This window comes from Sus scrofa, chromosome 12 (genome assembly GCF_000003025.6).
Source record: "Sus scrofa isolate TJ Tabasco breed Duroc chromosome 12, Sscrofa11.1, whole genome shotgun sequence".
Lineage (NCBI taxonomy): Eukaryota > Metazoa > Chordata > Mammalia > Artiodactyla > Suidae > Sus > Sus scrofa.
This window is the reverse complement of record NC_010454.4, coordinates 23,451,438-23,573,333: the sequence shown is the minus strand read 5'-3', so window position 1 is coordinate 23,573,333 and position 121,896 is coordinate 23,451,438. Positions and strand designations below refer to the sequence as shown.

Below are 121,896 nucleotides of genomic sequence, written 5' to 3'. Positions count from 1 at the left end.
AGTGTCAGGAAATCAATTCCGTGGGTTGTGATTAAATATTTACAACTGAACACCAAACAGCAGAGTGCATTGCATGTAGTAGGTGCTGTTTCATGAAATAAGTGGTTGTTTGTGCATGTGTATGTCTAAACCATTGAGACATAAAATGTCTTCCTTACTGTGAGTTATCATTTTTATTTTATTTTATTTTTGTCTTTGGAGGGCTGCACCTGCAGCATATGGAAGTTCCCGGGCTAGGGATCAAATCAGAGCCACAGCTGCCAGCCTATGCCACAGCCACAGCCATGCAGGATCTGAGCCATGTCTGTGACCTATGCTGCAGCTCTTGGCAACAACGCTGGATCTTTAACCCACTGAGTGAGGCCAGGGATAGAACCCGCATCCTCATGGGTACTAGTTGGGTTCTTAATCCACTGAGCCACAACAGGAACTCCTATAGTTGTTTTTTGTTGTTGTTGTTTTTAAAGTTTGAAAGTTGATGTTCTTGAAAGGAGAGATGGATACCATTAAGGGGTCATCCCACCCAAAGGGCAGGAGGCTGAGACCCGACCCAGGGCACTGCTGGAGGTAATCGGACCCTACTTGGTTTAGGTGGTGGGGGAAGCATTGGGTTTGGAGCCAGGAAGAGCTGGACTCTGCATCTAACCAGTTGTATGACTCTGGGCAAGACACCTAACGCCTCTGGCTCTGTCACCTGCAGAGCAGCCTCACCGATGGTGGAGAAGCACCAAGCTGGCTCCCATGAGTTAGTGGTGTTCTGCTCCAGTGTCCGGATGATGCTGGTTCTCAGGGGCTCTTGGGGGCAGCTGCAGCCCCAGGGCCCCCGTTTGAGCCCCTCCTGCGTGCTGCCGGCTCAGTGGCCGGCGAGGCAGCTGGTTGTCAGGGATTCCCCATCCTTGGCCCCACCCACGCCAGCACCTTCCAGGGTGAAGAGGAGAAATAATGAGACAGCAGCCGCTAGGAAGGAGATCCAGGAGAGGAAAAAGAAACAAGTTTTATTCAAGCCCCAAACACTCGGCTAGAAAAACCGAAAAGGAGAGAGAGCAGGAAAGTGGGAGAAGAAAGGGGACATTAAAAAAGAGAGACAGAGAAAACACAGCAACCCTTTTCCATTTAGAAATTGTCAAGTTACACTGACAGAGGTCACAGAATATCCACAGAAGCCATCACTGCTACACCAACACGGGCCCTACGGGGTGGACAGGGTGGGGTGTGGAGCCGGGGCTTGCCCTGGGGGGGGGCCCAACCTGGGACCCCCCCTCTCAGAGCCTGGGGCCAAAGGCTCCTGGGGAAACAGCATATTGTGGAAGGGGTGGGAGAGAAACCCCCCATGCGAGTAACACAGCACAGTGGGCGGGGGCTAGGGGGACCAGGTACAGAGGTCCCCCCAGACGTCTTGGTTTTCTCTTGGTCAAGCACACACTGATGGACAGAGCAGCGAGGCGCATGCAGCTGAGGGGGCCTTGACGTGCTGCAGGTCTGAGAGGGCCGAGGGGCTGGGGGCTCTGGAGGGGAGCCGGAGCGAGTGGTGCAGGGACAATGGAACACACGCAGGTGCTCCCACCCTCGGGGTGTACACTCACGTGCACACACACACACACCTGCACACGCAGCTCACATGCCTCCACGTACACCCCTCTGTCCACACGCATACAGGTCTCACAGCTGCACACACATGTCCTGAGCACCCTCCCACGCCAACCTCTTCCACACCAGTGGGCAGGTGGATGCGTGCCAAGGCCCAGGCTGGTTACATGCACTGCAGCGCACACGCCTCCCTGCACACACGTGTGGCACGTCATGCTGGTGCACACTCATGCTTCCTTCCCTCCACACACACGAGTAAGTGGACTTGTGCAATGGACATGCGCGTGCGCGCACACACACACACACACACACACACACACAGAGGCTGTGCACAACTCCTCGAAGCCCATAAATGTGCAGGCACCAAACTGAAAGGAAGATGCAAATTCCACTGGGCTCCAGGTGAGCAGGTGGGGTGGGGCCCAGGGCTCCCTCCAAGTGTCCTCTTGCGGATGGACGTGCCCCTCCCCCTCCCCCCACAAAGGGACATTCAACTCAGGACAGTGACGATGGGGCACACGTTCAGGGCACCGGGCTGAGGGTGGGCGGTGGGGGGGGGCAAGGGAAAAGTCGCAAGCAAAGAGTAATGGAGCGGAGGGAGGAGGGGGCACCACTCCCCCCTCCCCTCCCAAGTCAAGGGGTCTCTGTACAGCCAAATCGAACCAAACCGTTTCACTGGACCACAGAAGCCAGGCTGATGTGCCCACCCTCCAGCCCCCTCCCCCGCCAAAACAGCGGCCAGGGAGAGAGCGCCGTGGTTTCCTTTTTTTTTTTCTTTTTTAAATATTTATATATATTTATATTACGTATATTATATATATATAATATGTAAATATATTTTTAAAACAATATAAAATGTTAAGACACTTCACTTAAATGTAAAGAGTTGCCTGCAATTAAAAGTAATTGCATCATTTATGAGGTCCTTTTTTTTTTTTCTATTTTTCAGGGTTTTTTTTTTTTCCGGAGGGATTTTTTTTTTTCCTCTTTTGTTATTTTTCAAAAAGGCTTGCTTGCCTTTGTACAAAAATGATCCAAAGCTAGAAAACAAGGATGAACCAACAAAAACAACAACAAAAAAGAAAGAAATGAAGAAACACAACCCGGCTCCCCCTCCCTCCCCAACCCTCAATAGCTCCCCCTGGCTCTCAAGCACCAGGCCGCAGGGTCTAGGAGGTTCTGCCCCTTCAATGGCTCCTTCTTTCTGTGCTTCCTCGGTGAGGGGAGGGGGGGGTGACTAATCCCAACCCCCGTCTCCTGTGCTTATCCCACTTTGTGCTCCAAATAGGAATCCTGCTCCCTGGGGACCTCACTCCACCCTCCTCCTCCCCCACACACATCATCTCCCTGCTGGCTGCTCGCTGTGCCCTGGGGGCGGCCCGGGCCCCAAGACTCAAAATTGGTTCTCCCTCCTCTTCTCAGGACCTGGGCCCAAAGCCTCACTGGCCGCAGCCACTGCAAGGCAGGCGCCCACAGGTTGGGGGCGCTGTGGCTGGTCGGTCAGGTCTCAGGGACCCTCAGGGATCTCACCCAGGGTCACCAGCTCCTCATTTACAAAATGCATCTCACTCCTTCCCTGAAAACCCTCAGGTCTCAAAAAGGATGACTGAAGGTCAAGTCCCCCCCACCTGGGGGGTCAGAGCTGTGTCCTCACTGCCCCCCATTTATTCCCCCAACTTCCCTCCCGACCAGACCCTTCCCGCCCCCCAGGCCTCAAAGGCTCATTTGCTAGGCCCTTCGTTCTTGCCCACCCCACCCCCATTAAATAAGTTAATGCCATTTAAAGTGCTAAATTAGGAAACTAAAAGTAACAATACCCCTCCAGAGGGGCCGCCCTCTCCCAAGGCAGTGTCCCCAGTGCCCGGCTGTCTGCTCAACGCCCGCGTCCACAACCAGCAGTCCCGAGGGGCCCCTCCCTCTGATGGGCACAAGCCGGGCAGCTCCTCACCACAGGAAGGCGGCTCCGGGAAGCCAGCTCCTTTCCGGGGACGGGGACGCACAGATTCGACGGCCTCACGCCACCCCGAGCGAGGCCCCTCCACCTCCTGCCTCCCTCTGCGGCCCGTCCTCTTGACTCCCGGGCCCACCAGGGCAGGAGCCGGTGGGAGCAGAGAAGCCTCGGCGTTCAGTCACGTCCCCAGGGTGGACAGGAGGGGCGCCTCCAGGGCCAGAGTCTCCCCACGTCCCACCTGCCAGCCTGATACTGGGGTCGGTCCAATGTCCGGGTTTGCCTCCAGGAAGGTTTCCGAGGAAGGGGAGAGGGAACGCCTCGTCGTCGTCGTCGTTGTCGCTCCAAGTCTCCGTGGCTCAGAGTTTGTTTGGAGTGCGCTTGGGAAGGTTGGGGGAAAGGCGAGAAGGGAGGGGAGGAACGTCAGGGTGGGCTTGGGAGCGGCGCGGGGAAGAGGAAGAGGGGGGATGACAGGAAGTGCGCCATTTTGAACAGGAAGTCGAGGGAAGGTGGGGGTGTGTGGGTTTCTCATTTTACTGGTTTGCTTGGGTTTTTTTAATTATTAAAAAAAAAAAAAAAAAAAAAAAGATGGGAGTTCCCGTCATGGCGCAGTGGTTAACGAATCCAAGTAGGAACCATGAGGTTTCGGGTTCGATCCCTGGCCTCGCTCAGTGGGTTAAGGATCCGGCGTTGCCGTGAGCTGTGGTGTAGGTTGCAGACAAGGCTCGGATCTGGCATTGCTGTGGCTCTGGTGTAGGCCAGCGGCTGCAGCTCCGATTAGACTCCGAGCCTGGGAACCTCCATATGTCTCGGGTGCGGCCCTAGAAAAAGACCAAAAAAAAAAAAAAAAAAAAAAAAAAGATAATTAAAAGTAGTCATTTAAAAAACCGAAAACACCAACAGGGAATGGGCCGAGAGAGCTGAGCAGGGCCACATCTGCCGTAAACCCCTTGGAGGGTCTGGAGGATGGGGTAGGAAGGAAGGGAAGAGGAGAGAGAGAAATGGCAGCGATGGGGGTGGCAGGCTGGGGTGGGGGTATAAGGAAGCTTCTAGAAGGAGATGGAAGAATTCCTCGCCCCAAAGGAAGTCAATACGGGGATGGAGGTTCTGGAAGCCGAGGGCTTTTCTGAGACTGGGCTTGAGGTCTCGTTTGACCCGCTCATCTCTTTAGATGGTTTAGTGGCCTGGAACAAAAAGAAGGGTCAGGGGTCAGACAGCGGAAGAGGAGCCTTCATGCTGGCTACCAGCTAAAAGTTTTTTAAAAAATGAAAAATCTCGGAGTTCCCGTGATGGCGCAGTGGTTAACGAATCTGACTGGGAACCATGAGGTTGCAGGTTCGATCCCTGCCCTTGCTCAGTGGGTTAACGATCCGGCATTGCCGTGAGCTGTGGTGTAGGTTGCAGACGTGGCTCGGATCCTGTGCTGCTGTGGCTCTGGCATAGGCCAGCAGCTATAGCTGCGATTCGACCCCTAGCCTGGGAACCTCCATATGCCGCAGGAGCGGCCTAAGAAATGGCAAAAAGACAAAAAAATAAAAGAATAAAAAAATGGGAGTTCCCGTCGTGGCGCAGTGGTTAACGAATCCGACTAGGAACCATGAGGTCGCGGGTTCGATCCCTGCCCTTGCTCAGTGGGTTAACGATCCGGCGTTGCCGTGAGCTGTGGTGTAGGTTGCAGACGCGGCTCGGATCCTGCGTTGCTGTGGCTCTGGTGTAGGCTGGTGGCTACAGCTCCGATTCAACCCCTAGCCTGGGAACCTCCATATGCCGCGGGAGCGGCCCAAGAAATAGCAACAACAACAACAACAACAACAAAAGACAAAAAAAGACAAAAGACAAAAAAAAAAAAAAAAAAAAAAAAAAAAAAAAAAAAGAATAAAAAAATGAAAAATCTCCACAAATCCAAGAGAAAATTAATTGCAAAAAGTAAAAATCAGAGGAGCATCTTGGAGAGAGTGGTCCTGAAATGGGAGGAGGGGGGCACAGGGTTGGACCAAAAAGCCTGGGAACTGGGCTGGAGGGTAGGTCCACGGTTACTGATAAAGAGAGGAGTTGGGAGACCAGAGAAGCCCAAGGGAGGGCAGCCCAGGACCGGGATGGGGACCAGGACAGGGACAGGGACCAGGACCAGACCAGATGGGGAGTGGGGCAAGGCAGGAGAGGGGAGGAGGAAGTGAACCCTTAGCTGCAAAGAGGAGATGGGAGGGGACAGCCCAGCTGGGAGGAAGGGGGCTCTTTGTTCCAACCAGCCAGCAGCCCAGCCCCAGCCCCTTCCAGCCTCAGCAGGTCTCAACAGTGGCAGCTGAGTAAGCCTGTCCTCCTGGTAGCACTTCTCTAGAGACCCGCACACCTTCTGTCCCCACAAGTGTTTCTCCAGCTTTGAGCTGTGCCTTGTGGGCAATGGAAGGTGACGTCATCCTTTCATGACATGTCCTGCTCTCAATGGTCACTTCTTTTTCTTTTTTGGCTTTTAAGGACCACACCCGTGGCATATAGGGGTTCCCGGGCTAGGGGTCTAATCAGAGCTATAGCTGTCTGCCTACACCACAGCCACAGCAACTAAGATCCAAGCTGTGTCTGCGACTACACCACAGCTCACAGCAACGCTGGATCTTTAACCCACTGAGTGAGGGCAGGGATTGAACCCGAAACCTCATGGTTCCTAGTCGGATTCACTTCTGCTGTGCCATGATGGGAACACCTCTGTGGTCACTTCTGATAGAAGCAGCTGTGCCCCGCCACCCCCACCCCGCCCCCACCCCCTCCAGCAGACTCTTTGCATCCGCACGGGTCCTGGAGGTGTGATATGGTTCCAGAGCCATGTGCATCACCTCGAGGGGGAGAGCGTGTCACCAGTGCAGATTCCTGGGCCCCACCCCAGACTTCATCTCTAAGGTGAGCTCAGGAACCTGCATTTTAGGCCCCAGGTGATCCTGCTGCACAGTTAGCTCTGAGATCCACTGCGTGAGGACTATACGAAGCGGGGTTTCTCCCTGTAGTTGGATCCACTGCCCCTCCTGGCCTTGCTTAGCTACTACTGTGATAACTGAACCACTCTGATAAAAAAAGACAGAAGGGGAGTTCCTGCTGTGGTGCAGCAGGTTAAGGACTTGGTGTTGCTGCAGATGTCGCATAGGTCACAGTTGCTGCTCAGATTCAATTCCTGGCCCAGGAACTTTTATAGGCCTTGGGCACAGGCAAACAAACAAACAAAAAAAAAACAGTTCTTGGAAGTTCCCATTGTGGTTCAGAGGAAACAAACCCGACTAATATCCATGAGGATGCGGGTTCGATCCCTGGCCCTGCTCAGTGGGTTAGGGATCCGGCATTGCTGTGCAGCTACAGCTCCAATTAGACCCCTAGCCTGGGAACCTCCGTATGCCTGACATGAGGCCCTATAAAAGCAAAAAGCAAAAAATAAATAAATCAATAAAAGATCTGGCATTGCCATAAGCTGCAATGTAGGTCATAGACTCGGCTCAGATTCAGTGTTGCCGTGGGTATGGTGTATACTGGCAGCTGTAGCTCCAATTTGACCCCCAGCCTGGGAACCTCCATATGCCCCACACGAGGCCCTATAAAAGCCAAAAGCAACAAACAAACAAAAAACTCCCCCAGGAGTTCTCTGATAGCCTAGATGGTTAAGGCTCCTGTGTGTTCACTGCTGTGGCTCAGGTCACTGCTGTGGCACAGGTTAGATACCTGGCCTGGGAACTCCCAGATGCTGTGGGTGTGGTAAAAAAAGAAAAAGAGAGAAAAGAGAGAACCTGAAATAAACATTGCAACTCTCATTTATAAAAAAGAGAGAGGACTGGAAGCAGAGTGGCATGGCACGCCGCCAGAGACTTCCTGCAGGTTAGGTCTGGGCAGGGTCATCCATGTCTCCCCCACCTACACTACCACCCAGCAGCTGGGCAGCCTCTAGCAGATGCCCCGCAGAGGGAAAGCTAGATGGTGCCTCCCGCAGCCTGGAAGGGAACCAAGGAGAGTGCATGCACCTGTCGGGCTGACAGTGAACTTGCCCTTGAGGTTGCTGATCATATTTCTTCCTCCACACGAGCACAGGAGCCATCTGGCCTTTGCTCCCTACCCTGTAGTCTGCAGCCTACATTCTTTCCTTGATGGAAATCCAGCCAAGAGCTCCTTGTTTGGGTTTTCTAACCCCGCCCGTCTTGACTATGGCTGCTTATCCTTCTTTAGAGGGGTTCCAGGCCTGCAGCCCCAGATCCTTCCAATCATTTGGCCTCTGGCTGAGTGCCACATGCCAGGCCTGGCCCGTGTGTGCAGGGTCCCTGTACCTGCATCCAGAGACAGACTTTTTTTTTTTTTTTTTTTTTTTTTTTTGTCTTTTTGCCATTTTCTTGGGCCGCTCCCGCGGCATCCGGAGGTTTCTAGGCTAGGGGTCAAATCGGAGCTGTAGCCACTGGCCTACGCCAGAGCCACAGCAACTAAGATCCAAGCCTCGTCTGTGACCTACACCACAGCTCACGGCAACGCTGGATCCTTAACCCACTGAACGAGGCCAGGGATCGAACTGCCATCCTCATGGATACTAGTTGGGTTGGTTACTGCTGAGCCACAACGGGAACTCCCCGGACTTCCTGTTTTGTGAGACAATACTTTTCCTTGTTGCTTAAGCCATTTTGAATTTCTCTTGCTTGCAGCTAAAAGCATTCCAATTGCTACATGTGAGGCCCGATGCTGCTCCCCTAATGTGCTCATCTAGAGTATTTCTGTCACTTGGGCTCTCTCCCCAGGGCCTGGTGACACCTAGAGGTCCAACTCCCCTGGTACCTCAACATCTCCTGTCCCCTTCATTAGTCTCTTCATTTGAGCCATCTGAGGGTGTTCAACAGATGTCTTAGCCCAGGTAGAAGAGGGGGATGTCCGGTTTCAGGCCCGCACCAAGCCCTTGATCCTTGCACCCCTGGGAATCTGGCTCCCATCCCACCTCTGAACCTTGAGCACAACATCAGAGAGCTTTTCCTCCATCATTTCCTCGTATTTCTCTGTAGTACCAGGCACTGTACTATCCTGGTACAGTGCCTGGCACAAGGTACCCTATCCTGGAACCTTCTCTGCTCCTCTACCCATTTCTGCCACTCTGGTCCCTCCCGCTCAACATTGTCAAGGCAGCTCCCAGCTCCTAGTATTAGAACCATGGGGAGTTCCCGTCATGGCTCAGTGGTTAACAAACATGACTAGCATCCATGAGGATGGCAGTTCAATCCCTGGCCTCACTCAGTGGGTTAAGGATCTGGCGTTGCCGAGAGCTGGGTGTAGGTCACAGACGCGGCTCGGATCCAGCGTTGCTGGGGCTGTGGTGTAGGCTGGCAGCTGTAGCTCCACTTCGACCCCTAGCCTGGGAACCTCCGTATGCCTCGGGTGTGGCCCTAAAAAATAGGTTAAAAAACAAAACCCATCCTCTATCAGAACCATGGGATGAGGGAGAGGCCTCCACCCAGCCCTTGGCCCTGACAAAGGTAAAGAGCAGCCAAGCACAGTGGTGCCTCCTTTGGGGCGGGCTCTGTGGCTTCCAAAGCTCTTCCCCACACTTGGCGTTATGCAGGCTCAGAAGCCTGCCCCAGGGTTTGCTCCCCACTGTACAGATGAGAAAAGGGCCTGTGCAAGCAGAGGACTTTGACCAGGGTCACAGCGGAGCTGGGATGGAGCAGTGCCCTGGCTCAAGGACGGAGGCCCAGGAGATGCAGGGTGGCTGGGACAAGTGGAGGGGCTGGGAGGGCTGGGCAGAGGGAGCCAAGGCTGGTGGTGAAACGCCAGGGCAGCCTTTGAGGGAGTTTCCACGTTCTTACTGGGTAGGGGCTGGAGGGCATGGCTTGTAAGCCAGGAGAGTGACAGAAACAGCCCTCTGCACCCTGCAGGCCTGGGACGGGAGGCTGGCGGTCACAGAAATCACAGGGACACCTTAGAGGGGCATGCACTGGGGTGGTGAGCCACAAGGTAATTTCTGTCTCCTGCCTCTTTTTTTTTTTTTTCCTCTTTTTTTCTCAGCTGTGGAGGCACGTGGAAATTCCCAGGCCAAGGATCGAACCTGCGCCACAGCAGTGACCCAAGCTGCTGCAGTGACAACACCAGATCCTGAACCCACTGCACTGCAAGAGAACTCCCTTCCCTGCCTCTTTGTAGCATTGCTTCACTTTAAAACATTTCCACAAGGGACATGCAATATTTCATTAGAGAGGAGATGCTTTTTTTAAAAGAAAGCTTACTAGAAAGAGTGAGAGTGAGAGAGACCATCAGACCGGTGGTGCGGGAAGCAAGAACCGCCTCAGACCTGGAGGAGGTGGGGGGGCAGGGGGAGCTCGGCGTGGGTGACTTTCCCCGAGGGGAGGGCAGCTGGGATAGGCTCGAGCTCAGAACAGAGACTGGGCAGGGACGGGTGGCGCCCGGTGCCTAAGGAGAGGAGCGTGTGGTACGAGGAGCAAAAAAGTGGAGGATGGGCATGGGGAAGCTGGGCACAGAAGCCTGAAGAGGTGGGCAGAGGACAGAGCGCCCGGGGCTGCCAGAGCCCTGGGGTGAGAAGGGCTTTGGGATTTTGTGGCCCCCGTCCTGGCTCTGAGGCCACCTTGCTGTAGGCCCTTGGGAAGTCCCTTTCTTTCTCTGAGCTGTCCCCTTGTCTGTAAAGGAGGCAGTGGGACTTGCCCATCTCTAACCTCCTGCCTGTGAGCCTAGAACCTGCTTCAAGCCACAGCATCTGGACATCTCCCAGCCCCCACGCCCACCCAAGCTCACGATGGGCCTGGCTGGACACACAGGAGCCGCTTGGAAATATCTGCTGAACCCCAGGAGTGCCCCACACATCTCTTTCAACGTCTAGGCCCGACGACCACCCACCCTGAGACTTCTGACCAGGCCACAGATGGGCCACAGGGCAGAGACGCCCACGGATGAGGTTGTCAACTCTATATACCATCCCCAAGCCCGCTAATTAATAATTTTTTTTGTCTTTTTATGGCCACACCCGCGGCATATGGAAGTTCCCAGGCCAGGGGTTGAATGGGAGCTGTAGCTGCCAGCCTACACCACAGCCACAGCCACTCGGAGTCTGAGCCAAGTCTGTGACCTACACCACAGCTCACGGCAATGCTGGATCCTTAACCCTCTGAGCGAGGCCAGGGATTGAACCTGTGTCCTCATGGATACTAGTCAGATTCGTTTCTGCTGAGCCAGGACAGGAACTCCACCAAGCCCTCTAATTAAATCGGAAAGAGGGTGCAGCAACCCCCCCCCACTCCCACCCCATCTGGGGGCCGAAGTACAGTTCCCCTTTCTCCCCCTCCACATTAATGTCAGCAGGGACCCTGCTGCAAGGCAAACACAAGACTGAGAAGTAGGTGCAAAAATTGGTTTCTCCCTCAGCTGGGAGGTGGCCTAAGAGCTGAGAAGGAGGCTGAGATGAGAGTGGCAGAACTTGAGAGCAGAGAGAAGACAGGCGAGGAGAGGAGGGGCGGGGCAGGAAGATGGGGGCGGGGCGTGGAGGCTCCTCCCACACCCCCAGGCCTGGCCTTAGACCCACGCAGGTGTTGGCCGGGCTCTGAACCAACACTCCACCTCCTCCAGGAGCAGCTGGGCCTCTCTGGCCCTGAGTGAGGGGCCTTCGGAGAGGGCCGTGATCTGGCTGAGAACATAGGGCCGTGGGCTTGGGGACAGGAGGGAGACGATGCCCCAAGGGACTGGGGGGGGGGCAGTGCTGGCAGGGAGGATCTCTTTGGGCAGCCGGCAGGACAGTGGGCACAGGAACACTGACAAAAGCGCACAGCATGGCCAGTAGGGAGTGGGAGGTGGTCAGGAGGGGGCCCGGGCCCTACCCCTGGGGTGCCTGACTTACCTGCTGCTGGGCCTGGATCCTCATGTACTCAGCCCTCTGCTTGCCGTGCTTGCCTTTGTCAGGGCTGCTGGCCTGGCCCTGGGCCGCCTTCAGCCGCGAAGCCCCTGGAGTCACCACCTTCATGGGTGGCACACTGCCTCCGCCGCTCTGCAGGAAGAGGAACAGGGTGGGGTTGGAGGTGGGATCCCACAGGAACCCTGGGCACAGTGGTCACTCTGGAGAGCCCCTCCCGGCTCCACGTTCCTGTCCAGGGCTCAGGCCCACTCTCTGAGGCCAGGTTTAAGGCCTCCTTGCAGGAGAAGGGACGAGGCCCCCCCAGCCAGAGTCCCAACAGCTCCTGAGAACTTTGGTGGCTACCTGGAGTAGCCCAGGGGCAGCTGGTGCCCTTCTGAGGGGCCACTTTTAAAGTGAGGGTGCCTGGTACCACCCACTTCTGGCCAGGGGCACCATCCAGGGCCCAGGAGAACATGCCTGAGATTTGGGAGAGAGATCTTGTGTTTTTTTTTTTTTTTTTTTTGGTCCGCTCTCCTGGCATGTATAAGTTCTGGAGCCAAGGATCGAACCCATGCCACAGCAGCAACCCAAGCTGCTGCAGTGACAAGGCAGGATCCTTAACCCGTTGCCTCACAAGAGAGCTCCGAGAGGTCTTTATAATGGCAGACAAAGTAGGACTGGCGGTCCCATGCCACATCTTCCTCTGAATGGAGGATGGGCCAAAGTTTCCCTAGAGATGGATGGTCCAGCCCCCTGAATCCCCCCACGGGGACCAGGCCTGCCCAGAAAGGCTCTGGGCATCCAGAGGCGCAGGCAGAGAAACAACAGAGACAGAGAGCAGACAGGAGAGGGGAGGGGAGTGTGGGGGATGGAAAAGGAGGAGAGAACTTTATTTGTTGGTTTACAGACACAGAGCAGAGGGGAGAGGCCCGGTCCCCGCCTGGGCTGGTTAGGCCAAGCCCTGGATAGGCCAGCTTCCCAGCCTCCCTGGGGCTCTGCCTGCAACCCAGGCCTGACGCCAGGCTCCTGGGATGGTGGCGGGTGCTGAGAGAAGGCCAGGGAGAGGAGGAGGTGGGCGTGGTGCTTCTGCAGCCCCCCACTCCCTCCAGCTCAGAAGAGACTGGAGCCTGAAGACAAGAGGAGAAGATGGGGGAGGAGGCAGCCACCTGGGGACCAGGGGCCGGGGGTGGGGGGCTGCCAGCGGGCCCTGTGGCAGGGTCTGTGCCCAACTGGTTCAGGGTGGCTTCCAGCTCCCGAAGTGTCTCCTCCAGGCTGTCCATCCGCTGGGTGGTGGCACCGTGCCCCGTGTGGCCCAGGCCAGCATTACACTGACCCGGGTGCTCCCCTCTGCAGGGCTGGGCATCGTGTCCAGAGTCCTTAAGCATCTCCTCTGGGGGGGTCTCAGCAGTGGGGGGCTCCCGGGTCCTGGCTGGAGCAAGTCCCAGAGCACAGGGGACCCCAGCTCCTCCCTTTTCTGGGCTGCAGCCCGTGGCCTCCAGTCTTTGCAGAGCCGCCCCTTCCTGCTCTGGCATCAAGCTGTTCCTGGGCTGGGAAGCCGTGGCCACTACCCCTGGCAGGGTCCGTGGACAATCCCAGCCCCTCCTTCTGCCAGGCAGGGTCCGGGGTCGTGGGGTGGGGGCTGTCCTGGGACCTGGCTCCTCAAGCCTGGACTCTGGTGGGGAGGGCGGGTTGGGGGCGCACTCAGTCAAGATGATCCGGGGGACGCAGAAGGACCTGGGGCCTGTGGCAGCCTGGGGGGGAAAAGAAGGATGAGGCAGAGCATGATCCCTGCCCCCAAAACACCCCGGGGCGGGAATGGAGGGTCGCACCAGCCCCTTCCTTTCAGAGATGGGGAAACTGAGGCAGGGGAGGGTCTTGGTCAAGCTCACCTAGCAAACCAGAGGCTAAGCTGGGACTAGAACTCTGGCCTCTTTCCCCCACAGCCTACAGTCTCCCCCTTCCTGGCAAAGGTGCCAGTTTACCGAGGAGCACAGCCCCATGCTTACATCTCATCGCCCGTGTTAAAGTCTGGGGGCAGGTCTCCTAGTTTCTGCCAGGAGTCTGCCCATCTGGGCAACGACGTGAGGCTGGTGGGGGATGACGTGGGCTCATGTGGGCATGTGCTCAGAACAGGGTCTGATAGAGACTAGCTATTTGTTGAACTGAACTGAGACCCGCAGTCTCTGGCCTGGAATGGAGGGGCTCACATCCTCGTCTCAGGCCAGAGACTCCTGGTCTCCTCGCCTACGGTGGGAGCTTTCTCCGAGGGCTTCACAGCCACAAGGGGAGGGGCTCAGGCAAGTCCCTCTGCTGCACAGGCTTGTGGGGGAGCTAGAGCATCTGCCTCTGGGTGAGCGGCCCCGGCTCTGCCTTTGGTGGGAGCACAGAGGGGGGCCTACCCCCCTTGGGTGATTCTGGTCTAATTCTGAGCAGTCTTGTCCCAAGAATTGCCATACACAGCTTCACCTTTCATCCCTATTGTATCCCATGAAATGGCTACTACTCTCATCACTTTTTTTCTGATCTTTTTGTCTTTTTAGGGCCATACCTGCGACATATGGAAGTTCCCCGGCTAGGGGTCCCATCGGAGCTGTAGGTGCTGGCCTACGCCAAAGCCACAGCCACGCAGGATCCGAGCCACGTCTGCAACCTACACCACAGCTCACGGCAATGCCGGATCCTTAACCCACTGAGCAAGGCCAGGAATCAAACCCGCAACTTCATGGTTCCTAGTCGGATTCGTTTCTGCTGCGCCACGATGGGAACTCCTACTCTCATCACTTTACAGATGAGGAAACTGCGGTGGCAGGGGGTGTCATGGACTTGACCCAAGGTCACTTCACCACGGCTACCAAGTGGCAGAGCCAGGATTTGAACCCAGTCAGTCTGACTCCAAGTCCCGTGCTCTTTCCACTAACAGGAACCATGGGGAGATGCATGGGGGCAGCAGGGACTCTCCCAGCCCCCCTCCCAAGACAGCCCACCCAGCCCTGTCACCTGCTTACCTGGAGGTGGGATGTGCAGACTGAGAAGGCAGAGAGGGCGGCCCATGCCCGCCCGGTTCCACTGCCTGATGGCGCCTCAGGATGCGGAGGCTCCGCCAGCCCGAAGGGCCAGCGGAGGAGCTTTCCCACTGGACCCCTTCAGGACTGGCTTCCAGGGCCAGAAGGGGGCAGTGGCTGGGTGCAGCAGGCCAAGGTGCTGAGGGCACAGCCAGCCAAGGGCAGCCCCGCCACACTACTCAAGCCCAGATGGCTCCTTGGAGCTCTGTGGCCACCCTCTGCCCGGCGGACAGCACTGTCCACCCATTTGGTGCCCATCTGCTCCCCTGGATCCAGAGCCAAAGCACCACTGGGCCTCAAGCTAGGCTAGAAGTCAGGCGGCGGCCAGCACAGAACCCACTGTGGGCCAATGGGACCAGATGAGGCAGGTGGGCACGTGTGTGCACGGGAGGCTCCCCTCCCCAGAGACAAGGCCCCCCTACTCCAACCTGACTGGGAGGAGGGAGAGAGTCCCGGACCACCGCCACCCCCCAAGCACAGTCCCCTGGGGTGCAGACCCCCAGCTCCCCCTCCCCAAGCACAGTCCCCTGGGGTGCAGACAGCAAGTCACCCTCGAACTCCCAAGACAGAATAAAAAGGAAGTAAGTGCAGCAGGACAGCAGCAAGGACTGCAGTTAGAGAGAAGGAAGAACTTCCCAATGCCAAAAGACAGAACCAGCAGCCAAGGAAGGGCAGGGGATTTTTTCCATCCCAAGCTCTCCGACCAGATGGGGCCACGGGAAGGAGGGAGGCTGGAAGTGGGCCTTTCTCCTGGGAGTCCTGGCCCCCAGGGCAAGGCGTGGATTCCAGTGGGAGCGCCCCCACCTGGCACGGGCAGCAGAGTAGGGCCTATGGGCTCAGGGGCTAGGCGAGGGCTCAGAACGAAGTCAGATTTTGAATCATGTACGGAGCGAGATCCAAACTTGGACCAAGACAAAACCCAGGCTTCGGGCCAGACCTAAACTCTGGCTACAGATCCAAACAAAATACCCAAGCCACCACGGGCCGGGCACGGAATCAAGCCTGTAAGGAAACGCAGACCCAAGGGGCCACCAAATACCAGGCTGCTGGCGTCTTGGAGAGGGAAGGGAGGGTTCTGCGCCGGTCCTTGGAGCGGGGGAGGGGGTGAGTCAGTCCACAGGGGTGAGGCTGTGGCAGTGCCAGGACCCAGGGATGTGACTGGTGTTCTAGCAGGTTAGCGTGAGAAGTGAGGAGAGGCAGCGTGGAGGCACAGGCAGAGAGAGCGCCGTGAGAGGTGGGGGGCAGCCCGTTACCTTCCATGTGGGGCCCGGGGCTGAGCCCCCAGGGGGCCCCAGGTCCTGGGGGGACAGCAAGGTGGGGATCGGCTGGCGGCGGGGCGTAGGGGGGAGGGGAGACACTGAGCTTCTCTCAAACACCTGGGGAGCAGAAGGTGGGGGGGCAGGTTTGAAGGAGGGGGCACAGGGAGGATGGGGGTGCTGGGCTCTGGCCCCGGGAACCATGGGGAGGGGTGGCCTGGGCTGGCCCTGGGGATCCCCCGCCTCACTCCTTGGCCCCTGGACGTGGCTGCTGGCCACTCTGCCCTGCGTTTGTCCCTTCTCAGAGGCCCTGGTGGCCCAGGTCTCCAGCCTCTGGGTGGGTGGGGGGGTTGCTGAGAACACCCACGTCTGGGTGATTTGCAGCACTGGGAGGGGCTCGAGGCACATGGATATGAGGTTGTCAGAGCATCTGTTGTCACAGCACTCGGAGATGGGGGTCACAGAGCATGGGAAGTGTTGGGGCCATTGCCGGGTGGTGTCAGAGACAATAAAATAGCATGCAAGGGGACACTTTAGATCCCCTCCCCCATTTTACAGTGGAGAAGCAGCTGAGGCGAAAAGGATGGGATCCTGAAGCAGCCTCGGGGCGGGGGGGCGTCCGGCCCCTGTCCTAGTCCAGGCACTTCGCCCTGGGGTCAGCCTGGCGGGGGGAAGGGCGCAGGGCCTGGCTGATGATGCGGGGGCCAGGCGCACCCCTGACCCACCTCCAGCTCTGCGATGATACGGTCCTCGTCGTCCTCGTCCTTGATGGCAGAGGCCATGATGGGGGGTGTGGAGGCCGGGCGGGCCACCTCGGACACGGTCCGGCGCAGCTTCACCTGGGGCTTCTGCACCTCCAGCTCCTCGGACTCTGCCTTCTGCAAGGCCCAGGCCCCCGTCAAGGCCGGGCTCTGTCCCCCTCCAGCACCAGCTCATGTCCTAGGCCCTGTCACGACCCATCGTCCACCTGCCCTGGCTCTTCATCTACCACTTGCTCTGTCCCCTGCCAGGATGGCCCCTTTCCCTTGGAGGAAGTCCAAGCCAGAAGCAGAGTCAGTACCCGCTGGCCTCCTTTCATTGCTTCTAGTTTCTCTGTGACAGGGGACCCCCCGCCAGAGGGTCCCCAGAAGTCATCTCTGGTATCCCCCCAATTCAACCCCCTTGTTCCCTACCCAAGGGCAGGCTGGTACCTTGATGAAGGCCGAGTCCTTCTTGCTGGTGACCACGACCTCTCCGGTGCGCGTGGTGGTCAGGCCGTGGGAGGAGGGGAAGCTCCGGCGGGGAGGGGGCGGTGGGGGAGACTTGGACGGCTTCTCCGTGCGGTATCGGGGCACCGTCAGCTCATCTGCGGGCAGCCAAGGGGCTGGGGGTCAGCGGCCCTGTAACCCTGGAGTCCATGTGCCACATCTGACTCCAAGGTTAGGATGACGTTTGCTTCCTCCTCCAGGGAGCGGGGAGAGGAGAGCTCAGAGGAAAGGCGCCAGGCTCTCCCTCTTCTCCGGGCGATCCAGCCCCAAGCCCCGCCCCTCCTCCTCTTACTGCGCTCTCATCCCTTGCTACTCAAAGGGTGGTCCAGGGACCAACAGCACCGGCAGCATCTGGGAGCTGGTTAGAAATGCAGAAGCTCGGGCACCACCCAGAGCTACTGGATCAGAATCCACATTCTAGCAGATCCCAGCTGATTTCACGGGCACGTGCCAGTTTGAGAACCACTGCTCTAAGCCATTCCTTTCCTGCCCGCCCTTCTGCCCTGCCCTGGCACAGAGCCTCATCCTTTCTCCATCCAGAGAGAGCGGTCAGAACTAATGCCAGGGTCTGGCCCCTCCCATTGGGCTCTCCCTCCCCAGTTCCTCCAGGGGTGAGGGCGGTTTCCTGGGCAACTTGGAGAAAAGTCACTCAAACCTGACATTCCTCTGCCTTTGACCCCTCCGTGGTTCCCCATGACCCCAAACTATGTTCAAGCTCCTTGGCCCAGCACCCGCCATGCCTGCCAACCTTTCAGCCTCAGCTCTGATTGCTACTCCCTGGCCTGGACCCTGCTGGGCAACACCAAACACATACCTCCAGGCGTTTGCATGTGCTGTTCTCTCTCCCTGGAATGTCCCCCCTCACTGGCCAGGCAAAGGCAAGAACCCATGGGAAGCCCTTCCTGCCCTCCCAGGACCTCAAGGACAGCCACAGCACCTCTGCTGCATTTAGCACCTACAACCTACTTCTTTTCTTTTCTTTTTTTCTTTCTTTTTTGCGTTTTTTTTTTTTTTTTTTTTTTTTTTTTTTTTTTTTTTTTTTGCTTTTTAGGGCTACACCCACGGCATAGGGAGGTTCCCAGGCTAGGGGTCCAATCAGAGCTATAGCTGCCCGCCTACACCACAGCTCACAGCAATGCCGGATCCTGAACCCACTGAGCGAGGCCAGGGATCAAACCCGCAACCTCATGGCTCCTAGTCGGATTCATTTCCGCTACACCACGAAAGGAACTCCTGCAGCCTATTTATAATTTACATACTAGGTATGGGCTGGAACAGGTTACTTAACCATATTGAGCCTTAGTGCCTTCATCCGTAAAATGGGAATAAAGACTGTATCTGGCTCCTGGGGTTGTTGCAAAATTATAAGGATTAATATAGCGAAAGCATTTGGAGCAGTTTTTGCCACACAGTAAGTGCTTGATAAACATAAATGTTGGTATCATTCTCCCAGTACATTTTAAGCTTCTTAAAACAGTCTTATCTCCTTATCCCCAGTGCTTAGCCCATAGTACATGCTTAACAAGTATATGTGGCGGGAATGAATAAATGAATGAATGATAATTGCCCTTTCTGGTTCGGGTTTCTGCCTCCCCGTGAGCCTACAGGCTCGGGGTGCAAAGGAACCGTGTCCAGATCACTCAGCGCTGTACCCCGTTGCACAGCCTCGCTCTGGGCACAGAAATTGCAAGCGGCCGACCCGCTGCCTGGACTTGCCCATCCTTCCCGCGTGGTCCTATCAGCGGCACAGGGCCCTGGGAAAATGCCTGGATGGAGTCCAGCGCCATCCCGGCCTTAATAGCTGAAGGTCAGGCCAGCACCTCCCTTCTCCGGCAGCTGGACCCCAAAGATTCTCAATCCCAAGCGCCTCTCCCATCAGCCGGAGCGCTGTGAGGCTGGGGCTCCCCTCCTCTGGGCTCTTCGCCAGCCCCCACTCTGCACCATACCTGAGCCTCTCCTCCCACTGGGCTCCGTTCGCGGGGCTGTCTTCTGGCCGTGGGGGATCTTGGGGGGCTTGTGGTCAGGGGTGGGGGCTGGGCCCGGGTGGGCCTTGCTCGCACAGTCCAGGTCGGGGATGGCCTTCAGGAGCTCCGCCTGTGTCTCCTCCAGCAGCCGGTTGATATCCTTGGCGCTGTACTGGGTCAGGGCTGCCCGCTTCTCCTCCCAGTCCCGCTCAGCAGCCTGGAGAGGAGGGGGTGACAGTCAGGGCTGAAGCGGCTGCCCTGCTCCTGGACCTACGGGGCCTCAGCCACACATGCAAGGCACAGAAAGGAAGGCTCCCGTCCCGTCTGGCCCCCAGAGGGCCCTCTGGCTTCTCCTTGAGTATTGCGTGGATTCCCTGGGAGTCTGGAGGCCCATCTTCCTTATAAATACTCCCGGGATAGACTTAGACCTGCTTTTAGACATTTTATTCTATTTCATTGAGCACCTAACCTATTCTCTTTTTATTTTGTTTTTTAAAAGTTTTTAATTTTTTTTCTTTTATTCGGATTTATTGATTTATTTTTGCTTTTTAGGGCCACACCCGAGGTATAGGGAAGTTCCCAGGCTAAGGGCTGAATCAGAGCTACCGCTTTCAGCCTAACTCACAGCATCGTAGCTCACGGCAAAGCCGGATCCCCAGCCCACTGAACGAGGCCAGGGATCAAACCCACATGCTCATGGATACTAGCCAGATTCGTTTCTGCTGCGCCACAGTGGGAACTCCTGTTCTTTTTTTTAGAATACATTTTTGAGTGATCTGTAACAAAAAAGGAAATTTTTTTTTTTTCCTTTTAAGGCCACACCTGTGGCATATGGAAGCTCTCAGGCTAGGGGTTGAATCAGTGCGGTAGCTGCCGGCCTACACCACAGCCACAGCAATACAAGATCCAAGCCTCATCTTCAACCTAACCACAGCTTGCAGCCATGCTGGATCCTTAACCCACAGAACCAGGCCAGGGATGGAACCTGTGTCCTCACAGACCCTATGTCAGGTTCTTAACCCACTGAATCACCATAGGAACTCCCACATAATCTGTTCTTATGCTAACACCACACTGCCTTGATTATCATGGGTTTGTCATATGCTTTTCCGTCTAGTGGGTAATGTCACCCTCAATCTGCTTGTTGGACTTCCTCCTCCCCCGGGAAAAAGCACCCATGAGCTGGCACTTGCCAACCTAAGGTGGAGGGAAGAATGTGTGAGACTAGCTCAGGCCCCCATCCCAGGCCCAGCACCTCAACAGACACAGCCTTGTCCACACTTCTCTTGCCAGGAGCGTCCAGGCCTTTGGTGGGGTTGCCCGCCTTGGGCGTCGCAGGGGCTCCCTCCGCTGGCCCACTCAGCTCGTGGAGGTTCAGTGGAGGGCTGGGGGGTGGCATTTCGAAGTCCAAGCTCTTGTTGAAGTCACTCTCAGCCGTCACCTTCTTGGGGGACTGATTCAGGAGGTTGCTGGGGGGTGGCCAAACACCTTCATCCACTTGCCTGGGGTTGGGAGAGTTGGAAGCAGCTGTGAGGCCAGCAGGGTGGGGGCCCCACAGACAGGAAGCCGGGCCTGAGGGAGCTGGGGTATGAGGACGGCTCTGGGATCTTGCAGGACAGATGGAAGGGCCTGGGGAAGAGTAACTGCATCCAGCACATGGGAGAGCCAAGCCTACAACCTGGGAGGGGCCACAGATCAGACATGAGGGGCAGACCCAGTAGGCACACCACTGACCTCTGGGGGAGTCGGGATCCAGGGTCAGGCTATTCTATCAATCTGGGCCCAGTGTGTGACCCATGGGAAATCAGAGGTCAGAGATAAGAGGTCAGGGATAGAATGACCTTCGGATCTGAGCCAATGTGTCTGTGACCCCACGGCAGCGCTTGAGTAGCCCATCCAGACGCTGTGGCTCCTCCTTCAGGAACTTCACCGCCTCCACCTCCACACGCAGCACTACCCGCATCTTGCTCTGCAGGCCTGGGAAGTGAGCTGAGGGGAAGGGAAGGAGTGAGCTGGGGAGGGAGAATCTGAGGACTGGGAGGATGGGCAGTGGTGGCAGGCAGCAGGGGGGGCAGTCAGTGCCAGGGGTGGGGGTGGGGGTGCCAAACTCGCTAGCCCCTGAGCTCACCCTTGAGCTCAGTCAGCGTCTCCCCAAGCTGCTTCAGCACCAGCGCCTTCTCTTCCAGTTCAGGTCCGGGCACCAGTCGGTGGTTGTGGGACACGTCCCTCTGGATCTTCTCCACCGACTTCTCCAGGTCACTGCAGCCACAGAAAGACCCTTTCAGCCCCTCCAGCCCCAGCCCAGCCCCCTGCAATTGGGTAGCTGGAAGGAAATCAGGCCACTAGTCTGATCGAAATTAAAAGCCATCCTGGACAGCTGCATGTAAATCAATGAAACTAGAATACACCCTCACACCAGCCACAAAAATAAACTCAAAATGGCTTAAAGGCTTAAGCATAAGACATGACACCATAAAACTCCTAGAAGAGAACACAGGCAAAGCATCTTCTGACATAAACCGTACAAATGTTTTAATAGATCTGCCTCCCAAGGCTATGGAAACAAAACCCAAAATAAACAAATGGGACCTAAGCAAATTTACAAGCTTTTGCACAGAAAAGGAAACCATAAACGAAACAAAAAGACAGCCTCAGAATGGGAGAAAATATTTGCAAACGATGCCACCCCAACAAGGGCTTAATCCCCAAAGTAAACAAACAACTCATACAACTCAATAACAAGAAAACAAACAATCCAATTGAAAAATTGGCAGAAGACCTAAATAGACATTTCTCCAAAGAAGACATATGGATGGCCAGTAGGCACATGAAAAGATACTCAACATTGCTAACTATTAGAGAACTGTAAGTCAAAACTGCAGTGAGGTACCATGTCACACTGGTCAGAATGGCTGTCATTAATAAGTCTACAAATAACAAATGCTATAGAGGGTGTGCAGAAAAGGGAAGTACACTGTTGGTGGAATGTCAGTTGGTAGAACGACTATGAAAAACAGCATGAAGTTTCCTCACAAAACTGAAAATAGAACTACCATATGATCCATTCCCGCTCCTGGGCATATATCTGGAAAAACTATAGTTCAAAAAGATACGTGGGGAGTTCCCGTCATGGCTCAGTGGTTAACGAATCCAACTAGGAACCATGAGGTTGTGGGTTCGATCCCTGGCCTCGCTCAGTGGGTTAAGGATCTGGTGTTGCCATGAGCTGTGGTGTAGGTTGCAGACTCGGCTCAGATCCCATGTTGCTGTGGCTCTGGCGTAAGCCAGTGGTTACAGATCTGATTGGACCCCTAGCCTGGGAACCTCCATATGCCATGGGTGTGACCTTAAAAAACAAACAAACAAAAAAAATGCACCCATATGTTCACAACAGTGCTATTCACAATAGCCGAGACATGGAAACAACCTAAATGTCCATCGACAAATGAATGGATTCAGACATATACACAATGAAATACTATTCAGCCATAGAAAGGATAAAGTAATGCCATTTGCAGCCACATGGGTACAACTAGAGATTCTCATACTAAGTGAAGTAAGTCAGAAAGAGAAAGACAAATACCATATGATATCACTTACGAGTGAAATCTAAAATATGGCACAAGTGAACCTATCGACAGAACAGAAACAGACTCACAGACATAAAGAACAGACCTGTGGTTGTCAAGGGAGAAAGGATAAAATAAAAAAGAGGATAAAATAAAACACACACACACACATATACATATGCAACTGAGTCACTTTGCGGTATAGGAGAAATTGGCACGATGTTGTAAGTCAACTATACTTTAATTAAAAATTAAAATAAAGAAAAAGCCACACACCCAAGTGAAATCAGAAAGCCAGACCTCAGAGATGAGGCTTCAGAGGGGCTCCCTAACAGACGTTCCGGGTCCCCCTTTTCAATCTTCAGCAACATCAGCTCAAATCTCCCTCCACAGAACCTGCATCCTCGGATTCTCATGATGCCAAGAACACAGCAGAGAAACTGGCACCTTTTCAGAGAACTGGAGGCAGTTGCATGTGCCCCTAAAGAGCCTCTTCTTTTTCAGGGTGGCACCGCCATGTCCATTTACCTTTTCTCAAATAATCCAGACACTCAGCCTCTTTCCTTGACGGCAAAGCTGCTTTCGATTTTCAGATTTATGTTGAGCTCATAGCCTTAAAACCTACATCTTGGGAGTTCCCATCATGGCTCAGTGGGTTAAGGAGCTGTCTCTGTGAGGATGAGGGTTCAATCCCTGGCCTCGCTCCAAGGGTTAAGGATCCAGCTTGCCCAGCTTAGGTCAAAGTTGCGGCTCGGATCTGGCGTGGTGACTGTGGCGTGGGCCTCAGCTGCAGCTCCGATTCAACCCATAGCCCAGGAACTTGCACATGCCGCAGGGGCGGCCATAAAAAGCGAAACAAAGCCAAAAAAGCCCTACATCTTTCTAAAATGTAAATCAGACCACGTCATGGCCCCCTGTGTTGAACCTGAAATGGATCCCAACTTCTGAGGCTAAAAATCCAAACTCTTCAACGCAGCCAAGCAGGGTGTGAGGGTAATAGTTGAAAATTTGACTCTGGATTCGGATCCAAAATCCAATCCCAGCTCTGCCAGACCCAGCAGAGGTCTTTGGACACGTTACCAGGTCTCAACCTCCTCATCCCTCAACAAACGGGGATGGTAAGAGTCCCTCCTTCCTGCAAGGCTGCTGCAAGGGTTAAACACGCGAATGCCATGGGTGTGTCCCTGGGGACTGCTCTTATTTGTCCCTCTAACTACATCCATTGTCCTCCTGGCTTACTATTATTTAAAACCAGCCAGAATTTCTCTGAGGTCCTTGTCAGTCCTGCTCTCCCTGGGCCTTTATTTTTTTTTTTTTATTAATTTATTTTTTGTCTTTTTGCCATTTCTTGGGCTGCTCCCACGGCCTATGGAGGTTCCCAGGCTAGGGGTCTAATCGGAGCTGTAGCTACCGACCTACCCCACAGCCACAGCAACATGGGATCCAAGCCGCATCTGCGACCTACACCACAGCTCACGGCAACACTGGATCCTTTACCCGTTGAGCAAGGCCAGGGATTGAACCTGCAACCTCATGGCTCCCAGTTGGATTCATTAACCACTGTGCCACGACGGGAACTCCTCCCTGGGCCTTTATAATGCCATTTCCTCTGCCTAGAACACTCCATGTACACCCCCCCAAACACACACACACACACACACACACACGTGTGATTAAGTCCCACTCAGCCTCAGGTCTCAATAGGAACCTCTCCCCTACTCCCTACACTTGGGGTTGGGGGTCGGCTTCCTGCCCGGAGCTCCTGTTTGCTGGGCCAAGCAGCTCCAGGCAGACAGACACCGTGTGTTCCTGGTTTATCTCGGATTCCCTGCACCTGGCAGGGTGTCTGGAGCCAAAGAGGTGTCTGTTAAATAGTTACAGAAGGAGTGAATAGGTGAAAGAAGGAAGCCCTCCCCAGGCAGGTCATCTCGATTCTGCGCTGGAGTCACTGCCATCCCTGACCCACGTGCAGCACTTTCCATACACTCCTGTCAAATCCCATCTGTTGAATTTCAGCTCAACCATCCAGGTAGGAACAACTTTTGAATCGCAGGGCTGCCATCCAACAGATTTGCTTCGCCTCAAAGCTCTGTGTCATCAGCACATCTTATCAGCACGCTTTACACAGCTTCATCCAAGTAGCGGGTGAAAAGACAGACCGCGGTGGCGCCAAGGACAAAAGCCTGTGAGTCAGCACCACCAGTTAAAGAGCGATCTCGGACTAAGCGCTTATGGCTTGCCAGGTGTGCATTCAGCTCCTTATTTACCTGCTCCTTTCTTTACCTTGTTTAATCCTCACCACCAATCCCGTGAGTGGGAACCGTGATTACCTCCAGTTTACACATAGACAAACACTAGACTACATTTCCCAGCCTCCCTTGCAGGGAGCCGTGGCCAATCGGGAGTGGGGCGCAAGGGGATCGGCCACTTCTCTGCAGTGCCAGGACACACGTCCATCCACGGCCTGGCACATCAGGTTAAAGGACCCTGCGTTGCTGCGCCTGTGGCGTGGGCCACACCTGTGGCTCAGATCTGATCCCTGGCCTGGGAACCCCATATGCAGGTGATCAAGAAAGGAAAAAAAAAAAAAAGAGTGGCCACTCAACTGAGGTCTAGCCAATGGAATATGAGTGGAAGGAGTACCTGCTGCTTCCAGGCCTGGCCCCTAAAAAGCTCCTATGTAAGCACCTCGATGCTTCCTATTGGTTGCAAGACAGCGACCCTGTGGGTGATCTTGGAAGGCACAAACAGATGTTGGCAAAACCTCCATGAGCCTGGGTCCCTGCGTAACTGAATGGGGGAAGGCCATTCCACTAACCCACCACTACTGTTCCACGAGAAAGACACATGGATTACTTTTGAACCATTATACAATTGTTACAGCGGCTATCCTAGCTAATTAATTAGCTACCCTAAGACAATAATTTGGCGCGAAAAGAAAAAAGAGGCTCAGGGAGATTAACTAACTTGTCACACAATTATTTTTTGGCAAAGCACGATCTACGCATGTCTGACTTCAGCCACTGGGTTCTGCTGCCTCTCAGCCCCACACGGGACTAATGTCACCCCACAGCCCTCCGTGGGCCCACCGTGGGACACCTGATTGGCTCAGGGTGGGCCAGCTTTGTAAAATGGTCACTCCCAAACATCACTCCACAGGAGAAGAGACCATCATTTAAAAGAGGACTCAGATAAGCCTCCAGAAGGAGATAACACATCAACACTCAGGCAGGAGGGACTAGTCCCCCTTCGGTTCAATTAGCACCTTGATTATCTGACCATACCATCTGCCAGAGTTTGGGGGCCCATAACCTGGGCAGGCTCCACACATAAGTCCAGACCAGTCCAGCCCAAGTCTAGATATTGGGATCAGAAAGGGATAGGGCTTTTCAGACCCAGGTTTAGTCCTGGAAGAGTTGAAAACTGAAGGTCAGGACAGAACCAGCTACATAATTTGAGGGGCCTGGAGCAAAATGAAGATTTTACCCCTAGTTTGAAAATTAAGAATTGCATGACGGCAACAGCACGGCATTAAACCAAACACAGGTCCCTACAAGCTTGAGGCCCTTTGTGATTACACAGGTCACATGCCTACAAAGCTGGCCCTGGGTTAGGCCAAGTTAGGCTGCAGAAGCCAAAAGGTCTCGGTCAGCAAAGGTTGCTGTCTAGACAGAGCTCAAGTGCTTGGCTGGAAGGACAGGTGAGTGAGCCAAGCTGAATGAAGCATAGAATCAACTTCCTAAGTTCCAGCAAGATGCCAGGGCAAAAGGAAGAGGCAGAGTGAAGCAGAGCAAGAGCGAGTGTACAGGGGCTGCAGCCAGAGAAGGGGTTAGGATGGACCTGCTGGCTAAACTAGGGCCAGGATGGCTCGTGAGAGCTGGGCGGGGAGCCCCCTCCTGGCCAAACCGAAGCCACTGCAGACCTGGTGTGCAGCCCAGGTCCTGCCCCAAAAAGACAGGAACTCCCTTCAAAGGGGATGGAGAATCCTGCCAGTAGCAATATATCAGCCCCCAAGCTCTCTCAAGTGAACAGTCTGAGCAATGGGCTTGACAACAGGGCAGCAGGCAGGGAGTCTGTGTATTCCCGGAGAACTGAGGCCCCCAGGAAGCGGAGGGCCAGACACATATGACGGGAGCATAAATATGTCCTTTCATCTCTTCTGCCTCTGTACTTTTATATTTCCTTTTATTTTCCTTTAATGTCTCAGTAAAGTTCCTTTTGAAAAGTCCAACCCAGCTCCTCTGTGCTGAATAAAAAAGGGGCAAAGAGAGGACAGGAAAGTTGGGTAAATGGAATTCCCTGGGTGAGGGGGGGATGGCAGCCGCCGGTCTATTTGGAGATCTGATTGGAGCTGTCACTCAGCTTTCACACCTGGAGTGATGGCGTGGCCGCCACCAGCTGACTTTCAAGTGGAATGGCCCCTTATTTCATCTCAGCCACAAGGGGTCACGAGGGGTCACGAGGATCTTTGCCCTGGGTGGCACTGAAATGCACACGCACTTCTAGGCTGCGTGGCCACGAGGCTGAGGAGCAGGGACCCTTATCAAGGAGCCCCTTGCAAGGGATGCAGCCACTTACGACTCTGGTGAGGAAGCTGGGCTCCTCTGAGCAACCTCTCCCGGCTCCCTGTCACTGGCCAGTAGAACCCAAGCCCTCTCTGGATAGAACTGCAAAACTCTTAATACTGGGCACAGAGGAGGAGGCTGAAGCACAGAGAAGGGAAGAAAATCACCCTGATCGCATAGCTTCTCAGGCCTGGGGCTGTATCTCAGGTCCCTTGTGCCTGTGCCGCCAAGAGGGCGACTAGACCGAAGAGAAGGGTCTCTGTCTCAGAACCCAGGGACTGACTAGGAAAGGCTGCGATGGGCTGTGGCTGCTCACTCAGTGGATGGACAGCGGAAGGCGGCTTCTCCCTTCGTGGTGCCAGACAATCAAATCTTGGCCAGACAGCCATTTGCTAAATTTGGATCCCAGGACTGTCTTCTGTTAACCCTTCCATGTCTAAGCATTTGGGGGCGAGGTGTTCTCTACTCCTCAACCCATCTGAAAAAAAAAGTTAGAGCCCTGTTCCAGCTGCACTTAGGACAGAAGGAGGGTTTTCCTTGGCTATACCTGGTCTCAGAGATCAGGGAATTGGAGTGGTGGCAAGTGCCGCTGGTCCACATGGAGCGGACCACGGCCACACTGGAACATTCCACCTGAATACGCCAGTGGGGGGTCAGTATGCACCGCTAACAGGCCAGAAGGAAAGCAGGCAGAGGGCAGACTGAAATCGGGCAGCTGGCCCCATGGGAGTAAGACTGCAGGCCATGGGAAAGCCAGACTGTGAACCACCAGAAGTAAAAACATAGCAAAAGCAGGCATCAAGCCAGAAAAAAAGAAAACAGGCATTATGCCAGACGGTCAAAGGTTTGTGGGTCACAGAGAAATCAGGCTACAGAGGACAAGGAAATCAGGCTTCTGAACAGACCAACGTCACCTGTGAGTCAGAAGGAAGGGAGCCGCGTCTTCCCGGGAAACCAGGTGGCGGGTCACCCAGGCGCACCCCCAGTCCCTCCCTCTGCAGCGGGGCCCAGCCTCACTTGAGCTGCTGGGTAATGAGCTCCTCGTCGTTGAGGTAGCGCAGCCGCTCCTCCTCCACCAGGGTGCGCTGCCGCTGCAGCGGGTCCTCTTGCCGCCGCGCCGCCTCCGACACGCGCATGCTCAGCTCCGCCTCCGTGCCCTTCAGCAGCGCGCGCAGCGACTCCAGGTTCTGGAGCTGCGGGACGCAGATGGACGGATGGACGGGGGTGGGAAGGGAGGGGAGGGGAGGGGAGGGGAGGGGAGGGGGGCGCGCAGCAGGGAGTGGGCCGGGAGGAGGCGGGCCGACGCCCGGCGAGCTCCAAGAAAGATAGCGCTGCTCAGCGGTGGCTGGGAGTAGCAGCGAAGAGATGGCGGGGGGGGGGGGTACGGGCCGAGGTGCTAAGTTCTGGCTCAGAATAGAGGCAGGAGGAGAACGGCCTGGGGCTAGTGGAGGGAGGAGTGCCGAGTTGGGTCGTGCGGAAGGTGCGGCTGCCTGGCTGTAGCGGTTAGCAGCAGCGAAGGGGTAAGATGGTGGGGGCGGAGGACCAAGTTACATTCCGGGGAAATACAGAGGCCGGAGAACTGCGGGGGGCGGGGGATAATATCTGGAGGGCAAGGGATGGCCTTACGTAGGGCCCCGCCCACCTAGCGGCTGCCTGGCTGTGGCTTCAATGAAGGGCCCAAGCCGTGGGGTTTGATAGAGTTTGCGTAGCCTGGACAGGAAAATAACTTAAGGCTGGAACCCAGGTCTAAGGCCGAGTTGGAACAACAGTGGTGGTGGGCGAAATCTACCCTTTGCCCAGATGGCAAGTCTCTGCCCCCTCTCCAGCCTGTCTCTGCTCATTACTCTCACCTGACGGGCACTGGGGCCCTCTCGAGGAGCGGGCACAGCGATGCCAGGCTCCTGACTGGTGGGACCATCTGCCAGGCGGGGCAGGCCGGGAGGACTGTGTGGACTCAGGAAGGGAGGGCTCAGGGGATCTGGAGGAAGGGCTTCTGCCCAAGGGAGGGGAGGGGAGAAAGGAATGCGGGGCAGGAGGGGACAGGGCTGCCCTGAGGGATATTGACAGGAGGAGGGAGCTCAGTGGGTTGGACTGGGGCTCCAGGAGAGCTCCACTGAACGGGGAGGATTCAGGAAAGAGGGCCTCGTGAGGGGGACACGGGCGACATGAGGGCTTGGTGAGGGAATGGAGATTCAGCGAGATATGGGGAGTTCGAGGAAGGTTTCGACCAGGGCCCAGGGAGGCGGAGTTCACTGGGCAGGGTTCTGGCGGAGCGGGGCTTTGGGGGGGCGGGGATTTGGGACGGGGCTTTAGGAGTTGGGGCACAGGGCAAGGCCCGAGAAGTGGTACCTGGAGCTTCCGCAGTTGCTGAAGCTGGCTGCGCAGGTCATTGGTGCTGTTCTGCAGGCCACGCAGATGCAGCTGCATCTGCAAACGGTTGATGGCAGTGGGCTGCCCCGCAGGGGTGCTGCTGGCCGAGGGCGGGGGAGGGCCGGACACTGGGGTGGCCCCACTGCTCCGGCTGCCTGACCCGCAGGCTGCAGAGAGGGACGATGAGGGTGAGAGAAAGGAAAGAAATCATGAGCCAGGGAGGTGCCAGGAAAGGTCCTCCCGCACCCCTGGCCCCACACAGTAGCCAGAGAGAGATGGGGCTGTGGCTCCCTGCCCCAGCTAGTGGTCAGCCCTTTTATGGGGAGTAAAACACCAGAGCGAGGACCTCTTGGCCTAAGGTGACTACTTGCTCATCCCTTGAAGCCTGGTGTTGTAGCCACTTTAGAGATTAGGAATCTGAGGCTCAGAGGGGACAAGGATCCGTGGGGGAGGGAGAAGGGTCACTCACGTGCTGAGGGCGTGGCTGCTCCATTGGAGCCTTCAATCTTCTCACTGTGGCACAGGGGAAAAAAGGGCCATCAGGGGTCCAGGCTGGGCCCAGACCATCAAAGGTGGGTGAGACCTTATCATACACTCCTCCAGTCCTCTGATATCAGGATGGAGTCCCAGAGAAGAGAAGGGATTCATCCAGGGGACCATGACCAGACATTGGCAGAGCTGAGCCCAGAGCTCCTGCTGCTTATTTTCCCTTCCTTTTGCCCCAACCGCAGGCCCTGGCAGTGGTGTTAGAAGAACCTCACCTGGGGGTCTCAGGCTCTGACCCTCGAAGCAGGGCACTCTGCACCAGACCTGTGAGGCTGGCAATTTGCTTCTCCATAGCCTCCATGCGCTCTCTGGGAAAGAGGGTAGCTTTGAGCAACTTTTTCTCCGGGTATGGGGTCCTTCCTGCCCAACACCCCCCATCCCTGAGACTGATAATTCTCTCCCAACCACCGGCACACAGACAATTCAAAGGGCCCCAATGCCTAAGGATCAAGCCCACAGCCTCCCACCTAACACCAGTAAGGCCTTTTCCCATCTGACAGTCCTCCCCCCCCTTCCAGCCTCATCTCTCGTCACTGACTCCCTAGTGGGCCTCGCCCTGGCCTCTCTGGTTCTCTGCATATGTTTTCCCCCTGCCAGGCATGGCCCTGCTCCCTACTCTTCTCTGAAGCCATCCCAGGGTCCCCAGCAGCCTTTGGGGAGTACACGCTCCCAAGAGAAGAGCAAGTATTTTTTTGCCGTGTCTCCCCCACTAGACAGAGCAGGAACCTGGCTTGCCCAGTTTGACATTGACAGTGCCCAGTGCAGTGCCTGGCACACAGGCCACAAGAAGACTATGAATGAATCATTTGTCCTCATTTCTTAGCTGTGCTGCTTGAGGACAGAAGGGGGGCGGGTCGGTGCCTGGTTACCTCCTCCAGCCCTGCACCCTAAGCAGGGAGCTGAATGATGGGCAAGAGTTCCCCACTTCAGAGGCTACTTAAAGGACTGTGCCTCTCTCCCCATCCCCGCTTCTTACCAGCACCCCCTCCCTAGTGGACTTCAGCTGGCCCTGTGCTGGACAGCTCTCATGGAAGCACATTCTGTGTCTGAGCTGGAAAGGCCCTAAAGAGTGCTGCTTCTGCCTCAGTTTTAGCTGGGGAAACAGGCTTAGGGACTGGATGAAAACCCAGGTCTCCAGGGCCCTTGTCTGGGGCCCTCTCCTCCAACCCTCAGACCCTGCAGGCGGAACGCCTCTCCAGTGTCTTCCCTGCCACACCCAAGACACCCAGGCGACTACTCCGGATCTACAAGGACTCCTAGGGTCTCAGAGTCCAGGTCACAATCTGCCAGGGGCACAGCCGTGCCCCCTCTCCCCACCCCACCCGCACAACCCCCAGCCTAGCGAGGGTCCCTCACCTAGTCTCCGTATCCTTGGCTGGCACAGGCGGCCCGAACCCAACGAGCGGGCGCTCCCCAGGCCCGGGGAAGAGCTCAGGAGGGGGTGCTCCGGCCGTCGAAGAGCCCCCGGTGCTGCGGGTCTTGCCTCCGGGGCTCTCGGCGAAGACCGACGAGGAGCCCGAGTCTTTGCGGAAGGACTGGCGCACCGGCGAGCCGCGGCTAGGCGGCCCCGAGTAGGGGCTGTGCGGCGGCTGGGGGCCCCCGGGGGGCGCCGCCACATCCGCCAGCTTCTGGGGCGACGAGGGCGGCAGGCGGAAGCCATAGCTGTCGCCGTAGAGCGGGCCGCCACCCGCCGCCTTGTACAGCGAATCCTCCAGGTCCGACTGCAGCGCGGCGGCCGAGTAGGTGCTGAGCGAGCGTACGGAGCCGCGCTTGTACAGGCCGCCCGCGCCAGGGTAGGCGAACGGATCGCCGGCGGCCGCGGCCAGGCTCAGGCGGCCCTCATGGAGCAGGCCGTAGGGGTCGGCGTAGAGGCCCTCGCCCTTCACCAGCACCATGCCGCCCGCCTTGCCCGCAAGGTCCTCGTCCGGCTTCACGTCGCGCCGCTCGAGGATGGCGCTGGGGCTCGGGCTGACGCCCGGGGCGGCGGGGGCGCCCCCCAGCCGCTCCGCCGCGTGGTGCACCGGGCTGCCGGCGTAGGAGGGCGGGCGCCCCCCGGCGTACGAGAGGCGCGAGCGCGACGGCGAGCCCGACGGCAGCCCGGACGGGAGCCCGGGTGGCGGCGAGCCGGATGCCAGGTGCGGCGCCGGCGACAGGTTGTTGAGACGCCGCGTGGGCGACGACTCCCGCGACGCATACACCATCTCTCTCTGTGCAGAAGACAGTCGCGGAACCCCCACAGGGCTGGTCACAAAAGGGATCCTTTGCCCTTGAGGAGCCAGCAGCTGCCCCCTGACGCTTAGGAAGTCCCTTCTGTTCTCTGCCTTCCCACTTTCCTGCTGCATCTTGGGCCCCTCTCCCACCAGGGCTCCCAGCACGGAAGATGAAGTGGCAGATGGAGAGTCACCAGAGGAGCAATCCCTAGCCTGCCCTATGGTGGAGGATGGGGAAGCAAAAACGCAAGGGGTTATTCTTGAAAGAAGCCTCCTAGAAGATTTCGAGGTGTGTTCCAGAACACCTGATCGAACAAGGGGGCAAGTGGCAATGAGGGGAGGGACTCCCCCATGACTCCAGGTTAATGGAGGCCACCCTCTGCTTCAGCCTCCACATTCTCTTCTTCAAAGCTGGCCCTGGTCCCTGGTGACAAGTGACTTGACTCTGATCCTGGACCCCATCTGCCCCGCCTCCCCAATGCCCTGGGCCTCCCCAGCCATACCCGGAGGTCCCCGTTGGTGAGGTGTGAGCCAGGGAAAGCAGCGTAGAGTGGCTCCTTCCTATAGATCTTGATAATACTGCGGTCCTGGATGTCCCTGGGGGAGGAATGGGCGCAGAAAGTCACCATCCCCCAGCCCTGCAATGAGGAGGGCAGCCACCCCAGGCAGAGGGAAGACGGGTGGCAAGAGGGGCCAGGAGCCCCAACCCCTTCCTAACTCCGTGCTCGGCGGATCTCGTGCCTCGGGCTGCCTGCCATCAACACACACACACCCAGCAGCTTCCACCCCATCCACCTCCTCGGCTTCGGGGGAGGCCAGGTTCAGGTTCGCCCAAGCCAAGGCCAACCAGCAGGAACGGATGATTTAAGGGTTAGGGGTGGCGCCCGGATGACCAAAGGAGGAGGCGGGGCAACAGAGCTCCGGGAGGAGAAGGGAAAGGCTGGGACTGGGGCGGGGGTGGGGGGCTGGCGAATGGCCTGCGGAGTCGAGCCCCCCTCAGAGGAGGAGTGTAGGGGAAGCCCACCCCATCCCTCGGGGCCACGCCCACCGGACGTCCTCCAGCTCGTAGAAGACGTTGCGAGCCTCGTCTTTGATGAGGATGGCGGTGTTGGGCGACTTAAGCATGCCCATGGTGAGCTTCTGCGGGAACATGTGAGCGATGAGTGCGTGCAGCGTGTCCAGGCTGCTGACCTCGTGCGTGATGTGCACGCGCCGAGTCTCCTCCCCGAACTGCAGGAACAGCACCCCTACGAAGGAGACGCCGCCCTCGCTGTCGGTACCACCATCACGCCGCCCGCCCGGGGAGCCTTCGGGAGCCGCGCTGGTCCCGCAGAGGCAGGGTCTGAGGCCGGACGTTGCCCCGGAGTGCAGATGTACCCAGGCACTCCTCATGCTGCCCGCCTCTCAAGGCTCCCCCTCCACCCGGGGCAGGCTGGAGTCTGGACGAAGGAATGGAATTGGGAGCAGCAGCAGGTGGGGCAGAAACAAAGTGAGTGGTTGCGGAGGGGGAGAGAGGTGAGAAAGGAGGGGATGAAGGAAAGGAGGGCGGCTGAAGGGGGTGAGAGAGAGGCCAAAGGGAGAGGAGAGTGTTGGAGAGAGAGAGGGAGCGCGCAGGGGATGCTGAGAGAGAGAGAGAGGAGGAAAAGGCTGAGAAGAGAGGAGCTGAGGGGAGGAGATTACTGGAGGGTGGGGGGAGATAGGGAGATGGGGAGGAGGGGGGAAGGGATCCAGAGGCTTCATAGAAAGATGGTTGAGGAGAGGTGGGTGGAGAGGGTTCCAGGGTAAGCAGAGCAGGGGGAGGAGCCAGTGGCCAGAATGGCTGATGCCCAGGGCCACCGGGTGGCAGTACCTGGCGAGCGCAGCTTGGTCTGGCTGGCTGAGCGGGAGAGGGGCAGGCTCTGTCGGAAGCGGTTCATCCTACTGAAGCCCAGGGGCAGCTCAGCCTCCGACATGGTCTCCAGTGACTCAGCCGAGGCGTATGACAGCTTGGCCGCCTGGTCTGCCAGGCCAGGCTGGGCTCCCTGAGTGTGGCGCGAGCTGCGGGTCTGCAGGGGCAGGGTAGGGCGACAGGAACCAGGCATGAGGCCCTTCACTCCGCCCACCGGCCCCATCCAGGCCCAGGGAGCCCCAGCCAGCTAGCGAGACACACACACACACACTCACACACACACACACACACACACACACACACACACACACACAGGAGGGTCTCCTGGATCCCAGACCCACTGTGTGGCTGCAGGAGAGCTCCCCAACCTCTTGGGTCCTTGGCCTTCCCAGGACACCCAGCAAGTAAGGAGTGGGCAAGGGACTCAGGCACCCTGGGAAGCCAGACAAGAAACCATCTGAGTGGGAGCCATGGGCACGCCAGCTATTTTAAGCTTCCAAAGAACAACAACACAAATTTGTCACCGAGGTGAGCAGCAGAATCGTTGAGCAAATTGGGGCATTAGTTCCAGACATTAATTAAGCAGCGGTTTTTTGAGCAGTGAATTTATCCTTCGCAGAGTTCAGAGGGTTGGGGTGGGGGCAGGAAGCAAGGCCCAGGGAGAAAGCGGAGAGCTAGGAACCCCAGGATCCCAGATCTGGGAGGCGCGGGCCCTCACAGAGCTGGGCACAATGTCCTGGACCTAAGGTGACCAGGCGAGCCACCACCCCAAACCTCCCAAAGCCAGCTGGACCCCAACTTCAAACAGACTACCTGCCTAGTACATGCAATGCACATGCTCAGCTCACACGAACACATGGCACAAGTGCCAGGCCTCGGCCCCTCCCCGCATGGCACATGCTGCCACACAACCAACCTGCCTGGCTAGCCTCCCAGAAAGGCCTCCTCCAGGACCCAGCATGGCAGCCCTTGGCCCCGAAGCTCCAGCTGAGGGTGATATCTGGCTGGGGCTAGGGAAGGGTGTCACCCAGTGACTTCTCTGCCCCAGGGACAGTTCAATTACTCTCCCCTTGGGGAAGGGGACACCACGATGGCAATTGCACTTCAAAAGCCTACTTTCAGCTGCAGGCTGAGGCTGTCACTCCGGACCACAGCTCCTGCCAGTCTGCCCAGCCCCTCCCCTCAAACATGGGTGCTGTCGGAAACTCATTTATTTAAAGGGAGAAAGATAATGAATCAGAACTACATCATTCCGTGTTATGTAACATTATATTTTATATATATATATATATATCTCATGTACACGTTATCAAGGAAAAGAATCATGTTGCCCAATTGTATTTTTCTATAAAATAAATTGCCTATATTTAACAACAACAAATCACTTAAAACCATTTGCATTGGTTATCCTGGGGCTGAGACAGAGCCTTCTCTTTTTACTTTATACATTTCTCTGCTGGGTGAATTCTGCATCATCAGAATATATCATTTTTAAATTTAAAAAAACAAAGTATCTCTAAAAAAGAATTCTTTATTCTCCTTCTCAGCTCCCTCCTTCCCCAAATCCTGATTAACCCCTAATTAATCTCCACCTTCATATTAACTCGATTTAATGTGCCAATTGATCAGCACTCTTGAAAAGAGAATGCATCTTCCTCTGATGGGCAGTGTGCCCAGCTGTCCCCAAAGTGGCCTCCAGGGCATGGGAATGTAGCAGGTCAGATCTGGGGACCTTAGTGGGCACCCAGCCTCGAGCGCAGTGCCCTGACCAGTGGGCAGGAATGGGTCTGGGGAGGAGGGAGGCAGCGTAGGAACTGGTTTCACTGGGGGGGCTCCCTGTGCCCTAACTTCAACTCTGCAGCTCATCCGTTCTGGGCTGATACCAGGGCCAGCCTGCGCCCTCTCTCTCATCACAGTGTGAGGAACCAGACCTGGTCTGGTGGTCATGGGGTTGCCAGGCAACTGGAAGGTCAGTGGTTGCCCGGCTAGTAGAGATGAGGGGCTACAGAATTCAGACAGAATGAGGCAGCAAGCAGGGATGAAGAGTAGGGGATGGCCACAAGGCTTGGGGGCACAAGTGAGTTACACATAAGAAGATGGAACAGGGGTCAGAATGCAGGGGGGCTAGGATCCTGGGGACTGAGAAGGTGGCCCTCCGCCCAGGGAACCCTGGGAAAAGAGAAGCCCACATTCCCTGCCCTGCCAGTTCCTGTCTCCATCCTGATTGTCCCAGCACCTTTCCATTCTTACAGCCTTTGTAGAGAACCCTCTTGAGAAGAGAGAGCGCCCATTAGCGCTTCTCTCCAGCCCTGGGCTGGGGCAACACTTTTTAGTGAGACATCTAGCAGGAATTCCTGGCTATGAGGGAGATGGCAAGGGAACAAAACAGGAATTCAAGCAGAGCTCCCCAAAGATAGGAAAGGGCTTCCCAAAGACGGGAAGCAGTGAGCGCTGGTCCCTGGAGATGCTCCTGGGAGGAACCATTGACTCCCTGTGAGAGATCTGGCAGATGGAACCTTGAGCGGGGGCAGGCAGGCTAGGATCTGAGGTTCCCAAAGAACATCCATAGGCTGGGGCAGGATTACATGGAAGCTCTATAAAAACCCTCCTTCCAGGGCCCCTCATTCTGAATCTCTGGGGGTTGGGGCCTGGGGTTCAGTTATTGACACGTTGCCAAGGTGATTCTGATTTGGGAATCAAACTGGCATCACAGCTAAGGAGGTAAGGCTCATGACGAGCCAAGCACTGTGCTTAGGACAGGCAGTCTTGCGTTTCTTCTGTCTTTACAATGACTCTATGATACAGAAGTTCCACTTTACAGAGAAGAAACCAAGGCTCAGGGAGATATGGAACTTGCCCCAGGTCACCTAGGTAGTTAGTAGCTGACTAAAATTCACCAGTAGGCAGCCTGGCCCTCGGAGCCCATGCATTGAACCACTACACTCTACTGCCTCCCCCGAAAAGGCTGTATGCCTGATTCCCTGACTCTGATCCCGTGTTTCTCTGGGAGTTCAAGGAGTTCTCTCTGGAAGGATGCATGCAAACAAAATGCTTGGAGCAAGGTGACACTTTGGCAGTCTGCAAAGAATAGCTCCCACTCGCTGTCAGGATGCCTCGGATTTGAGGGACCAGAGACTCCAGAACCCAAGCATCCTAGGTTTAACTTGGCTCAGGTCTGAGCGTGGGCGCCAGAGAAGATGGAAGAAGCACCAGAGGGTGCTCCCCTGGGGTCAGCAGGATGCTCTTGGAGGGGGCAGACAGCCCTCCAGCTGTGGACAGTTCAGTCTCTCCAGAAGATGCAGGAAGCACCACCCCTGAGCTCAGCCCTCCACTTAAGCCACAGGCTTGGGGACACAGGGCTGTGAGTCTCTTGCCTGGCACTGACAAGCTCCCCATATTGGAAAATAAGAAAGTGATGAGGGGAGTTCCCGACCTGGCTCAGCAGTAACAAAAACGACTGGTATCCATGAGGATGTGGGTTTGATCCCTGGCCTCACGCAATGGGTTAAGGATCCAGCATTGCTGTGAGCTGTGGTGTAGGTCCCAGATGAAGCTTGGAACTGGCATTGCTGTGGCTGTGGTGTAGGCCAGCGTCTCCAGCTCCAATTGGACCCCTAGCCTAAGAACGTCCATATGCTGCAGATGTGGCCCTAGAAAGCAAAAAATAAAAATAAAAAATGTTTAAAAGAAAGTGATGAGGGACCCATTTGTAGTCACGGGGTGTCTCTGGAAGATGAAATCTGAATTCAGTGAACAGTTCCCTCAATACAATCATGCGGTGGTCCAGGTCCCTAGCGCAGAGCCAGCAGTCTCTCCAGGCAGGGGAAATGCCTCTCTCCTTCCCAAATACCCTATGGGTCCTGGGGAAGCCTGTGTGTTCCCAGCCCAGATCCCCAGCAGGGGTGGCCCACGCTCCCATACCGGATCTACAGGCCCCTGGCTGGGGAACCCAGACTCTCTCAAAGCAGCAGCCCCAGACTGCAGCCCCATGGCCCACTGCCCACAGCGGCCCGTCCCTTGCAGACGCACACCCCTGTGCAAAGCATGTGCAGGGAGGGGTGGGGGCGGGAGAGCACATGCAGTTGTCACGGAAGCAGAAGCACCGCACACTGACCTTGAAACTCCAGTAGTTTGGCTGCTGATGGAAATAAGAGAAGAGATGGTTATGCAGGGGCCAGGAGGGGAGAGTCGGATCAGGGGCAGGTTAGAGACCCTTGGCGCTCAGCGCTCAGCACTCAGCCCTGGGATGCAGGTCCTCCACCCTCCCAGGAACAGGAAGGGAGCAGGGCCTGGTTCATCCCATTCTCTACTAAGACCCCAGATGGCCCTGAGCAGGCTCCAGGCCTGCTGCCGGGGGCAGGGGAGAAACACTCCAGATGTTTCTAAGCCACACAATCTAGTCACAGAAACTGTCCTCAGAGAGTCACAGGCAGGAAAAGACACAGATGACCACAACAGAGGAAACGCAGGAGACATCGGCAGAGATGAATCGGCGCCTCGGGGTCAGAGAAATGGCATCTGGTGTGGTGAGCCAGGGAAACCAGAAGAGGTGGCATTTGAGCTGGATCTTTTTTTTTTTTTTTTTTTGTCTTTTTGTCTTTTTAGGGCTGTACGCGAGCAAATGGAAGTTCCCAGGCTAGGGGTCCAACCGGAGCTGTAGCCGCCAGCCTACACCACAGCCGCAGCAACGCCAGATCTAAGCCACGTCTGTGACCTACACCACAGCTCACAGCAACACCAGATCCTTAACCCATGGAGTGAGGCCAGGGATCGAACCTGCAACCTCATGGTTCCTAGTCAGATTCATTTCTGCTGTGGCACAACGGGAACTCCTGAGCTGGATCTTGAAAAAATGAGCAGCTGGAGGTTGGGAGCAGAGGCAGAGGAGCCCGCGGAGGGAGAGGGCTGGGGCAGGCAGGTGGAGGGTGTGATGGGGGACTAGTCCAGCTTGGCAGAGGGCACGGGGCTCGGGAAAGTAGCAGATGAGGCTGCAAAGAAGGGACTAGGGCCAGAGAAGTGCCCTCGAATGCCCAAAGAAAGAATTTAACCTTAACTGGGTAGACAAGCAGAAAGCATTTGAGTGAAACAGAGCAGGATGGGAACTGGACCCCAGGAGGCTGGGAGTGGAAGAGGGAGTCTGGGGCCACGGCCAGGCCACAGAGGCCTGTGTAACCTGATGGACCTGGCTTAGAGGGGAAAGCGGACAGATGCCCATCAGCCCACAGCACTGGGCCATGGATGGGGAGCCATGGGCAGCAAAGGAGCATCGACAGTTTCCTGCGGCTGGACTGATGAGAGAGGGGGGCTCCTAGTACCCCTAGAACGGGGAGCGGGGGTGTCTCAGTTTCCTCCTCATTCACAATAACCCAGAGTCACCCTGGCTTCCCCAGAGACCAGAAGGTCCCTCCAGATGGCTAAAGACAAGGGAGGAGTGGCCCGGAGGCTGGGTTGGTTCTTGGCAAAGCTGAGGGCACCCTGCTGACCGGTGCCAGCCTCAGCAGGAAAACAGAGGCAGCAGATGGCCTGCCCCTGGGGTGCCTGGCACCAGCAGACAAGATTCCCTAGGCCTCAGAGTCACTGGCAGAGGAGAGGGACACAGAGGGTCCCTGATGGGGGGAGGACACCACGCCAGGGTGTCCTGTGCTGCCTGAATACATTAGCGGCAAGAAGCAGTTGGAGGGGGGCCCTGCTGGGATGGAGGCCTCGGACCTTTAGGATGGAGGTCATTCCAGGCCAGGACTGGAGCGAAGAACTTTCCTTACCGGGATCATCCCATTTGGGCCATCATCCCCGCCTCTGCCCCCAGGATTGGCTCCAACAGATGGAAAAAATAATCACAAGCCAGGCAGTAGAAGGGCACAGCAAAGTCTGTGCTTTAGTCTGTGCCTGGAACAGTCTGTGGGCACATGCCACCCATGGGTGCCATGGGTGCCCACAGGGGCCGAGGGGCTGGAGTAGCAGGCTCTAGCCACAGCTGCTTGTGGCCATGGGAAGGGGAGGCTGGGCAGGCCGAGCCAGGCAGAGGGCACAGGAAGGTTTGGGATGAGAGTTATGTCTGCAGCCCGGGCGGTGATGGACGGCTCTGCAGAAAGGCTGCCGTCCCTGGTCTGCAGCCACGATCACACCGTGTACACACAGGCCACCCACAGAACAGTGTACAGACTCTCCGACTCTCAGACATCCTCTGATAAGGACTTCGCCACAAAGACACACCCACAAAGGGACACAAGCTCTTGGAGCAAAGCCCTCCAGGGTCAGAAACAAGCCCAGAACCAAAAGGAATCTCAAAGACAGAAATATTCGCACGTGGACCAACCTTCCCATACAAAAGCATGCATACTCCCCCCTCACGGGACGCTGACTTGTTCACACGTGCTCCCAAAAGGACCACGCCGGTCAGAACCACAGAGGCACTGTGGCACGTTCACACTGGCCCCCAGTCCCTAGGGAGTCACAAAAACACACAGAGACATGGACCCCCATTAACACGTATGTACACACAACCCACCCTAGCTGCAGAAACACACAAAGCAGCACACACACACACACTACACACACACATAGAAAGAGAAAGCCTCATCCTTCCTTCCCCCACCAGCTAGGTCACGATGCCTCTGGCCACCTCAGCCACTGGCCCCAGACATCATGTGTCAGGTCGGTGACCTCCTGATTCAAAAGAAGCAGAAGATGCCCCCCTCTGCCCCCAAATGTCAACAGGGCGGACTCGGTATGTGTGGATGGCTGGGGTCCTCCTGACTCTAAGAGGAAGACAGGGAGGGAGCCCGGCTACAGCGACACTAGCTATGCCCTCAACATGGGGCTGCCTCAGGCTCCCAGGCCGGGCACCATCCCTGGGGCAGTCAGAGCTGGAAAGGAGGGATCATTAGCTGGGGCCGAGGGAGGGGACTGTGTGGCATCAGTGGCACAGGCCAGGCCAGCCCAGCACCACGGGAGGGTAAAGATGGGAGAGTTGCTGTTTTCCTGCTTGGCGAACTTGGAGCAAGGCTGAGGTCAGAGCCATGGGACTTTGGGCTCGGGCTGGTAGAGCACACAGCGCATCCCCGCCCCTCTGTCACCTCTGGAAAGTGGGAAGGCTGATCCTCTTTCATGGTGGCCCCACCAGGAGTGAGACACAGAGTCTCCTGGCAACTCGGAGTCCTTGGAGGGGAAAAAAACCGTAGTGGGGAGAGGTCCTTGGGGATGTGGTCCATCCCGTCTCTGTCTCTTTCCAGGGTGTTAAGCCCCTGGGACAGCCTTGGGTGACTGAGAGCAGAGGGCTCCTCCTCTGTTTGCTGAGGTAGAACTCGCCCCGTGCAACCTCCGGCAGCATTTTCTCCTCGCCCTCCTCCTGGCTGTTCCCCCCTCCCTGTCCTCCACAGCGCCTGGTATACAGGCTCTCAGCACGTATCTGGCCATGAATGAATATTAAGAAAATAGGACCAGCCACAGGGGGAGGGGGCTATCTGCATACCCTGGTCTGGCACCACTTGCCATTTGCCGGCACCCAGCACCGCTCAGCCTTCTAGGCTTTTCCCTGGGAATGTCCCAGCACCAGAAATACACTGGAAAGAGGGCAGAGGGCAGCCAGGACCCAGGAGTGCTCTGGCTCCCCAGCTCCAGCAGAAACCTCCAGTACAAGGGGGAAGCTGTCCCCCTCCCCCACATGGGGTGGGGGCGGGGTGGTCCTCACTTTCCCAGAGGACAGTGACAAGGTGAGACAGGGTTAAGTAGGGGAGACCCTTCAGGGGAAATCACTTGCAGGAAGAAGGGGGTGGGGTGTTTGCAAAATCTAAGAGGAGAAGATGGAAGCCAGCCATCCACTCTTGAGAGGAGGCTTTGAGAAAGGCAGGAAGGGGAGCTTCCCAGTGGAGGTGCCAAGGAAGCAGAGCCCAGGGGTCCTCAAATTCCCCGCTGAGAAGAGGAAAGAGTCTTTTCCCTTCCTGAGGGCTAAGGAGTTAACTCCCTCCCTCATCCACCCCAGGCGCCCTTGGTGGGGTTCTTCCGTCCGTCCGGCTGCAGCTGGTCCTTTCTCCCCCTCGCGGTGCCCTGGGAGGGCGGGGCCGTGTCCCCTGGGAGCCTCAGCCCAGCCAGCTGAGGTCTCTCCACTCCGCTGGGCAGACGTCCCCGGCAGACTAGGTGAATGCGTGACCCCTTCCTGACCTCGAGCCCCACCAGCAGCACCACTACGACGACCACGACGCATCCTCAGGAGAGGGAGGGCAACCTACGGGTCGCACCCCCGCTCTTTAGCTCCCTGGCCCCGCGTGCACCGGCGCACACACCCACCTCTCAACTCCTATGAACGAACACGCGTCCTCGTAAACACCCGCCTTCCCCCCAGGCTGGGGCTCCTTAAGCGCCCCCTCCCCAGGGCGCCAGCCTCCCACCGAGACGCACGTGCACGACCCCTGGCCCTCTCCCCGGTGTGCCCATCCACACGGCCACCTCCTACCCCTTCTCAATGCTGAGCGTGTGTGTGTGTGTGTGTGTGTGTGTGTGTGTGTGTGTGGCGGGAGGGGGGGGTGGAAGGAGGAGGGTGGTGTTGTGGGACCTGCGGTGAGCCGGGGGCGAGGGCGCACCGCGTAAAGGTCATGACTTTCTGCGATTGGGGCGCCCGCCGCATTTCGGGGTGGGGGCCGGGGCCCTGCGGAAGGCTGCGATTACGATGGGGGAGGGGAGGGGGCGTTTCTCAGGGACCCGGAACCGCAACGGTCTGTGCGCCCCCCACCCCTGGACCGCCCCTCCGAGCAGTGGGGCGGGCACCCCATCTCGGTGCTCCTGCCCCGCGGAACCCAAGGCAGCGACCCCGGCCCCCGCAGCCGCTCCCTCTTACCTGCGGCCACAGGTGTATACACCGGGCCCCCAGCCCCAGGTCCCGTGTTAGGCGGGGGAGGGAGGGCGGCCCCCTACTCCCTCCTGCCCGGCCTCTCCCCTGCCCCGGCCTCCTCCGCAGCCGCCGCCGCCGCCGCCGGTGCCCTTTGCTGCAATGCGAGAGCCGCCGCTGCCGCCGCCGCCGCCGCCGCCGAGCCGGCCCGGGCCCCGGTCGCCCCGGTAACCGCGACTCCACCTGGCGCGGCACGGCGCGCCGCCGCGCACATCCTCTCTCCGGCCCCCTCCCCGGCGCGGCCCCGCCGGCGCAGCCCCGCCGAGGAACGGCGGAGGCTGGTGGCTGCGTCGCCGCGGTCACCCGATACGCCGGCCCGCCGCCCCGGACTCGGGTTGCAGCAGGAGGGAGGGAGGTTAGACAGCCTAGTGGAAGTGGGGGAGGGGCTGCGGCTTGGAATCAAGCCTTTGGGCCCCTCCCAGGGTCTTCTTCATGCCCCCAACCCCGACGGTCTGGCCTAGGGTTGCAGGAGGAGAGGGGCCGACCTGCCACCCTCTGAGCTTACAGCCTCTCTCCACCAGGGTCTCAGCTGTGCAGCTGCCCTGCTGTCTCTCCCGTGAGGCAATTCCCAGCCGGGTCTGGGAGGCCTAGGATGCCTAAATGTCCTTGATGGCCTCTGATCCTGCTCTGCTGTCTAACTCTGGCATTTGCCAAACGTCTCTGGTCCCCCACTTTACAAAAAGGAGCCTCAGACCCAGCCGTGGGGGATGGGAAGTGCGCTAAGAGCTAAGTATAAAGTGATGACAAAATCCTGTGCGCAGCCACTTCTCTGTACCCACAAAGCCCTGGGGTGAGAGTCCTTTCAAGTTCTCCCCCTTCCTCCATCAGAGCAGATTCCGGATGTGGACAGGCCTGGAACCCCATAACCTGGTAGAACAGAGCTTGCCAAGTCCAGCCTCAGTTCCCTCCATCACCCCAACTCAGGATGCTCCATCTGCTCCCTCTGGGGTGCGCACCTGTCCTCTGGCTTATCACCATCCCTGCCCTAGCCCCACCTCCACCTCCAGTGCACACGTGGCCATCCCATTTGCGCATCCAGCCTTGGAAGGAGACACACCTCTGTTCAGTCAAGATCCGGCTAAGAGCCGCGAAAGAAGTGGGCTGGGTGCCCTGTGAGTGATGCCAAGCATGCCAATCGGTAGCGAGACTTGAGATACACTCAGCTTAAAGTCCACGCTCTGGAGCCTCGTCTTCTCCTAAGCTGTCCCATTTTTCCTTCTCTTCATTCTCCTCGAAAAAGTCAAGCCTCGTTGCCCCTCTCCAGGGGGAGTGAGATACAGGAGGAAGAGAGAAGAGGGCATCTATGTGACTCACTGGCTTCTCTGCCACCATACCTCCTCTGCCACCTTCAAGCCCAGGTCCTCCCTGGGCTGTCCCTGACCTGTTGACTCCCTAACCTCTCCTCCCCTGTGCGCCTTCAGATGCATGTTTGCCTCCCACAGCGACATCCAGGCTTGAGCTGGGAGCCCGAGCCCTTTTGGATCCTGTCTCAGGGCATCCCTGTCCATCTTTCCATCGGGGGAAACTGAGGCATGATGAAGAATCCGGAACTAAGTTCAGAACAAATGGCTAGATGCCAAGGTCCTCGTCAGAGTTTGAAACTAAGCATTGGACGTAGCAAGAGGGGTGGGAGAGAGACGTCATGATGGACTTCCTGATGGTGAGACACCAGGGGAAGGTTGGGTCTGCTTGGAGATGGAGGGGAGGGGGGGATGGAGGAATGAGAAAATCTGCAGTGGGAGCTGGGAATTGGGAACAGGGCACAAGAGACTCCTGAAAGCCAGTGGAGTGAGGGGAGAGAGAGGGACTCCTTTTTAAAGGAGAAACGGATTTAAAAAAAAAAATTTTTTTTTTTTTACCCTGACCATTCCCCCTCAAAAAAAAATTCCTTCCGCAAAGCCAAACTTGGCCACAGGTTAGAGGAGGTAGCGGTGGAATCAGATAATGAAAGGGAGAGGACAGGGCACAGGAGTCTCCCGAAGATGGGGGAGGGCTCTACGTAAGAGAAAGGGATGCAAAATGGAAATCCTGGGTATCCCCCCTCCAAAAAAATCCCCCCCAAAGCCCAAGTCTGCCATGGGTTTGGGGGGCGGGGTGGAGGCGGGTGACTCACCTGGGCCGGCTGGCCAGCCCCGGAGGGGGCGGAGTCGCCATGGAGGTGGGAGCAGAGGGAGCTGAGGAGGCACACGGGGTCCACGGTCCAGCCGCCAACCTGTGTGTGCGAAGGGGGGGACACCCCATTAGGGGGAGCGGGCAGGAGCCGCTGAGGGGGGGGCTGTGATGGGGCAGGGGTGATTCCTGGGACAAGTGGGGCACAGAGCTCATACCGCAGGGGGACCCTGCCACACTGGCTGGCTCCTTACCAAGGCTGGGTCTCTCACCAGGGCCCTGGGCCTGTTTCCAGGTCCTTTTCTCCTGTCAAGCTGGGGCGGGGGGCGGGGGGAGCTCCTTGAGGCCAGGATAAGACCTTTCCTGACAGATACCCGTGAAGTCAATGCCTGACTGCCTCTCTGTACCCTCCAAAATGGAGCTGTCCCTCCCCGCTCCCCTCTTCCTGCTCTTCAGCCCCATCTCACTGAAGATGTCACCTCCTACCCCATAGACATGGGACCACTCTGCAGGGGGCCTCGCCCCAGCTCGCCTCTGCCCCCATGGCACCGACTTCTTCCCTGCTGGCTAGGGGAGGCGACGCTTCTTCTCCCCCACCACACCTAAGGCTCAAGACCCATCCCCTTCTGATTCCTCCAGGTCCTCTTCCCCGCCAGCATCTTCAAAGTCAGCCAACTCTCATTTGGTCACCCCACACACATTCACAGAGCCAGCATTAGGCTTAGGCACCAAGCATTCAAGGTAAGTGAAGCAGCCTTAGATTCTACCCACTTCCACCCTAAGGGAGGGAATGAATGAATGAATAAAGGCATGAGTTTGTGTATGAGTGCTCTAGCTTTGATTCCTCTACTAAGGTGTGTTTTTGTTTCTGTTTGGGGGCTGCACCTGTGGCATATGGAGGTTCCCAGACTAGGAGTTGAGTCGGAGCTACAGCTGCTGGCCCAAGCCACAGCCATAGCCACGCGGGATCCGAGCCACGTCTATGACCCACACCACAGCTCCTGGCAATGCTGGATCCTTAACCCACTGAGCCAGGGCAGGGATCAAACCCCCATTCTCATGGATATTAGTTGGGTTTGTTACCCCTGAGCCACACAGGAACTCCCATTTACTAAGTGCTACTCAGCGCCTGCTCCGTGCCAGTGAACATGCCAGACACAAAGGGGGCCCTCAAACACACCCACGTCTTCCCTCACAGCCCTGAGGCCCCTTGAGGCCACCCTCCCGGCTGTCTACATGACTTTTCTGGCCAAACCTCCCCAGACAGGCCTGCAGCCCAGGAGTCCCGGTCCCTCACCATCTCCAATCTCCTCAACCCCTGACACCGGCTGTTACCTCCTCAAAGCGTGAGAAAGGAGCTCTCCACACCCTTGGTACCCACTGATCCTGGCCCATCCCGGCCCAATGGCTGTCTCTCTCTCTCTCCCCTTCCCTCCCAACTTTGGAAGGTCAGGGGGCCTTCCTGCTGGGCCTTTCTCCTCATTCCCAGTTCCTTCTCCCCATCCATCCTGGGCCCTCCCCGCTCTCGGACTCCATTCTGTTTGGTGACCACTTCTGCTCCCCAAGTCCCACGTCCATTTCTGCCCAGATCATGCTCAACCTTCTTCCTGAAGCTGTGATGCCTTCAGAGTCTTGAGCTGTAGGTTCGGTGCCTGACAGACATCCTTGTGAAACGCCTAACCCCCTCTCAAATGCATCTCCCATATTCCTGTCCCTCCGCAAACTTTCTCTTTCAACCCTCTTAAAAACACCCCCTGCCTCCACCGCAAAGCTATCAACATCTCCCCACCACCCAGGTTTTTCTGTCTTTGCCTCTTGGATCCAGGCAGCAAACAAACCTTGCTCATTTTCTTTCCACCCCACTCCCACCCCATCCCCTTCCCTTCATCCTCGCAGAGAAACTTTCTTCCTCCTCTCCTTCCCCTGCCTCCATCCCTCCCCTCTTGCCCCCTCTTATATATCACTTATATGCCAGCTAATCTACAGACAACCATGGCCCTCCTGGTCACCACTATTTGGCCCCCACACCTCCCGCAACCTCCCACCCCGAGCCTTCTGCATCAGGAAGGTGAAGTTCTATGTGGGTCCCCAAGCCAACACTGGCCTATGCTCCATTCCTACCCTCTCCCTACCTCCTAAAGCAGCATTCTCTTCCACCACAACTATTCGGACCCTCTTCATCCTTCTCAGCCTAGTTGAGGTACCTCCTTCTCCAGGAAGCCTTCCCTGACCAGGCCTGTCTACCTGATCTCCTCTCTTCCAATCCCTCCTCCAACTGACACTGCCCCCCCTTTCTTTTTAGGGGCGCACCTGAAGCATATGGAAGTTCCCGGGCTAGGCGTTGAATCAGAGCTGCAGCGGCTGACCTACACCACAGCTCGCGGCAAGGCGGGATCCTTAACCCACTGAGTGAGGCCAGGGATAGAACCTGTATCCTCATGGATACTAGTGGGGTTCTTAACCCGCAGAGCCACGACAAGAACTCCCTGACTCTGCCCCTTCAACTTAAGTTGAACCATCCTCTCACCCCATCTAGATCACCAGTGCCTCTGAACAAGTGGGCCAGATCTCTCCCATCTGCAGCTATGCTCCTGGGAGGACTCCAGAGCCGGAAAGCAGTAAAAGCTGGACAGAATCAAAGGTGACATCAGGGGCAGATAAGGGACCAGAGATGCACCAGGGTGTCCTTGTTCCCTCCAGTGAAGATGGGGGTGGGCACACTCGCCCCCTTTCCCAGCCACGCCCAACGGTACTTGGAAAGGGGGACAAAGCCAGACAGGAGTGGGTGCAGGGACTGGTATCTCAAGGCTTGACCGAAAGGATGCTGAGGGGATGTACCATCCTCCCCTCAGCCCTTTCTCCCAGAGTGGACAATGCCTGAGTCTCGACAGCCGACATGCAGCAGCCGTCAAGGCCCCTCACCAAAGTGACACTGTAGGTAGATGGCCAATCCCAAGAAAGAACTTTCCTACCGGCAAGACTGCCATACTTGGATGCAGAGAGGCATCCAGGAACCCCAGGATCTGGGAGAGCTTTACCAAGGAAGCAGTGTACCCCACAGAGAAACAGACAGCTCTTGGACCAGAGGTAGGAGCCCTGACTCCTGTCTAAGCCTTCCTGAAGACCAAGAGAGAAACCAAGGCACAGAGAGAGGAGTCCTCTAGCTCAAAGTTACACAGCGAGTCTTGGTTTGGGGGAAGGAACCGAGTGGGGGAGGGAAAAGGCCCCAGGAATTCTGGGCTCCGTTGGCTGGGACACATCAGACCCAGGCTTCTGAAGCTCCCAAGGCCTGACCTTCCTTTAGGGGCCAGATCACAGAGGTGCCGACCCCAAGGTCTCAACTCCACAGGCTGAATGGATGCTCAGATTCAGAACAGTCAGTCCAGGAGGCTGTGCCCTCCTCCTCCCACCACTCCCTCTGCCGCCTCGGAGACAGCCTTCCTCTGCTCAGTCCAACAGCCTGGGATCTCTCTCTCTCTCCCTCTCTCTGCCCGGTCCCACGCTCCAAGTTCCAGGACCGCAGGCAGAGGTCTGTAGCTGAGCCCCACCCACTCCTCTCCAGGCTCCAGAAAAGGCTGACCACTGCGGTTCCTGGACTTGCACATTTCCCCTCTCTGCCCCAGACCCCCCTCGGAATCAGGATGAGCCTGGGGAGGCGGGGGGAGCACAGGTCAGACCACCCCCGCCCACAGCCCACCGTCCGGCCCCACTCACCTGCTCCCGCATCCTGTCTTGCTGACCCCGCAGGGCTAGGGCGTGCTGGGGGTACTTGCTCTTCAGGTGGTCCATGAAGGCATCGCGCTTGCGGTCGGCATCGGCCTTCTGGAGCCCGCTGAGCGCCTCCAGGCTCTGGGCGGCGATCACCGTGTGCCGCCGCTCGGACGTGTGCACCAGCCCCACGTTGGAGAAGCGCCGGCCCCCGCTGCCCCCGCTGCCCCCGCCCCCCAGGGTCCGGTACTCCCGCGGGTACTCGGCATCGTCCGCAGACAGCATGGGGGGGCTGCTCCGCTCTGGATCTGCGAGAAGGGAGACGGGGGATGGCGGCGGGGGTCACGATGTGCCCAGCCTGGGACTGCCCATCCCCCACTGGGGTCACTGCGAGGAGGGGGGGCAGTCAGAGGACCCTGGGGTAAGCTGAGGCAGAGGCTGCCCACCGCCCACTAGGAGCAGAAAGGGTAGAAGGTGGGGGTGGGGTAGAAAGTGAGTCCAGTGCTGGGAGAGGATGGGGAGCCAGGGCCGTGTCCAGGTTTCTGCCCTTCTGCCCCTGGGTTTGGACGGTAATGACTGATGGTGACGTGCTGCCCTTTAAGGCCAAGGAAGGGTTGGAAGCAGGAGTCCTGGGCACCTCCTTAGCCTTACAGCCCCTTCCTCCTTCTTTATGCTGAGGCGATGGGGGGGGAGGGAGTTTCCATGTAGATGCTTCCTGAAAGCTGTGGAGAGGAAGCTGCACTGTCTTTCTTTCCAGAGCATTCTTGGGCTGGGGGTGGGGGGGTGGGGGGGAGCCTCCTCCCCCAGACGAGCTTGGAAAGGGGCCAGGACTAGGAAATACGCCAGGGGATGGGGGGAGGGAGCCTGTGGATGAGGGCAAAGATCACCCTCTGGGTTCCCAAGGAGATGGAGGCCCTGGGGCTGGGGCACGGGACCCCCTTTCCCCTCCCTCCCCAGAGACAGACAGACAGACAGACAGGAGAGGCTGGGCACAGAAAGGACAGTGAGAGATGGATCGGAGACAAACTTAAAGGAAGCAGACAGAACAGCTCAAGCCTTCCCCCCTCCCCTGTCAGACCCTCCGCCCCCCTCCCTTCCTTCTGTCTCCTTTCCCAACGCAGACAAGTTCAAGATCTATAAGGACGCACAGGGGACAAAGGACAGTACAGAAGCGGAAAAAAAAGAGTAGGCCGGGGGTTGAGGTCTCCCCCCACACCCTCCAGCCAGAGTCCTGGCTGCCCCAGGCCCAGCTCTGCCATATCCCACCCTCCAGCCTCAACGCTGGCCTTCTCACAACCCAGCAGGGGACAGTGGTTCCAGAGTGTCACCCACACCTGGGTGACGGGGTGGGAGAAGTTGCTTGGGCTTACTTGAGCCATATTCCTGGGCATAAAACATATGTGCCCTTTTCCTTCATCCCCAGAAGTCACCCCCATTGAGAGACAAACACCCCCCCCAGCATATCCCTGGCCTCACAAGCCAACATCCTCAAAGCAGCACCCCTAAGGGTCACTAGGTCTGGGGGCCATCAAACCCTGTAGCAGACGCGGTCGCCCTGATGCAGGGGCTCATTCACAGGGCCGACTGGGGCAAAAAGAGAAGGGGCTGAGGTTGGTGGGACCCAGCCAGGTTCCTTTGTCGGCCCCCTCCCTCCACGTACCCACTGGTCATCAAGCCCACTGCCAGGCCTCTGTCCCCTCCTGTTCAGCACAGGAAGAAAGAGGAGATTCAGCCACAGTCCAGGATATGCCACCCCTTGCTGCCCCCTCCCTCCCTGGGCTGTGGCCAAGGCATGGAGATCTTGGGGATAGACCCCCCCCCACCCAGAGGTCCCAGCACCTCCCATCAAAGCCAAAGGAAGAATGGCTCCCTTGGACACAGGGCTCCACAGCTTCCAAGGGCCTTCAAACCTCCCAACACCCTGGGTGCGGGGGTATGACTGCGGCCCCATTTCCGAGATGGGGCTCCTGAGGTCAGAGGAGCTTGAAGTCGAGTGACATGCCCAAAGCCACAGTGAGTGGGAGACGCCAGATTTGAACCCAGTATTTATAGGCTCACCTCACCCCCTCCCACCACACCCTCCTGGCCAAAAGACAAGTGTTTCCTGATGGAACCATGACACCGCCACCAGCACTGGGCATCTTCCTTGTCTGGTTTACCTGCTGTCTTCCCACCTGGCACTGGGTCTGGGGTCCTTCCCTCCTCCCTCCCCCAGGCGGTGTCCCTCTTACCACAGTCACAATCCTCTGCTGTGCTCCTCAAAACGGGGTCCAGATACACAAGAGGGGGCTGTGGAAGGACCACTGTTCCATAGTTTAATAGTTATGCCTTTATTTTCATAAGAATTTTTACAAAACCAACCAGAAGGTCCAACTACTGATATCATGGATACGTTCCTGGGAAGGTAGTGAGATAAGATTTCCTTTTAAAAAAATTTAGGGAGTTCCCGCCGTGGTGCAGTGGTAAATGAATCCGACTAGGATCCATGAGGTGGCAGGTTCGATCCCTGGCCTTGCTCAGTGGGTTAAGGATCCAGCGTTGCCGTGAGCTGTGGTGTGGGTCACAGACGTGGCTCGGATCCCGAGTTGCTGTGGCCCTGGCGTAGGCTGGCGGCTACAGCTCCGATTGGACCCCTAGCCTGGGAACCTCCATATACCGCGGGAGTGGCCCTAGAAAAGGCAGAAAGACAAAAAAAAAAAAAAAAAAAATTTAGTAAGTTCAAAGTGAGTTGACCAAGAACATAGGGATTAAGAGTGCAAATGTTCCTTCAGAGGGAGGAAGTTCCCAAAGTTGACCCCCGATTGAGGCTAGGAATCCTGGGGTCATCTGTATTGTATTGTATTGTATTTTTACGGTCACACTCACAGCATATAGAAGTTCCTGGGCCAGGGATTGAATCTGAGCCACAGCTGCGGCAACCCACTTTAACCCACTGCGCAGGGCCGAGGATCGAACTCACACTCCACAGCACCCGGACCACTGCAGTTGTGGTTTTTTTGTTTGTTTGTATTTAGGGCTGTAGCTGCAGCATATGGAGGTTCCCAGGCTATGGGTCCAATTGGAGTTGTAGCTGCCAGCCTACGCCACAGCCACAGCAACGTGAGATCCAAGCCACGTCTGCGACCTACACCACAGCCCATAGCAATGCTGGATCCTTTGTTAACCACTGAGTCATGACGGGAACTCCATGCAGTTGTATTCTTAACCCACTCTGCCACAGCGGGAACTCCCCCCAGGGTGACCTTGATGGGGACCTAGTCCTTGCCCTTGAGAAGCTGGTGGCAACCCACGGTGGCCAGCAAATATGGCCAAAAGGGAGTGACCTGATAATCATCTAGAAGAAGGAGGGCCAGGATGGAGGTCCTCTGGGTGCTGAAGAAACAGCCCCAATCAGAGGCAGGGGGCTGCCTCCCATGACCCTTAACCTCTCTCTTCCACTCCCCCTCACCACCAGCTGGAAGTTTACAACCTCATGGGGCACAACCGAGCAGGAAAAGACCCTCCTGCCAAGCACCCTGGACACTCTGTAGTCCTCCTTTTGCCCAGGGTGGGGTGAACTCTGCCCAGGGCCTCACTGCTGGAAGCCCAGCTCTAGAGCCCAGTCTGAGCCCTGCCTGAACGGGAGGGATCTCCCCTGTGCCAGCCAGCCAGGCTCACTGTGCCTGCCAGGGCTCCGGATATGCATAGGTGCCCTGGGAAAGGTGTCCAATTCTCATCCGCCCTCCTGCCCTTCTGCCCTCCTGGACCCAGAAAGGATGCTCATGCCCCCTCACACCGTCCATGCCAGCTCCTCCTTCCCTGGGTCCTCGGGTGGGCGTCTCAGTGCATCCACGGTGGGGCAAGCCGTTTGCCAGCCTGAGAGGAGCAGGGACTGTGGGAAGGTTCCCAGGTCACCCAGGCTCTCCCAGGTCAGTTAAAGGAGCCGAGACAGAGCCGGCAGGAGGGGTCCAGGTTGCTAGAGCCTGCAGCGGGGAGGCGGAGGCTCCACACAGGGGACATATGCCACAGCCTTTTTGATGACTACGGCCCCATAAATCAGTGCAGGGGAGGGGGCTGCATCAGGGCTCACCCCTCAGGTGCCCAGGCAGTGATGGAGGGCAGGGTGATGGTGAGGCAGGAACTGGATTCTATAGGGGGTGGCAGAGAGAGAGGAGAGGTAGCCGAGACAGTCTGCTCTCCCTGAGGCGTGGGGGGCTTTGGCCCGAAAAGCTGTAGAGTCTGTTTAAGATCCTTTGAGATCCTTGGCTTCATTTAACAGAGACTCGGGGAAAGAGGTGAGGTGCCTGCATAATCCAGGAGTCCCAGCCCCCTTTCTGTCAAGAATTCTCCCCTCTCTGCAGGGTCCCAGTGGCCTGGGACTCAGGGTTGGGGGCCATCCTGTTACCTTTGGGAGAAAGAGGCCTTGGAGGGCTCTGAGGGCTCAGACATGAATTTATGCTGAGCCAGCCCTGGGCACTTGAGGTCAGAACATTGGGGGAAAAAAACCAGGCCAGAGACACCCTGGGTTTAGAGTCAGCTCCTTCCTCGAGGGGCCCCCCAACTAAAGGTTGGCCATTCCTTTAGTCATCCATTCGGTCAGCCAGCCTCTTCCCTCTCAGAGCCTCAGGGTGCTAATCTGTAAAATGGGGATGTTGGCCTCTAAACCTTCCTGGGCCCTGGGGGAGGAGCTGGCAGGACATTGAGGAGCAAGCGCATGGTTTGGAATTAAAGACACTCCCTGACGTGGTTCTGCTGGGACAGCGGACCAGCCTTCCCATTAGCCCTGCACCTGCTCCAGCCACCGCCAAGGCCCCTCACCCTCCCCAGACTGAGCAGCCCAGTAAAAAACCCAGCAGATAGCTTCCTGGGTTAGAGTTGCTAGACTGCTTGAGTCTAGCAAGCAGTGGGCTCTGGGCACCAGCAGCTCTGAGCAGATCGATGCTTCTTGTTTACCGGCAGGGGGCTGGTGAGGGATCTATCTGGGCAGGGGTCTTGTGTGTGTGTGTAGGGGGGTGATTGGGGGGTAGATGAGACAGGGAGGCTTCGAAGGGGTTGCAGGACTGGGTTCTATCGGGGCAGAGACATAGGCAATGGAAGGCTGTGAGGTGGAGAGGCAGGGGGCTCTGAGGGCAGAGGAAAAGTGGGGAGACCCTGGGGGGGGAGCAGAGTTGGGGTACACTGCTGGAAGGGGTGTTGGGACTGAGAGCCCCTGTGGGATGGGGGCTGGGGGAATCACAGAGATAAGCTGGGGTGGGAGTGTTTGCATCTCTCCAAGTATCCTCAGTGTGCAAGACCAGCTATAATGAAGCTGGGGTTTGAAGCTTCAGGGGTTTGAAGCTACGGGGTTTGAACCCCAGGACTGGTGAGATCCAGATAGAATGAGGGGGAAGGGAAGAGAGGGAAGGGGGGGCGCCTCTGGTCACCCTCGGCGCAGCCTTCCCAGCCTGAAGAGACTGAAGCTACGGGGTTTGAACCCCAGGACTGGTGAGATCCAGATAGAATGAGGGGGAAGGGAAGAGAGGGAAGGGGGGGCGCCTCTGGTCACCCTCGGCGCAGCCTTCCCAGCCTGGGCAACCAGGACGTGAGCCCACCAGAGGCTGGGATGACCCAGGGAGCGGTGGGCGCCCCCCAGTGGCCGGCTGCGGATAAAGGCGCAGGTGCTCAGGAAGAGAGCGACATTGTTATTTGTTCCCGCAATTCCAAATTCCACGCTTATTTATGAGCCCGATTTATTTTTATCCTCCACTGCATTCTTTTATATGAGATCACAGTAACTCATGATGAGAATTAAGATCCCAAGGTTTGAGTGACACTGTCTCATTAGCCACTGAGGCCCTCCCCACCTGGCGTCTTTATCCCAGATGTCGCCAGCTACTCTGTCCTCTGGCTGCCACTGGGCAATATTTACCCATGACATCATCTCCCAAGGAAGAGGGTGTGGAGGAGAGCGGTGGGGAGGGAGAGGGAAGAAGAGAGGGGAAGGGGAGGAAGTAGACGGAGGAGCAAATACAGAAAAGAGAGGGCTTCTCTGAGAGCCCTGCAGCCAAGACCGGGAGTTCAGGTCCCCAGCTCTCTCTCTCTAGAGATGGGGAGGCTGCACGAGGCCCCTCCCTTGGGGACCTGAGAGACCTCACACGCGTGCCCCCATCCACTGCCTGGGGCCCACAGGGTCCCTGGGCTGGGCTAGATCCCAGTGAAGCCCACCAGCAGGGCAAGGGAAGGGGTGCATGGAGATTGCCGGAAGGGTGGAGGGCCGGGCTCAGACCCCAAAGACCTTGGCCTCCCTGCCCCCAGTCATCACACACACTTGAACACATGCAGCTCAAGCCCCACCCCCTTCAGTGCCACCAACTACAGCCAAAGCGAGAGGAGCCCAAGTCACCCAGAAGGAGCCCCAAGGCGACTGCCACCATCGATTGTGCCTGACAACTCCATCCTGCTGGGCAGTTGCTGCGGTCAGGAAGCACACTGTGCTGGGAGGTCAGAGGCCAGAGGACAAAGGCCAAGCCTGGCAGAGGCTCCAGGAACCTGGATGAGGTGAGGGGATCATCCGTCCACCTCCCCGCTCCTCCCCCCATGGAGAAACTGGCCTCCCTGTCTTTGGGCACCCTGGCGCTGGGCTCTCTGTATGCCCGTGGCCCTCACTCCGTTGGCTGTCTGTCTGTGGGTCCTTGGAGCAGAAGCCCATCTGTGTCTGTTTTCTCAAACCATCTTTTCCGCCCCATACCACAGCAACCAAAGTCATTTTCCGGGCAATTGCCTTTCTGTAAACATTCCTGTGTAATATCCCCCCAAATTGCCAATGCCCAGCACCCTGTCGAGTCTTCCTGTCACTCCAAGCAGAGCCTCGGAGGTGGGGGCGGGCGCTGGGATGAGGGGGGATCAGAGGGGAGGAGGCTGCTGCACTGAGGATCAAGGACAGGGCTTCACGTCCCCGCTCTCAGCATGGAACCCCCCAAACCTGCCCCCCTGGGTCCCCCTTCCCTCGCAACCCAGACCCACTTCCCCGAAGGTCAGGCCTCCTCCAGAGAGTCTGTCTGGGTGGGGAGGGATGACAGAGAAGAAGGGGGAGGGGAGCCCATGGAAGAGACGCCTGCGAGGAAAGGGAGACTTGAAAGCATGGGGGTGATGGTTAGACAATCAGGGTGACTTCCCGCAGCCTGGGAGCAGGCGGGCAAGGCCAGGCAAGCCGTCATCCTCATGTCCCCAGGGAAAGCAGCTCCCCGGTCGCCCAGGCGTGAGAGGGAGGATCCAGAAGAGGGACGAGGCCAGGCGGAGCCCGTCCCCACGATGGATCACCACCCGGGCCAGGTGAGAGGGTATCAGAGGCAGGACGGTCCTTGGCTGCTGACACCCGTGTCCCCTCCTCAACCCCCAGCACTGACCGACAGAGCCACGGTGAAGGGCCTGGGGTGGGTCCGTTCTCCCAACAGTACAGCAGGGAAACCGAGGACCAGGGAGGCTGAGTGAGCGAACAAGTTGCTGTGTGGACCCCCTTCCCCAGGCTGGTAGGTGAGAGGGGGGCTGTGGCCTGTGACGCCCCCTGGATTCTTCTACCCTCATACCCAGGGAGCCCTGCCACCCCCCAGCCCCCAGGGAAGCTGGGCATCTAGATTCAGGTGGGGAAGTGGGGTGGGGACCACAGAGCCCCAGAGGGAGCCAGGAGGCAGGGGAGGGCGCAGGGCACTGCCAGTCACCACCTCACACGGGCAGAAAAACACAAAGCAATTTGTGCAGATTTAAAACCCACCGAAGGCCACTTAGTTGGTAAACGAGTCAGAATCTAATTAAAGGACCTCGACAGGGCTGTGGGGAGGGAGAGCTCACCTGCCTGGGTCTCAGCTGCTCCCAGCAGAGCTTCTGGGGCTTTCCCCAGGGAGAGAGAATTTGAGAGAGAGGGTGCTGGGCTCCCTGGGGATAGGGCGGGCGCTGTCCCAGCCAGATGCTCCCCCCACCTCCCCCCCCTTGCTTCCTTCTCACCCGTCCATGGGCTGACTCTGTCCTGCAGATTCTGTCCCCTCGCTCAGACTGGGAGCCCCCGGGAAGGGGCCTCTTCCCTCAAAGGGGGCACATTCCAGGGCAGGACCCACGGATCCTCCCTCAGGGTGGGACAAGGTGGGACAGGGTGGGACTCCTTTGTCTGCCCCCTTAGACTAGGGACCCCCCACAGCCAGGCCCCTGTCTCCCCCATCAGACTAGAGACTCACTTAGGTCGGAGCCTTGTCTCCGTGTCCAAAGGACTGGGCACGACCTGTGCCTCCTCCCCGAGGGCCCTGTTTACATCTTTAGATTAGAAGCTCCTTCAGGGCAAGGCCCTCGCCTCCACCCTCAGACGGGGGGCCCCTTGTTGGCAGAGGCACCACTCTGCCCCGACTGGGTGCTCTTGTCGACAGAACGAGGAGGGGGGAAGAGAACCACAAGCCACCTCAGCAGTAGGGGCGGAGACCTGCAGACCATTAAAGATGGCCTCAGTGGTGTCTCTGCCAGCCGCGCTGGCTCTGTGTGACTGTGGAGTCCTTGTTCCCGGCTATCTGCTGCCCTTCCCCCACCCCGACTCTCACCCTCCGACTCCCCACGTCCACAGGGCACACAGCACAGCAGCCCTCCAACCCTGGTGAGGAGAGGCTTCCCTCCCTTCCACTCGAATCTCTTAGAAGAGTGAAGGCTTCAGACTGTTCTGGTTAGCCCTGCCTGCGTCTGCTTTCCCTGCAGCCAAATGCGTTTTCATGCAAGGAAAGTGAGGCCCAGAGAGCAAACCTGACTCAGTCATACAGGAGCTGGAAGCAGAGCCAGGAATGGAACCCAGGCATCCTGGCTCCAGGGACAAGGACTTTTCCACCCCCTCTATGCCACTTCCCAGAAGGCAATTGCCAGGGGAGCCCCTCTCCAGGCCCCAGGCCCCAGGAGGGCAGAGACTAACCACATCCTTAGGAGGAATCAGCAGCCGAAGCAGATAACCTGAGCCCCAAAGAGACAAGAGCTGTGGGTCACAGTCCAGCCGCACCCCAGCCCAGTGGATGCTCCCCACACAGAAATCCGGGTCCCCCATGTGGCATCCAGACCATACTCCTCAGACGAGACCAAGCCCTCCTTGCAAAAGGGCCAAGAAGCTGGCCTCTTGCCCAGAATTTCAGATACACGAGTTTCGGAATTCTCCCTGCAGCCCTCCCCACAACGGGCAAAGCCAGGGCCATTGCCTGATATCACTCCATTTGGAGGTGAGAAAGCTCGGCTCAAACTCAGCTCTGCCACTGACGGTGCGACCTTGAGCAGCTCAGCAGCCTCCCTGAGCCTCAGTCCTTTCATTTGTTTAAAAACAACTGGGAGTTCCCACCGTGGCTCAGTGGTTAACGAATCTGACTAGGAACCATGAGGTTGCAGATTCGATCCCTGGCCTTGCTCAGTGGGTTAGGAATCCAGCGTTGCCGTGAACTGTGGTGTAGGTTGCAGACGCAGCTCGGATCCAGCGTTGCTGTGGCTCTGGCCGTGGGCCGGGGGCTGCGGCTCCAATTCGACCCCTAGCCTGGGAACCTCCATATGCCGTGGGAGCGGCCCAAGAAATGGCAAAAAGACAAAACAACAACAACAACTAACACTGGGACGGGTATGTAGGTTGTACACTGCACAGAAGGCACCAGCCTAGGGGAACAGCTCCTTCCGGATCTGCCCAATCGCCTGACGTCCTTTCACTCCACTGTCAGAGTTTTTGGAGTTCCAGCTCCTAATGAAGATCTGGCTAATTGGCGTCCCCGGGAAGGGAGGGGGCGGAGAGGCAAAGGGGAGCACATCACCCTCGTCTGAAGCCGTCGCTGGAAGAGCTGGGAACAGCCCTGGCGTGTGCCCACACAGCCCGCGCTAACAAGCTAACCCTCGCCTAGCGTCTCCGCCGTCACGCGCCCAGGGAAGGTGTCCTGTCAGCGCCACATCTCCCTGGCGAGGCAGCGGAGAGGAACACAGGCCGGGAGGAAGGGAAGGAGAGGGTGGGGAGCGAGGGAGGCAGACGCGTAGCCCCCCAGGTCTGCCGCCACGGCAGGGGGTGTGGCCAAGGGACCTTTGCCACGCCCTCAAGGCGGCCTCAGGCTCAAAGCATGCGCAGAAGGAGGCACCCTGCGCCCGGAGGGAGGGACCAATCTGTTGATGCTGAGGGATGGAGGGCCCAGCCACCACCCCATCTCCCAACAGGGAAGTGCTGTCAATACCCGGGACTCACGGGGGAGGTGGGGGGGGGCGCTGAGAAATGTTGGCCCCTCCCCCACTTCCTCCCAGCCCCCGGCCTTCATGGGATCAGCCTCACCTAAGAGGCATTTCCCAGCCCCACAACCCCAGCACCCAGACGGCTCCCTCAGCCACCACGCAGACTCCAAGCACAGGCACCCACGCATTCTCATTCTTTTTTTTTTTTTTTTTTTTTTTGTCTTTTTAGGGCAGCGCAGGCTGTGTGGGCATATGCAAGTTCCCAGGCTAGGGGTCTAATCAGAGCTGTAGCCGCAACAAGCCAGATCCGAGCTGCGTCTGCAACCTACACCGGGGTTGCAGCTCACCCCAACGCTGGATCTTTAACCCACAGAGCGAGGCCAGGGATCAAACCCCGACCTCATGGATACTAGTCAGGTTAGTTACTGCTAAGCCATGATGGTTATTCCCACAGGCAGCCACTTCTGCTCATCACACCTGTGCACTATGGCGCACCCCCGGGGCCCAGCCCAGGCTCACACATGTGTGCCCGGTCACAAAGGCCTCCACCACAGGCATCTGCAGGCAGAGTGGCACACTGGGGCTCAGCCCAGACCAGGTCACTGCGGAGATGCCACCATGACCCACCACTCTGCCATCTTAGATGCCACGTGGACAGACAGGGCCCTGTGCCCATACACACACACCAGGTACATTTCAGACCCCCAACAGAGTGCAGTGCACGTGGGGGCTTCCTCAAATGCCTGCTCAATGCATCTCCAACTTGGGGTGAAAGACAGTGGGGACCCCATCTGCCCACCCTGAGTGCTGCTGCCGCCCCTTCTCAGACAGACAGCTTCCTTGGCCCCTCTCCTGCTTTGCCAAGTTCAGGGTCTCCTCCCTAATGTGTTTAGATTTTATCTTGAAATAAAGGCCACTCCACTCTGACTAATGTTTACCCAACCAGCCAATGCCAAGGACTGGGATGCTCCTCCTGGACCTGGCACCCCAGCCCTTGTCTCCCTCGACAGGTGCTCAGCCTCCTGCACCAGGGAGAGGGGCCCACCGGCCTTGGATCTGCTTCCACCTGCTGCGGGAGGATAAAGGACAGGGCTGCTGGGCTGCAAGTTTCAGTCCTCACCTGACAGCTTAGCTCCTCTACTGCGCTGCAAGCCAACTGGGAACAACAGCCAAATCTGCATCCCATTATGATCCCTCCCTAGGGGTGTTGAGGTTAGTACCAGGAGAGACGGAAGATGGAAGGTTGGAAGATGGGGGGGCATCCAGGGAAGGAGGACACTCAGAGTTTTCCGCCTGACTCCTGGGTCCAGACTGACCTAGGAAGCCTGATGGGATTCCATGGACATCTTTCAGTTGCGCTGTCTAACCTGAATCGTCCCACCAGGGCAGGACCCGGGAAAGTGGAGTGCTGGTTGGAAAGCAGGGGAGAAATAAACAGCCTTGCCTTCCATCTGCAAGACTCAAACTCCAACCTTCTCGTCTCAGTTAAATCCACTTCTCCATCCGGAGTGATGATGTTTGAACTCAGTACCCGGCTTGCTGGATGCTGAGGTAAATGCACAGGCTGGCTGTGAATGACAGCGCTCCTGATCACCCCTCCCCCCCACAGGACAGCCCACAAGAGGCTCTGTCCGCCACTATTCATTCAGTTCTCAGAGTCGCCTCGAGGGTTGCTCTCCTCCGTTTTATAGGTGAGAAAGCAGAGGTCCAGGAAGGGGTGACTTATCTATGATCAGAGCTGGTACCAGGAGAAGCCTGGTCTTGACTGCGGGGTGAGGGTGGGGGGTCCTCAGCCCAGATCCCCCTTCTTCCCTCTACACCCTGCTACCTGCCGAGGAAGAGGTGGACTCTGCCACCAGGGCATCCCTGAGTCTTCATCTCAGCCACTGGCCAGAGCCCCAGGGGTCCCCTCAGTCTGTCCAGCACCCTGAGAAGGGACCACTCCAACAGCACCTCCCCAGTAAAGCACAGAGACCCTCAACCCCATCCTTTTCAGGGAGACCTCACACCAGAAGAGCAGGGACCCTTCCCCGGGGCAAGGCTGAGAGAGGAGGAGGAGGGGCAGGGAGCAGAGCTGCTCAGGGGGCCACAGAAGCCCAGGCTGCAGAGGGGGAGTCCTACCTTGCAAGGCCCTCTTCTCAGACATTAATTTGGTACAGGGTCCTCCCAGCCCTGGGCACAGGCTGTGCTGAGGCAGAACTGCAAGTCCTTCCTATTTCAGGAACACTATCCAGCCAGGACTTGGATACCTCCAGAAACAGCGAACTCATGACTTCCAAGAGGCCCATCATCTGGTGCGACTCCTCGTTGTTTAAAATGAGCCAGAATCTGTACCCATGGCCTTCGAAGGGACCTAGGGGTAGGTCCTCTCCCTCTGGGACAGGATGGAGGCTCCTGAATCTGAATCTTCTCTCCTGAGCCCAACACATCAAGTCCTTCCTCCCACGGCCTGGCTTCAGCTCTGGGCCATCTTCATTGTGCTCTGTTGGGTCAGCCACGTGTTGTCACCACCTGTTAAGTTGGTGGCCTTCAAAACTGCTCCAGTGGTCCAGATGACGTCGGAGCAGTCCCTCCCTGCTTCTGCTCTCACCAGCCCTCCCCCTGCCCCCAGCGTGTGAACCAGGGGAAACAAATGCCCAAGGCACAGCCAGCCCTGCCCTGGGACCAGAGTGTGCCTTCCTTGCCTCTGGCTCCTAACTCTCAGGCCTCCCCTGACCTTGGGCCTTGGGGCCAACTTGACTCCTCCTGCCTGGGATGGATGACTCCCCTGGCAAGCCCAGCTCCCTTGGCTCTTCCTCGGCACTTCCATCCGCCCTCTGCTGCCTGGCCTTGCTAATGCGATTCCAAGAGTTTGCTCTGAGTCTTAGCCCCTTCCTAGCAACCATGCCCCTCAGAGCCCCAGCAAGCCATATCCCAGCTCCAGGCACCAAAGTGAATGCCCAGAGGTCTGAGCGGACAGCCTGCTCTGCCCATAATTCTCTGGTTAGTGACCTTGAGGTCCTGGATACCCTGTCCAGCAGCCACTGTGCCACCAGCCACTCTGAGAACTGGAAAACCACAGCCCACATGATAATATCTGATGCATATTAACCACACAGTGCTTCCTCCTTGTTAACCTACTTCCTCCTCCTCAGACTCTGCCCTCCTGCCAGAAGGCCCAGGACTAGGAGGAGAGGCTCCCTCACCGCCCGGCTGCTTCCCAACACTCTGCCCCATATCTGCATCCCATGCTCGCACAGTGGCTAATTCTGGCATCTCATCAGACAGTAATTATGGGGGAATCAGCAGTGCTGTCATCTCTGCAGCTCGGCACCTGTCACCGCGCTGCCATCCCCAGGCTGCTGGGATGGGACCGGAAGCTCAGGGAGGAGGGGGGTGCTGGAGAGGGGTGTCTGTTCCCTCCCCACCTCGGCAGCCCTCACCTCCTTCAACCCTACCTGCCCACAGGTGCTCAATGCATGCCAACCAGGTGGCCACTGGCCACACAAGTGTGCTGTGTTACCCACATGTGAATGCGTGTGTCCTGTGTCACAGGTACACATGCTCAGGACCAAATAGAGCAGGAAGGACACAGTAAGCCAAGGCTCAAATCCTGTCTCAGCTCCTTCCCATAAGTGTGACTTTGAACAAGTCATTTTACTTCTCTGGATGTCAGTTTCCTCAATGTCAAAATGGCAGAAATAGTGCTTGTCTTGGAAAGAAGGGAAAAAATAAATACGTGAAGTATCGAGCGCAGTGCCTGACACATGTACGATCATGTAGTCACTCAACAAACAACTAGTATACTGCTGAATAGCACAGGGAACTACATCCAATCACTTGTGATAGAACATGATGGAAGATAATACGAGAAAAAGAATGTCTGTATAGGTATGACCGGGTCACTTTGCTGTACAGTAGAAATTGACAGCACATTGTAAATCAACTAGACTTTAATTTAAAAAATTTTTTAAATAAAAACAATTAGTACACCCCTACTGTGTGCAGGGTAATAGGGGGATGCCAAGGTCAATGAATCACAGTTTAGCAAAGATCACACTCAGGCCACACTGGGGCGCAGGCATTTTGTTTGGCTGGTGGTGTTTTGTTTCTTTGAATTTTAATGCCTTTAAGGAACACAGCTATGTTTCTCCTCGCTGCAGTCCTCACCCTTCCCTTTTGTCCTCATCCACTGCTTTACTCATTTCCAGGCCCTGAAAGCACTGAGTCTGCTGCCACAAGAGCAAACATGAACTAGTAGGTTCGGTTATATCCAGAACCAATGCCACGAGAGATCTGACAGAGCCATGGGAGGTGGGGGGGCGGGGTAGGGCCACCTCAGGGAGCAGCAGAAGTGGGAGGTAACAAAGGGAGGGCCTTCCTGGAAGAGGAGGTGCAGAAGCAGAGGCTCACAGAGGGAAATAGCAGGCCTGTTGGGAGCTGATGGAAATAGAGGCATCCAGGGGCTTGGTCCTTCCCAGGGCCGGGTCTCCGCCCTGGGCTGCGGCCTCCCGCTCCTCCAAAACATTTCCTGGGTGGGTCATGTCGGGGGAGCTACATTCTAAGACCCACGTTTCCTCGACTCACAAGCAGCATCTGCTGTCCCAACCAAGGCACGGAGTCACTTTCCTGGCCCCCCTGAGTTCAGACCCCGCCCAGGTGAGGAGGAACTCTGGCTGGAACCAAAATGAGGTCTGCCTGTGAGACCTCTCTAACCTTCAGTCCCCCTCCCAACCCTTCTCCAGGGTCCAGGAGCCCCTGAGTCTCCCCCGCAGCGGGGGGACTGAGGAACAAGGCAGGGGGAGGGAAGCGGAGATGAACCTCAGAGTTGACTCTGAATCTCGGGGAACCATGCTGGCGGAAGCGCAGAAAGTGAGGCAGTAGCACCCGACCTGCAGCGTGAGGGATCGAGGCTAGACCCACGAAAGGCTTGGGGGAAAGGCAAAATGGAAGGAGGGGGAATAGGGCTGAGGCTGCCATGACGGCTCATCTGTGTGATTTAGGGCATGTTACTTAACCTCTCTGGTCTGTCCCCTCCATCATAAAACAGAGACCACGGCCTGGAGCTCATAGAACAGTTGTAAGGATGAAATGAACCAACACAGGTAGAGAGCTTAACCCAATATACAGCCCAGATATTTCTTTTATTTTTATTTATTATTATTATTATTATTATTATTTGTCTTTTTGTCTCTTCTAGGGCTGCACCCGCAGCATATGGAGGTTCCCAGGCTAGAGGTCGAATCAGAGCTGTAGCCACCGGCCTGTGCCAGAGCCACAGCAATGCCAGATCCGAGCCACGTCTGTGACCTACACTACAGCTCACAGCAACGCCAGATCTTTAACCCGTTGAGCGAGGCCAGGGATCGAACCTGCAACCTCATGGTTCCTAGTCGGATTCGTTAACCACTGAGCCACGATGGGAACTCTCACTCATATATTTCTGAGTAAACATTCAATAAACACTGATCAGTAGTGTTTTCATTATTATCAGGGAAGTTTTTTGTTTTTTTTTTCCCAAAACTCAGTAACAATTAAATGAACCCCCCCCCCCATAGTTTGGCAGCCTCCACTCTCTTGCTCTCTCAGAGCCACAGAAAGACCCTGGAGGTCTCTTCTAACTGAAACCAGAGTCAGCAGGGAGCCACTGACCCCACTCTGGCCCCAGACGATGCCAACCCCCCCACCGCCTCCACCGCAGGCAATCTCAGCACCCTCACGGCGCATTTCCAAGAACCCTCACGTCTTATTCCACTCTGGGTGGTTAAGCAGGACAGGGGCTTCTCTGGCTCTTTACAGATGGAGAAAGTAAGGCTTGGAAGGGACTGAGCTCCCTGCCTCTGGGAGTATTCCAAAAGAGGAAGGGGGATGGGTGAGAGAGGAAAGCATTCAGGTCCCCTCCATAGTTCCCTGCCCCTGAGCCTTGGACCCTTTGCAATTTGCATAGGGAAGGGAGGTGGTGGCCTGTGTGACCTGGACAAGGGGGACAGAAGGGAAAGGGACAGAATTTCAAGTCACTCCTGCCTTCTCCCCGGCAGCAGCCATGGATGGGGGAGGGAAGGGAGCAGCGTCGTTGCTCTTTTAGGAAAACGGTAATTTTAATTAAGAGGCAGACAAACGAGCGCTCTGCAGATTGTCTCCGAGCAAAGTTATTAAAAAGCCATCAAGGCGGCGGCAGCCACAGTGGCAAGAAGGGCTGCCTCCCCCATCTGCCCGCCCGGATTGGGGCCAAGCATCCTTCAGAGAGCTGGAGGATGTGGAGCCTGCAAAGAGCCAAGACAGAGATTCTGCAGCCCCTTGCCCAAGGGGGGACCAGGGTGGCACTCAGACAGTACCCAGGACACAGCCTGCCAACCCCAGGGAGCAGCGGGGGGAGGTGCAGAAAGGGAACCAGAAATTGGGCAGCTGCCGCCCCAGGGCCAGGCTCTGGTCCAGCGGATGCATTTCTTATCCTCTTCTCAACAAGCCTGCCATTGCACAGGCAAGGACACGGAGGCTCAGAGAGGGAAAGTGACTGGTCCACGTCCGCACAGCTAGACAATGGCTTACGTGAGCATCTGAACCCCAATCAGGCTGACTCTCAAGTCCAGGGCTCCAGGCCGCTGGTCCTGGACACAGGAGTGGGAGGTGGGTTCCCAGAGGTCCTCTGAGGTGGCCTCAGCTCTGGCTCGACAATGCTGCCCACAGTCCCCAGTCACTGCCTTGGAGCTCCCGTCACTGCCTGTTTGGCAGGTCAGGGGACACTCTACAGGGACATGCAGTGCAGAGCAGCTGCCAGCAGGGGGAGCCCGGGTGGATGGGGCATCACCGATGAGGGTCACAGCCCTTTCCAGGCAGCCAGCCAGGCCACAGCCACACCCCAGGCCCCACCGCTGGAGATTTCTGCCAAGCCCTTAACCTCTGTCTGTGCACCACTTAATTAATGAAAGAACCTTATCCGTCTTGGTCACTGCTGGCCTCTGAGCCTAGCCCAGTGCCCAGCACAGGAAAGATGTTCAACAATCTTCACTGAATGAATGAAGGAAGGAAGGAACAAATGATTGACTACATGGAATGAGATCACAGGTTCACGAGTGCCTATAAACTAAACAAAGCTGTACTGAGGTCCAAGTGGGCCCATCTCCTCCCATCCCCCACCCTCTGGCCCACGCTGGAATCCGGGCTGTCCCCCATCAGAAGGGCCCCCTGCTCCTGACCCCCTGTCCCCAGGCTGCCAGTCTCCTCAGCCGAAGGCTCCTGCCTCCTCCCCTCTCCCCAGACCCCAAGACACAGAGCTTTGCGGCCAGCACACACACAGGTACATGCACATGTGCTGGCACACGTACACAGAACTCACATGCACACACGTGCACACACACACGTTCTCTGCCAGGCAAGGTGCCCTCCCCAGAGTCAGGTCTCTGCTGCCCCCCTCCCCTGGCAAAGGCCTGGGGCCACCAGGGACAGCCCCCTCCCCCATTTCCGGCCCTCGAGGCTGGAGTGGGGCATCTGGCTAGGGAGCAGTGGGAGGCAGGATGGCGGGGAGAGGCCCCCCTCCTGGCTTACCAACCTGGAGACTTTAAACAGAGGGAACAGAGTCCTGGAGGCTTCCCTCCCGCTGCACGCTGGAGCCCTGGGTGAGGGATAGGAAAGGAGGAAAGTCGTGAATGAAGGCCCCGAGCCAGAGGAGGGGCCGGGGCGGGGCTCCCAAAGCAGGATGGGCCCGGGCCGGGGGCCTTGGGCCAAGGGCAACGAAGGGACAGGGACAGAGCAAGGCAGAGCCTTAAGAGCTGTCCCTTTGGGGGTCACCGAGGGCTGGGGGGCAGACAGGATAGAGATTGGGTGTTGGAGGAAGAGCAGGGGCTGACGGGGCAGAGACACTGGTGGGAGACAGACAGGAGGACAGACAGCAGGACAACACCGAAAACATGGGGTCCCCAGAGTGGGGTCCCTAGGACAGACAGCCAACAACTCAGGCCAGAAACGGGGCCAGACCCTCTCCTGGGAGCCCACATAAGATCCCAAATGACAGCACCTCGGAGGGTCCATCTGCCGTCCCCAGCCAAGGTCGCCCCACTCTGGAAGGTTGGTGGCTTCGGAGTCAGATGGGCCTGCCATTATTGCTCGGCTGACAACCCCCTCCCAGCCCGAGACCCTCTCCCCACATCTGCTCCACTCACCCCCTAACCCTGAGGAAGGCCCCCTCCTTTGGCTGAAGCAGAGGCAACAGAGGCACTTCACAGCCAACACGCGTGCACACAAACTCGCCGTGTTGGGGGCTGGGCGGGCAAAGGGCAGCCCTGCCCAAACTGCCCAAAGCCCGGTACCTCCTGCCCCCATCCCACCCAATCCTCGTGCCCACCCAGTCCTCAAACTGCCAGGGCAGGGCCCCCCTCCTGCTGCCTCCCTTTCCCTCTGCAGGAAGTCCTTCTACCTCTACTCTGTGTCCCTCGTGCTGCAACACCTGTCTGCTGCCCTTCATCCCGGGCCTGCAGCATCGAGACCCTCCCTGCATGGAGGCCCTCTGGCCCGGGCACCCTCTCAGGCACAGCCTACCCTTGGCTGGCTCAGACCCATCCATACCCACGTCACGTCTGGCTGCAAAGCCTTCCCAGAGCCCCCTGCCAATCTCACGGTTCCAATTTTCCCACCGATTACCCAAGATGCAGGCATCCCGGGGAGAGGCAGCTGTTGTACCCAGATGTTGGAATGCTGGGGCGAGAAATCAAGAATGTTCACTCACACAGCGAGCCCTGGAGGGCTGCCTGGACAGGGCACCAGGGGCTGGGGATGGGACATGGAAGGGGCAGATGGAGAGAGGGTCACAAGGTGAGAGCATGAAGACTCCAGACTCCTCACCGCCAGCCTTACACTGAAGTTCCAAGGGCCCAGGTCCAGACAGGAGGAGATGGGAATCCGGGTTCTAGATAAGACCAAAGAGGCTTCTTCTTCTTTTTTTTTTTTTTTTTTTTTTTTTTTTTTGTCTTTCTTAGGGCCACAGCCGTGGCATATGGAGGTTCCCAGGCGAGGGGTCGAATCGGAGCTGTAGCCGCTGGCCTACACCACAGCCAGAGCAACGCTGGATCTGAGCCACGCCTGCAACCTACACCACAGCTCACGGCAACGCCGGATCCTTAACCCACTGAGCGAGGCCAAGGATGGAACCCACAACCTCCTGGTTCCTAGTCGGATTCGTTAACCACTGAGCCACGATGGGAACTCCTAAATAGGCTTCTCATGGATGCCCATTCCTCCTGGGAGAGTGGTCACCCATTCATTCCTTCATTCATTCCTTCAACTGGACAGAGAAGAAGAGGATGAAGACAAGGATGTTATTTACTTAAAGTTCACGATGTGCCAGAAACTCTGCCTAAATTACCTCATTTAGGAGTTCCCGTCGTGGCTCAGCGGTTAACAAACACCACTAGCATCCATGAGGACACGGGTTCGCTCCCTGGCCTCGCTCAGTGGGATAAGGATGTGGCATTGCCATGAACTGTAGCGTAGGCCACAGATGCGGCTCAGATCCAGCATTGCTGGGGCTGTGGTGTAGGGGGGCAGCTACAGCTCCGATTCGACCCCTAGCCTGGGAACTTCCATATGCCGCAGGTGCGGCCCTAAAAAGACAAATAAATAAATAAATAACCTCATTTAATCCTGATACCTGCCCTGTGAGGAAACCACCGTTGGCCCCAATTTACAGATGAGGAAACTGAGTTTCAGAGAGGTGAAGCGTCTTGCCCCACTCCACACAGCTAATAAGTGTCAGGGCTGGGACGCCAGCCCACCCAAATCTAGCTGTCTGATTCCAGAGCCTGAGCCTCGAGTCCTGAGCTGAACTGCTTCCCACCCGTCCTCTCCAGTCTTTGTCTCCATTCTGTGCCTCTGGGAAGATCTGCCTAAAGTCTAACCTCGTTCCATCCCATGCTCCAGCATAAATTATGTTTTAAGGACAGTAAGCGGAGGAGAAGCCTTTGCTTCAGTCTCTTTTTGCCTCATCCTAGGAGTGGGAGGCAGATCATTCTAACCTTAGGCTGCAAATGGACCAGGGATCTGGGGAGAGGCGGGAGCTGTTGGGTCCAGATCTCCTGAGCTTCATCTTTGAGTGACTGTTGTAGCCCCCCTTTCCTACTCTCCCACCTCCATCACAGAAGAGGCTCCAGGAAGCCCTCGCTGGTCTCTCTCTCTCTCTTTTTTTTTTTTCCTGGCCGAGCCTCTGCATGTGGAAGTTCCCGGGCCAGGGATCGAATCAGTGTCACAGCTGTAACCAGAGCCACAGCTGTGACAACACCGGATCCTTAACCCTGAGCCACGAGGGAACCCCACAAGGGTCTCTTGTTTTAACATCCAGAAATCGCCTGAGCACCCAGTCTGGGGAGAGCCTAAAAGGTCAGGGGCAGCAAAGCAAGAGTCCCCGGCTGTCCTAAGAGCCCCGGTTTTTCCTCAGAGTGCCAACTTTCAATTAGAAGGAGTCTGGGCCAAGAATGGGGACTCAGAAGCCCAGCATGGCCACTAGGTGGGGGCAGAGTAGGCAGGGGACAGCCTAGGAGAGGCAGAGAGGCCCGGCTGTATCTGCAAGGGCTTCAGTGAGCCGTGGAATGCCTTCCCAATGAGCTGGGATCGTTAATTCTTCCCCAATGAGGCAGATGCTGGTGCCTGGGGTGACGCCACAGATGCCCGCTGTGTCTGCAATTATCAGACGCCCTGGGGTGGAAGGAGAAGACAGGACACACACACCCTCCACCTTCTAAGCCCTGCACAGACACTTCTAGCAAGGGCCGATTCGTGGGGGTCTCAGGGTCTTCAGGGCCCTTGTGGCTTCCTTGGTCTGGGGTCTCTGGCATGTTCTGTGGCTAGGGTGAAAAAAAAGCCAGTGTGCTGGGATGAGGATGTATGCAGAGGTGAGGGAGGCAGGCGGGTGAAAACCCAAACTCCTCCCCAGGCTTTTTTTTTTTTTTTTTGTCTTTTTGTCTTTTTTTTAGGGCCACACCTGTGGCATATGGAGGTTCCCAGGCTAGGGTTCAAATCAGAGCTGGAGCCGCCGGCCTACGCCAGAACCACAGCAGCGTGGGATCTGAGCCACATCGGCAACCTACACCACAGCTCCTGGCAACGCCAGATCCTTAACCCACTGAGCAAGGCCAGGGATCAAACCCGTGTTCTCATAGATGCTACTTGGGTCCGTTAACCACGGAGCCACGATGGGAACTCCTCCTCCCCAATCTTTTTTTTTTTTTTTTTTTGCTATTTCCTGGGCTGCTCCCTCGGCATATGGAGGTTCCCAGGCTAGGGGTCCTATCGGAGCTGCAGCTGCTGGCCTACGCCAGAGCCACAGCAATGTGGGATCCGAGCCGCGTCTGCAACCTACACCACAGCTCACGGCGACGCCGGATTGTTAACCCACTGAACAAGGGCAGGGACCGAACCCGCAACCTCATGGTTCCTAGTCGGATTCGTTAACCACTGCGCCACGACGGGAACTCCTCCTCCCCAATCTTAATGCAAATCCATTCCGGGATCTGCAGGCAACTGGGCCAGGTGGCTGAGGCTACAGAGAACCAGGAAGAGGTTGTGGGGGAGAAGAGCCACCAGCTGGAAGAAAGCGCTTCCACAGGAGAAAATATGGACTGGCATACAGTCCCTGGCTGGAACGGAGTGTGGCAAAGCCTTTTCTTTCTGGAGTGGGAAGAAAATTGACAGTAGCTGAATCCTAGAGACACTCCTTTACCCATCCTCTGGGCTGAGAGGACAGATTTAGGCAAAGTGTGCCTTTGGAGCAGGAGGGACTGTTTGTCAGGGGCGGGCAGGCACAGGTAAGCACCAATATTCTCTTGGGCCAAATCTCCATTCATCCTGGTTTGAATGGAGCTGGGAAGTATTCTTTCCTCCCTCTTTGTGGCAAGGCATGTATCAGCTCAGGACAGAGGAGGTGGGTAGAACCTGTGACGGCTGAAAGGGACCTTAGAGATTCTCTACTCAGACCAAGGACACAGAAGACCAGAGAGGGCAATTAACTTGGCCACAGTCACACAGCAGTAGGGGAAGCAGGCAACGTGACACCAGCCCAGTGCTTGCTCTCTACACTGCTCCTGACCTCTCTGCCGTGGGGGCTCAAAGACCAACCTCCCTGTCCCCTGCTCTTCCCTGGTAGCTCTGAACTCCTCTCCATCAAGAGCCCACTGCACTGTGCCAACCAGCACAGCCACCAGAGATTAAACTGGATCTACCAAGCTCCCTAGGTCATGTCCTTTTTTTTTTGTTTTTGTTTTGTTTTGTCTTTTTAGGACAGCACCCTTGGCATGTGGAGGTTCCCAGGCTAGGGGTCTAAGCGGGGCTACAGCCACAGCCACAGCAATGCGGGATCTGAGCAGCATCTGCGACCTACACCATAGCTCACGGCAGTGCCTGATCCTTAACCCACTGAGCAAGGCCCTGGATCCAACCCGCATCCTCAAGGTTCCTAGTTGGGTCTGTTAACCACTGAGCCACGACAGGAACTCCTCTCTAGGTCATCTTAAAGGTCGTGTCAGCCGGTCCCCTGCCCCTCAGGACAACACTAGCTGACACACCATTGAGGTTAAAGATGTAAAAAGCCCACCGTGGAGCGGCCCCCCTTCGGGCACTGGGAGGTTTCCTTCCTGTCTAACCTTGATTCCTATCTGACCTCGATTCCCTGCAGGCTGGGACCGTTTTCTCTCAAGCTGTCCTGTGCATAGACAGGGGGAAGGGGAGAAGAACAGGATTCTCGGCCCCCAAACCCTTCTGTTTGCCCACCTGCGGCAGAGAGGACAAAGGCAGGGTGTCCCAGGGTGGCTGGGCCCTGCGCCCAGTGCAGGCGTGGTGCAGGAGGGCTGGGGTGGGGAAGCAGCAGCCTGAGTGTGGGAGAAACAGCTCTTCTGGGAATTGTCCTTCCGACTCCTCATCCCCTGCAAAGTCCTGACTCTCATGGTTAGGAGAGGGTCTTCCCTGGGTTCAGAGCCATCTGTTCCCTCCTTCAGATCATTTATTGAATGTTGATTACATGTCAGGACATTTTCATCTAGTACGTCATTTAAGCTTTACAACAATTGCATGGCCAGAAATTAATCTGCCCCTTGAGTCAGTTCCTCCTTAAGTCTAACCTTGATCCCTCTTGCTGCATTTCCTCTGGCCTGGTCCTCTTTGGTGATAGCAAGGATTTTAGCCTCTGTTTTCAGAAATGTTCACCTTACTCAGTGGCCCACCTTATCTTCTCCAGGCTGCCAATCTTTACCCGAGTCTTGCCCTATGTGATGGGCGTTATGGGGGTGAAAGGAAGCGAGGTAGTTTGAGGGCTGGGATACAGGGCACTGGCCTGTGCCAGGTACGGTGGCAGAGGAGGAGGCCCTGGGGCTGTCCCTGTGACATCAGGCGGGGCTGACAGACATGGGGGCAGAACTCAGGGCAGCAACTTCTCCCTCCCTGTGACCCTGGCAGGGAGCATGCGGCCTCACGTGTGGTGCACTGACCAGGCAGGGCCCAAGATGCGAGGCTCTAGTTCTCTCTCAGGGACCGATCCATCAGGTTCAAGTTCAGCCCACACATACCCAGAGCCCAGGGGCCTGACATCTAGGGGGTGCTCAGGCCCTGCGAATGGAGAAAGGAGACCTCCAAACCCCTCCGCCAGGCTCGGTGGGGCTTCACATATCCCATGGTAGCCACAGACGACTGCAGCGAATTCACATCTACTTGGCTTCCTTGTCTGGACTTTTGGGAGCGGGAGTGATGAGAGTCAGGGTCCGCTCCACGAGGGGACCCTCCTGCCTCCAGCATGGCTGGAACACAGGAGCCAGACCCACCTCCCCAGGGAAGGCTCAGGCCTCAGCTTCCACCCCTCTGGGAGATTCCCGCAGAGAGAGCCCGGGCCAATGGGCAAGGGGAGTCGGAATGGTGGGTGGGACTCTGGTCCCTGTGGGCGGCACCCTCCCCCTTCAAGCAGGCACCATTAATATATGCAAAGCATATGCAAATCATCCAGAAGAGAGACACAACATCGGTGGAATGTCAGAAGAGGCCTTTGGAGATGAGCCAGCCCATGCCCCCTCATTTCACAGGTGAGGACAGAGGCCCTCGCCAGGAAGGGACTTGCTCAAGGTCACTGGGACATTTGGGCTCTGAGGAAGGATCCTAACGAGGTCTCTTTACTCCGTCCGGTGCTCTTTCCATGATGGCCTTGTCTTTCACATGGGGGGCTTCCAAGATCCTGAGGGGGTCATGGGGCCCTACCAGGGTTCCCCCGGACCCCTCCCTTCCCCCTCTGAGCCTGGGTAGCGGGTGGGAGGGAAACAGCGGGCAAGGGTGGTGATGATGCCTGGGGCAGTGGGTGCCCAGAGGCAAGGAGGGGGCCAGAGGCCAGAGGCATTGGTTTCTGCAGCCAAGCAGTAGAAGGCGGCTGGGGAACTTGAGCATCTGAAGCCCAATGTCAGGGCAAGGTGCCCGCTGCGTGTGGGGTGGGGGATGGCGCCTGACTACACACACATGTCTAAGTGCTCAGCAGCCCCCTTCCGCCTGGACTCTGATAACTACATCGCCTGACAGACCGTAATAGTCCACTCAGGCCCCTCCCTGCCGTGGCTGCGGCTCCCCTACCCGGCCCTCACCCCCACCAACTTGGCTTCTCAACCTTCTAGACAGTCCTAGAAAGCAGGACAGATGCTGGGGCAAGAAGACAGACAGACGGGAGGGGGCAGATGGAGAGAAAAGGGGAGACTGAGGAGCAGAGGGCCAGAGACAAAGAGGGAGAGAGAGCAGGAAGGGCAGAGCTGGAGAGATGGAGGGCAGGGACATGGGACACCAGGGCAAGAGACTGGGGGGTCTGAGGGGCAGAGGGGGGGAATGTGGGAGCAGTGGAGCAGAAGGGGGGCTCCCAGCCTCCAGAACTGAAGGACCAGGCTGGAGCCTGGGCGTGGGACAGAGGAGTCCCGTCGAGGCCCGAGGCTGTCTGGCAGGGGTCGGGGACCATGCCCCTGCCCCTCTGCCCACGTCCCCAGCGAACCCCCCTGCTGCCAGGAAACCGGTCCTCTCTCTTCTGCCTCCCTCCCGCGCTCCTTCCCTCCCTCCCTCGGGGCGGGCAAGCGCTGCTTCCCAGCCAAATCCAAAGCCTTCATCTCCGCTTTTCAGAGCTGGGAATGAAAGAAGGGGAAGCGAATGTAGCCCTCAAACCCGCTGACGGCCAGATTTTTATTATCTTTGCTCGAATGGGCCCTAGGAAGCCAACAAGGGATTCTTCAAAGAGCATCTGAGTGGCTCATTGAAGCCTGCACCTGCACTGGCCCACCCACGACAGGCAGCCGGGGCTTGGGGGGCACGACCTGTCCCCCATCTCCCACCAAACCCAGAGACCAGATCAGAGGCTTCAGGGAGCCTCACCCTCAGTTCCCCGTGCCTAGGCAGGGGCCACCGGGTCGAGCAGCCAGGCTCGAAGGCCAGACTCGGGCCCACTGGGCCTCTGAGGCAGTCTCTGGCCCTCTCTGGGCCTCGAAGACGCAAACGAAGGAAGAAATCGGATCGCCTTGCCAGGGCTTGGAGGAGATAAGTGCTTGGGATTCCTCGAAAGAGAAGCTTTTATGGCAGGCCCCAGCTCCTTCCCCTGAACGCTCAGCTGGCCCCCCTCAACAGCATCCTGACTCCCTCCCAACCAAGCTGCCCTTCCATTCCCAAGCCCCAGGTCCACCATCCGGCATGATCCTCGAACCCCAAACACAGCTCCCTTGGTTCAAATCCTCAACCTCGACCTCATCTCCTTTCTTTCCCCGAGACCTAACCTAGGGTGGAGATGGGGCTAAAACAGACCTGGTACTTCAAAGAGCCCAGCCCCCTCCCTCCTAAGCTTGGGTTTTGTCAGCGAAAGCCAAGGCTGGCACTGGGCAGACGGCAGCCGTGCCACCCTCCCCCCCCCAGCTCTGACCACACCGGTGAGATCGATGCCCACAGCCAAAGACAGAATCAATGGTTCTAATTAAACATTTCTTCCAGGGTGGGTCCCCGGCCAGAGAGAAACAGAGAGAGATCATCTGAGGCTCTGCACCCCAGCACCCCACTCTAAATCCTATGCATATTTCAGAAACCCGGAACCCTGGATTCCCAGCAGGAATCGGGTCATGAAGACCCCAGACCCGCCCATCGCCACACCGCATTAGGCAGGGAGGCGAGCGAAAAGTACATATGGTGGAGCCAAGCCTCCTCATGGCTTATTCCCAGGGGCCCTTCCCCTAGAAGAGCTCCCCGTCTCCACTTAGCACTGAGGACCACAGTTGCTTCTTCCAGATCTCCAGAGCACATAGGGGACCTGCATTTCCATCCTAGCCCTGAGGGTCATCACAGAGAGCCGGCCATCACGGTAAGGACGGAAGGAGCAGGGCTGGTGGGGGGTGGGGTGGGGGGGCACTGGACAAAGACCCTCTTGTCCCCAAGGCGGGGTGGCAGGAAGCCAGGGCAAAGCCTTTGCACTGGCTGCCAATGGTGCCGGGGTGCCAGGCAGTCTGGGTGGAGGGGGGAATCTCATGCTTGGAGCCCCCTCCCCTTAGGTCCAGAGCCCTTACCCCATCCCTTGCTTCTGCACTAGGCCACCAGCTACGTCTCTGCCCCCACAACTCCCAGCTTGCCCGGAGCCCTCCTTCCTGTCTGAAGGCTGGGCCCTGACACTTGCCCACAGTGGCCCCAACAGCAACTAGAACCAGCCAAAGACCTCACACGTAAATCATAACTGCCCCCCACATACGTACACACGCACAACCACGCCAGAAACTACCACCATCACAGCTGCCACCAGTGATGACAGAACCTCACCTCTTTACAGTGACAGTTTCCATCAAATGCATCATCAATTCTTTAAGACCAGCAAGAGGGACAGGAAAGGGAATGAGAGAAACTGAGGCACCGAATTAGACAGCAAAGCAGTTGGCTCAAGGTCACCCAGACCAGGATATCCAGAGTTGCAAAGAAGCAATTCTCTTCGACCCCAAAGTGCTCAAATCCAGCACCAAGGAAAATTCAGACCCGTAAGCATGGAAGTCTGGCCATCTGCCCGCCGCCACCACCCCCAGCCCTCATCTGCCCCCCTCCCCCAGCAAAACAGCAGTAGCTTCAACATCTCCTGAAAGGCTGCAGCCGGGAACCCACTTCCCTTAAAGTTGGGGGTTGTAAGACCTCCTGGTTCCCTAGTATTTGGGGAGAGGGACTGACAGTCCAGGATCTCCTCGCACCCACTCCCTGTTCTTGCTCACCTGGCTCCCCTCGGCCCCCGGGGTCCCTCGGTCCAGCCTCCTCCCTGGGAGATCGGGAGCTGCCCTCCGCTGTCCTCTCCCACCAGGCCAGGGCAAAGCGCCGGAGGCACTGCCAGGGCTGCATGGGGAGGGGTGGGGCGGGGGGGCTTGCACTAGCAGCCGTACACGCCCCGCCAGGCCCTGCCAGCCGAGCTGCGGAGGCACCCGGCCGGCCCCCTCTGCTTCCACCAGCATCCTGCTGCCCCCACCGACAGGACTCGGAGCTGGCCCGGGAGGTTCTGACGTAGCAAGGGGGTGCGTGGGAGGGGAGGGGGGGGCCAGAGCGCGTCCCTTCCCCGGCCCCGCCCTCTGCCGCTCAGCCTCCAGCAGTCCCTACCTCCTCTCTCCCTAGATGCTCTCCCCAGCTGGGGGCGCCCTCCTCTGCCCTCTGGCCTCTGCGAGGGGAGGGCTTAAGATCAAATAGCCCCTCCCCAAGCCCCTCCCTCTTGTGGCCCCTCCCTACACGCCAGCCGAGCGGGGAGCGGGTCCCCAGTTTCTGCAACTGCTGCCTAGGCTCCGAGGTCTCCAGGGCTAGGGCCTCGAGGTGACTGGGGCGAGGGGGAGGGGGGCAGGGAATACAGGCTTGTATCCTGGCAACACAGCCAACCCCAAAATACACTCATCCTCTTCCTTCCCTGGAGGGCTAAAATCCAAGCGCTTACCGCCACCATCCAAGGGCGTGTACCCCATTATGGGACCTGGGGGAAGGAGAGGCCTTTGATGCTCCCACCACTTCTCCATCTCCTTCGCCTCCCCCTGCATCCTCCTCTTCCTCCACCTCGGATGGACCACTCCCCTCCCCCACTCTCCTCTCCATCCATCCCCCTTCCTCTTCTCTCCCTCCCTTTCCGTTCCATTCAAACCCTTTTAAATTTTGACCCCTCGAGCCCCCTTCCCCGGCCTTACGAGGCCCTCCCCACCCGGTCTCCGGCCTCGCCAATGCCTGACCCCCTCTCTGGTCCTAACACTTCTCTCTCCCGGGTCCTTCTCCCAAGCCCGGCGCGCTGCGGTCCCCTGCCCCCCATACACCTGCGCCCGGAGCATCCCTCGCCCCACCGGCCGCCGCCTCCCCGGCCCGGCCGCCACCCCCGCCCCCGGCCGAGGGGAAAACACACAAAGAAAACAGAAATACCTTCCACTTAAGCATGGAGGCACATTAGGGAGGAGAGAGACAGGGACATGCCTTGGGACGGAGCGTTCCCCATCGGGCGGGGGCGCGGGGGCGGGGGCCCCTGGCCGGCCTGCCTGACGCTCGCCCTCTCGCCGCCTCGCTGGCTCCTCGCTGGGCCCCAGCCCCGCGGGGGGGGCGCGGTGCCAGGCGGGCGGGCCGGGGGCGCGGGCCCCGCCGGGGTGGACCAGCTGGGAGGGCGCCGGCGGCCGGGCGTGTGGGTGCGCGCGCGCGCGGGCGTGTCACCGAGTGTGCGAGAGAGAGAGAGTGTGTGTGTGTGTGTGTGTGTGTGCGTGTGTGCGCGCGCGCGCGGGCCGGCGCGGGTGTGTCGCTGCAGGCGGGAGCGCGCGCGGCGCGGGCACGCGCGTGTGGCCGGAGCGTACAAAGGGCCGCAGGGGTGGCGAGGAGCGGGGAGAGGAGGAGCCGGGCGCCTCGCGCCCTCCAGCTGCATGGCGGGATCCGGCGGTGCGCTGCCGGGCCCAGGGTGCGGGGTGCGCTTACGTTCCCTTCCCCGCTGCACCTGCCTCTCCCATCCCAAGCAATCCTCCAGCCTGGATAGAGACAAATGCCTAAAGCCGGGGACCGGCCTCGGTGGAAGGGGGTGCACCCCGAGGGTGCGAGAACTTCTCGCTCTCCAAGCCCTGGCGCGCCTTGGGATGGAGAAGCATTCGGGAAGGGATGGGGCCGGGAGGGACCAGGGCACTACTCTTCAGCCAAGGTGACTTCCGAAAGCCACAGCCGTCCTGTGCCGGGAGAGTCTGGACCCTCCTCTGCCTCTTGCCGGGACACCCCCACCCCCGTCACCCGTTGGGTAAACGCGGCTCTCCCGAGGGGATCCAGTCGTCCCCCGCACCCGGCGCCCCCTGCTGGACTGTCTCCTTGCCCCCAGCTTCGGGGAGGGCCCCTCCTGCAGGCGTCTGCTAGAACTGCAGGGGTACATGCTGAGAGTGAGGGGAGTCTGCCCATTGGTCAAGAAGGACCCCAAAGGAGGGCGCTCCAGCTCCTACCCTTTCTCACACCTCTCTTGGTGACACCATTGACACCTTACCGAAGCCTACAGAGCGCCAGCTCCGTCCCACCCCCTCCCTGTCCCACCGTGGCCTACCTGTGGTCTCCAGAGACTTCTCCAAGTGACTCTGACCCCTCCTCCCGTCCGGGTTCCTGGCTCCCTTTCTCTCTCCGGTTCTCTGTCCTGTCCCTTCTCTCCCAAGCTTCACTTGGGGAGGAGAAGGTGGGCTGAGCCCCCTGCCCCTTTTATCTATTCCCGGCATTCCCAAAGCCAGCATAGATGAGCAAGAAAGGGGCTCAGGACATCTCTTCGCTGTAAGCCACCAGGCGGAGTGGCAGACAGGCAGAGAGGCAGGAGAGGAGACCCCACCCCAAGTGGCCCAAATGACAAACCGGTTTCCCCACTTCCTAGTCTACTCAGATGCAACCTTATTCTAGGCTCTCCGGCTTTCCTTCCCACCCCCGGGCCTGCCCTGCACCAGCCACATGCCTGGCTAGGGGTAAGTCCCAGATACCCCTTAGAGATTAATCTCCAGTTGCAGTAACTTAGGTGGCCCAGCCAGGGGAGGAGGAGGAGGGGCCGTTCCCAGCTCCAGCCCGACAGCTCAGGAGGGCAGCCAAGAGCCACGTCCCGGACACACCGTCTGGGCACACGACCCCAGCAGTCGGCACCCTGACTTCTCCCCTCCTGGGCCAGCTGCCTCTCCCTCTGCCAACTGGACGGTGCCCATCTTTTGGCCTCTGAGCGTGCTGTGGGCTCCCGTCCAGTTCCCTGCCTGGCTGCTTGCCCAGGATGGGCATGGGAGGCAGAGGCTCTGTGGAGGAAAGGGGTCGGCAAGAGGAGGGTGGCTTCTCTGCTGCAGGGACACCTCCCTCCTAAGCCTCTCAGAGCCCAGTGGCTGCAGACTCACGGTGCTGCTCTTCCATCCAGGCCCCCCCCCCAACCACACAGGACTCTGCCCTTTGCCTCCCCTTCAGCTCCCCTCATGAGGCAAAGTCTCCTCCTTTCCCTACATCGTGCCCACCTAAGAGGGAGGGAATCAGCAGGTGCTTTAACCACAGTCTCTCATTTAACCCTCTCGGCCACCCTGTGGAAGTGCCATTTTCAGCTCCGTTTCAGACCAAAAGGCGTCAAGACTCAGAAAAGCATAACCACTTGCCCAATCGAAGAAGAGCAAAGGTGAAATTCAAACCCAGACTTGCCCAACTCCAAATCCCAGCCTCTTTTCTATCACTACCACCATCTCTTAAGGCTGTGGGCTGCCAGAAGTGGGACTAACACCTGACACATATCTCATGACCATAAAGGAAAAGAAGAGAGCTGGGCTCAGGGACATGGCCATGGGTTAAGACATATGGTTATTTAGGAGTTCCCATTGTGGCTCAGTGGTTAACAAATCCGACTAGGAACCATGAGGTTGCGGGTTCGATCCCTGGCCTCGCTCAGTACGTTAAGGATCCAGCGTTGCCGTGAGCTGTGGTGTAGGTTGCAGATGCGGCTCGGATCCCGCGCTGCTGTGGCTCTGGCATAGGCCGGCGGCTACAGCTCTGATTCAACTCCTAGCCTGGGAACCTCCATATGCCGAGAGTGCAGCCCTAGAAAAGGCAAAAAAAAAAAAAAAAAAAAAAAGAAAGAAAGAAAGGCATATGGTTATTTAATGACATAAATAAGGTTAAGGAACTAGCCGTTATCGCCGGATGACGATTGGAAAGGTGCTTGTCCTGTCACATGGAGGTTTTTCTGCCCTTTACACTAGATGCCAAGAAGCCACTGGCTTGGGGACTTGGGGGAGGGGAGACTCTGTGAATTAGCCCGGGAAAGTGGGAATAATTCCAAATCTGTCAGCAGGACAATGCATCCATCTGTCCCCACCCTAAGGTGACCCCCCTCCACAGAGAGGAGCTTAAATCAGGTTCAGATAATAGTTTTTATTTGTGTAACTCGTTTGTTAAAGACAGAGTCTAAACATTTCTGATCAGCTTCATAGCCGGGAGCTCATTTGACCCCTCCTCCCCAGGACAGCAGCCTCCATGGTTTCCAGGGAAGGGTGAGAAGGGACAGAGCTCCTGAACGGGAACAAAGACCCCTGAGATCCAAATTGAGGTGAGGGTGGATGGCTGGACACCCATGATGTTCAATGACCCCACTCAATGCTCTGCCCACCCCCCACCCCCCGTCCCCGGGAAGATAGGTGCGCTCCCCCATCCAATCTCAAAAGCAAAGATTCTTGATGGAGGGAGAAGGCTGAGGAAGCCATTTCCTCTGATCAGGGCGAGCGAACGCAGGTATTATTTCTCCAGCTGAGAGACCAGAATTTCTCCTGGAAGCTGGCATGGTGCCCAGGCACAAGCCATGTGCCAGCTGCCTCCACCTGAGATGCCTCAGGTGCCACCCCGCCCCTACTCTCATCCCTCAACAGGTAACTTCCCTCTGGCCTTCCTCCCCTGCATCCCTGGCATTGGGCTAGGTTGGGAGGGGCCCGCTGGCTTGTTGAAGGGATTGCAACAGCAAATTGTAACTACCCGCCTTGACCTTCTCACTTCACCCAGCCTCCGTGGCTGTTCCTGTGAGCCTGCGGGAACCAGGTTAGGAGGGAACACCCGGGAGGTGAGAATTCCCAGCCTCTCTTCTCCTTCCCCAAGGTGTGCTCAGAACCAGGGTTGCATTTGGACAAATGACTGGGCAGGAAGAGGGAGATGGGGTCTGCGGTGAGCCAAGGGGGCACACAGGCCTCCAGGGAAAAAGGCACAGGGGAGAGGGGGATGTGAAAATGACAACTGGGACACCCCAGACTGCTCACTCTGCCACCTTGGAGTCCCCCACCCCAGACCCTCGAGAAAGCACCCTGTCGGGAGGGTGACTGTCTCACTAGCGAATTTCGTGAGCCCCATTTGCACCATCCAGACTCCACCCAGAGGCAGGAAGGGGGCTGTGAAGAGCCCTGTTCCGGGAGAGAGTGACCAGGGGCTGTGACCCCGGCATCCGAGGCTGGTTTGGTCCTGGGAGCTGAGGAAGTGGAGGCTGCTTCCCTTGGCTCCAAACCTGCAGGCTTTGGACCAGAGCCTAGCCTCCCAGACCCCCGAAACCTCTCCTCCGGCATTCCTCACTCTCCCGGCCCCCTCCCAACCTAGAGGAGAGGAGTAAACGGCAGTGTGTCTCCAAAGACCCTTCTCCGTTCATTCTCTGTGGTCCCTTGCTTGTTATTGTAATGGATGCTAATGAAGCTCAATAATTGATCTCCTCATTAGCACTTCAAACCCACTTTCTGAAGAGTGGAGAGAAAAAGGGGGGGGGGGGTTCTCTGGAGTCCTAACTGTAGCCAGTCCCCTCCAAAGAAACACATTCTGGTGCTTCCAGCAGGGAGGAACCGTGCTCTAAGCCTAGAGGTTCCCCTCGGCTTGGGAATTTTCTGAGCACAAGGCTCTGACTTTGCTGTCAGATAGCAAGCAAGGGTCCTGTCTCTCCCATAAGACTGGGAGCATGGAGTTCCCGTTGTGGCTCAGCAGGTTAAGAACCTGACATAGCTTCCATGAGTATGTGGGTTTGATCCCTGGCCTCACTCGGTGAGTTCAAGATCCAGTGTGGCTGTGGCTGTGGCAGAGTCCTCTGCAGCTCTGATCCCACCCCAGCCCGGAAACTTCTTTATGCCGTAGGTGCAGCCCTAAAAAAAAAGTACTGGGCTCACAGGGTCCCTGACATTAACTAGGGCTCCCCCTCAGGGCAAGGCTGTGGGTTTTGTTTGTTTGTTTAAACTCAATGAATTTTATTATATTTATAATTGTTCCACCAACCTAATTCTACATTTCCATCCCAAACCCCCAGCCCATCCCTCCTCCCCCAACCTGTCCCCTTTGGTAACCGTAAGTTTTCGAAAATGTGAGTCAGTTTCTGCTCTGCAAATGAGTTCATTGTATCCTTTTTTTAGATTCCACATATAAGTGATAGCATATGATGTTGGTGTCTCACTGTCTGACTAACTTCACTTAGCACGATAATTTCTAGGTCCATCCATGTTGCTGCAAATGCCATTATTTCTTTCCTTTCTATGGCTGAGTAATATTCCATTGTATATATGTACCACATTTTCTTTATCCATGTCTCTGTCAATGGACATTTAAGTTGCTTCCATGCCTTGGCTATTGTAGATAGTGCTGCAATGAACATTGGGGTACATGAGTCTTTTCTTTCTTTCTTTCTTTCTTTTTTTTTTTTTTTTTTGTCTTTTCTAGGGCTGCACTCACAGCATATGGAGGTTCCCAGGCAAGGGGTCGAATCGGAGCTGTAGCCACTGGCCTACACCAGAGCCACAGCAACACCAGATCCTTAACCCACAGAGTGAGGCCAGGGATTGAACCTGCAACATTATGGTTCCTAGTGGGATTCATTTCTGCTGCGCTGCGACGGGAACTCCCAGCATTTATTGTTTCTAGACTTTTTGATGATGGCCAGGGCTGTATTTCTTTTTGTCTTTTTGTCTTTTCGCCATTTCTTGGGCCGCTCCTTCGGCATGAGGAGGTTCCCAGGCTAGGGATCGAATCAGAGCTATAGACACCACTGAGCCACGACGGGAACTCCAGGGCTGTGTTTCCTAAACTAAGGCAAGAATTAGAATCGCCCGGAGGCCTTGTTAAAACAGAGGTTGGGAGTTCCCTCCTGATCTCGTGGTTAGGATTCTCGCTTTCCTGGCTGCAGCCGGGGATCCATCCCTGGTCTGGGAACTGAGATCCCTCATCAAGCAGCCGCACAGCCAAAAACCAAAACCAAAACCAGGAGTTGCTGGGCCCCACCCTCAAAGTTTCAGATAAGTTTGAGAAGGGGCCCGAGAATTTGCATTTCTACCAAGTTCCCAAGCGCTGCTGCTGCCGCCACTGCTGCTGAGTGGGAACCACATTTTGAGAACCAGTGAGGTAGGCACCGCCTTCTCACTTTCCCAGCTTAGGGCTTCGCCTGCTAGTGCAGCTCCACTGGCAAGTCACATTGGGAGTATCCAGGAGGCCTTTGTGACACGGATTGATGACCTCTCCTTTCTTTAAACCACCACCAAGGCCAGTTCCCGCCACCATAAGTGCCTCTGGTGACTCCTCCTTTCTCCAGCCTTGATTTTTGCAGGATGGCTCTCCTGCCTCCCAGCTGCATGCACCATGCTGGGTGCTGCAGAAGTCAGTGGGAAGTTGGTAATAAAGGCGAAGGAGGTTCCCAGCACCCTAACCTCATTTTGGGATGATGCCGAAGTGGGGAGACAGCCTTGTGGTTAGAGTCCGGGAACCTACACTCAGCTCCCCACCTCCCTCCTTCCTCCTCACTCACGGGGGCATAGAAAGAAAAGAAAGAGGAGTTCCCATTGTGGTGCAGTGGAAACGAATCCGACTAGGAACCATGAGGTTGCAGGTTTGATCCCTGGCCTCGCTCAGTGGGTTAAGGATCTGGCGTTGCCATGAGCTGTGGTGTCGGTCACAGACATGGCTTGGATCCTGCATTGCTGTGGCTTTGATGTAGGCTGGCAGCTGTAGCTCCCATTCAACCCCTAGCCTGGGAACTTCTACATGCCTTGAGTGCGGCCCTAAAAAGCAAAAAACAAAAAAAAAAAAGAAAGAAAGATGAAGAGAGGGATGAGAGTAGGGAAAGGAAAGCAGCAGTCTGTATCTACCCTTGAGAGGACATCATGTGAGCCGCTGGGGTCCAGGTGGACCACAAGCCCAGCTCCTGCAGGACCACACCCACCTTGGCTTTGAGCTGCTAGATTTCACCATCTGATCCACTTGCTTGGGAAAGAAAGGGAAGATACTATCCTCCCCCCACTCCAGCCAGCAGCCTTCCCAGGTTGCCAGCCAGTCTTGGGAGCCTATGGTGGGCACCTATTTTACCTGTGCTAGCACCTGGTAACCATCTCCTTGCCTTCCAAGGTCACAGCCATCACATGTTCCATAATGAAAGCGGTTGGAACTCTCATGTATTGCTGAGGAGAATGTAAAATGGTTCAGTAGCTCCAGGAAACAGTATTGCAATTCCTAAAAAAAAAAAAAAAATTAAACATCGGATTCCCCGCCGTGGTACAATAGGATCGGTTGCATCTTGGGAGCGCTGGGACACAGGTTCAATCCCAGCTCAGCCCTATGGGTTAAGGATCTGGCGTCACTTCAGCTGCAGCTTAGGTCGTGACGGCAGCTCAAATCTGAGCCCTAGCCCAGGAACTCCATATGCCGTGAGGTGGACAAAAAAAAAAAAAAAAAAAAAAATTTACGATAGAATTACCATATTCCCCCACAGCCCAAATTTCCTTCCGTGGATGAACAGATAAACAATTTATGATATAGTCATACAGTGGAATACTATTCATCCATAAAAAGGAGCGAAGTACCAATACAGGCTTCAACATGAATAAACCTCAACATTATGCTAAGTGAAAGAAGCCAGACACAAAAGGTCACATACGTTTCCATTTATATGAAATATTCAGAATCGGTAAATCCATAGAGATTTGCCTGGGGGGAGGGAGACATGGGGAGCAATGGCTTAATGGATATGGTGTTTCCTTTGGGGATGGTGAAAATGTTTGGGGACTGGAGAGAGGTGGTGGTTGCACAGCACAGTGAATGCACTAAATGCCGCTGAGTTGTTCACTTTATAATGGTTGATTTCATGGAATGTGAATTTCACCTAAAAAAAAAAAAAAAAAAAGAGTAATGAAGTCAGAGTTTTCCAGGGAATTTATCAAGGAGACCCATCTGTAGATTTCAGAGCCTACCTTCTTTGGAAACAGGAGCTGATGCCCACGTGAGTCCCAGCCTTTCCTGATGCTTTGGGACACCAGGCATCTACTCTGAACCCTTGGAAGATGCGCACAGGACCCCAGGATGCTGTTTGCTCTACCCCGACTCCATGCCGACTGCCTCCTGCTCTGCCTGGCTCCCATCCCGAGGGAGCCTCCCTTTCAGGTTCCTGCTTCCCGAGAAGGCAGCAGACGCCTGATCAAGCACTGAGGAGCTCAGCTCCCCGTCTTCAGCTAACATCGTGCCATCTGCCCCAGCGGCAGGCCCACCCCTCCCTCATCATCTTGCTCCAAACAGAGCTTTAAAAAGCCCTCTGGTTTTCTTTCCCTCGGATTATTTTAATCACCCCCCAAGTGGGCCCCCTGCTCTCTGGAATCTCTCTCTCTCTCTCTCTCACACACACACACACACACACACACACACACACACACACACACACGCCCCAGCCTTTTCCCCCTGTGCTAGACCCTGGGCTCGCTCCTCTGGTACAGAGGGGGAAGGGAGGGTTTTCTGGATGAAGCAATCAGGCACATTTGCTGCTCCCACCACCACCCTTCTTCCATCCCCACCCCCCTACCCACACTCCACCCCCAAACCCCCCACTCTCCCACACCTCCCACCCCCTCACCCCCTCATCTAAAGCCCCACTAGATCCTTCCACTCAAAGACCTTCAATGAGACATCCTGCTATGGCTCAGTGGGTTAAGAACCTGACCACTTTCCATTAGGATGCAGGTTCGATCCCTGGCCTCACTCAGTGGGTGAAGGATTCAGCATTGCCACAAGCTGAGGCGGAGGGTTGCAGAAATAGCTCAGCTCAGATCTGGCAAGGCTGTGCCTGCGGCCTAGGCCTGCAGTTGCAGCTCTGATTCCACCCGCAGTGGCCTGGGTGGGGGGGTGGGGAGAGGAAGACCTTCAGTGGCCACTCCCTGCAGCAGAAGATTGTGTCCCCTGGGGACCTTAAATACTTTGAGGTCCAGACAGAAGGTTTGCACCCATCCCTGGACACGTGAACATACATGCCCAGCCACGAGAAATCGGTGGGGTGACATGACTTCTTCAGCCCATCCAGAGACCCCTAGGGCAGAGCTACGCAATTGCGGTCCACAAGATGAGTGGAGAGAAGAGTAATCTTCGGAAAAGCTTTTAGTGATTTGACATTGCCACACACCCTAGAGCATGGTCATTTTTGCTGTGTCGTATAAAAATAACATGGGTTCTGGAGTTCCCTCGTGGCTCAGTGGTTAACCAACCCAACTAGTATCCATGAGGACTCGGGTTCGATCCCTGGCCTCGCTCAGGGGGTTAAGGATCTGGCGCTGCTGTGAGCTGTGGTGTAGGTTGCAGGCACAGCTCGGATCACAAGTTGCTGTGGCTGTGGTGTAGGCCAGCAGCTACAGCTCTGATTTGAACCCTAGCCTGGGAACTTCCATATGCCATAGGTGCAGTCCCAAAAAGACCCCCCAAAAAATAATAATAATAATAATAACATGGGTTCACAATCAATTGGAAATTTAAAAAAAAGTTCATCACAGAGTTTGAGAAGCACTGTCTTGAGGATCTCTTTACCTCAGGGGAGAATGCCAGACCCACTCAGTTAATTTCTTTCTTTTTTTTTTTTTTTTTTGTCTTCTTAGGGCCACACCCTAGGCATATGGAAGTTCCCAGGCTAGAGGTCAAATCAGAGCTGTAGCTGCCGGCCACAGCCACAGCCACAGCCACAGCCATGCTAGATCTGAGCCGAGTCTGTGACCTACACCACAGCTCACAGCAATACCAGATACTTAACCCACTGAGCAAGGCCAGGGATCGAACCCGAATCCTCATGGATATGTCAGGTTCTTTAGCAGAGAGCCACGACAGCAACACCCCACTCAGATAATTTCTTTTTCTTTTTTTCTTTTTTGTCTTTCTGCCTTTTCTAGGGCCACTCCCGTGGCATATGGAGGTTCCCAGGCTAGGGGTCTCATCGGAGCCGTACCCACCGGCCTATACCACAGCCACAGCAATCTGGGATCCGAGCCGCACCTTCGACCTACACCACAGCTCATGGCAACGCCAGATCCTTAACCCACTGAGCAAGGCCAGGGATCAAACCCGCAACCTCATAGTTCCTAGTTGGATTCGTTAACCACTGAGCCATGAGGGGAACTCTGCCACTCAGTTCATTTCTAAGGCTGGCATGTGATGCCCTCCATGGCCCTATCCCCAATCTTTCCAGCCTTCTCTCTGGCTCCATCCAGCATCAATGCACACATGCACATGCACACGCACACACCCCACAGACACACCCTGTGTCTTCCCTTCACACTCCGGGTTGTTGCCCATACGGTTCCCCACCTTTCCTTCTTCTGCACCTGTGGACACCTGACACCCACTTCCAGCCTCAGCTCAAATTCCGCTTCCTTAAAAAAGCCTTCCCCACCTCCACCGCTGCCCGCCTCACACACATGAACACAAACCCGATTGAGTGACATTCTGTCTCCCCTGGGTTTTCTTAACACCCACTTAGCTTTATTTGTGACCATCTGTCTGCTCCTCCCGGGGCAGAGCTTTCGCCCTCTTGGTCCCCTCTGTCTTCTCTAGCCTCTGAGCATCTGTGCTTGTGGATTCTGGGAATTCTCTGGTCCTGATTCTCCTGGGCCTGGCTGGGACTGCTCATCCATGTCCTCATCTTCCCTGCTGGGGGAGCTTCGAGCATCTTCACAAGGCAGGATCTAGGCCTCTATACCAATCCCTGCCCCATTCAACCCTGGCTTCACCCTCTTTACCCAGGGTCAGTCTTTCTCAGGAATAACCACGGGTGTAAGACTAGGGCCAGAGTTCCTGCTGTGGCGCAGCGGAAATGAATCCGACTAGTAACCTTGAGGTTGCAGGTTTGATCCCTGGCCTCGCCCAGTGGGTTAAGGATCTGGCATTGCCCTGAGCTGCAGTGTAGGTCACAGACAGTTTCCCCACCACTGCCTCCATTCCCAGGTACCCGGGTCCAGTCCAGAAGCAAGCACTAATCCCAGATTCTTTAGTCTTTCATGGCTTGCCCGTGTTTTCCTAAGCATTTTCTTTGCATCCTCTGAGCCAAATGGCAGCATATGACACACACTCAACTAGAGACTGTTCTGCACCAGCACGTAGAAAGGTGCCCCATCGCGTGGTGCAAGAGATAGCCTGTTAGTTAGTTTATTTTTCCCAATGTGAATGTATTTGTCAAGTAAATTCCTAGAAGTAGAATAGCTAGATAAGGGGTATGTGTGTAACCAGGTTTTTAATGTGAACCATGATTTCTGGTTTTGCCGTGATTAATGGCACCATAGCAACCAATTTTTCCTAATGTGGGCACTTATTTCTCCTGCGACGTGCCAGCTGGGAAAACAGAGGCAGAGACATACACAACCCCTGCCCCCACCCCCACCTGGAAGAATCCAAAATTGAGCAAGGAACCTGTAAAAAGGAAAAAGTCCAGCTTCTCAGAGTTCGAAAATTGCCCCAAGGATCCTGCCCATCTTGAGAAACCGAGAGAAGGAGGGGATGTCTTGTCTGAAAAGGGAAAGATTAAAAGAATGATCACCTCGTGTGTCAAGTCAGAGAACATACGCGAAATCCCTTGTCAACAAGAGAGACTGAAGTTAGCTCCTAGGGTGAACTTCCCGCCCAATGCACAGTCCTGGCACCAGGCAAGGACCGCGAGGGCCTCCTTCGTCAGAGATCATTAAGCCAGGATTAAGGGTGGAGACCTTGTCAGGCCTGCTGGGAGACAGAAGGTGGGAGCAGGTAACCACTTAAGCCACCCTGGGACGGCACAGCCTAGTCAAGGAGAGAAGGCTGAGAAGTGGATGAATAAGGCAGGGCCCTTTACAGTCTTCAAAGCAATCCCTTAATCAAGGCTTTGAGGAGCACGAGTGAGGATTCTGCTGATTTTTTTTTTTCTTTTTACCACTGCACCTGCGGCACATGGAAGTTCCCAGGCTAGGGGTCCAATTGGAGCTGCAGCTGCCGGCCTACACCACAGCCACAGCAATGCTGGATACGAGCTTCATGGGCAACCTCTACCACAGGTTGCAGCAACGCCGGATCCTTAACCCGCTGAGTCAGGGATCGAACTCGCATCCTCACAGACACTGTCTGGATCTTAACCTGCTGAGCCATGACAGGAATGCCCCATTCTGCTGATGAGAAGTTAAGAACCTTGCCCAAGGCTCCACAGGTGAACTGGGACTTGAACCCAAGCCTTCATTCCCAAGGCCAATGAGATGGCCTCTACTGCCCTGCCTCCTGGGCTGGAAGATTCCCAAGATAGGACCAAGGCCTTGATTCCTCCACGGACTCCCCCACCCCAGGGCCCATCACCCCCATACCTCCCTCTGCACAGACACCCCAACCACACAGCTCCAAAACAGGGCAGAGAAGGCTGAGAGAGGCTGTAAATCCCTCTCCTGTCTAACAACTGTGCTGAGGGAGGAAGACGCAGGTGGGAACAGGTCCCAAACTCTCATCTCGCTCGTCCTCGCCGGTCTCAGTCTCAGACTCTCTCGTGATAGGAAAGTAGGCCAGTTTGGAATATGTCACGGATATTTTCAACACCCCCATCTGTACAATACAGCTTTGCACACAGCCAAGCAGGGTGGAGTCAGATGCCGGATGAAAGGGATGAGAGATACACCTGCTACCTCTGGGGCTCAGAGCCCACATGGGGGCTGGGAAAAAGCACATGGGGCCCTGGAGGACACTGGGCAAGTATTCAGCAGCCTGGACAGGATAGGATGAGAGTCCAGCCCTGTCTGCCCTCTTCCCAGGGGAGCGAGAGCAGAACAGCTGTCACCTGTGGACACAATCCCACCGCCACCATGAGCAGTGTCCTCCGATAGACGGGAGGGGTTAGCCATTTCCTGCAGGGGAATGGGTCTGAAAAGCCTCATGGGAGAGGTGATTGATGTTTGAGGTGGCCCTTGAAAGGACAGCAGGACTTTGCTAGGTGGAGAAAAGGGGGAATGAGTTTTCCAGCCAAGGGGTGTGGCTGAGGGGTGCTGCAGCCAGTGTGCAAGGGGTGGGGGTGGGATGGCACGGAGGGCTGAGCAGGAAGGGCAACAAGAGAGACTGGGCGGGACTGAACTAACGCTGGAGAAGGGGCTGTACATGGTGAAGCCCCAGCTAAGAAGCTTGGCGTGCGCCCTGCAGGTGCCCAAGAGGCTTTTAGGGGCCACGATTCAGAAAGAACCTGTGGCTGGGGATGGGGAGGGGCCACCGTGGGAGAGGCAGGGATACAGGGGTGAGTGAGTGTTCTTTCAGCCCCAAGCCACCCTGACCATGGCCTTCTCCAGTTTGCTGGCAAGGGTTCATCTCCTGATTGGGGGAGGGGAGACCAAAGCAAGATATGAACACTGCAGAGCTGCTAGATACCTGCTGGATTAAAAGGGCCAAGGTCGGAGTAGGGGGCGCATTTGGAGAGATTTTCTAGGAAAGGCTGGTAGAAGGCACACCTAGACACTGTGTATATTAAGCATCTACTATGGGCACATTTAATCCTTCCAACCAGCCCAAGAGGTAGGCATGCTTTCCACCTTTTTACCCATGTGAAAACTGAAGTTTAAGTTTCAGTAGCAAAGAAGTAAATCAGGGAGTTCCTGTCGTGGCTCAGTGGTAACGAACCTGACTAGGATCCATGAGAACGTGGGTTCGATCCTTGGCCTCGCTCAATGAGTTAAGTATCTGGCATTGCCATGAGCTGTGGTATCAGTCACAGACATGGCTCGGATCCTGCATTGCTGCGGCTGTAGCGTAGGCCTGCTGCTGCAGCTCCGATGCAACCCCTAGCCTGGGAACCTCCATATGCCTCAAGGGTGGCCCTAAAAAGATTAAAAGATTAAAAATAAAATAAAATAAATAAAAACTAATACCCTGTATAGTAACATCAAAAAATATGAACTACTTAGGGATAGGTCTGGACAAAGGGTATGCAAACCTGTACACTGAAAACTACAAAACACTGCTTAGAGAAATTAAAGAAGACTCAATAATGCAGATATATACCATGCTCATGGATCAGAAGACTTGCTACTGTTAAGATAACAATTATCCCCCAAATGATCTATAAATTCAATACAATCCAAGTCAAATTCTCAGCAGGCTTTTTAGTAGACATTGAAACGCTGATTCTAAAATTCCTATGGAAATACAAATTTATTTAGAAGAGTCAACACAACTGTGAAAAGGAAAGGAAGCGGGGTGGGGGGGTACATTGGAGAGCCCTTCGCCCTGGCTGGCAGCAAGGAAGCCACAAGATGCCTGGAGTTCCTGTAAGAGACCCAAACCAGCAGGAGATCGTCAGGGCTCTGGCAGCCTTCCTCAAAAAGTCAGGGAAGGAGTTTCCATCGTGGTGCAGCAGAAACGAATCTGACTAGGAACCACGAGGTCACAGATTCAATCCCTGGCTTTGCTCGGTGGGTTAAGGATCCAGCATTGCCGTGAGCTGTGGTGTAGGTCGAAGACGTGGCTCAGATCCTGCATTGCTGTGGCTCTGGCATAGGCCAGCAGCGACTGCTCCGATTAGACCCCCTAGCCTGGGAACCTCCGTATGCATGGGTTGTGGTCCTAAAAAGACCAAAGACAAAAAAATAAATAAATAAAAGTCAGGGAAGCTGAAAGTTCATGAATGGGTGGATGGGTGGACCCCATGAAGCTGGCCAAGCATAAAGGGCTTGCCCACTACAGTAAGACCCGATTCTACATAGAACAGCTTCCAGAGGGCAGCCCCTGTATTTCCAGGGCTGCACTAGGTTGGCTCCATGACCAAGATCTATGGGGACATCAGAGAAAGCACACTGTGACCAGCCATTTCAGCAGGGCTCCAAGAGCGTGGCCTGCCAGGTCCTCCAAGCTCTGGAAGGGCTGAAAATGATGGACAAGGTCCAAGATGGGGGTTGCAAGCTGATTTCTCAGGGACAGAGAGATCTGGGCAGAATTGTCAGATGAGTGGCAGCTGTCAATGAAAAGCATTAGAATAAATGCTGGGTGAATCGGAGTTCCCATCATGGCTCATCAGAAATGAATCTAACTAGCATCCATGAGGATGCGGGTTCAATCCCTGGCCTTGCTCAGTGGGGTTAAGGATCTGGCGTTGCCCTGAGCTGTGGTGTAGGTCAAAGATGTGGCTCTGATCCTCCGTTGCTGTGGCTCTGGCGTAGGCTGGCGGCTACAGCTCTGATTGGACCCCTAGCCTGGGAACCTCCATATGCCTGCAGGTACAGCCCTAAAAAACAAAAAGTAAATAAATAAATAAATAGCCTCACATGGGGTGCTGAGAGCTACAAAAATAGAAATGCTTGCCAAGGACACCACGGGCCCCTTTGGCGCCGCTGGAGGGAGTCATGAAGAAGCCACGCCCCATCCTCATCCTCAAGGCTTCTCCAGGTCGTGTTTGATGAAGGGGAGCTCAGGGAGCCAGGATGTGTTACAATGACCACCTGCTCTCAGTGCCTGATTGCAGAGTCATTCTGTGCAGAGGCCACCCCCCCACCCCGACATCTGCCCCCTGGGGGGCCCTCTAGTGGGTGTGGGAGTGGGAGCTGCTTATTGGTCACTTCCATTTGCACTTGGAACTCCTCAGCGTTGGGATGGAGCTGGTCAGCCTGCGACGACCTCCTTGTAGGGGGAGTGATTTTTTTCCCTGCTTTTACGAAGGTGTTTTTTTTGGTTTGTTGGTTTGTTTGATGAAGCTATTTTGTCTTGTGTGCTCTGCCTTCAAGGCGCTAACAGTCATTGCTTGGCATGTCTTGCTCTCTGTACAGAAGTACACTGGCACGGCACCAGCAGATGCAGACCTGATTATATTTGCCATACCTGTTTTAATAAACTTGAATTTTGCTCTAAAAAAATAAAGTAAATAAATAAATAAATGCATAAATAAATAAATTGCCTCATTAAAAGAAAGAAAAGAAAGAAAGGAAGGAAGGGAAAAAACAAGTTGGATGACTTATACTACCTAACTTCCAGGTTATTAGAAAGCCACAGCAATCAAGGCAGTACTTGGTGCCATCAAGATAGATGAATAGACCAAAGGGAGAAAATAAAAAGCCTATAAATAGACATATATATATATATATATATAGTCACTTGATTTTTTTTTTTTTTTTTTGTCTTTTGTCTTTTTTGTTGTTGTTGTTGCTATTTCTTGGGCCGCTCCCGCGGCATATGGAGGTTCCCAGGCTAGGGGTCCAATCGGAGCTGTAGCCACCGGCCTACGCCAGAGCCACAGCAACGCGGGATCCGAGCCGCGTCTGCAACCTACACCACAGCTCACGGCAACGCCGGATCGTTAACCCACTGAGCAAGGGCAGGGACCGAACCCGCAACCTCATGGTTCCTAGTCGGATTCGTTAACCACTGCGCCACGACGGGAACTCCTGGTCACTTGATTTTTAACAAAGATACAAATGCAGTCTGGCAGAAGAAGGAGAGTCTTATGGATATCCATATACCAAACAAAATAAAATACTTCACACCATGTATAAAAAAAATGAAATAAAATTTCTGGAAGAAAATGTAGGAGAAAGTCTTTGCAACCTTGGGTTAGGCAAAGATTTCTTAGATAAAACACTTGAAAAGAAAAAACTGAAAAATTAGACTTTATCAAAATTAAGGCTTTCTGCTTTTTGAAAGACATGTTAAGGAATAATAAGACAAGCCCCAAGCTGGGAGAGAGTATTTGCAAAGCATGTATGTGATAGAGGACTTTTATCCAGAATATATGAAGAATTCTCAAAACTTAGTAAGAAGAAAACAAACAACCCAGTTTTTTAAAAGGGCAAAAGATTTAAACAGACACTTCAACAAAGAAGATATACAGATGGCAAATAAGCATATGGGAGGGTTTCATTATCCGTCATTAGGGAAATGCAAATTAAAATCACAATGAGAGAGTCTGAGTTGTGGCTCAGTGGTAACAGGCAGGTGTAATATCCATGAGGTTGCAGGTTCAATGCCTAGCCTCACTCCGTGGGTTAAGGTCGGGCCTTGTCATGAGCTGTGGCATAGGTCACAGTCGCAGCTTGGATCTTGAGTTGCTGTGGCTGTGGTGTAGGCCAGCAGCTGCAGCTCCAGTGGGACCTCTAGCCCAGGAACTTCCATATGCTGCAGGTTCTGCCCTAAAAAAAAAAAAAAAAAAAAAAAAAAAATCGCAATGGGATATCAATACTGAAATAGCTAAAAAAAATGTTTTGCAATACCAAATATTAGTGAGAATGTGGAGCAAGTAGAAAGTCTCATACGCTGCAGACGGAAATGTACAATGATACCATCAGCTTAGAAATCAGTCTGCCAGTGTCTCTAAAAAGTTAAACAGATGCCTACGCTGTGACCAGCAATTCCACTCACAAGTCATTTACCCAAGAGAGATGAAAGCACATGACCATTCCAAGACGTGTATGGAAACTTTCATAGCAGCTTTGTTTGTAACAGACAAAAACTGGAAACCAAACTGTCCTTCAACAAGTGAAGGAGGAAACAAATTATAACATCCATACAATGGAATACTATTCAGCAATGAACAGCAGTGGACTCTCGATACACGCAACAACACAGATGAATCAAAAATGACTATGTTGGGAGTTCCTGTTGTGGCGCAGTGGTTAACGGGTCCACCTAGGAACCATGAGGTTGCGGGTTCGACCCCTGCCCCTGCTCAGTGGGTTAATGATCCGTCGTTGCCGTGAGCTGTGGTGTAGGTCACAGACGAGGCTCGGATCCCGTGTTGCTGTGGCTCTGGCGTAGGCTGGCAGCTATAGCTCCGATTAGACCCCTACCCTGGGAATCTCCATATGCAGCGGGAGCAGCCCAAGAAATAGCAAAAAGACCAAAAAAAAAAAAAAATACTATGCTATGAAGTTCCCATTGTGGCTCAGCATGTTAAGAACCCAACATAGTGTCTGTAAGGATGCGGGTTCAATCCCTGGCCTCACTCAGTGGGTTGTGGATCTGGCTTTGCTGAAAGCTGTGGTGTAGATCACAGATGTGGCTCAGATCTGGTGTTGCCATGGCCGTGGCGTAAGTGGCAGCTGCAGCTCTGATTCCACCCCTAGCCCCAGGAACGTCATATGCAGGTACAGACGTAAAAAGAAAAAAAGAAAAAAAAATATGCTACACTGAAAGAAATCGACAAGAAAGAGTACACACTTGGTGATTCCATGTATATGTAATACCTAGAAAATGCAAACTAATCTATAGAGACAGATAACACATCAGTGGTTGACTAGAGATGAGGGGAGGAGGTGGAGAAGAGTGGAAGCAAGAGACTGAAAAAGGCCAGGAGTTCCCTGGTAGTCCAGTCGAAAGGATTCAGGCGCTTTCACTGTGGATGCCCAGGTACAATCCCTGGTCTGGGAACTGAGATCCCACATCAAGCTGCTGTACACCATGGCCAACAACAATGAAGAAAAACACGGACAAGGAATCTTCTAGGGGTGATGGATGCTGTCATTGTCCTCACTTGGTGATGGCTTCACAGGTGTATTCATATGTGAAAACTGACCAAATTGTACATTTTAAATATGTGTAGTTTATTGTATCACCAATTACTTGTCCATACAGCCATACAAAGGTCAATAAAAAGAAGCAATAAACAAAGAAAACGAAAGAGTTAACCTGAAAAACAGAAATGAGATCTAGCTGCTGGTAGAAGAATAAAATCATCACTACAAGCTGATTATATTATTATCTACTCAGAAAAGTCAATGATTCAACTGAAGCCTGGTAGAGCATCTTATCAGCAAGTTCAGTAAAATGACTGGTTAAAAAGAAAAATATGGAAAAATCAATTTTAAAATATTAGAAAAATGATTTTATTCATAATAGCCATTAAAGCTATGAAATATAGAGGAATAAATGTTACCAAGGACCCTACATCTGAATAAATGGAGACATGTTTGCCAATTTCTCACAATAGAAGACGACTTTGATAAAGCTGTCAATTCTCTCCAAATTACTCTATAAATCCAATGCAACTCCATTTTATTTATTTTATTTATTTTTGTCTTCTTAGGGCCACACCCGAGGCATATGGAAGTTCCCAGGCTAGGGGTTGAATTGGAGCTGTAGCTGCTGGCCTACACCACAGCCATAGCAATGAAGGATCCGAGCCATGTCTGCGACCTACACCACAGCTCAAGGCAATGCTGGATCCTTAACCCACTGAGCAGAGCCAGGGATCAAATCCTCATCCTCACGTATACTAGTTGGGTTTGTTACCGCTAAACAACAACAGGAACTCCACAACTCCACTTTAAAATTCCAGTTCCTGGAGCTCTTCTCATGGCTCAGTGGTTAACGAATCCGACTAGGAACCATGAGGTTGTGGGTTTGATCCCTGGCCTTGCTCAGTGGGTTAAGGATCCGGCGTTGCCATGAACTGTGGTGTAGGTCGCAGACGTGGGTCAGATGCTGGCTTGCTGTGGCTGTGGCGTAGGCAGGCAGCTGCAACTCCAATTTGACCCCTAGCCTGGGAACCTCCATATGCTGCAGCTGCGGCCCTGAAAAGATAAGACTGAAAAAAAAAAAAAATCCAACTCCTTTGACTCAAACTAGAAAAGATAACTCTAAAATTCATCTGGAAAAGTAGATGAGTACCAAGAGAAAAATATGTGTTTTTAAAAAATGATATTGGACTGGGTGCAAATTGCTTGCATCACCACCAATCCAAATGCATCATAAAGCAGCTGCTATTACGGAAAGAATAGGATTTGTCCTGACACAGAGCAGGTCCTTCACAAACATTTGTAGGATGACCAAGTAAGTGAACAGGCAAACAGACGAATAGAATAGTCCAGAAGCAGTCTGTGTATAGTGACTATTGTAATATAATGCTTTATTATGTCTTGTTTTGTTTTTACAGCTGCACCTGCAGCAAATGGAGGTTTCCAGGCTAGGGGTTGAATTGGAGCTTACACCACAGCCACAGCCCCAGCACCAGATCCCAATCACATCTGTGACTTATGCCGCAGCTTTTGGTAATGCTGGACCCACTGAGCGAGGCCAGGGATGGAACGAACCTGCATCCTCACAGAGACAATGTTGGGTTCTTAACCTGCTGAGCCATAATGGGAATTCCTATCATGCATTTCTATTAAATAGATCCTTTGTGTCCATGAGCACTTCAAAGTAACATGCCTCGGAGTTCCCGTCGTGGCTCAGTGGTTAACAAATCCGACTAGGAACCATGAGGTTGTGGGTTCGATCCCTGGCCTCACTCAGCGGGTTAAGGATCTGGCATTGCTGTGAGCTGTGGTGTAGGTCGCAGACGTGGCTCAGATCCTTCGTTGCTGTGGCTGTGGTGTGGGCCGGCAGCTGTAGCTCTGATTCGACCCCTAGGCTGGAACCTCCAATATGCTGCGGGTGTAGCCCGAAAAAGCAAAAAAAAAAAAAAAAAGTAACATGCCTCAAATCAACCTGAGCACCTTACTCCCCTTTCCCATTCATGTTCCTCTTCCTACCTCAAATTCCGCACAATTCCCCAGACGGGAAAAGTGGTCACTCTGGATCCCTCCCTCTCCCTCACTCTCTCATTCAGTTTACCTTCTGAGACTTCTTAGTCTCCGCTTCCTACCGCATGGGAATTTAGCACAGGATAAAAACAGCATGTCAAACCAGTAAGGAAAAGAGACAGTGTTGGAACAAGTGGCTATCTATGGAAAAGAAATGCCGAAGTGAAATCCATACCTAAAAATGAATTCCAGCTGGATTAAATATCTAAGTACGAAGAGTTAAACTATAAAAGGACAGGAAAGAAACATTTTTTTTTAATTTGGTGATGAGAAGGACTTCTATGAGACGTGACGTTCATAAACCATAAAGAAAATATCAACAGATTTGATTACAGTGAGAGACACCACAAAGTTAAAAATTGAACGCTAAGCAGGAAGTATTTGCAACATTTAGGACATGGATAAGGTTAATTACGACCCTTAATATACAGCAAGCGCGTATAAATCAGTAGGAAAATGTTAGAAAATCCTATTGAAGGAAAAGGGCAAAAGTAATGAGAAGACAATTTATAGAATAAAGGCAAAAGGCTAATAAGTGTATGAAAAGTGGCTCACACTCACTAGGGTCAGGGAAATGCAAATGAAAACAATAATGAGATACCATTTTTGTCCACTCTATTGGCAAAAAATATATATATACAATGGATAGTGTTCAGTGTTCACACGAGTGAGGATAAAAAAGAACACTTATAGGAGTTCTCTTGTAGCAAAGCGGGTTAAGGATCCAGGATTGTTACTCCAGTAGTGGGTTTGATCCCTGGCAGGAAACTTCCACTGCCCTCCAATCCCAAGCAAAAACAGGAAAAAGAGCCTTATGCATTTTTGGTGAGAATTCAAACTTTTACCACATTTTGGAGGCAATTTATTAGTACTCGCCAAAATGTTAAATAAACCCTTTAAGAAAACGACTCTACTTTCTATGGATTTGCGTTTCAGTTTACAGGCATCCTTTCTTCTCGCAAGAGCCCTCCCCCCACCTCACATTTTCCGAAGAACCGCTCCTCTTCCTTTCCTGGAACGTGATTGGGTGGGGCTGGCCCCGCCTACCAGATCCAGGATGCTTGACCAATCAGTGTAGTCATCCTCCCTCGAGCAAACTGATTGGCTTAGGGCAGAGGTGTGATCTGAATGAGGGTCAGATTACAGAACACCCTGTCACTGGTTGGGTCTTTCAAGAAAGAGGAGCTGGTAGAGTGTGCGGGCAACTTCTATGGCCATCCTGATAACGCGAAGAGCCAAACAAAGGTAACCAAAGCCATGTATTGGTGAAAGAGTCATGAAGACAACGTTTGGGCACCTGGATCCAGTTGTGTCTGAAGTCAGCTGTCCCTAGGAACTTGGTAGATGAATCACTGAAGTCCAAGGGCCAATCTTTTTTCACTGAAGACAGTTCAAATTACAGTTCTGTCCCTTGCAAACCAAAACAATTGCAATATTGAATCTATCTTTAAAAATATTTACTCAGGAGTTCCCATCATGGCTCAGTGGTTAACTGACTAGCATCCATGAGGACGCAGGTTCGATCCCTGGCCTTGCTCAGGGGGTTAAGGATCCAGCGTTGCCGTGAGCTGTGGTGTAGGTTGCAGGCGTGGCTCAGATCCGGCGTTGCTCTGGCTGTGGTGCAGGCCAGCAGCTACAGCTCTGGTTTGACCCCTAGCCTGGGAACCTCCATATGCTGCAAATGTGGCCCTAAAAAAAAAAAACAAAAACAAAAACAAAAACGAAAGAAATTTTACCCAGATGTTGTGGGAGGGAGGAGTTTCAGAAGACTGTATAAAGTTGATTGTTTTTATTTATTTGTTTATTTATTTGGTCTTTTTAGAGCCACACCTGCAACATATGGAAGTGCCCAGGCTAGGGATCACATCAGAGCCACAGCCGCCAGCCTACACCACAGTCACAGCAAAGCCACATCTGCAACCTATGCCCCAACTTGCGGCAACACTGGATCTTTAACCCACTGAGCGAGGCCAGGAATCAAACCCATCTCCTCATGGATGTTAGTCGGGTTCTTAACTTGCTGAGCCAGAATTGGGAAAGCCTGTTTTTAATTTTTAAATATATATATTTTAAAATATATATACACCCCTAGCCTGGCAACCTCCATATTCTGCGAACGCAGCCCTAAAAAGACAAAAAAAAAAAAAAAAAAAAAAAAAAAAAGAACTAGTGCACAATTTGCCATGTTCCATTGCCCTGCCAGCGTAACCATCAATAATCCAGCTGGTGGGGGCTCCATCTACCCCGGGGTTGATGTGAGATGATGTGAAACAGAACCTCATGTCAACCCACAGTGGCCATGTGACCCAAGCAAGAAACAAGCCAAGGCGCTGTGATGGTTTGATTTCTCTAAAAAGCAGAGTTCTGGAGTTCCTGTCGTGGCTCAGTGGAAACAAACCTGACTAGTATCCATGAGGATGCGGTTTCCATCCTTGGCCTCGCTCAGTGGGTTAAGAATGCGGTGTAGGCTGCAGACGCCACTTGGATCTGGTGGCTCTGGCCTAGGCCAGTGGCTACAACTAAAATTGGACCCTAGCCTGGGAACCTCCATCTGCTTTATCTGCAGCCCTAAAGAAAATAAATACATAAATAAAACATAAAAAGCAGAGTTCTAGATAAGGTTAGCTGTGCAAAAGATTTATTGGGGGAAATGCCTGTGAAGGATAAAGGGTTAGAAGCCAGAGCAGCTAGTAGGTATGGCGACCTCAAGGCACGTCTGACACCTTGAGAGCAGAGAAGGGATGAGGAGGATTGGGTGGGAAGAGAAACTTTCAGAAAGGGTGATTGGAGATCATCCCAAGCCACAGTGACCCATGAGAAGAGTCCCAAATCCCACGGGAACGGGCCAGCACCAGCATGCCAATGGCTGAGTAGCAGAGACGAAACACGGCCTCAATACAAATGAATGAAGGGTTCATAGGGGCGGCAGCTGGGGCTGTCCCTCAACAAGGCTCCATGTGGCAGGCTTCCTTGAAGGAAATCTGAGCAGCACTTTTCAAGAACCCTCAGAGTTCTTTAACCCCAGGGTCAGCAAACTCCAGACCACTGGCCAAGTCCAACCTGCCACCTATTTTCATAAATAGAGATTTGTTGGTACATAGCCATGCCCTTTTGTTTCTCGGTTGTCTGCAACCACGTGTGCCCCACCATGCCGAGTTGAGTGGCTGTGACAGAGACTATGGTCCCTGTAGCCTATGATTGTAGTTGTAGCTTGAAAATCCTAAAATATTTACTAGCTAATCCTTTGCAGGAAGCGTTGCCAATTCTTGCTTTAACCCACAGCAATTCAAGAGCAGTTTATTGCCATAGCCACTACTCTGACAGGTATAGGGATCTAAATGTATCTTCTTTCCTGGGAGTTCCCGTCGTGGCGCAGTGGTTAAGGCAATCCGACTAGGAACCATGAGATTGCGGGTTCGGTCCCTGCCCTTGCTCAGTGGGTTAACGATCCGGCGTTGCCGTGAGCTGTGGTGTAGGTTGCAGATGCGGCTCGGATCCCGCGTTGCTGTGGCTCTGGCGTAGGCCGGTGGCTACAGCTCCGATTCAACCCCTAGCCTGGGAACCTCCATATGCCGCGGGAGCGGCCCAAGAAATAGCAACAACAACAACAAAAGACAAAAAAAAAAAAAAAAAAAATTAAAAAAAAAAAATGTATCTTCTTTCCTCACCTCCCACTCCACGGCTACTCCAACCTGGTGCTACACCTCAACTCCCATCAAACTACTCCTTCTAAGGCTGTGGCAAACCTGTTTTAGTTCTTATCTAATCTGACCTCTCACCAGCATGCTAATGCCATAGTTACCCATTTCCCACCTCTTAAAACATGCTCTCAGGAGGGATAGACTGGGGTTTTGGGGTTACTAGATGCCGACTGTTACCTACGGAAGGGATAAACAGTGAGGTCCTACAGTAGAGCACAGGAAACTATTTTCAATATACTGACATAAGGGAGTTCCCGTCATGGTGCGGTGGTTAACGATTCCGACTAGGAACCAGGAGGTTGTGGGTTCAATCCCTGGCCTCCCTCAGTGGGTTAAGGGTCTGGCGTTGCCATGAGCTGTGGTGTAGGTCGTAAGCATGGCTCCGATCCCGCATTGCTGTGGCTGTGGCTGTGGCTGGTGGCTACAGCTCCGATTGGACCCCTAACCTGGGAACCTCCATATGCCTCGGGTGTGGCCCTAGAAGAAACAAAACAAACAGACAATATACTGACACAAATCATAATGGAAAAGAAAATTAAAAGGAATATACATAGGAAGTTCCGGTCATGGCTCAGCAGTAACAAACCCTACTAGTATCCATGAGGATGTAGGGTCAATCCCTGGCCTTGCTCAGTGGGCTAAGTATCTGGTGTTGCCGTGAGCTGTGGTGTAGGTCACAGACATGGCTTGGATCCAGCATTGCTATGGCTGTGACGTGGGCTGGCAGCCACAGCTCCCATTCGACCCCTGATCCCTAGACTGAGAACTTCCATATGCCATGGGTGTGGCCCTAAAAAGACTAAATAAATAAATAAATAAATAAATAAAGTGGTTCTCTTGTGGATCACCAGGTTAAGAAAGTGGTGTTGTCACTGAAGCCCCTTGGGTTGTTGCTGTGGCGCAGGTTCAGTCCCTGCCCTGGGAACGTCCACATGCCACTTGGAGCGTGGCCAAAATAAATAAATAAAATTTTAAAATAAAATAAAATATTCTCCTCCCAGCCTCTCGGACCCCATACTTGCTTGGTTTTCCTCTTACTAACACTTTGACCACTTTTTCTTAGTCTCCTTGGCTCAGTCCAAATATTTATTTTATTTATTTTTTTTTTCCGTGTGATCTTTTTTTTTTTTTTTTTTTTTTTTTGTCTTTTGTCTTTTGTTGTTGTTGTTGTTGCTATTTCTTGGGCCGCTCCCGCGGCATATGGAGGTTCCCAGGCTAGGGGTTGAATCGGAGCTGTAGCCACCGGCCTACGCCAGAGCCACAGCAACGCGGGATCCGAGCCGCGTCTGCGACCTACACCACAGCTCACGGCAACGCCGGATCGTTAACCCACTGAGCAAGGGCAGGGACCGAACCCGCAACCTCATGGTTCCTAGTCGGATTCGTTAACCACTGCGCCACGACGGGAACTCCAAGTCCGAATATTTAATATTCCTCAGATTTTTGTTCAAGGCCTGCTCTATTCTTAATCCCTAATATTCCTATTGCTTTAATTATCACCCACGTTCTAGCAGTTCCCAATTTAATATCTCCAACTCAGTTATAAGCTCCAGTCCTGTACATTCAATTGCATGCTAGGTCTCTCTCTACTCAACTGTTGACTGTTTAGAAACTAATCTCATTATCTTTTCTCTTAATCCTATTTCTCCTCCTGAATTTTTTTTTTTTTTTTGACCTTTTGCCTTTTCTAGGGCTGCTCCCGCGGCATATGGAGATTCCCAGGCTAGGGGTCCAGTCAGAGCTGTAGCTGCCAGTCTACGCCAAAGCCACAGCAACTCGGGATCCACGCCATGTTTGTGACCTACACCACAGCTCACGGCAACACTGGATCCTTAACCCACTGAACAAGGCCAGGGATCGAACCAAAAACCTCATGGTTCCTAGTCGGATTCATTAACCACTGCGCCATGACAGGAACTCCCCTCCTCCTGAATTTTTAAAATAAATGGTATCATCCACCAAGCTGCTCATACCAGAAGTCTGAGAGTCTTCTTTGATTTTTTTCCTTTTTTGTCTTTTCAGGGCCACACCTGTAGCACGTGGACGTTCCCCAACTGAGGGTCAAATTGGAGCTACAGCTGCTGGTCTATACCACAGCCACAGCAATGCCAGATCCTTAACCCACTGAGCACGGCCAGGGATCGAACCCACAACCTCACATTCCTAGTCGGAGTCATTTCCCCTGTGCCACAACAGAACTCCCTGATTCTTTTTTTTTTTTTTTTTTGGCAGCACCCAAGACATGCAGAGGTTCCCAGTTCCCAGGCCAGTGATCGAACCTGTGCCGCAGCTGCAGCCTGAGCCACAGCAATGACAAGGTTCAATCCTTAACCCTCTGCACCACAAGAGAACTCCTTTTTTGTTTCTTTTTTTTCTTTTCTTCGATTCTTTTTTTTTTTTTTTTTTTTGTCTTTTTGCCTTTTCTTGAACCGGCATATGGAGGTTCCCAGGCTAGGGGTTGAATCAGAGCTGTAGCCACCGGCCTACACCACAGCCACAGCCTTCTTTGATTCTTTAGTCTCTTTCACTTCATCCTCTAAATACAATCACTAAATACTGTTTTTCCTGCCTCTGAAATCTCATTTGTCCACATCTCTCTATCCTCATCGCCATGAACCTAATCCATGGTGCCCTTTTCGTTCGGACAACTGCTACAGTCTCTTAATTGGCATCCTTGTTTCCGCCCAAGTGTTTCTCCAGTCAAATCTTCCCACCGCATTCAGTGACCTTTTCCGGTGGGACTATAGGAAGCAATAGGAAACAAATAGGATATGGTAGATACCAACTATATTAGTATTTATGTGAAATGTGAGTGGACTAAATGCACCAATTAAGAGATAGATACCCATGTTCTAGCTGTGACACAGTAGGTTGAGAATCTGACTGCAGTGGCTCGGGTAGCTGTGGAGGTGCAGGTTTGATCCCCAACCTGGTGCAGTGGGTTCAAGGATCCAGTGTTGCCCCAGCTGTAGCATAGGTTGCAGCTCTAGCTCAGATTCAATCCCTGACCCAGGAACTTCCCTATGCCATGAGTGCAGCCATAAAAAATTAAAAAAAAAAAAAAAGACAGATGTCAAACTATAATAAAAAATCCAATTACATGCTATTACGAGAGACCCATCTTAAATAGAAGAATACAAAAATGTTAAAATTAAAGGGTGAAAAAAGATACAATGTAAGCACTAACCAAAATAAAGCTGGTGGAGCTATATTAATATCAGACAAATTAAACTTTATGGCGAAAAGTATTAGTAAAAACAAAGAGGAATATTTTAGGATGATAAAAGGGTCAATCGAACAGGAAGACATAACAGTCCTAAATTATAACCTCAAATTATATACAGCCAAAACTGATAGAATTAAAGGAGAAGTAGAGAAATCTTCAGTTCGTTTATATTTTGACATCTCTCTCTCTCAGAAAGTGATAGAACAAGTAGATTTTTTAAATCAGTAGAGAAACAGATGATTTGACCAACATAATTGACAAATTTCCCTAACAGACATTTATAGAATACTATAAAAAAAAAAAAACAGGAGGAAACTAACAACTACAGAAGGCACATTCTTCTCAAATATCAATTTTCACACTTAACAAAACTGACCATATGCTGGGCCATAAAGCAAGTCTTAACAAATTTCATGCTATTAAAATCATGCATAGGAGCTCCCGTCATGGCTCAGTGGTTAATGAATCCAACTAGGAACCATGAGGTTGCGGGTTCAATCCCTGGCCTTGCTCAGTGGGTTAAGGATCTGGAGTTGCCGTGAGCTGTGGTGTAGGTTGCAGATGCGGCTCTGATCCCACGTTGCTGTGGCTGTGGTGTAGGCTGGTGGCTCCAGCTCCGATTCGACCCCTAGCCTGGGGACCTCCATATGCCGCAGGATCGGCCCAAGAAATGGCAAAAAGACAAAAAAATTTAAAAAATATAAAATAGGGAGTTCCCGTCGTGGCGCAGTGGTTGACGAATCCGACTGGGAACCATGAGGTTTCGGGTTCGGTCCCTGCCCTTGCTCAGTGGGTTAAGGATCTGGCGTTGCTGTGAGCTGTGGTGTAGGTTGCAGACGCGGCTCGGATCCCGCGTTGCTGTGGCTCTGGCATAGGCCGGCGGCTACAGCTCCGATGGGACCCCTGGCCTGGGAACCTCCGTGTGCCAAGGGAGCGGCCCAAAGAAATAGCAAAAAGACAAATAAATAAATAAATAAATAAAATAAAACAAAATAAAATAAAATAAAATAAATAGAATCATTCTTTGGACTCAGCAAAATTAAAATCAGTAACTAAAAGATAACTAGAGATACCCCCTCCAAGGTTTGAAATTAATAATCCTCTAAATAACTAGTGGAGCCAAAGAAGAGACCACAGTGGAAATTACAAAATATATTGAACTGAATGATAATGGGATACAGCTAAAACCACCCTTAAAATGTATATACTTAGGGAGTTCCCAACGGGCCTCAGCGGAAACGAATCTGACCAGCATCCATGAGGACGTAGGTTTGATTCCTGACCTTGCTCAGTGGGTTAAGGATCTGGCATTGCCGTGAGCTGTGGTGTAGGCCAGTGGCAACAGCTCCAATTCAACCCCTAGCCTGGGAACCTCCATACACTGCGGGTGCAGCCCTGAAAAGACAAAATAATAATAATAATAAAATAAACAATATGGACCAACCCTCATACACTGTTGGTGGGAATGTAAATTGGCACAGCTGGAGGCTTCTCAAAAAAACTAAAACTAGAACCATATGACCCAGCCATTCCACTCCTAGGTATATATCTGAAAAATACAAAAATACTAATTTGAAAAAATACACGCAACCCATTATTTACAATAGCTATTTACAGTAGCCAAGACATGAAAGCAACCTGATTGTCCAGCCACAGATAAAGAAGATGTGGTGTGTGTATATATACCGCGGAATACTAGCCATAAAAAAGAAGGAAATTTTGCCATTTGGGGCAACATGGTTAGACTTGTAGGATATTATGCTAAGGCAAGCAAGTCAGATAGAAGAATGGGATTGCTGGGAGTTCTATTTTTAGGGTGTTTTTTTTTTTTGGTTTGTTTTGTTTTTTGTTTTTTTTTTTTTTTGTCTTTTTGCTTTTTCTAGGGCTGCTCCCACAGCATATGGAGGGTCCCAGGCTAGGGGTTGAATCGGAGCTGTACCCGCCGGCCTACACCACAGCAACGCCAGATCCTTAACCCACTGAGCAAGGCCAGGGATCGAACCTGCAACCTCATGGTTCCTAGTTGGATCCGTTAATCACTGCACCACGATGGGAACTCCTGTTCCTCTTTTTTTTTTTTTTTTTTTTTTTAAGGTCCCAGGGCATATGGAAGTTCCTGAGCCAGGGACTGAATCTCAGCTGTAGCTTCAACCTACATCACAGCTGCAGCAATGCCAGATCCTTAACCCACCGGGCCAGGCCAGAGATTGAACTTGCATGGCCTAATAGACAATGCTGGATCCTAAACCTGCTTTGCCACAGTGTGAACTCCAATTTTTTATTTTATTTTATTTTTTTTTTTTTTGCCTTTTGTCTTTTTTTTGGGCCACACCTGCAGCATATGGAGGTTCCCAGGCTAGGGGTCGAATCAGAGCTGTAGCTGCCGGCCACAGCCACAGCCACAGCAATGCAGGATCCAGGCCGCATCTTCGACCTACACCACAGCTCACCACAACGCTGGATCCTTAACCCACTGAGGGAGGCCAGGGATCGAACCTGAAACCTCATGGTTCCTAGTCGGATTCGTTTCCATTATACCACAAAGGGAACTCCCAATTTTAAAATTTTTAAGGAACCATCATACTATTCTCCATAGTGGCTGCACCAATTTACCTTCCCACCCATAGTGCAGGAGGGTTCCTTTATCTCCTCTCCAGGATTTATTATTTGTAGACTTTTTTTTTTTCTTCTTTTTAGGGCCACACTCATGGCATATAGAAGTTCCCAGGCTAGGGGTCTAATCGGAGCTGTAGCTGCCGGCCTATGCCACAGCCACAGCCACGCGAGATCCAAGACACATCTGCAACCTACAGCATAGCTCATGGCAACACAGGATCCCCAACCCACTGAGCAAGCCAGCGATTGAACCTTCATCCTCATGGATACAAGTCAGATTCCTTTCCGGCTGCACCATCACAGGAACTCCCTATAGCCCTTTTGATGATGGCCATTCTGATCGGTGTGATGTGGTACCTTCTTGTAATTGGGTTTGCTTTCCTCTAATTATCAGCAATGTTGAGTATTTTTCATGCGCCCGTGGCTGTCTATATGTCTCCTTTGAAGAAATGTCCATTTAAGTCTTCTGCTCATTTTTTGATCGCATTGTTTTTTGATTTGTTGTTATTGAGCTGCTTATATGTTTTGGAAATTAATCCCTTGTCCGTCGCATCATTTGCAAATAATTCCTCGCATTCAGTAGGTTGTCTTTGTACTTTGTTTATGGTTTCCTTTACTTTACAAATCTTTAAGTTTAATTAGGTCTCCTTTGTTTATTTTTGCTTTTGTTTCCATTACTGTTTATTTTTGCTTTTGTTTCCATTACTCTAAGAGATGGATCCAAAAAATATTGCTGCAATTTATGTCAGAGAGTATTACGCCTATGTTCTCTTTTAGGAGTTTTACAGTATCTAGTCCTTTACATTTAGGTCTTTAATCCATTTCGAGCTTATTTTTGTGTACAATTTTAGAGAATGTTATAATTTTGTTCTTTTACATGTTGCTGTCCAGTTTTCCCAGCATCACTTATTGAAGAGACTGTCTTTTCTCTATTGATTAGTTTTTCCTCCTTTGTGATAGATTCGTTGGTCACAAGTGTGTGGGTTTAATTCTGGGCTTTCTATCCCTTGATCTATGTGAGGGTTGTTTTTGTTTTTTTGTCTTTTTCTGGTGCCGTACCTTCGGCATATGGAGGTTCCCAGGCTAGGGGTCTAATCAGAACTGTAGCTGCCACCCTATGCCACAGCCACAGCAATGCGGGATCTGAGCTGCGTCTGCGACCTACACTGCAGCTCACGGCAACACTGAATCCTTAACCCACTGAGGGAGGCCAGGGACTGAACCCGCAACCTCATGGTTCCTAGTCGGATTCATTTCTACTTTGTCACAATGGGAACCCCTGTGGGGGTTTTTTGTACCAGGACCATTCGTACTCTTTTGATTACTGTAGTTTTGTGATATAGTCAGGGAGAGCAACGCCTCCAGCTCCATTCTTCTTTCATATATTTTGCCTGGCTTTTTAGTTGTTTCAGATGGGAGAGTAAATTCATTCCCTGTTACTTCATCTTGGACCAAAGCAGAAGTTCAGAGCATTCGTTTCAGGCAAACATGTCCCTCAATTCTGTGTTTTTCCTTCTTTCTTTCCTCTTCCTCTTCTTTTTTGTTTGTTTGTTTGTTTGTGTAGGTCTGCACCTGTGGCATATGGAAGTTCCTGGCCTAAGGGTCAAATTGGAGCTGCAGCTGCTGGCTACAGACACAGCCAGGGCAACACCAGGCCCAAGCTGCATCTACAGCCTACGTACACGACAGCTTGCTGTTACGCTGGATCATTTAACCCACTGAGCAACACCAGGAATTGAACCTCCTTCCTCATGGACGCTATGTCAGGTTCTTAACCCACTGAGCCATTACAGGAACGCCAATTCTATTTTCCTGCATTAATTTTTTGCCACATTCCTGCTCTCTTCATTTCTGTCTTCTTTTTCTGGAACTCCTATTAATCAAACATTGAACCTGCTGGACTGGTCCACCTAAGTATTCTATCCTTTCATCCCCCCCCAAAAAAATATTTCTATTCTTGGGAGCCTCTCAAAAGCAATGGCTTTGTGAATTCTGTCTGCTGCTTATCATCAGAGATTAGAATAACACCTAGCATATAGCCGGTGCTCAACAAGTTTCACCTCTGTGGCTTTTGGTGTCGCTACTCTCCAACTGACTTTTTTGTTCCACTTCTCCAACGGTTCTACTGTCTAGTTAATAAAGAACTCCTTCTTTCTTTCTTTTTTCTTTTTTTTTTTTTTTGTCTTTTTAGGTCCTCATCCTCAGCAGGTGGAAGTTCCCAGGCAAGGGGACGAATCAGAGCTACAGCTGCTGGCCTTCGACACAGCCACAGCCACCCAGGATTCGAGCCACGTCTGTGACCTACACCACAGCTCACGGCAACGCCAGATCCTTAACCCACTGAGCAAGGCCAGGGATGGACTCTACATCCTCATGGATACTCGTCAGATTCGTTCACCACTGAACCACTGCGGGAACTCCAAGAACTCATTCTTTATAGCTCTTTTTTCACTGCATGCTATTCTTTTAAAAATAACTATTATAGGGAGTTCCCGTCGTGGCGCAGTGGTTAGCGAATCCAACTAGGAACCATGAGGTTGCGGGTTCGGTCCCTGCCCTTGCTCATTAGGTTGACGATCCGGCATTGCCATGAGCTGTGGTGTAGATTGCAGACGCGGCTCGGATCCCGCGTTGCTGTGGCTCTGGCGTAGGCCGGTGGCTACAGCTCCGATTGGACTCCTAGCCTGGGAACCTCCATATGCCGCGGGAGCGGCCCAAGAAATAGCAAAAAAAAAAAAAAAAAAACTATTATAGGATATTAACTATTGGGAGGGGTATGTTTAAGTTGTTTATTTTTTCTTCTGTTTCCTTAGCTTTTCTTCTTCCTTTTTTATCTTGTCTTTGTCTTTCATGCTGATTGTAACAGCCCTGGAAGTGTACTGGGATCTCCCTTTAAGAGAGCATTTGCTGGAGTTCCCGTTGTGGCTCACTGGTAATGAACCCAACCAGTATCCATGAGGGTGTGAATTTGATCCCTGGCTTCGCTCAGTGGGTTAAGGATCCGGCGTTGCTGTGAGCTGTGGTGTAGGTTGCAGACGCGGCTCGGATCCCATGTTCCTGTGGCTCTGGCGTAGGCCGGTGGCTCCAGCTCCGATTGGACCCCTAGCCTGGGACTCTCCATATGCCACGGGTGCGGCCCTAGAAAAGGCAAAAAGACCAAAAAAATAAAAATAAAAAATAAAAAACAAAGAGAGAGAGCACTTGCCATGAAGAGAGCTGTCACCTGACAAACTTCGGCTTCCACACTTTCTGAATCAGCTGCAGCGTTGGAACGGAGGGCACCCTTCCCTCGAGCAGCTCCAGCCAATTACCCAGCACGGTGGGGGGTTTTACCTCCCCTGAAGTTTCAGCCCAGCAGGGTGTCCCCTAGTGGGCAATCTTTGCTCTGAAGCTCTGGCTGAGACTCTGAGCTGCACCACAGTCTGAAACTCATCCTCCCCAACCCGCCTTCCTTCCCCCTCTTCTTTCTCACTTGTCAGTCCTGCATCTCAGTCTGAAGCTTTTCCACAAGCATTACACACAATAAATGTGCTGCACTGCTAACTCCTTTTGATGTCTGTTTCCCAGGACCTAAACTGACACAGGAGTTTTCTTCATTTGTCAAGTGGTCCTTGCTCAGCCATTCGTAGTCACAGAAAGGCATTACAAAGCAGACTGGCAGTTCTGTGGGCACGAGGGAGGTTTTTAACCGGTGGATCTTGCTTTTGAGTGGTTGGGCAAAGGAGCCATCTATTTCACTAGAAACCCTCCAAATATATTAGTATATGGAATTTTGCTTCAGAGACTTTCAGTTTCTCCAGATAAGAAAATTCTGGGATTTCCCATTGTGGCTCAGCAGGTGAAGAACCCAACAGAGTGTCCGTGAGGATGTGGCTTCGAGCCCTGGCCTTTGCTCAGTGGGTTAAGGATCCGGCATTGCTGCAAGCTTCAGCGTAGCTTGTGGATGTGGCTCAGATCCTATGCTGTCGTGGCTGTGGTGCAGAAAGCAGTGGCAGCTCGGATTCGACCTCTAGCCCAGAAACATCCATACGCCTTAGGGCCAGGTTGAAAATGAAAAGAAAAAAAAAAAAAAAAAAGAGAGAGAGAGAAGAAAATTCTGTTCTGCTTTTCTGTGAAGGGCAACGGTGGACAAGGTCAACTGCTCATCCATCCCATGACTCACCTCCGCACCTCAGCCTAATCTGATGCTTCCAAATCCTCTTGCGCTTTATCATCATCTGTCCTGGTCACGATGTCTGTGACGCCTCCTCTGTCCTCTTCTAACCCTCCAAAACACTGCTGAAATCCTTTACCTGCTGAGATACCATTTTCTCCGCCCTTGTCAATTCATGCCTCTCTTCTTTCTTTTTTTAAAGATATTTATTTATTTATTTATTTATTTATTTTTATTTCTTTGTCTCTTTTAGGGCCTCACCCACGCCCTATGGAAGTTCTCAGGCTATGGGTTGAATTGGAGCTGCAGCTGCCACCCTACACCACAGCCACAGCCACGTCAGCTCCGAACCGTGTCTGCGACCTACACCACAGCTCAGGGCAACACCGGATCCTTAACCCACTGAGCGGGGGGGCCAGGGATGGAACCCATGTCCTTATGGATACTGGTTGGATTCATTACTGCTGAGCCACCATGGGAACTCCCACCTCCATTCTTTACTACAATTTCGGGGATTTTTTTTTTCTTTTTTTTTTTTGTGATTTCTTGGGCCATTCCCATGGCATATGGAGGTTCCCAGGCTAGGGGTCGAATCGGAGCTGTAGCCACCGGCCTACGCCAGAGCCACAGCAACGCGGGATCCAAGCCGCGTCTGCAACCTACACCACAGCTCACGGCAACACCGGATCGTTAACCCACTGAGCAAGGCCAGGGATCGAACCCACAACCTCATGGTTCCTAGTCGGATTCGTTAACCACTGAGCCACGACGGGAACTCCCGGGGATCTTTTTTTAATGAACTTTTCTGCACATTTTTAAATTTTTTTAAAAATTTATTTTATTTATTTATTTAGCTTTTTAGGGCTGCACCGCAACATATGGAGGTTCCCAGGCTAGGGGGCCAGCCGCCAGCCTACGCCACAGCCACAGCGACTAGGATCTAAGCTGTGTCTGCGACCTACACCACAGCTCACGGCAATGCCAGATCCCTGACCCACTGAGTGAGGCCAAGGATGGAACCTGCAACCTCATGGTTCCTAGTCGGACTTGTTTCCGCTGCGCCATGATGGGAACTCCCAATTTTCAGGGGAATCTTAAAAGGGAAAGGAGACGTGGGCCATCATCAGGAACTCGAAGCCCCTACATGTGACTGACATTGTTGCAGACCATGCTGGCTGCTTTGTGGAGAGTGGGTTGTAGAGGGACATGTGTAGAAGCAAGAAAGTCAGTCAGGGAGTTCCTGTTGTGGCTCAGCAGGCTAAGAACCCAACATAGTGTCTGTGAGGACGCAGGTTCAACCCCTGACCTAGCTCAGTGGGTTAAGGATCTGGTGTTGCCATGAACTGTGGCATAGGTTGCAGATGCAGCTTGGACCTCACGTTGCTGCGCCTGTGACATGGGCCAGCCTCGATAGCTCCAGTTTGACCCCTCAACTGGGAACCTCCATATGCCACAGGTACGGCCATTAAAAAAAAAAAAAAAAAAGTCAATCAGGAAGCCATTGCCACAGCAGAGGTGAGCAATGAGGGTGGCTGGGGCTGGGATAGTGACACTGGAGACGAAGGGAAGTAGATAATTCAAGGTCTGATTTGGTAGTGGTGTTATGTATTTATTTTGTCTTTTTAGGGCCACACCTGAGGCATATGAAAGTTCCCAGGCCTGGGGTCAAATTGGAACTGCACCTGCCGGCCTACACCACAACCACAGCAACGAAGGATCTGAGCCTGGTCTGCAACCTACACCATAGCTCATGGCAATACCTGATCCTTAACCCACTGACCAAGGCCAGGGATCGAGCCCGAGTCCTCAGGGATACTAGTCAATTCATTACCACTGAGCCACAACGGGGAGGATTTGTTACAGCTGAGCCTTAACAGGGACTCCTTGGTAGTGGTTTAAAAATATGCCCACAAATTCTTTGATATGCCTTCCTTCATGAGGTGCAACTGAATTCTCCTCTCCTTGAATGCAGGCTGGACCTAGCAACTCATTTCTAACGAATAGAACATGGCAGAAGTAACAGCGTAGGACTTTCAAGACAAGATCAGAAAAGGCACAGCAGCTTGCTCTCTGCTCTCCTAGATCACTGGTTCTGGGAAAGGCAGCTGCCACGTCATGAGGACGACATAAGCAGCTCTGTGGTGTCCACATGGCAAGGAATATAGGCCTCCTGCCAACCATCAGCACTAACTTAAGAGGGCTGTGAATGAGTCCTCTTAGAAGCAGATCCTCCAGGCAAGCTCTTTCTTTTTTTTTTGGCAGGCAGATTTTCCTAGGCCAAGGCTCAAACCCATGCCACAACAGTGACCATGCTAGATCCTTAACTGCTAGGCCGCCATGCAACTCTCAAGTCTTTAAATGGCTGCACCCTCATCGACATCTTACTGAAACAGCTAAGTCATTTCCAGATTCGTGACCCAAAGTAGCATGTATAATGCAGGACAGTAAATGCTCATTACTGGAAGCATACTAAATTTGGGGAGTAAAGTGTTCCATAGCAAGAGATAACTAAAACAGAGGGTGAGGGAGAGAGGAATCAAATATTTATTCTGAGTTTTTGGGCTCAAGCAACTGGGTAGATGATACTACCATTTACCTAAGTAGAGACTCCTGGAAGAGGAAAAGGATTCTAAATCCCAATGCTGATTTAAAGATGACTTTTAGGGAGTTCCCGTCGTGGCGCAGTGGTTAACGAATCCGACTAGGAATCATGAGGTTGCGGGTTCGGTCCCTGCCCTTGCTCAGTGGGTTGACGATCCGGCGTTGCTGTGACCTGTGGTGTAGGTTGCAGACGCGGCTCGGATCCCGCGTTGCTGTGGCTCTGGCGTAGGCTGGTGGCTACAGCTCCGATTAGACCCCTAGCCTGGGAACCTCCATATGCCGCGGAAGCGGCCCAAGAAATAGCAAATAGACAAGGAAAAAAAAGATGACTTTTAGGAGTTCCCATCGTGGCTCAGCAGAAACAAATCTGACTAGTATCCATGAGGACGCAAGTTTGATACCCTGGCCTCGCTCAGTGGGTTAAGGATCTGGTATTGCCATGAGCTGTGGTGTAGGTCGCAGACCAGGCTTGGATCCTGTGTTGCTGTAGCTGTGGTATAGGCCCTCAGCCGTAGCTCTGATTCAACCCCTAGCCTGGGAACTTCCCTATGCCATGGGTACAGCCCTAAAAAGCAAAAAAAAAAGAAGGAAAGAGAGGAGTTCCCTTTGTGGCTCAGTGGAAACAAAACTGACCAGTATCCATGAGGATGCAGGTTCAATTCCTGGCTTCACTCAGCGGGTTAAGGATCCAGCGTTGCCATAATGAGCTGTAATGTAGATCTCAGAGGCAGATCCTGAGTTGCTGTGGCTGTGGCTTAGGTTGGTATCTACTGCTCTAGAAAAAGAAAAAAAAAAAAAAAAAAGGGAAAGAGAGATTAGCTAAGGGACTAGCAGCAGAGCAAGCAGTTCAGAGAAGCAGCTTCTTCCAGTCACAGCTGCTTCAGAGAAACTAGGCTTAAAAGTAAGCAAAACAGGGAGTTCCCTGGTGGCTTGGTGAGTTAAGGATCTGACATTGTCACTGCTGTGTCTCAAGTCACTGCTGTGGAGCAGGCTCAATCCCTGACCCCGGAACTTCTATATGCCACAGGCGTAGCCCCCGCAAAAAAAGTAAGCACAACAGTTACCATTTCTTGAGTGCCTGCCAAATGCCTAGCCCTTTATTAGATTTTTTTTTTTCTTTTTAGGGCCGGCACCTACGGCATATGGAAGTTTCCAGGCTAGGGATTGAATCGGAGCTGCAGCTACCAGCCTAGGCCGCAGCCACAGCAATGCCAGATCCAAGCCCCATCTGTGACCTACATCACAGCTTGCAGCAAGACCAGATCCTTAAGCCACTGAGTGAGGCCAGGGATTGAACCCACAGCCTCATGGATGCAAGTCATATTCTTAACCCACTGAGCCACAACAGGAACTCCTTTAATAGATTTTTCTTGTTCGATCATCACAGTAACTCCATCATTATCTGCATTTCACAGATGAGGGAATTGAGGGGCAGAAAGACTCAATAACTCACTCAAGATCATACAGTTTGTTGAGTGGCAGAAGCCAAGCTGAAACTCAAGCATGTGGGATACCAAAGCCCAGAATCTTGACCACAAGGAATGGGCAAGATGCAAGGGGTCTACTTGCTTTTTCTTTTTTTTTTTACATCTCACGGTGAATGAGTTTCCTATGTTTTTTGTCCAGGCCCCGGAGAATCTAAGCAAATGTAGGCCCAACAGGTGGATCTTCTCCAGAGAGTGAGTAAAGAGAGAGTGGAGGGGAGTTCTCGTCATAGTTCAGTGGAAACCACTATGACTAGCATCCATGACAACTCAGGTTCGATCCCTGGCCTTGCTCAGTGGGTTAAGGATACAGCATTGCCGAGAGCTGTGGTGTAGATCACAGATGCGGCTCGGATCTGGCATTGCTGTGACTGTGGCATAGACCAGCCGCTACAGCTCCGATTGGACTCCCAGCCTGGGAACCTCCATATGCCGTGGGTGCACCCTAAAAACACACACACACACACACACACACACACACACACACACACACACACAAGGAAAGAGTGGAGGGAGAGAGGTGGGAAAGGCAGGACGGACCAAGCCAGGAGATCTGTGCCTTTTGACTTTAAAGGAGCAGCATGCAAATTATATTCAAAGCAATATGCAAACGATATGTAAATTGCAATGCGAATGAGCATCTGTTCTTTTTTTGAGTCAACAGCACAGGCTCTTTTGGTTGAGCCCTCCCCCAGCTTTCTCCCCGGGTTGCCCAGGGTCAGGATCCCTTGCAGGATCCATGAACTAAACTGCAGAAGTAGCATGTGCCTCCCCCAAGGCCATCTGGGCCCTGGAAGGAAGAAGAGGGCTGTCTCCGTGTCCAGGTAAGTCACTGATTCCCGCATTCAGCTAACAAATGCTTGTAAAGCACCTACTCCACAGAAAGTCCAGAGGCAGATGCAGGAAGCAAGTAGAAGATTCATCATTTCCAACTTCTGGGAACATATTCTAGTGGGGGAATAAATAGATACAATAAAGACGCCAGTATTTCTCAACCTCAGCACTATTGACATATTGCGCTGGGCAATTCATTTTTAAGGGCAACTGTCTTGTATGTTTCAGGATCTTTAGCAGCATCTCTGGTCTCTCTCTAAGCCCTTAGACCCCAGTAGCACCCACTTCCCAGTTGTGACAACCGAAGATGTCCCTGGTCATTGCCCATTGCCCAATGTCCCTTGGGGCGGTGGGGGGGGGGAAACGACAAAAATCACCCCAGCTGAGAACCTACTATGAGCTCTGTTGGGTGAGTTGACATATTCGGTAAGCTCAGGGTTCACCTTCACGGACCCAGGTTGCTCCTTTTTTTTTTTTTTTTTTTTTTTTTTTTTAATTTGAGCCATCGTGGAGGGCAGGCAGTCTTCCCCAGAGTTCTCACCGAATTCCTTTCCACCAAGTCTAACCTTCCGTTGATGCCCCAGGCCCTCACTCTGAGCAGGTGCTGTTGTCCAGCCCCAGGAGATTCTTGACAGGCAAACAAGGTCACCCCCAAACTAAACGGCCCCAGCCTTGAGCCCTTCAGGCTTGCAAGTCTGCTTTTGAGCATCATTCTACTTCTTCCCTCGTCATCAAGTTGACACCTGTGGGACTGTCACTTATACTCCTATCTCTGCCAGTCCCCTTCCCTTTGATTGGCAGCTTCCAGGAATTAAGAAACTAGATTTGGCAGATCAGGGTTTTTCTGTGTTCCGCCAAGCACTGGGAGTCCTGTGGGGCCTTCAAAAGCCCCTAGGGGAAATTCACTTCTGGCGCAGCGGGTTAAGGATCTGGCATTGTCACTGCAGTAGATTGGGTCCCTGCTGTGGTGCAGATTTGACCCCTGACCTGGGAATTTCCATATGCCCAGCAGCTAAAACAAAACAAAACAAAAAAGCCCCTGAGGGATGCTGGGAGGGATTGGAAAGATTTCTAGGAGGTAGGAGGAGCATAGTAGGCAGGTCTCCTTGGCCCCCCACCCCTGGCTTCCACCATGGCAGCTGGACTTTTCTCAGGTTTATTTCTCTCTGCTTTTTTTTTTTTTTTTTTTTTGGTGTGTTTTTTTGTTGTTGTTTTTGTTGTATTTTGGGGTTTTTTTTGTTTTTTTGTGTGTGTGTGTTTTTTGGATTTTTTGGACCATACCGGAAGCATAGGGAAGCTCCCAGCCTACAGGTCGAATCAGAACTGTAGCCACTGGCCTACGCCAGATCCAGGCCAAATCTGCAACTACTACACCACAGCTCACAGCAATGCCAGATGCTTAACCCACTGTGCAAGGCCAGGGATCGAACCTGCATCCTCATGGATACTAGTAGGATTTGTTACCACTGAGCCACAATGAGAACTCCTATTTCTCTCTGCTTCTGCCTGATATCCACTGGACCAAGAGTTGCCAAGGGTAAAAACTGTTTGCAAACTGCTGACCTAGATGCAGGCCATTGGGAGAGCAGAAGGTGGTGTCCATTGCTGTTTGTATGGAGTTTTGTTTTTTTGTTTTTTGGGGTTTTTTTTGCTGGCCACAGCCACAGCAACGACAGATCCGAGCTGCATCTGCAATCCACACCACAGCTCACGGCAACGCCGGATCCTTAACCCACTGAGTGAGGCCAGGGATTGAACCCGTGTCCTCATGGATACTAGTCAGGTTCATTAACCTCTGAGCCACGACTCCTATATGGAGGTGGTTTAAGCTTCCTTCGGAGTTCCCATCGTGGCTCAGTGGTTAACGAATCCGACTAGGAACCATGAGGTTTCGGGTTCGATCCCTGGCCTTGCTCAGTGGGTTAAGGATCTGGTGTTGCTGTGAGCTGTGGTATAGGTCACAGACTCAGCTTGGATCCCTGTTGCCGTGGCTATTGCTGTGGCTGTGGTGTAGGCCTGCGGCTACAGCTCCGATTCGACCCCTAGCCTGGGAACCTCCATATGCCGCGGGAGCAAAAAGACAAAAAAAAAAAAAAAAAAAGAAAAGGTTCCTTCCCAGCTCCTTGTGGATGGTGGCTGGTGGGGGTGCCCACAGGAGGGTATTGCTTTACAGAGAGGCCAAGCCCTCTAGGTATGTGGGCAGGAGAATGGACTAGAAAGGCAGACTGGGCCTCTGGGCTTCAGATCAGATCATGATGCCTCTTCCTAAGTAAAGGAGGCAGCCAACCCCCTGGGGGAAGTGAAGGCCCTCATCCCCCTCGGAGAGCAAAACAGAAAGTTACTGCCCTGGAGTGGCAGCAGAAAGGACTGAAGCAAGACACCAGGAAGAACTTTCCAACTGGACCCCTGAGGGAGGAGTAGTTTGGGAGCAGCTGTGGAGCAGCCAGCCCTGGGGCAGAAGGGTGTCCTTGCTGCAGGCTAAAGGATAATCACTCACACACACACACACACACACACACACACACACACACACACACACACACCCCTTCGTGGCCCCTGCCCCTAACCAGGGCTGAGTCCTGCACAGATAACCCTGCAGGCAGGGGTAGGGAAGCAGGGTCTGGGGCCACGCCCCATCCTCCCTCCTCTGAGAAGCCCTTTCTCAAGGCTTTGAGAGCCTTGCCAGACTGCGGCAGAATGTGTGGGGATCTTGTTCCCCAGGGGCTTAGGGGATGGAGCGGCCTTTCCCTACCCCACCCCCACCTCCCGACCTCCAGGCCCCCCTGAACCCTCTGGACACAGGCACAATCAGGCATTTCATGCCTCGCAAGGGTCAGAATGAAAGGCCTGTGTCTGTCTGCTCTCCCCTCCCTCCCCCTCTTCCATCTTCAGATTTTTCCATCTGCCCTAGGGCCAGAGCCTCGTCTTTCTCCCTCCTCTCCCCCTCCTGCCCGCTAAGTTCTTTACAAATATCTGGGAACAGAAGGGATTGCTGTCAATATTCTGCACTGCTTGCCACTAACGCACATCTCCAACATGCCAGGGAGGGCGGGAGGATGCTGATGCCAGCTCAAGGACACCCCAAGGTCACACAGCGCCAGCCAGACCTGTTCTCCTCCTGTCCGTCTGCCTCCCTCACTCTGTCATCCTCCGAGGTTAATAACAGGATGCGTTCCTTGCCACGTTCCCATGGACCTGCAGGGCTTCTTCCCCCCTGGAACATCCCCAGACCCTGAAATGGACTGGGACCTGGAGGAATCGCTGAACCGAAAAAGCCAGTTCACATTAAAGGTCAAGGGCCGGGTGCCCCGAGGCAGGGGGGGGCTCCCTGTGCGGACTGGAGGTGGCTGGTCTTTGATGTGTTCTTCCCACCCCCACCGACACGCGGAAGCCCAGACCAGCCGCCAGGAACTGGCGTCATCAGTCTCCATCCCCCAGACACTCGCTCGCTCGCTCGTCCCACCGCCACCCCTCGTGAGCAACCATTCCGGGGCCTGACATTCTGTCGGCTTCACACCAGCTCCCAGGGCCCCAGCCAGGAGAGCTTCCTGGATAAAATATTAAACATGCAAATCCGAGACAGTGCCTTAACGAGCGACAGACTGCACGACCACAGCCTGGCAAAGGAGACGCACGTCGTCCGGGGGTGGGGGGTGAGAAGTATATATAGATATAGACTTTGGATCTATCTGTGCAACGTGTGTATAAGGCAGAGAACAGCAGGCATGGAAAACTACTGCAGCAGCCTCCAGCTCGGGTGGCCTGAGGTCGGCAGGAGGCTGGTGGGGAGGGAGGGTCAGGAGGATCCCCCAAAGCCCAGCTCAGAGTGGGGGCTGACAAAAGCCCTTTGTGCTTGGATTCTGGGCGGAGTGGGCCAGAGACTCAGGGCAGGAAACCAGGCATTTGGTTTTGGAGAAGGAAGCTGGTTAGAGGCAAGGTCCCCTGATGGAAATAAGACAGGTGACGGATGGAGGAGGCAGAGGCTTGGGGAGTCACAGGGAGAACCCCTCAATTCCCATGAGGCACTGGGGGCTCTTTAATGTGGGGCCCACTCTAGCCAGCGGTGAGGTGGTGGTGCGTGTATCATGGAGCTCATACAGCATGGGGTCAATGTGGTTCCACCTTGATCCAAACTGCCATGAACTTGACTGTGGTGTTGCTCCAGCTTTACGTGTATAAGCGTCATAGAGGTTAACAACACAGGTCCTGGAGTTCCCGTCGTGGCTCAGTGGTTAACGAATCCGACTAGGAACCATGAGGTTGCGGGTTCGATCCCTGCCCTTGCTCAGTGGGTTAACGATCCAGCATTGCCATGAGCTGTGGTGTAGGCTGCAGATGCAGCTCGGATCCCACATTGCTGTGGATGTGGTGTAGGCCGGCGGCTATGGCTCCGATGAGACCCCTAGCCTGGGAACCTCCATGTGCCGTGGGAGCGGGCCTAGAAAAGGCAAAAAAAAGACAAAAAACAAAAAACAATACAGGTCCTGACTCAAAAGATCTAGGTGAGGCCTGAGATTCAAGATTTCCTGCAAGTCTCTGGTGAAGCCAGTGCTACTGGTCCACTGACCCCAACTGAGCAGCCATGATCTACAAGGAATTAAAACACGCAGCTCACTTTGGCTCAGAGGAGCAAAGAACCCACAGGAGTCCTGAGGGGCCCAGAAAACTCATGAAGATTGTGTCTATTCACAGTGTCCAGTGGATCAAGGAGTTAGAACCATGTGGCACCTGCTGACATGGACCTCCCAGTCCAGAATGTCAGGGTGCCCACAGCAGCCCACACCAAGATGCCCACAGGGCCTGGAGTGACAAGAAGCCCAGGGGGTCTTGAACTAACACAGAGCCCACATTGCTAGAGAGAATGATGGAGCCCAGCAGGAATTAGATAGAAGTAGAGCCTGCTATGGCCCAGATGGAGATGCATCCCATAGTAGTCAGAGGGTTCTGACTGACACGGAAGCACAAAGGACTAAGGTGATGCCACACTGGCCCAGGGTGACAAGGAGCTTGCAAGGGCTTGGGCTGATGTGGCCCCGGAAACAAAGCCCCTGACCTAAAGAGGACAGCAGCTGGGGCTCAGACAGAGCAGGGGGCCCTCCATCCACAGCCTCTCCAGGATGCAGAAGACAGGAAGGGACGGGCGGGAGGAGGCTGCAGAGGGGAGGGGCAGGAGCCGAGGAGCGTGCCAGCTCTGGGGCTGCTGTGAGCCTGCTTGCCGTGGGCTGCGTGGTACTTGGCTGGGCCTCGGGTTGGAAGGTGTTGAGAGAGAAGGTGCTGCTGCTGCTGCTGCAACAGCTCAGATGGAGGAGGAAGCGGGAAGCTGGAGGCAGGGCGGCGGCAGCACGGGCCCTGACACGGGAGAGCACCTCCTCCCTGGAAAGGCCCGGCCTCGGGAAGGGCCCACGGCCCTGTCCAGGGCCCTGGCATTCAGACTCCCTGCTTCCATTAGACCTGAGGACATGCGGGGTTAGGGCTTAGGGCTTAGGGACCCCAGGTCAAGTGGTGTCTAGCACTGGGGGAACAGACAGAAAAGCATCTCCCTGGTTGAGGGCAGGAGGGTAGGAGGCTCTTCCCATGCAGCCAAGCCCCCAGGTAGGGTTCCCTGACCCTCTTGTGTCCTTCCCCAGGGGAAAAAAAA

General features: G+C 54.4%; 1 protein-coding gene and 1 pseudogene across 11 annotated transcripts; one reads left to right on the top strand and one right to left on the bottom strand.

Annotated features, from left to right (window-relative positions):
• SRCIN1 (SRC kinase signaling inhibitor 1) lies at window positions 1,774-78,847 on the bottom strand. 11 transcript variants are annotated; one of them, XR_001299583.2, is made up of 23 exons: window positions 76,131-76,410; window positions 66,458-66,520; window positions 48,763-49,064; window positions 45,053-45,151; window positions 38,170-38,193; window positions 34,017-34,212; window positions 33,216-33,414; window positions 32,671-32,764; window positions 31,314-32,164; window positions 30,173-30,265; window positions 29,881-29,924; window positions 29,391-29,578; window positions 28,059-28,234; window positions 21,036-21,166; window positions 20,749-20,896; window positions 20,163-20,409; window positions 18,890-19,124; window positions 16,887-17,041; window positions 16,422-16,574; window positions 14,384-15,816; window positions 12,545-13,129; window positions 11,385-11,531; window positions 1,774-4,719 (listed from the first exon to the last, which is right to left on the bottom strand). XR_001299583.2 is itself a non-coding variant. In XM_021067070.1 (23 exons), exons 1-23 carry the CDS (start codon window positions 76,252-76,254, stop codon window positions 4,585-4,587), a joined length of 4,512 nt encoding a protein of 1,503 aa, XP_020922729.1. In that variant the 5' UTR covers window positions 76,255-76,414; the 3' UTR covers window positions 4,373-4,584. The 11 variants fall into 11 exon arrangements, 10 of the variants coding, with proteins under 10 accessions (XP_005654073.1, XP_013835997.1, XP_005654075.1 ...); XM_021067070.1 differs by having other exon boundaries at window positions 4,373-4,719; window positions 15,694-15,816; window positions 76,131-76,414; XM_021067071.1 differs by having other exon boundaries at window positions 4,373-4,719; window positions 15,694-15,816; window positions 38,170-38,190; window positions 76,131-76,414.
• Window positions 91,392-92,109, top strand: LOC100513624 (annotated as a pseudogene).

Excerpts from the sequence above, each read along its gene's own strand:
- SRCIN1 (XM_021067070.1), bottom strand. The coding sequence starts at position 76,254 with ATGCAGCCCTGGCAGTGCCTCCGGCGCTTTGCCCTGGCCTGGTGGGAG. Across the intron at positions 34,213-38,169 it reads CAAACTACTGGAGTTTCAAG|ACCCGCAGCTCGCGCCACAC; the intron begins GTCAGTGTGCGG and ends CTGCCCCTGCAG. Across the intron at positions 29,925-30,172 it reads TCAGAGCCTGAGACCCCCAG|TGAGAAGATTGAAGGCTCCA; the intron begins GTGAGGTTCTTC and ends CCTGTGCCACAG.